Raw genomic sequence first — 144,179 nt, 5'->3', positions numbered from 1 at the left:
TGCATTTTATTTGTTAAAAGTAGTACAGTAGTTATTTCAAAGAGCAATATATTCTTTTTATAATTGGCACAATTTAAAGATTTCACTCATTTTTTAGAATACATACCACTTGGGTTGGAATAGGAAAATTTTTCAATAAGAATACAAAGTACAAAGTAGTACTACTATTGTTTTGTAGAATTTAAGTTAAAGGTAAAATGGGTTAGCATGGAAAAATTTTAGTCAAAATACAAAAAAAGTACCACTTAGGTTTTTAAGAAAAATTAAAGATAAGTACATTCTGACTTGAGACAGTGAGCACGTTCTTTTTGTGAGTGTATACTTTGACAAGAGAATTGAAATTATTTTTATAAAACAAAATTTTATCCAAGGCTTTAGTAGTCCTCATCAGTTGAAAATGGGTGAGTCACGCAAATATAGCTAATTAAGATAATTATTAATCATCTTTTGAAAAAAAACATACATTAATTGGATAGAGAATTATTATTTCCTTTGACACTGCTACGGGGAAAGATTCTACTGCGGATCTGGCAAACCATTGGTGACGCGACGTCCTCCCGTTTTTTGCTGACTGATGACGATTAGAACTGTTTTTATATATTGCACTGAAGATGACTCAAAATGAGTCGAAACGTCCGTGATAATTGTAATTCGTTATGAAATAAACACGTTGAAATTGTATTTCGATAAGAAATAAACATTTACGCACTTATACCTGCGCTGACTCTCATTGGCCTAATTTACGAGTATTAATTATTTTAAATTTCAAGAGTCCTTCATTAACTTCAACTTTTTTAAATTACGTCGGCATTCGCAAAGTCAATCAACGAATACTTTCTCAATGTAGATCTTGGTATCAAGGCCATTTCTTTTTTAATTCGACGCTTCAGATCATTGATGTCTAGTGATTTTTTCGTGTAAATTTTTGATTTCTTGTATAAGAATAATCTTGTAGAAAAATCGGGAACCATTAAATCTGATAAGCGGGAAGGCCAGTAGAAGCGCAGATCAATAGCGCAGAAGATAAACATATAATTTATTTTTGGACGATAAAATGTTTTTATAATTTTAAAAATAATATTAAGAGGTATTTAGAAATTTCGATAGGAAAAAATATCACAGAGAGATTTTTTTTTATATTCTCCTACACAGTTAATAAAAATATTAAAAAATTAATTAATAAGTAAAAGCTGGTATTTATTAATTTTGAGCAAATATAATAGTTCATTCTAATTTTTTATTTTTAGTTTTAGATTCCAGTAGCGGATTTAAACCAGGTTTTTTATATGGAAATAATTATTGGTTAGGCAGTCGTAGCCAGTGTCTCGATATAAGTAGAAGTCTTTCAATGTCATCGAGAATAATATTGAATAACATGCAGTATCGTGATCTACAGAAAGAATTTCCGCCTTTTGATATAAATTACTTTGTTGCTCATTTTAGATACAATAGTACTCTTCAATATCATATACGTATGTTTACAGAGGTAAGTATTATAATTAAAAATATTATCTGCTAAAAAAGATAAATGAATGTTTTGGCATATGTTATCTTAGGATGTGATAACACTAGGATTCTGTCTGCCAGCATCGTGTTCAACAAGCAATTTAAGTTTTATATTGGAAAGAATATTGCAAGACAAAATTATCTTAAGATATGATCTTCATTTCACGGACATCCATTTGATTCGAGTTAAAAATCTGAAAGATGATGACAAGTTATCCGGTGGTGCATTTCTTTATATTTGGTACGTCTTAGAGAAAAAATAATAACCATTTTACAATTTGGACACACTGTATAATGTAATATAACAATAACATGTAATAATAATATAATATTATAAATAATTTTTATTTTTAATTCAGATAAGAATTCAGATAGAGAATAAATATATATTCTATTTACAGTATAGGCTTAGGCCTCTGTTTCATGACAACAACCGGCACGATATATGATATATTCATCCAGAAAAATTTAAAGAAAAATAACATGAACAACATTAACAACGGTAAGTGTGTATATGTGTGTTATATAAAAAACCGATTAAAATTTGTATTTTAACAGATTACATACAATTTTGAAGTACTAGAGATTTCATCTTTTAAAAATTAAGTTTACTTTCTCGTATTAATTTTTTTATTTTATTACAATAATCTGATTAACTCGTATACAATTTACAAATTAATGAGTAAGGCCAGTGAGACGAACAAAAAAATTTGGGTGTTGGTATAAAGCATAAATTATATTTATTCATATCTTTGACACATACGTTTCGACTCTACGGAGTTTTCTTCAGTGTGTACTCTTACATTACTAGTGCAATGTTTACAACAATATTTACGTTGTAAATATTGCGCTAGTAATATAAGAGTACACACTGAAGAAGACTCCATACAATCGAAACGTATGTATCAAAGATATTAATAAATATAATTTATGCTTTATACAAACACCCCAATTTTTTTGCTCGTCTCACTGGCCTTATTTATTAATTTGTAATTTTTATTTTATTATTAAACTGTTAATTTCTTATTTAAATATTTACTTAATTATTTATCATTAGAGGATATTATTTATATTTATCACGTTTTGAGTCATTAAAATATATTAATAATTAACAAAACAACATTTTTTGCTGTACCTTGTGTACGGCTTATCCGCGAGTATGTATAAATTTCTTTCTTTTAATAATGTCATTTTTAATCTTAAACTTTTTTGTTTTTTACATTAGTATATTACTAAAGTTGTCAAATTATGATATATTATGTATTTTAGGTATTAAAGACGTATCCAGAGAAATAAGAACAGAAGTAAATTTGCCCTTATATGAGAAAAGTGTTATTGGAGAAGTATTAATATGTTTCTCCGCATATACAAATACAAAAAAATTATTTAGTACAAAATTAGATGTTGGCACAATACCAGCCATTCACGGCTTAAAATTTATAAATATGTGTCTTATAATTTTAATGCACTGTTTCTATTTTGCAATAGATTCTATCGGTAAGTAGAATTTAGAATATATACTATACAAAATAAATATTCATCTCTTGAGGAAATTTTTTATACATATATAGTATAATTACATATAATTATATTTTATACACAATATATAATATAATTACATAAAAAATTACGCAAAAACATATGTAATTTTAATTATATACGATTATAAAATATGTCCATATACACGGTGCGACAATTAATTTTTAAGACTAGACCAACAAAACACGATAGAAACAAAATGCATAAAATCTCATGTTGTTTTATTTAAAATAATCACCTTTTGCTTCAATACACTTGTTACAGCGATTCAAAAGGGATTTAAACGCATGATTCAGCTCATTTTGTGGTATTGCTTCTAATTCCCGTGTTGATGCTGTTTGAATGGTCGGAATGTCTTTGAAAAAGCATCCTTTTAACATCAATTTTAATTCTGGAAATATAAAAAAGTCGCACGGGGTCAAATCAAGTAAATATGGCGCATGATTGAGCATATAGACTTAATTTTTGGCAAAAAATTGACGAACAATGAGTGACTTGTGAAATGGTACGTTATCGTGCAACAGTGTTCAACTTTCTCGATCTTGATAATTGGGATGGATACGACGGATTCTGGTTATCAAACATTTCAAAACTTTAAGATAATAGTTGCGAGTAACTTTTTACCAAGTCTTGCGCTTAATTTAATAACCTATCTGTTGTTCCATGATACAATTTCAACATCGATTAAAGATTTAATCAGGAAGAACTGTCATAACTTTGACAGTTCTTTCCAGAAATGTCCCTAATAGCACAGGGACGTTTACGGGACGTTCTAAGGACGATCTGTCAGGACGAGCGGTACATCCTGAGGACTACCTGTTATAGTCCCAAAACGTCCTGTGGACGTCTCGTGGACTAGCAAATGAGCGCCTCATTCTTGCCTACGGACATCCCATCGGGAGTCCTAAAGACGTCTATTCGCAATCCTCGGGATATACATACGCATTTCAGGACCATTTTAGGATATTTAAGGAATATCCGCATAAATATATTATATTATTAAACTGCATAATTTCAATTGAGCAAAACAATATTTTAATAACATAAAAAAAAAACTTTTTGCAAAAAAAAATCGGGAATTTTTTTCTCGGAAATTCTCAAGCGGTCACCCATCCAAGTCGCGACTCCGGTGAACGTTGCTTGACCTCCGTGATTGCTGCGAACTGGATCCCTTGTGATGATGATCTGTGAACACTTTATGCTAACATGTGTATATAACTGATAGATTAAGTAAATTTATATTATTGAAAAGATGAAATATGTATAATCAAATTATATAAATATGTATAAAATTATAGTTTTTCTACTGATTTTTACAAATGCGGATTAGCATCTGGAATAACTTTTCTGTTATTATTTGTTTAAATAAGAATGCAACTAAAAAATATGTCAATATAATACAATAATTAAATTAAGTACAAAAAAATTTTTATTAAAAAAGCATTTAAAAACATTTAAAAAATATTGTCTGCTCATTGGGATGTAGATTAAGGTTTTTTCATTCATAGATATATTTTGTCTATTGATACCGTTGTAAAATTTTTTGATACGATTAATATTTGCTTTTACTTTTCTTGTCTGAATGTATAACCATTTAGGTATATCCTAGTATAATGTCCTATGTCCGTCCCATTATTGTCCCGGGACATTCAGAACAAATTCGGGATCATCCCGAGGACGTCTTGTGCTATTAGGGTTATTATTCAATTGGCATGAATTTAGGCGCGTTAAACAAACGAATAACACTGGTCTAAAAAAATAATTTTCAAAAATTTATTTGGACCGGAGTAGGTTTTCGGTATATACTTTGAGTTCCTGAATCCGAATCCAGGTTTTGTTTTGCTCTATCATAGGTTTTTTCAAAAATGGCGGATTCAATATGACGTATTGTGTATCGTCCCGGTTGTCTTATATGATTGGTTTGGACCAAATCTGTTATGAATTTAGCTGACACCTAGTGGTCATGAAGCAAATCATGGTATGGAGTAAGGACTCTTATGTAGAAAAAGATCTGTTCAATTTTTGGAGGTGCGTTCTTTCTTTCTTTTTTGAGAAAGGAAATTGAAAGCATAGACATAATATAAAAGTTTCCCACTCATAAGAAAAATTTCTGAAGTAGATATCCTACTGTAAATCAAGCTTGAATACATAGATTTTTATAAATATAAAAGCAACATTAATGTTGTAATAGAATGAATACCACGGTTGAAGTTTCAAGACGATCCTTTAAAAAAATCAGAATTGATTACTCCGTCATATTGCATCCGCTATTTTGAATTTCGGAATTCTAATGTTAGTTTTGTGAGCCCAAAAACCTTTACGTTAGAAGTTTTAAAATAATCCGTTAAAAAGCAGTAAAATACGCTATATGCGTCATATTAAATCCACCATTTTTTAAAAAACCTAGGGCGATAGAGCAAATTGAGACCTGGATTCGGATTCAGGGGCTCAAAATACATACCGGAAATCTACTCCGGTCCAAGTAAATTTTTGAAAATTTTTTTTTGTAGTCCAGTGTAATTGATCTTTCTAAGAATGTTACCGCTCAACAGATGTTGCCACTATTTGCTGAGATATGGCGCCAGTCTTAAAAATTAATTGTCGCACCGTGTATAAACACCCAGCAAACACAGAAAATAATAGATATATAACTTGTGTGTGCCACGTTATATAACGAATTTTTATATTCTAGCAATATTACAGTTATGTGAAATTGAATTCTTGATATTACAACATCATAACTTATAACAGTCATATAACTACCATTTATTAGGTTTATATAACAAACATTTTATTTTAATAATATAATTGTTATAAAACTGAATTATTAATATGACTCCTGTATAACAAATATGATACAATTGTTATGTAACTGTTATTTTTTTTATGAGTGGGAAATTACAACTAACATGGACATTACATGTAACGCGCATGTTATATTGCGTGTTACTTCCGATTTTATTCTATGTTGAAAACATTGCTGTTATGCAACTGTATTATGCAATTTATTCGCGATTAAAATTTACGAATCACTGAGCTGACATTTTGCGCGCTCAGGCATGGTGACATGACAAAGGTACCACAAAGGTACCTCTTGACATTGAGGTTGTCATATAAATACGCAATGATATTTATATTAAGAAATTACTACTATAGGAAACATATTTGTACATTACATATGCACAATTAATGTTTTCAACAAAATATCAATTTAATAACAAGACGTTACGATAGCCGTTGGGTCAGCTGTCAAAATAAGTTCTTTCGAACTTAGAGACAAATTTTATAATAAATTCTAAAAGTGATCACAAAATGCTTGATATTTTCGAATTCTATTTTTTTAGTTATCTTAAGTCAATTAACTTTCAAAATTTTATTACCTTTTAAATAACGATTTATATGTATACAAAAATTTTTTTTAATTTTTACACAATGGCTGAAAATACATATTTTCATCATACTATGAATGTTATGACAAAAAACAGTTGAAGTACTGTCATATATTCGGTGTGTTATGAAGACTTTACATTATAAATGGCACGCATATCTGCATAACCATATTTATTTAAATTAAAAGGTTCTATTTGGAATACGGTCCGATTTAACCCACTATTCCTTATATATTATAGGCAGCCGCGGCAGGAGGCACGATAAGAAGGAGAAGCAGCAATTGTTGTCTTATCTACCTCATTTCGCTGACTGCCGCGTCTGCCAATGGTTTGGCGACCGACTGGTGGTCCCCGCGTGCGGTGGGTAAGGAAAGCATGTGCTCATTTGCCGATTATATTAATTTCTATCTCTGTAACTATTGCGAATTTTGAAAAATGGTGAAAGACATTTCTTCTTAGTTTTACTTGCTCTATCAATCCACGAGAGCACAAATGAATATTTTCTGACACCCTGTATATGTGTATATAAAAATTTTTACCGGGTATTGTTTTCGTTTATAACAAAAGTTATTTTTTCTAGACAATAAAGTATGGGCGTACAGATTTATGGAGGTTTATGGTGCTTATATATTTGACCCATTTATTGGACTTCCATCAGTCGATAGTTATTTTTTTTCAAGTGGATGTTTAATGTCTTATTGGTATTTGAAAGATAAAACAAACAAAATACTGACTAAGCCAGTAAGATGCAGGGAAAAATTAACTGAATTTTTTATCCATATAATAAAAAGATTTCTTCGGTATGTTTTCTTCATTATGTTGATTTACGTGTTATAAATTCTTATAGCAAAAAACGTCACTGTGATTTTATATAGATGTTGTTTTATAACAAATAATTATGTCACAATAATATTACAGCTATGTCATAGTAACATACGAATGTCCACTTTGTTACAAATGTGTTGTCGCTATAATATCATTACAATATAAAAATGTTACATTAATGACAGGTTTGATTTTGGCAAATATGTGAACAAAGTTACGGCAAATGTAGGGTAATTTTTGAAAAATATATATCTTTTTTAAAAATCATAATAGAAAATTGATTCAAAAAGAACTTAAAGTTCAAGAATATATAATATATATATATATATACAGAGTGTCCCAGACCAATGTATAAAAATTACTACGAAGAGGTAGAAGGGATCGGAATTAATCAAAAAGTCTAATAACAATTTGCGATATTTGCAATAATTTTTGTGTAATAAAATATTAAAGTCAGCCGAATAAGAGCGCGCGGAGAGGAAAACGGTTGGTCGTCTCAGCCGTAAGACCGCCCGGTTCGACGCGGTGCGGTGCCAAGCTCTCCTTTCCCTCGCCGCGCGCCACTTACCGTTGCCTACAATCGGGTCGCAGTGGGCAGTCCTACGGCTCAGACGAACAACCGCTTGTCTCTCCGCGCGCTCTTATTCGGCTGATCTTAATATTTTATTACTCAAAAATTATTGCAAATATCGCAAAATGGTATTAGACTTTTTCATTTATCTCGATTCTTTCTACCTCATCGTGATAATCTTTATACATTGATTTGGGACACCATGTATATATATATTTATATATATATATATATATATATATATATATATATATATATATATAAATGTTCCATTGATTTGGATTCATAATTTAATGTTAATTTTGCAACATAAACAATGTTTATTTCTATGAATAGATAAAATTAACGGACGTTATGGAATTTTTAAGCTCCAGTTATGTGACTTTAATAAATTTTAACACAAATTTATTATCAAAAAGTAAAAATTACGTCTTCATATTTTTTTTAAACTAGCTGCAACATTTCTATAATAACCAAATACTTTTATTAATAAAAAATTAAAAACTACAAATATCATGCAAATATATTGATAAAATAAAATATTATAAGAAATACAAAAATTACTTACTTCCAATTTTAGCACCTTTGTGTGCCAAGGAGACAGTCGTGTACTGTGAATTTTTTACACTAACCTGTACTAGTGTATGTACGCAACGCGGGAAATTTTGCTCGGACGCGAGTGACCGCATAACGCTGGTATAAAGGGTTAATATTATGAACAATTTTTTCTTGACATCAAATAAAATAATAATAAAAATTCTCTTTTTTTTTAACTGTCTGGTGTAGCTTTGGAAAAGTTTTTTTCTACAATTTTTTTGAAATTTTCCAAGTGGTCACTCGTCCAAGTCATAGCTGCACCAAACGTTACTTGACTTCTGCGAACAGATTCCTAATGATTATCTATGAATACTTTGTGTTAATACATGTATATCACGGATAATTGAAGCATACTATTTATATAAACGTATATAAAATTATAGTATTTTAGTGATTTTTACAAATGCGAAATAGCCTCTGGAATAACTTTTTTGTTATTCGTTTAAATAAGAATACATCTAAAAGAAAGCCGATATGATACATTAATTAAATTAAATATATAAAATTTTTATTCTTTAATTTTAAATAATTATTTCAATTAATGTAAAATAAATATTCAATAAACATTTTTTATATTGTTATTTAAAAAATAATTGTTATGAAATAAATACTAAAATAATGATGAATTAATGTTAATAATAAATATTACTTTAAAACATTAGGTCAAATAATTAATTAATGTGAATTAATATTAAATAATTGTTAAATGTACATATTATGGGAGAATGGGATAAATCCAACCTAGATGCAGTTTTTGCTCTTTATAAGGCACAAATAAAGCTCGATCGTAAAACTGAAGGTACCATTGGAAAGATAATTTAATTTCCTTTACTTTCGCTTCAAACCATTTTGACGCATCTCTCATCTGTGTTGAACTATAACGGAAAATGTAAAAACGGTTTGTTTTACCTGTCCGATTTAGAAATACTGGTTCCAAATCGGACTACCTTCTGGCCCAAATCGGACACTCCCATTTTTAACAACACTTTTAAGCAGAGTTTCAAAAGATTATAATGTATTTTGTTTTAGTATTGAATAAAAACTAGAAATTTGACAGTATAAAATAAAAGTTTTATTAAAAAGGAAAACAATTTTGTAACAATATATATGTATAGTTAAACGTCATATTATGATATTGTTATTAGAATTGAAGTAAATAAAATTCAATTATTCCCAGTTTGGTAACTCATAATATCTTATTAATCTAACATTTCTAGGACCAGATCAGATTTGATCGGTTGATCACCAATGCTACGATCAGGTTGCAATTCCTGTCTAAAGTTCAATTTGTACACGAATCTTTTTGAGCTTTGGAACAAATTTTACAATAAACAGCAAAAGTAATCACAAAACATTTGATATTTTTGAATTCTACACTCTTTAATTATCTTAAATCAATTACCTTTCAAAATTTTTACATTTTTTAAATAATAAATTTACAATCTATTTTCTTTGAAAAATTTTTTACTTTGGCTTAATTTTTGTGTTTATTCTAATGAATGTTACAACAGAGAACTGTCAAAATGCTGTCACATATTCGGTGTCTTATAAGGACTTTACATTATAAATAGCACGAAAATCTGCTTAACTATATTAATGTGAATTAAAATGTCCTATTTGGAACATGATTTAGTCTACTCTCTTTTACATTATATACACTATATAATATAAAATGTATAAAATGTATTTTTTTCTAAATTTTTATCTTAAATTAAGAATTAATGTGAAATATATATGTATTTAATATAAAACTAGTATTATTTTTACAATGAAGTCATACAATGTTCTTAAATTAAAAATTTATTAAATTGAAAGACGAATTTGATTGTAACTTAAGACTTTTGAGACAAAATAATATTTATATGTCTTTAAAAACAGAAACTTAAATCATATAATAAAAAATTGTCCTAAGTACTAATTAAATTACACGTATATGTAATACACAATTTATACGGTTGTAATATTATATTTCATATTATGGTAGTGTCACAGTAGCATTGCGAATGTTATAAAAGTTGCACTGTTACAAAAATGTCTTATTGCGACATTACTGTAACATAAAGTTGACATCATTAAGTGACATAATAGTGATATCACGATTAGCTTCTAATGATCTTACAATGACGTCACAATTTACTTCGTGAGCCCATTGTGACATCACTATGACGTTTTTTGCTATGGAGGAAGTTATAATATATTTGTTATATCCTTTTAATTGCTCGTTTATTGATCCATCTTTCCATACTATTCCATTGTTTAGAAATGACGAGTGGATAAAATAATTGCATTAATTCTTTAACTGTATACATGGATCTAAGATTTTCGATAGAATATATTATCTTAAATTATATTGCAAAAGACATTAATTATTACAAAATACAAAACAATGTTATAAAAGCTGCTATAGCATCTTACACTTTCTACTTTGTATCTATAATATGTTTATAGTGTATCCCATCTTACCCTATCTTACTCTATTCATAGAGCAAGATAAGGAGAAATACCTGTTTAATTTTTCTTAAATAAATAAGTTAATAATTCTCTAAAGATTTTTTTCAATGATAGTTATAGTGAAAGATATATACCCAAAGAATATTGTACAAGTAAAGACGATTCGTTAATTATAATAAAAACCTAACTTTTACTCATAAAATTTACCTAAATATTAACTACTATGTCTTATTCTTTTCTAATCGAAATTTTATTAAGGTTTACACCAGTATACATGATGGTGTTAGGACTATGGTACTTAAGTTCAAAGTCGTTTGACAAGATATCGCAAGTTTACATACACGAAAGAGCGCACGAAACGTGCTCAAAGTACTGGTGGAGGAATCTTTTGTATATACATAATTTATTTGGTTTTAATGCAATGGTACGAACACGTTTGATGAAATCATCTTAAAGTAATATGATTAAAATAATACGTTTGAAAACTTTTATTTAAAAATTTTTGTCACAGTGCATGAATTGGAGTTGGTATTTATCTGTTGATATGCAATGTTATACAATCAATCTGATGGTATTAATTTTATCAACTATGTAAGTAACCAATTGTATATCGTATGAGAAACCAGGGCTCAAAAGGCAAGTTGTCAATGCATTTTATTTATGTATGTATAATAAAAAAAACAGGAAAAATTATTATAAAGTATTTCTTTTATAAGTTTTTATACTTCTGGATAACATATTTTCCCTAAATTTTATTTTAATCAAACAAGTATTTATAAGTCCTGGTTTCTTCTAGCATATTACGACTTATGTATTTCTCATATGTATTAAAATAAGTATATATTGTGAATTTCAGATACTTTAATGGCGCTGTTACGATCTTGGGTGCATTGTTGATAAGTTCTATTATTCTCACCGGTTATATTTCATATGCTTATGAATATGTTCCAGCGTAAGTTCCTAATAACCACAATATTCCTGGAATATTATACGATAGTTATGAAGTTTATTAAAAATTAAAATAATAGGGGAGACCGGGGCAAATCGTTAGACGAGGTAATTCGATAATTAGAAATATCTTTTTATGGGTACATATTAAAAATTTACTTTAAACACTGTAAATACGTCCTAATGTAATGATGTTGCTAACAAAGATTTGTTGGTAACGGCATCATATTGAAGTCGTAGTAGTGAAAAATGTGTTTTGCGACAGCCGAAGTAATTTCTGATAGTCGGCATTTCTTCGAAATTTAAATAACATAATAAGGTTTTTTTGAAAACTTTGAATGTATCGTGTCCAGTTGAACGTATTTGAAACATTTCGTGTTTACTTTTTGCTGTGTGATGTCTATTTTTGTCGATCATACGCAATAATGCGCACAGTTGATGTTGGGGCTATTCATAATACCGAGCACCGGGGCGATTAATACTGATTGCAGCGCCTAACCTAAGTTGGGTAACCCTAACCCTTCGGCTGTGTTACGAACCACTGCGCTACGCAGAGTTAAACATTGAGGTAAAGTTCTTCATTGATTTAGTTCAAACTTGATAATATTGTGTCTTTTAGTACATAGAACATGAATATGAATATAAAATCGTCGCTCTTAAGCAAGTAAAAGTTATAAAGCGTTTGTAAAGGGGGGAATAAAAATTATAGTTAGGGAGAATATTAGTTAGTGTCAGGAAATAGGTTTAAGGAACGGTAAATAAGGAGGCGAATGAGAAGGGAGGGCCTGTGCAAGGAAGAAGACGATGCTAACCGTAATCTCGTTTATTCTCTTGGCGGATACACAGCAAAAGGTTAAGTGAGACGTGCGATCACCACGGCCGCGATCTCACCACCCAACCGAAAAGCCCGAGATCCATCGTGCTGCATCACGCCCACAGCGCCGCACAACGGCAAAAGTGTGGCGCGATCCCTTTGGCCAATGCCTAAGGAAGCAGCCGCAACGCGCGCAACGCTGCAGCCAGCCTGAGTCGTTTCGACGCTAGCTTAAAGATATCTTACAGCTTCGGCCGGACTGACGGATATTCGTCTCGAATAGTATGATTGACAATTATTGACTCGATATAACACAATATGATATAACAATATGAATACAGTTTGGAAATTCTTGTATGGACGTATTTACAGTCTGAATACCGCCTGAGGTTTTACTTATCATTATTGTTTGAATACATTTACTGTTACTTACTGAAATTAATCAAAGTATTATAATCTTTGGTAGTATTATAACCTTTGGAAGTATTACAATCTTTGGATAATTGGTAACAAAATCTTAATCTATGCCGCACGCATTTTTTTTTTTTTTTTTAACTATTCGCTGTTAACTGGCTTAATCCACGGTTTTAGGCGATCTGGGGAAAGTATTGAATCGTACGGGCGAGACGTTATGTTAAAGCCTGGAATATCCTTTATGACATAGCGATTTTTATTTAGGATTTTTGCCACTACGTAAGGGCCTTTATAATTCGCTTTGAGTTTTTTATCCTCGCCTGGCTTTGACGCCGTGTCTCGAATTAATACATAATCTCCTATTTGATATTTAGTAGGCTTCGCGTGCTTTTTGTCATAATAAATCTTATTATAGTTTCTAATTTTATTCGATACCTCTTCTGCAATCGTGCGCATATTTTCACGCTCCTCATTGCAGCAGAGTTCGACTCTCGCAATTTGATTTAAACTTTCAACAATATCGGCGTCAGCATGACGCTTCTGGTCGTACCCCAACAATAATTTGGACGGGGACGCGTTTAACGACGCATGATGTGTATTATTCATTACGTATTGTATCTTATCTAAATGAATGTTCCACGTCTTAGGTTCTTCTGTAAGTTTTTTCAAAGAAGATTTTAAAAATTTATTGACTCTTTCTACCAATCCATTACTCCATGGCGCCGCAACAGCTACCAATCGGTGATAGATTTTCTTCGAATTTGTGAAATCTAAAAATTCTTGTGAAGTGAAAGCTGTACCTCGATCCGAAACGAGGGTATTTGGAAAACCAAAGACGTTGAACACTCCTAATAAATGCTTAATGGTCTCTTTTGAGCTTGTTGTCTTGGCTGGAAATAGCCACGTAAACCTAGTATAGGCATCAACTAAAACTAATATATACTTATACCCTTGTGAAGTGTCTGTAAGCGGACCGAAATGGTCACAATGGACTATTTGGAAGGGTCGCTTCGGGCTGTCTACCTCCTGCATTTCCCCCTCTCGAGTGTGAACTGACGAATTGGCCGTGAGGCAAGTCAGGCAATTGTCTACGTAAGATCGAACTTTTTTTCTTAACGAAGGAAACCAATAATTAGAGCCTATCCCTTGTACAGTTTTCTCGACACCGCAGTGTGCCATTTCGTCGTGATAAATTCTAATAATATTATTTATCATCGAATCAGGGATCACGAAACGAGGTTTATCGGCGCACTTTCTGAAGACAAGGCCGTCAATTAGCTCGAACTTCTCGTTTTCAGCAAACTCAAGCTCCTCCGCTAGAATTTTAAGTCGATCATCTAGTAATTGTTTATATTCCAACTCTCTTTCAATTGGCATAGCACCAACATAGGCACTAATCCGACTAAGCGCGTCAACATGGGTCATACGATGCCCCGCGCGATGAACAACCTTGAATTTGTAATTTTGCAATCTTAGTGCCCAGCGCGCGATTCGCGGATTCAAGTGAGCTTTATTTACCGCGTACACTAGGGCATTACAGTCGGTCACAATCGTGAAATCCAGACCGTACAAATAGAGATGAAATCGCTCAACTGATTTAACAATGGCAAGCATCTCCAGCTCGAAGCTATGATATTTAGCCTCCGCCTGGTTGGTAGCTTGACTATAATAAGCGATAGGCGCCCATTTACCTGATTCTTGTTTTTGCATGAGAATTCCGGCTACCGCGTGAGCGCTGGCGTCCGTATGTAATTCAGTCTCTACTTTTGGATTATATACTCTAAGTACTGGATATGAAATTAATTTATTTTTAAGCGCGTTGAATGCTTCAAGACAACTACTATCAAAATTAAAATCAATTGCCTTTCGCAAAAGATTCCTGAGGGGCTTAGCTATAGATGCATAATCTTGTATAAATTTACGGAAATAGCCCGTTAACCCGAGAAATCGCTGCAAGTCATTAATATTTTTTGGAAGAGGAAAATTTAGTACTGCCTCGACATGTCGCGAACTCAACGTAATACCGTTTGGCGAAATAACATAACCGAGATATTCAATGGTTGTCTTCAGAAAATGGCACTTCTTATAATTTACCTGAAATGCGTGACGTTTCAGCAACAACAATACCTCTTTTAATGTTGCAAGGTTATCTGTAACCGATGCTGACGGTATCAAAATATCATCGATATATACTAAAACGCGATCTTCTCTTATCAGAGGCTGTAAAATGTGAACCAGTCGTTTCTGAAATTCGGCTGGTGCCTCACAATAACCGAAAGGAAGACGTGTGAATTCAAATTGCCCATCGGGCGTTGCAAATGAAAAATATTTAGTATGTTCTGGATGCACTGGAATATTATGAAAACCGTCTTGTATGTCTAAAAAAGTGAATATCGTGTTGTTGCCCAGACGTGCTATACAATCCTCGATAATCGGGAAAGGATATTTTTGTTTATTTACCCGCGAGTTTAGAGGACGCAAATCTACGCACAAACGTAAAGCACCGTTCCGTTTGCGAACAGGTACGACTCGAGCACAGTATGGGGATACGCTATGTTTAATAATTCCTCGTTTAAGGAGATCATCGGTAATCTCTCTTATTTGTTGTCGTTCCGCCCATGCAAATCGTCTGGGGGCGAACGCATATGTTGAGTCGTCTTTAAGAGAAACCCTGACGGCATAATCGTCCTTTACGGGAGCAACCTCCGTATTTTCGACCTCGTCTATTATGGACAAAAGACTCTTTTTTGTTTCCCCGTCAAAATCAATTTCCACGCTTGCCATATAAGAAAGTATTGAGTTCTCCGTTTCGTCCACCACGTCCGCGGACGCAACATGCTGTAGCAACTCTAATTTATTTTCTTCCGTGTCTGCTTTTGGAGAATACAGAACGGTGATTTGATGTGTACGCAAAAAATCGCGACCGATAACAAGATCTACAGTAAATACGTTATTTTGTAAAACCAGAAATTCGATTTCCCTTGTGAAATCAGGTAACGACTCGAATTGGATTGACGACGCAACTGTACCCATTGTTTTAATCGGTAAGCCATTAATAGCTACAAGAGAACGATTAGCTTTAACAAGGGAGGACGACGATCGATCAAAGATTCTCTCAAAAACGGTTGTGTGTACAAAAGAACAGGGACTGCCTGTATCTAATAGCGCAATTAAATTACAAGGTCTACCGTTAATGGCGACGACTTTCAGATGTGTGTCACTTATCTCAAGAGTTCTGTCCAAGTTCGAAACCGCGCCGACGACCTGCGGTGGAGAGGCGGAGGGGTCATCTTCCTTGGCTGCCGCCACCGTGGCTGGCGTTGAAGGAGTCGCTATTCTCTGTCCTTGCTCCTTGCGCTTCAGCCTGAAACAGTCGTCTAGAACGTGCCCTGTGCGTTTGCAATACACACAGAAGAGATCCTTGACTGGTTTCTCTGCGGGGCTGTTCCTCACACTGGTTCCGTTGATTGGCTTCGCTTTGTCCTTCTCTATTTTTTGAGGCGGCACGAAAGCTTTCTTAAACGGCTCGGAGAAGGAAGCCGTGATGTTATGCATCCTTTTCAAGAAGTCGTCTACGTTGTCCACTGGTAGCGCCGCTGCTGCGCTCTTAATGGCCATATTGTTAATGCCACTAACGAGATAATTTATAACATCTCGATCTGGAAGATTTAAGCTATGTAGCATATCTATTTTATCCATAGCATATTCCTGGAACGTCTCTCTTGGATAGTTCCATCTACGAGCCTCAACTTTATGCAAGGTAACTTGTACAAGAGTTTCCCTCTGAAAACGACTTATCACCGCTTGCTTAAAAATAGGCCAGGTCTGATTTACGACACCTGTTTTGGAATCAAACCATCGACGGGCAATTTTGGTTAATTTACCCGTGGCGGCTAACAATGTGATGTCGTCTGAGGCTCCGTGTATACGAGACACTTGCTCGACTTTCTGGATCCAACTGTTCACGTCGTCATCTTCAGCTCCACTGAATTCGGGCACTTGTGACGCTAGTAGTTTAATCGCCTGTCCCGGGGACACCGCTGAAAGGATCGTATTCCTCGGCGGAAGTGTAGCTTGTACGACGGTCGGTGGCGTCGGTAACGAGGGAGCAGGCTGTGAACGGCTCTGCCCCGCGGTCACCGCAGCTATTAATTGTTGCATGAAAGCTTGTTGTTGCTTCATTTGTTCCGCGAACATTGCGCAAATCTGCGGCAAGGCTTCTCTCGATGAGCCTGACTGAACACCGCTAGTGGAAGTCGAACCGAACGACCCGGCAGCTTGCAGAGCCGTGGTGGCATCCTGGCGCAAATCGTTAAGCGGGCCATTTCTTTCCAAATGGCTCATAATTTGATCGATAAGAGCTTCACGGGTGGCTTGTGGCTCTAACCCGTAGCGTCTAACCTCTGTTTGCAACTCCGCATGCGAAAGATCTTCCAACTGTTGTCGATCCATTGTATGGCGTGACACGTGGGAGACGCTTTGAATGAAACTTAAAATGGCGGCGCGTGGTGTACCACGCGGTCGGACCTCTCTGCTCTATGAGCAGCACAACGGCACGACACCACGAGACGAGATAATCGGTTTCTTTTTTAAAAAAAACTGGCGGCGCGTAGCTACCACGCGGTCGATCCTCTCTGCTCTGTGAGCAGCACAACGGCACGAGACCACGAGACAAAAGCGAACGCGACCGGCACGAATTTCCGCACAGCACCACGAGGTGAATCCCACTTCTGATATGTTGTAAAGGGGGGAATAAAAATTATAGTTAGGGAGAATATTAGTTAGTGTCAGGAAATAGGATTAAGGAACGGTAAATAAGGAGGCGAATGAGAAGGGAGGGCCTGTGCAAGGAAGAAGACGATGCTAACCGTAATCTCGTTTATTCTCTTGGCGGATACACAGCAAAAGGTTAAGTCAGACGTGCGATCACCACGGCCGTGATCTCCCCCCAAAACCGAAAAAGCCCGAGATGCATCGTGCTGCATCACGCCCACAGCGCCGCACAACGGCAAAAGTGTGGCGCGATCCCTTTGGCCAATGCCTAAGGAAGCAGCCGCAACGCGCGCAACGCTGCAGCCTGAGTCGTTTCGACGCTAGCTTAAAGATATCTTACACGTTAAAGATTGACACTTGTGAGGTTAGGAAATCTGTCACACCGATGGCATAAAAGAACATGTGAATGTGTATGTTTGCATTCGTTTTTTGTATACCTACATCCTTTTTTAAATAAAAGAAAGTCTTAACAACAGCTTTTTTACAGACTTTCAATTTAAAATACAAATTTCGGAATATTCCCGGACTAGTTACGAATTACCCCGGGCTTGGGGCTATTCTTAATTCTTGACATTGGTCGACATTTTTATATGTACTTTAAAGCAAGTACATTTGCATGTTCTATTTATATCGGCATTGTGAAGGGGAAGGTTCAACCTTTCAAACCGGCTCATGTTTTTTTTTTTTTTAATTAATGTAGGACTCAGGAGACACAAAAGGAAAACAGGTCTAACGATTTGCCCCGGTCTCCCCTATATATTAAAATAATATTCCGAAGATATTATTCAATATTTTTAATAAGGTACCTAATAATGCCTACTTAATTTATTTTTTTTATAAACTCTATTTATAAAGATATTGAAATAAATTAAATAAAAATAAAATGTTTATTTCAATTAATCACCAAAATAAATTTATTTTTTATATAAAACATTTTTAAATAAACAAAAAAAGAATTTTCTTTAAACTCTGGCATGCGGCCTTATTAAATACTTATGTTTTTAATAAGGCCCGAATTAAAAGTAATTTGAAAACAACAAAGGAATCAAACATTTTCCATATCACTTTTAAGATAATTATTAATTACAAAAACAAAATCCTTTAAAATCTATTATGCTTCTAAACATTACAATTATCATTAATTTCATCTATAATTAATTTTTAACTTTAAGAATTTCTTAGTCAGTCGAGTGCAATTTAATTTAATTTCTGAAAAGTTAACGTCATTGAATATCGTTATCATCTATTGCAAGCCACATACATAATATAATAAATAAATGACAATAAACAAACAATACAATAAACGTCATACCAGTAAACACATAAGTAGGTCATATTTAATAATACTTTATATAAGATATACTTATTCCAAAAATTCGATATTATATGTATTTGTCTTCTTCCTATAGTTAGAAAGTTGAATAATATTATAATATGTTGTAATAAACCCTAAAATAATGTATACTTATTAAACTTATAATAAATTTTTATGAAAACGATTGATTTACCCACTTTGTTACAAGTTTTTGTTGCACTGAATAAACGTGTTGCTACCGTATTAATTCTTCAATCCCTCTTTACCTACTTCCTACAATACATCTCTTAAACACATGTTTCAAACATAAAACGCGTTTTTAAATGATAAATTTAAAAGTGGGCCTTATTTAGTACTGTGTCTTATTCGGCTCAGTTACCTTATTACTTTAATATTAGGGGAATATTGTATTAATGTTATGTATCCGTTTTTACTTAATATTCGTGATACATTGTTTAAATATTTGTGGAATATTATGAAAATATTATACAAATATTATTTTGATAAAAAATTAATGCGAAATGTTGTGCATAAAATATTCATAAACATTGTAATTATTATTTAAAAGTTATAATATTACCAATAATTTAAAATATTAATGTAAATAATGTATACGATGTGAGAAATAAATAATATTATTTACTTTTCACATCGTATTCATATAATATTAACAGAAGTGAACACTCTCGATAATATAATCACATTTTAATAATATTTAAGAAATATTTAATATTATATAATATTGTCGCTCTCATATGGTTATTAAAATATTGTGTGTATTAAGAAAAATTATTTACTAAAACTTCTTATTGTTGTAGACTTAATGAATTATATCGACACGCGGATATCTTATACATACCACCATGGATGAGAATAAATTCATATATTATTGGTGTAATCACTGGATATATTTTAATAAAATTAAATAATAATTTGCTCTGGAAAAAGGTTAAGTATTATTTTTAATATATTGAAAGCAATAGATATTGAAAAAATAGGTAATGAAATAATTATGGAATATGTAAACTACTAATTATTTATTAACTTTTGTAAATTTATTAATACCTAATTATTAATACCTAATATAATAATGCGTAAATAAAGATCTGTTATAATAATTTGACATTTTATTTTGTTTTATTTCAGAAAGTTATAATTCTGTGTTGGTGCGCCTTTTGTCTTGCCAGCGCATGTAACGTTTTTATTTTATTTCTGATCTACGAGCAATACATATCCGTTTCAATTATTGCTGTATATCTTGCTCTACAAAAAATGCTTTATGCCATGGGTGTAGCTTGGATTGTAATAGCGTGTTCTACTAAACACGGAGGTATGTTGAGTAATGTATAAATTCATTAATATGTAAATTTATATTATCAAAATGATATATGTTCTATAGGATAAGGTTGCCGAAATTGCACCATTTTTGACATAAAGGTTTATAACTAAGGAAATATGAAGAATATCTTTAATTATCTTACGTCATAATAAAGTACAACATTTTTCCTTTCATATTTATTTTTTTTCAGAATTTTATGTATTGTCATAAATTTTTAAATGACGATTTTTAAGAAGTCTTCAAATAGTGCAATTTAAACAACGGGTCTCCTATATCGCACCACAGATTAATATTACTCTTCCTAGAGTAAAACGACACTTTTTTTATTAAATTCTTCCTTCTCGAGCAAAAATGCATTAAATAAGCATAATTTTATTAATGCTGGAGATAAATACCATAAACTAAATATAATTTCTGTCAATGTCATCATTTTGATAATTTTTCAATAATATCGTAATGACATTGTTACATTATGGCAATATTGTTACAATGTATGCTTGTATGATTATTATATTTGATTTTATGTATATAACCACGGTCAAAGCAATGGTGCGATTTAAGAAACCAAGACATGGTGCGATTTAAAAGACTAAAACATTTTGTAAAACTTTATTCATTTAATTTACAAATAAAAGTACTAAGTTATTTGAACTTTGCTAATCTAATTTTAATAATATTGTGATTATTACAAATTATTGAAATTTTGATTATTTATTTTTTGCAATTTAGCTATGAAATGTGTTGAAAAATAGCAACAAAGTTACCATTTTTTTTTAAATATTAATTACAAAATTTCTATTGTCTTAACCTGTTGAGTTCAATAGAGGATAATGATAATATTATGTAGTTACCAAATAATCCTGCAAAAAGTGTACAAGTACTGTAGTTGAATTTATACGCAAGGTAGTGCAATTTAAGAGCCCAGCCGGTGCGATATCGACAACCTTACTCTATATGTATACAAATACATATATAAAGAAAAAGAGACTACTATGACTGTAGACGTTACGGCTACTCGTATTATTTTCATTATTGGGTGACATGTGTTCTATTTATAACTAAATTAGTTTTTTATAATTATTTTTAGGCTAATCATATTATCACCACTTTTTTTCTTCCACAGATTATGCAGTGCGTTACATTTTTATAAATGTAACGCACTGCGTAATTATCCTAAAAAGTAATAAATACTTCATTATTTGGAATGCAAAATCTGTTAAACAACATTGAACATAATCGAGTTTAATATAAAATATTGATTATAAATAAAAATATTCAACAAAATAAAAATGAATGCCATATTATCCTCTTCTTCTCTAATGTATATCAATATAAATACAGAACTAACGTAATTTATAATAAGCTGTTACTTTTAAAAGTGCGCATTATAGCAAAAATTATTTGGGATAAAAAGTATATGATATGAAAGGAGATAAAAATGGTAAAATTAATTTTTTCTCTCTCAAAGATATTGATCTATTAAAATCTTATTAGAAATTATCACTATTTTTGTAAATGGAATTATCTGGAATTTTCTTTATATAATATTAGGTACTTGCAAAAGTTTGTAAGATTACATGTAAATTGTGCATAAGCTACACATGGCAATTTGATACGTCTATTAAACTGACACAGCCACTTTAGCACAATTCGACAAAACATACACAAAAATTTAGTGCTCTTTTGTTGCTAATTTGTTGTTCAATTCCGGATTTTGTTGCTCCAGCCGATTCGAAGAAAATAGTGGCTGTGCCGACTTAAGAATAAAGCTAGCACAGCCACTTAAAAAAATAAAAAAATAATAAAAAATAATACAGATTCTTTTTCTACTAATTTGTTGCTAATTTGTTCCTCAATTCCCAAAATTGTTGCTCCACCCTCAACCCCTAAAAAACCGCCCCAACCAGTCGTACATTAGCACAATAAAATAAAATTTATATTTAATAAGGTATTTCGAGTGATTTTGACTCTCCAATTTTGTTGCTCGCTATTTTTAATAACTCCGATTTTATTGCTCCACCTTCGACCCCCGAAAAGCCACCCTGAACAGTCTTACGTGAGCACAATTCTAGAAAATTAATATATAATAAAATATTTTGACTGATTTTGACTCTCCGATTTTGTTGCTAGCTATTTTTGACAAATCCAATTTTATTGCTCCACCCTCGACTTCCGACAAGCCACCCCGAACAATCTTACGTAAGCACAATTCTAAAAGATTAATATTTAATGAGATATTTCGATTAATTTGGTGTGCGTGATTTTGTTGCTTGCTATTTTCGACAAATCCGATTTTATTGCTCCACCCTCGACCCCCAAAAAGCCAGCCCGAACAGTCTTACGTGAGCACAATTCTAGAAAATTAATATATAATAAGATATTTTGACTGATTTTGACTCTCCGATTTTGTTGCTCGTTATTTTCGACAAATTCGATTTTATTGCTTCACCCTCGACCCCCGAAAAGCCACCCCGAACAGTTCTACGCAAGCACAATTCTCCAAAATTGATAATTAATAAGATATCTTGACTGATTACGGTTTTTTTTTCTTTCTCTTTTTAGTCTTTTTTATACTTTCCCACATCTTTCCATACATACACATACACACACACGCGTGCCCGCACACGCACATACTATTACATTACACATTTCCAAAAAAAACATTTAAAACTGCGCATCTCAAGCCGCCGCCATCAGTCGGCGCCGTCTTATTTCTTTGGAGACAGCGCTGTCTCGCTCATTCGGCGCCGCTACTTCTGTTGAGCAACGCTTATCTCTCAAAAAAATTCTTTAAAACTCTGTCAACCGTCTCTGTCGATCACTGCATCTCTTTATTTATTAAACGACGCCAATTTTCGGGAAAATTCGCGTCTACTGTTTGCGGCACGCAATTGGACGTTGTTGTTCAACTTTTATTCAGTCGCGTCTTCACTACTGTTGCGTTCTCATCGAAAGTGATCAGTCTTATTACGATCAGCATTAGTCGCTGTTCAAAATGTATTCTAAGAGAGGACGTCCGTGTAATGTGCAACATAATGATATTATTGATACTGTTGTAAGATATAAAAGTAGCATTATAATATCGGATCATGTCATAAACAAGATAGTATCTAAACATAATATAATTTGGTCCGAGATTTCTAATGCATTATGTTGTCGTATAACGCCTGCTTCGTTATACACTATAGTATCATGTAATCGATATAGCATACGTGATAAACTAATTGGTTTTTCAAAAGTGGATACTACAAATAGTTTTAATTTGTGTGATAATAGTAATTTAAACATAAGTGACAATACAGTTGGGGAAATATCTGTAGAATCCATTAATGCAGAATCCATTAATTTTATAATACAAGTTTCGAAACATGAATTTGAAGACCTAATTGTGTATAAATCATACAAACGTAAGCATAAAAAAAAATGCAAATCCGAATTTGGAAAACTCTTCGTCCACGAATTTGGGAAAATTTTATAACAGAAAAAATTTGGAATGCAATACAGTTAAAATGTGGATTTCAATTTTGCAATCATTATTTATCAAATGTTGGTACATCTGGATACTTAAATGGTAAATATAAAGTTTTCTCTTAAATATAGTTATATTTATAAGTTATATTTAAATTAGAAAAGTTTATGTTTATTTTGTATGATATATAATAGTTATAAATCACCAAAACTTTTGTTTTTAACGTTAATTATATAAAAATAACTTTTTACTTAGGTACTTGCAAATGTAGTAGTAGTTTACGGTGTGATATTGAAGATTTCAATACAGAAGTTGTCCTTTTAAAATGTAAAATCTTTAAAAGCACTGGTAAATGTGGTAAGCGTTATTTACGAAAACCATTAAGAACAGCAATCGGAAAGGAATTATGTACTAAACCAATTGAAATATATCGCGCGGAAAAAGCCAATAAAATTATGGAAGCCGGAGATCCGGAACCTCCGCACTTGTATGAATCATCAATATTGCATGTAGCAAAGAATGAATTCAAAACTTCACAACTTTTGCATTCCGATCCTATAAAAGCCTTATGTATAATGAAATACAGTGCTTATGCTAATTGCATTCATAACATTGGCATAGACCCATTTTTCATCCATTATTGGACCAATCACCAGCTGCAAGTGTACCGGAAATATTGTTCATCAAATATAAGTACAATATATATTGACGCTACAGGTAGCATAGTAAAAAAATTAATGAGATCAAATAATACTTTATCACAACATACATTTTTATATCAGGCGGTTATACATTATAGTGATAAACAATTTTCAATAACACAAATGTTATCCGAAAAACACACAACCAACAATATCCACTTTTGATTATTAGAATAGTGCAGAATGGGTGCTCCGTATCTACGTGAAGTTGTTGTAGATTTTTCGAAAGCATTATTAAACGCTGTTATACGATGTTTTACATCGTATACAATAATAAAAGATTATGCAAATGCTTGCAAAAATAAAACCATGCCAAAGTGCTATATACGCATAGACGTTGCACACTTTATTAAAATGTACGCAAATTTTTTAAAAAATTTTTCTTGGAGGATAAAAATCTTTTATATGGCTGCTATTGGTCAATTAATTATGTGTCGAGACATTGACGAAGCTGTTATCATATTTAAAGCCATTTTAACAATTGCACGGTCTGAAACGGAAGATAAATTGGCAAATGGCGAAGAAACTCGCTGTGAGAAGGAAAAGAATAGATTAAAATCTGTTATAACTGGTGAGTCCTTTTTGTTATTCTAAATATAATATATTAATTTTTCTTTTTGTTATACATATATTTTAAATTATTATACAAGATTTTTTCAAAATTGGAGTACTTTGTATATTCAAAGTATTATAAACAAACTTTTGCAATATTTCTGTTTATAGTAAATGATTTCATTTTTCTGCATAAATTTGAGTTATTTTATTAGTTATTTATGGATAAACTTCTAGCTGATTATAGTATGAAAAGTAATTCTTTCTGATATTTATCTAAAATTGAAACAAATAATTTTTATAAGACTTTAATTTAGAAGAGATAAATTATCTATCAGTAATTGTATCAACATATATACATTGATATATAAAATATATGTATTTTAAATTACAATATTAGAAAACATTATTTTTTTTACCTTTATATTTCGAGTAAGCACAATTAAAAAAAGAAATTAAAACTTTAAAAAAAGTTTATTTATAAGTACAAACAAAATTACAAACACACACATATACTTACACACTGAATATATCATACGGAGATGTTTAATTGCAACTTATATTTATATAGAAACTTAAATTTTTTTAAATTTTTTAATAAAAATATGAAAACCATAGAGATTTTAAAATTAAATGTGTTCATTGTCTAATAATTTGTCACAGATACATTAGATCATGAGACCAACGAAGATTTGGAAAAAACATATTTAAATACTGACGAAAACGACGCAATTGAAGATTTAAGTAATGAATGGTCGGAATGGAGTGCACAAATCAACATGAAAGTTAAAAACAGTTTAAATGAAGTTGGTGATTGTGACAACGCGCATTATTTCCCATCTTTAGCTGAATGTTTATTAAAACATATAAACATGCTTCCTATGTGGTCATGTGATTGCCATAATGATTTTGCATATGGACGAGTACCAGCGTCCAGCGCAGCAGTTGAGGGAGAATTTAATAAATTAAAAAACAATATATTAAAAAATTACAATTTGCCTATAAGAGTAGACAAATTTATAAAAATTTATTTAGACTTTTTGCATGGCAAATTAAAAATTGTAGACACAAAAGAAAATAGAATATTCTCAGACGAAAGTACATGCATGAATAAAAAAGAAGAAGTGCAAAATATCGAAACTGCAAAAACTGCACAAACAAAATGTCCAGCTTGCATTAATAATGACACACCAACTAATGCACATGTTTGTGCAATTTGTAAAATATCTGTTCATGCATTACAAGAATGCTCGATAGCTTGGGATGAAGAAGAAGGACGAAAGCGTGTTTCTTTATCATGCTCCTTAATAAAAATTTTGAAGAAATTCTTGCCTTACAAGAAATAGAAAATTGGTGAGGGGAAAATAAAGAGAGAAAAAAACCAACAGCAAAATATTTAGGAGAGAACTAGCACAGCATACAAGATGCTCTAGCATGGAGCAAAAGCAAGTTACCTATTATTAAAAACAGTAATAATATGACGTTACAAGCTGTTAACATAGACGGTACAAATTATACCACAACAAATATTTGCGCATTTGTCTTCTACAAAATGTGTTTGTAGCTTTGTCAGACTACAAATATTTTGCAAACAAGATAATTTTTAAAAATTAATTTTCTGAGATAAAACTTAAATAATCATTATAAGATAATTATGACAGTATAATAATTAAAGTAAAATTAGAATAAAAATATTAAATGTTATAACTCAAAAAGTTGAGCCGTTAATAGTTTGCTTTCTTATAATAATGTTAATAATAATATTGTAATCTTTGATAGTGTTGCGATCTTTGATAACTTATAATATTTATGATTTATTTTCAATTATAATATTGTTGAGACATAATTAATGAATTTTAAATAAATAAAGAAATAAATTTATTATATATTTACATACATAAATGTATGAAATAATTATTTACAATATTAAAATTGATTTTATTTTACTTGCAATATTAATATAAGTTTTATTTTATTATGTAGATACGTGCAACAGAAAGAAATCCATTATTTGAAATGGCTATAGATATTTTAGATAAAGGCATCAGGGCACACACATACAAACTCCGTGCACAAATATTAAAACCTATTTTTTTAACTGAAGAATCACAATTTGAATCTTGTATGCAAATTGATTGTTAAACCAATGTTGGATATATGGCTGGTTTACTTTTCAAAAATACATCAAGTTTTAAAGAAGAATCAGTTTGCAATATAGGATGTCCAAAACGAAGAAAAATATTACCCATAGCACAAATAGATTCAGACATAATAACAGAAACTAATTTTCATAATGTTATAAATGATAACATTATGTTAACTGGCACAAAAAGGTGTTGTCAAAAAAATTGTCCAGGTTTTGAAACAACAATGCTTTGCAAAATAGATAAATAAAAATGTGTAATAATTTTAAACAGTTTAAACATTTTTTGGATTGAGACTTTAAACTCATCTAACTTATTTGTTGAATCAAACGGTATTCTATAAATACTCTTAAAAAATTGTGACTATCATTAATTATTTCTAAAACACAATATTAAAAAATAAAGTTACCTAATAATAAGAACAAAGTATGAAAACAATTCACAAACTAGAATAATAACGTAATGCATAGAATACTTAAGATAACATCTACAAATTGTTGGAAATTTACAAAAATTGCATGTATTTATGTCACAAGTCGTTTAATATACATATACACATACATATACGCATACATTCTCATCTCAAAACTTTTACAGGTCTCATTGTATTATTTGATATTTGTAACATTAAACATAAAAGTACATGTTCAATACAAGTACAAGACATACCAAAAGCGATTAAAAATCCAGAAAATGAAGAAAATGATTTACAATTACTAGGAATTGTAAATTACATAAATCCTAAAATATACACACGAGAAACAGAACACAGCACAATTGAATACTATACTGCGATTAGTAGGCGATCTGAAAGCTGGATTGAATACAACGATCTCGAATTAACAGAAAAAATTATTAAAAAAACAAAACAAATAAATCCGCATGTTCTCATGTAAATATGTATAAATGATTAAATACATTGCACATTAAAAACAAAAATCTTATTTATTACATAACATTAAAAAAATTAAACATGCAATGTAAACACCCTATTACTTAAGCACCGGCTCAGCACACAATGTCAGCTACAAAATTATTAAAAAGTCGTCTATCCACTTTGAAATCTTACTACGCTTTCAGCATATTCAGCACATATGAGTTACATAATACCACATCAATGAAGACAAAAGTAAATTTAAAAAAGAAATGTTACACGAAATACATTCTGAAAAAATATCTAAATTTTAACAATGCATTTAAATTAAAACATCCATAATAAATATTTATTGCAATAACACTGTACAACAAATTTAAAACGTTGCGAAAAAAATAAATGCAAAAACATTAAAAATCGACACTTAAAAATAACACAAAGAAGCGTATTATCTCATCGACTCAAAGTTTCGAGGTATAGTGCTGATATAAAACAACTATATTGCATAGTTATTTAAGGGTCGAGAGTAGAGCAATAAAATCGAATTTGTCGAAAATAGCGAGCAACAAAATCAGAGAGTCAAAATCAATCAAAATATCTTATTATATATTAATTTTCTAGAAATGTGCTCACGTAAGACTGTTCGGGGTGGCTTTTCGGGGATCGAAGGTGGAACAATAAAATCGGATTTGTCGAAAATAGCAAGCAACAAAATCACACACACCAAATCAGGCAAAATATCTCATTAAATTTTAATTTTTTTTTTTGTGCTTACGTAAAATTGTTCGGGGTGGCTTGTCGGGAGTCGAAGGTGGAGCAACAAAATCGGATTTATAAAAATAGCGAGCAACAAAATCGGAGAGTCAAAATCAGTCAAAATATCTTATTATATATTAATTTTCTAGAATTGTGCTCACGTAAGACTGTTTGGGGTGGCTTTTCGGGAATCGAGGGTGGAGCAATAAAATCGGATTTATTAAAAATAGCGAGAAACAAAATCGGAGAGTCAAAATCAATCGAAATACCTTATTATATATATAAATTTTCTAGAATTGTGCTTACGTAAGATTGTTCCGGGTGGCTTTTTGAGGGTCGAGGATGAAGCAATAAAATCGGATTTGTTGAAAATAGCGAGCATCAAAAACACACACCAAATCAGTCGAAAAATCTCATTAAATATTAATTTTGGAGAATTGTGCTTGCGTAGAACTGTTAGGGGTGGCTTTTCGGGGGTCGAGGATGGAGCAACAAAATCGGATTTGTTGAAAATAGTGAGCAACAAAATCGGAGAGTCAAAATCAGTCGAAATATCTTATTATATATTAATTAATTTTCTGGAATTGTGCTTACGTAAGACTATTCGGGGTGGCTTTTCAGGGATCGAGGGTGAAGCAATAAAATCGGATTTATTAAAAATTGCGAGCAACAAATTTGTAGAAACAAAATCACTCAAAATACCTTATCAAATATAAATTTTATTTTATTGTGCTAATGTACGACTGGTTGGAGCGGTTTTTCAGGGGTTGGGGTTGGAACAACAACTTTGGGAATTGAGCAACAAATTAGCAACAAATTAGTAGAAAAAGAATCAGTATTGTTTTTTATTATTTTTTTATTTTTTTAAATGGCTGTGCTAGCTTTATTCTTAATTCAGCACAGCCACTATTTTCTCCGAATCGGCTGGAGCAACAAACTCCGAAATTGAGCAACAAATTAGCAACAAAAGAGCACTAAATTTTTGTGTATGTTTTATCGAATTGTGCTGAAGTGGCTGTGTCAGCTTAATAGACGTCAATTTGATAATTATTTACGTTTAAATTGCTTCTTTTTATGTTAATTTTATCAACATTGATAATTAATAATTTATACTTTTGAACAAAATATCACATTTAATGCAATTAAAGTTGAAACCAGATCAAATTCAATTTCGCCGTACAAAAATAGATTGTCACATGAGTGGACTATTACATTAGTAGAATTATTTGATTATTCAATCGCAGTTTTTTCACGGATTATTGAAGAAAGCTATAAGATTATTGGGAGAACCATTCAGATATAAACTATTAAATGGATTTTGATGGAAACCTATATGCAAAGAAATATTGTTTTAACATTTAAAAAAATATATTTTTGTAATGAAAAACGAATATTTTCAAAAACGTTAAATTTAATGGAATAGATTATCTTATTTTTATTTAAAAAATATTTTAATAAAAAAATATTTTAAAAAATATTTTCTTAAGATTAAATAAAGTAAAAATAAAAATGTTCTGTCGGAAAATATATTTCGATATAATTTCTTTTTATATTTTAGCGTAACGAGCATTTTTATATTTAAATCTAAGCGGCTCACTTCGTTGATGTTTCAAACCCAAATAATTCATTTTTCTTTTATTTTCCGTGCGTGTAGACCCCGTGAAGTCTTTTGTCATTACAACCGCTTATTTGAAATTGTATTCAGATTTCTCTCATCTCGAATATTAAATATTTTAATAATTATAATCGTGTCTTAAGTGCGTTTTATTGAGCGAACACTATTTCGCAATCTACGTCTCTACAACATGTTCTTTAAAGTAAAAAATATTCTGGTTTCTTTTTTCTCACTTCTGTGAAACCTAGTATTATACTAGAAATACAACATATTTCTAATATTTTTAATGATAAAGATGCTAGTTTCTCAAAGGTTTCTTTCTCTTTTTTGGTAGCTGTATTTTAATACTCTTTTGCAAAGAATAATGAATCAATTGATAAAGAAAATGAACGATTACATTCCAGAAAAGATATGTAATTGTATATTGCAAATTACATATGCATTTCTTTGTGCAGTACTTGTGTGCGCGTATGTTTACATACAAGATATCTTAGAAACGTACTGTAATGTATATTTTAAATTTTGTTATAGTATAAAAAACTGTCGTTCTTATTATCGTATGTTTATCTTTATTGTAGGCATCTTATATATACGAGTATATATATATATATATATATATATGTATATACAGGGTGATTATTAATGACTGTTACAGCGTTTTACCCTAAGAGAATAACATACCGACAAAACACTGTAATATATTCAGCGCTCGTTAGATGACAGCTGCACCGAGCAGTGCCGAATGATACGTACGTATAGGCCCCTGCTAAAAAATTTTTCTCAGATTACTTTTATATAATTTTTCAAAATGTCTGTATAATTTTATAGTTTTTTCAAACTTTTTTATAAGAATTGGAATAGTTTTTATAAATACCTAAAATGTCTATATCCTTTTTCAAAATTTTTAAATGTGTTAACTACGAAGTATCCTAAGATTTCTATTATTTTTTATTGTATAATTTCAGATAAAATAATATAAAATTTAAAATAGTTAAAAGTATTTTATAAAAATTATAGGATAAGAAATCTCAGAACATTTCAGAATTCACATGTATAAAAAGTTTAAACAAAAGATGTATACTTTCCAAGTAATTCTGATTATTTCCGAAAAATGTTTCAATTCGTACAAAGATAACAAGAAAAACTTTTATTAGAGATGTTTTCGCGAAAAATATGAAAAATTCTCATAATTATGGAATCGCTCTGAAAAGTTATAGTATTCTTTATTTTTTGTTGGAAAAAGATTTAAAAAAATCTGATTTTCATCATTTTTATATTATGTAGATATAAAATGTATTTAGTATTTTAATTTACGTTATTATGTACCACGTTTATTTATTAATCAGATTAATAAATAAAAGTAATAATCTAATTGTAAGTAATAAATGCAAAATATAATGGAATATTTACAGCTTTCCTTGGAGAAATTTTTATTATAATTTTCTATAAAAGTTTTCATAATGTGTCATGGCAACAATTTATAAGTAATTGTGTAAACTTGTGTAAAAATTTTTTCAAATTTTCTCACATTTTTCACTAAAACATAAAATATAAAGTTTCATAATATCACGATAAGATCAGAAAACAAACCCATAAGAAAATATAAAAAAATTTTAAGATTTTCTAATATTTTGACAGACTTTTCCAAAAAAGACATAACAAAAGAATTAAATCACATAATTTCTCAAAATATTTGCATGTAAAGTTATGTGAAATTCTTCAGATTTTCTAACATTTTCTTAAATCTTTTTTCAATAAAAAATAAAAAAATACCATAACTTTTCAGAGCAATTCCATAATTATGAGAATTTTTCTCGTAATCTTTGTACGAATTGGAACATTTTTCGGAAATAATCAGAATTACTTGGAAAGTGTACATTTTCTCTTTGAACTTTTCATACGTGTTATTTTTATAAAGTACTTTTAACTATTTTAAATTTTATAATATTTTATCTGAAATTATACAACAAAAAATAATAGAAATTTTAGGATACTTCATAGTTAACACATTTAAAAATTTTGAGAAAGGATGTAGACATTCTAAGTATTTATGAAAAGTATTCCAATTTTTATGAAAAAGTCTAAAAAAAGTATAAAATTATACAGACATTTTGAAAAATTATATAAAAGTAATCTGAGAAAAATTTTTTAGCAGGGGTTTATACGTACGTATCATTCGGCACTGTTCGACGCAGCTGTCATCTAACGAGGGCTGAGTATATTACAGTGTTCTGTCGATATGTTATTCTCTTAGGGTAAAACGCTGTAACAGTCATTAATAGTCACCCTATATATATGTATAAAAGTATATGTAAAATACGTTAATATCACATTTTTGTAATTGATACCCATATGTACAACTCTTTTATGTTTTTTATATAACCAAAATCTACATAAAACTTAAAATATAAACACGTCATAATCATTTAGTTTATAATTATTTAATATATAATAACGTTTATACTTAGCACGTGATATGATTGCATTTTTGTATTAAAAACTAATATTATACACGAGTCGTCAACTTCCAAGCACACGAGATTATCATATCTCAATAACTTCTGAATCGATCAAGTTCTAAATACTCTCAAACGATGGGTAAAGTCCTATAATAAAAATGTTTTTATTTTTTCTATCTGTGTTCTATGGACGGAGATATCATAATCACAAAAATGAAAAATTCACCTTTGAAATTTTATTCTTTGAGATATACGTAGTCATTAAAAAAATCTTTAAACTCGTGTTCAATTGCATTCTTAATTTCTTTTGTCCTTTATTTAAAAATCTTTATATTTCCCAGCCTTCTTTAAATCCTTTCTACTTTCTACTTTTTTCCCATATTACACTCTCACAATTCTTTTTCCTTCTTCCTTACATTATTTCACATTTTTTTTAATTTTTACTACAAGAGATTATGTCCGGTTAATAAAATGGTAATTCTTGAAACACAAAATGTCAATATATCATGATATACATCCTTTATTTAAAAAACCTTTAAATTCATGTAAAATTACATTCCTAATTTCTTGCGTATTTTATTTAAAACTTTACCTTCTCCACCTCCTTTAATTACTTTCTGTTTTTTATTTTTTACTTATTTTACACTCACAATTCTTCCTCTTTTTTTCTTATATTATTTCATGTCTCTCCGTTTCTCTACCCTCATTGCACATAATTTAAAATCTTTACTAAAAGAGATAATGTTTGATTAAAGAAATTTTCATTTTTACAACACAAAACTTCATAACACGATATGATATTCAACCATTATTAAAAAACTCCTCAAACTTGCGTTCAATTGCATTCTTAAATTCTTTTGTCTTTCATTTAAAAATCTTTACGTTTGCCAGCCTTCTTTAAATCCTTTCTACTTTCTACTTTTTTTCTGTTTTACACTCTCACAATTCTTTTTCCTTTTTCCTTACATTATTTCATATTTTTTAAAATTTTTACTACAAGAGATAATGTCCGGTTAATGAAATAGTAATTCTTAAAACACAAAATGTCAATATACCATGATGTGCATCCTTTATTAAAAAAACCTTCAAATTCGTGTACAATTCCCACATAGAAATTGACCTCCAGTGGATGTCCATCGCCCTTCCATAGCTCCATGGGACATCTATCTTCATGGTGGAAGTCAAATGGACGTCCATTAGAAGTCCATAAAACCTCCATAGCTCCATGGGATTTTACTTCCATCATGGAAGTTAGATGGACGTCCATTAGAAGTCCATGAAACCTCCATAGCTCCATGAGATTTTACTTCCATCATGGAAGTTAGATGGACATCCATTAGAAGTTCATAAAATTTCTGTAGCTTCATGAGATTTTACTTTCATCATAGAAGTCAGTTAGATTCCAAAAAGCGTATAATGCGCATGATGTAATCCTTGATGATCACCAAAAGTTAAACAAGGATAAAATGTTATATTACCTACATCATGCGCTCTCTTTACGGAATTTGATCATTATCTCTTTATCAAAACAATTATGCAACTAATTTGTTTATAACAATTATAATAACTATGACAATTAAAAAAGCGTCATATATATTTCATTAGTAATTTTTCCTGGTGAATCGATTAGCGCAATCAATTTTCCTCTACAGTCATTTTTGACAATTTGTTCATAACAATTAATTGCAAAATTAACTTTGGTAACGGGCTCTTTACGTCATTAATGTTTTTTCATGCTCCGATACCATTTCTAATTGTTGTTTTTTGACTGATTTGGCCATGGGCAGAAACAGATTTTGACATACTTATATAATTAATATTAAAAATATCTAAGGCTAAATAAACAAAGGATTAATAAGAGTGTTCATGCGATACTCAAGACGCCAGTTTCTTCTTGTTCAAATTAGCTTTACTTCAAATATAACTTTTTATTAACAATCTCACAAGTGTACGTTTAGTTTAGTGTTAAGATATTAAGTTATCGTTCCGAAGATCTTAGGTTCGAATCCCGCCGGCGCCGATGCGTTTCAAACATTTATAAAATAATATGTAATTGTAATTAGTGAATTAAAATGTTATACGAGGTGTGATCAAAAAGTAAGGTGACTTTTCATTTTTATAAAAAAATATTTATTCATCCAAAATTATGTTATCCCCTTCAAAATAATCCCCCTCTGATACAATGCATTTGTGCCAGCGCTTTTTCCAGTAGTCAAAACATTTCTGAAATGCACTTTTGGGTATTGCCTTGAGCTCCTCCAGCGATGCAGCCTTAATCTCCTCAATCGTCGCAAATCTTCGTCCTTTCATAAGCCTTTTCAATTTTGGGAAGAAGAAAAAGTCGCAGGGGGCCAAGTCTGGTGAATACGGTGGCTGAGGCATGATGATAGTATTGTTTTTGGCCAAAAAAGTACTCACTAGTAACGACGTGTGCGCATTATCATGGTGCAGAATCCATGAACTTTCTTTCCACACTTCCGGACGTTTTTTTCTTATTGATTCACGCAAACGCCGCATAACTTCAAGGTAATACTCTTTGTTTACCGTACGACCTTCTGGTAGGAATTCTTGATGCACAACGCCATGGTAATCAAAGAAAACTGTGAGCAAAACCTTCACATTCGAACGAACTTGGCGTGCCTTTTTCGGTCTTGGCTCTCCTGGGCTCTCCTGGGCACTGGGATGATTGGGCTTTGATTTCGACGTCATAACCATATACCCATGTTTCGTCACCAGTTATAACCCTTTTGAGCAGATCAGGATCATCATTGACGTCGTTCAACATGTCTTGGGCGATGTTCATGCGACGCTGCTTCTGATTAAAATTAAGCAGTTTTGGAACGAATTTCGCTGACACACGTGTCATACCCAAAACATCCGTTAAAATTGATTGGCATGAGCCAAACGATATGTTAAGATCATTAGCTATTTCTCTAATCGTGAGTCGACGATTTTTCAACACAATTTCTTTCACTTCCTGAACATTTTCGTCGGTTTTTGACGTGCTGGGGCGTCCAGAGCGAGGTTCATGGTTAACATCTTCTCGGCCCTCTTGGAATAACTTATACCATATATAAACATTTTTTTTGCTCAAAGTTGACTCACCGTACGCCACTGTCAACATTTCAAGAGTTTTTGAACACTTAATACCATTTTTTACACAAAAATTAATACAAACTCTCTGCTCCATTATTTTCAACAGCAAAAAATCGCCGAGCACGCAAACACAAGTCTAACCTATATGCCTCTCACATAAAAACAACACATGCTATATAGTCAAAACTGTAAACATATGATCGTGACGAGTGTACCAACACAAAAAAAAATTTGAAATTAGAGTGTACAGAGCGCGCGAAATTCAAAAAGTCACCTTACTTTTTGATCACATCTCGTATGTGAAACAGTGAATATAGATTAAGCTATAAAAATAATAAAATCTGTAAAAAAAAAATTTTTTTACCGTCCATTAGACGTCCACTGAAAATCCAAACCTCCACGGCAGACGTCCATTAATAATCTATGTAGCCTCTGCTGAGACTCCATAAAGCCTCCATAAACCTCCATAAAGCCTCTACTAATAATCCACGCGACGTCGGTTTGTCATTCACTAAGGCTCTATGAACCCTTTATTAATGATCCACGTAACTTTTAACGGACATTTATTGTTAATGGACGTCCAATGGACGTGCGCAATGCGGAACTGTGGATGCCTAGTGGCCGTCCATTGGATGTCCTTGGGACGTCGACTGGAAGGTTCGAACCTCCACGGCAGACGTCCATTAGACGTCCATTGGAGGTTTTAGTTCTATGTGGGATTATAGTCCTAATTTCTTTCGTATTTTATTTAAAACTTTACCTTCTTTAATTACTTTTAGCTTTCTATTTTTTACTTATTTTACACTCACAATTTTCCCTTTTCCTTTCTTATATTATTTCATGTCTCTCCATTTCTCTTGCACATATTTTAAAATTTTTACTAAAGGAGGTAATGTTCGATTAAAGAAATTTTCATTTCTATAACACAAAACTTCATAATACGATATTATATTCAACCATTATTAAAAAAATTCTCAAACACGCGTTCAATTGCATTTTTAATTTCTTTTGTTCTTTATTTACAAACATTTACCTTTATATAATATAAGTATTCAAAGATTATTTTATTTTACATATATTGAGTGTTGTACAAAAATTACAAATTTATAAAATTTTAATTAACTTAAGCAAGTTAACCCTTAAACACGTAAGTGGGTCTGAGAGATCCCATACGAAGTTTTGAACGCTTGCTATGTGAAGACGGAATGAGAAGTTCGGACCAAGACGTAAAAAAAGTTTGAACTCTCCTCTTTCAATTGATATGGTTGATTAACTTTTTTGGTCAACTAGAATTCGAACGGCACGGTAGCAAAGTTTTCTTAGGGTCAATGCGACCCATATAGTGAAACTTTTTTTGTGAGTATTTTACACAAAAAAAACTGGACGAAATACGTTCGAACAGGTCGATTTGCAGATGTTACTCGCATATACTCTGTCTAAAGTTGGAATACTATAAAATGTTGTAGAAAAAAGAGTTTTTCCGAAATATATCGTGAAACACATCAATTTTCAATTTTAGACACGATTTAATCAAAAATTCCTCATATTTGTCTTGTTATATAAGTACATTTTTTAATAGAAATGACAATAATATATTTTTTTGAAAGTGTGAATCTTTAGCTTTAAAACGCCGTATTGTAAAGTTCTTTAAAAGTTCTTTGTTGCAAAGATATGATTTTTTTTAAAAAGTGGATTTTTAGATGCCCAATAATACCTCATATTCTCCATGTTACATAATTATACTTTTTAAAAGAAATGACTTTGCCAAATTTTATTTTGAAAGTGTGACTTTTTAGCTTTAACGCCGTATTTGAAAATCCTTAAACGTTTGTTAATGCGAAGATATGGTTTTTTGAAGGAAAAGTGGATTTTTGACCAATTTTTCATTTTTGCTTAATGGTTTTGCTTTTATAACTTCACAATAAATTATTTGTCGGCAATGCTGATTATGCAGTCGCACTCCTGAGATTTTGAATTTTTGTTTGGAAAAAAAAATCGTAGAAAGATATTGATTGTAATCAAAGTTATAGCTTCTCAAAGTTGAAAAAGTCTCCCAGACCCAAAAATGTGTTTCCGTATTATACAGGATCGGTGTTTAAGGGTTAAAATAGCATATTAATTTTTTCTAAGATACAGATAAAAATATTTGTCGTCTTTAAAAAAGTTGAATTTCTCTTCAATTGGATTTTATAAATTTGCCATTTTTATTCTTGTAATTTCGGAACTCATTCATCTAAAGGTTTATTAATACATTTGTGTGCTTGCATCTTATTATTTATAAACCTTTTTTAGTAATTTTAGTATTTTAAAATATTAAATATTAATTGTATCAATAATTATTTGTTACGTCTTGCGGAGTAACGATTCTTTCCTTCGCAACCAGCGGATATCCTAATTAACGGGCGAGCGACGGTGATCTCACCCCGATCCCAAGAATTTGGTGACTCTCACGGCAATAACCGGATGTCGGAAATTAAGTAGCTATAAATTCATCAATTGAGGAGATCTGAGGTGACACCGTTGCTCGATACCGGAAACACTCAAGATAGTAAAATCAGGGATCTGGAAGACGCACGTGTGCATCCCTTTGAGTTCTGATGCCCGACACCCGCATAGCAACAAATCAAAGAATTTTTTGACATTTAATGCTTCTGAGAGTTCAATTGTCAAACCTGCCGCTTTCTCGGATAACAATTACCGAGGAATATTAAAAAGTCGTAAAAGTAAATATTGCACGTGGGTGTATTAATGAATAAAGTGGTGCACACGGCCCTCGATGGGACAAAGGGAATCATAGACGAAAATTTGTATAAATAGGCGCGTTTTCCAGCGGAGCGCGCAGTCTAGTCTTGATCATTCCGAGTCGCAGTTCCGTGGCATCTTGTATGCTCGAGTTCTCTGACTCTCGGATCGCGGCCTTTAAACTCGTCCGGAGCGTACGTCTCGGTCGAAAGAAAAAGTGACATTCGAAACGTGCCTGGTTGGGGTCTGCAGACCATTGTCCATCCCACGCGGAATCCCTCCGACCGGACCATCTTCCGCTGAGTACGGCCCAGTTTGGAGGCCTGCGGTTCCGAGAGTATTCCATTCACTATTATCAACACTCACACATTCAGCAAGTAGTAAGTCCAGAATAAATCACCTAGTATACTTCCGCTCTTGTTCTTTTTCTCGAACACCTTTTCTCTCTTTGCGAAGGAATTTTTTTTTATAAACATAATATATTCACTAAATTTATTACTCTCCCCTCCCATACTCTCTCTCTCTCCCTCTCTCTCTAATTTTCCTCTTCTTAGGATTTACTCACAAGAGTCAATCCGGAGGAATCTTTTTATTACTAATTTTCCTCTTTCTTAGGATTTACTCACAAGAGTCAATCCGGAGGAATCTTTTTATTACTAACTTTCCATTCTTCTTGGGATTTACTCACAAGAGTCAATCCGGAGGAATCTTTTTATTACTAATTTTCCATTCTTCTTGGGATTTACTCACAAGAGTCAATCCGGAAGAATCTTTTTATTATTAATTTTCCTCTTTCTTAGGATTTACTCACAAGAGTCAATCCGGAGGAACCTTTTTATTTACTAATTTTCCATTCTTCTTGGGATTTTCTCACGAGAGTCAATCCGGAAGAATCTCTTTATTATTAATTTTCCTCTTTCTTAGGATTTACTCACAAGAGTCAATCCGGAGGAATCTTTTTATTTACTAATTTTCCATTCATCTTGGGATTTTCTCACAAGAGTCAATCCGGAAGAATCTCTTTATTATTAATTTTCCTCTTTCTTAGGATTTACTCACAAGAGTCAATCCGGAGGAATCTTTTTATTACTAATTTTCCATTCTTCTTGGGATTTACTCACAAGAGTCAATCCGGAAGAATCTCTTTATTTCTTCTCTTCAATCGTAAGATTTTCTTTCTTCCTCTTCCTCTCTTTAGATTCAGCCGAACCCTTTTTACCTTCAATCTCCTCTGGTTTCACTCGAACCCTGCTCGGGTTAACCCGAAGGAGTGTTTAAACTCCAACCTTTCGATAAACATAGAGAGAAACGGAGTTTTTTTTTTTTTGTAAATAATGATAATATTTCCCGAATCCACGAATATAAGTCCCGAGCAGCCGTAAAGCGGCACCGGAATCGCCACAATCCCCGAATCCGCCGCCTCAAAGCCATAGAGGAACAAATAAATAACACCGCTGTGTTAAAGGAACTTCCAATGTAAATCGCACACCTACATCCACACATACATACACGTATATATATATACATATGTATTTATATAGTTAAGAAAATTATAAGTAGTAATTATCCGATATAAGAATAAGTCAGTTGTATGGTATACTCTACATTGTAATTGTTTACTTTAAATTTATAGAACCTTCAGTTTAAATCGTTCCTATAGGGATATAATATTTGATTTTAGCCTTCTCTTAGTTTAACATTATAATTATATCACAGGTCCAGTTGTATTCGACATTGTAATTGTTAACTTAAAAATTATAGAGTCTTTAGTTTAAACCGTTGTTTTTTGTTATGAATATAAATCATTTTTCAAAATAAACAAATTGTATTCTCATTTACTACTGATTAAAATAAACCGGGTACAATAATTAATTGGTGCTAATTTCATAACCACTACCACCATCCCTCGCTCTTACAAGATAAGCACTAGGTCCAATCCCGAGGTAAAGCAATTAAGTTTATTGCCTCAAAATAGGACCAAGGCACGCGGAGCATCCCGGATATTTTGCCATTGGGGCCTCCCGCTGCGGGCCCTACTGATCTATATCCCGGGTTGTCGACGCGGTCTCCCGTGCCGCACGTGCACACTCTCGAATTGTTACGTCCCTCCCTTCTCCCTCTATATCTTGTCTACCCTTCTTTAACCCTGGACGTAACATATGAGAATTTTTGGGGGCTCGTCCGGGATGACAAGTGCAATCTTAAAGAGCAGGGATGAATACGAGTCCGGATCGAATAAAGAAGAAGTTGAAAGTACTTACAAAGGTGCTATCGAGAATCAGGGTATTCCTGGACGTTCAAAGAACACGATAATACACACATCAACCCCTGTCCTACCCCCTCGAATCATTCCTAAATCAATTAATTTTACTTATTATGATTCAGAAGCCTCATTAAAAGATAACGACAGGACTCTTGTACCTGGTTCCGGTGATTCCGACGATTTTGGCGATTCCGACGGTTCCGGCGATTCCGGAGACAATACCGTGAAAGAGCGCGACGCCGAACTTACCCTTAAGCATAAACTAAAGCGTAAAAAAATAACACATCCTCTAACTTTAAATACTTTTAAATACGCTGTAGAAGCCGTCCCGTTTTTCCATGGGCAAAACATCCCGCTATCATATTTTATTGAAGGATGCGAAGAAGCAAAATCTATGTTACCCGGCGAGGCCGAATCTCAATTCGCGCGTATTATAAGAACGCGAATTGTAGGCAAAGCTCGTCGGACGATTCAAGACCAAAATTTTGATAGCATTGCTCAATTAACCGCGTTTTTGAAACAAGTTTACGGCCCATCTAAAACTTTATACCAGTTGCAAGGAGAATTAGGTTGCATATATCAAAAAAATGAAGAAGATGTAGTTACTTACGCGAATAGAGTGAAATTATTGGGCAAACAGATATTGGAAGCGTATAAGTCTTGGGGAAATGCTCCCCCCGATCAAAATATTAAAGCGTCATTAGAGAGGGATATGAGCAAATGCTTTATTAGAGGATTAAAACCCGAAATTGAACAAAGAATCGCGAGAAATTTAAGTGTTCACGAGACAGTATCCGACGCGTTACGAATAGAAAGAGAATTGCGTTCTATAATCGACCTACGACAGGGTAAAAACACCCCAGGGCAACTATCAATTATCAATCAATCACGTGAGACCTGTCAAATCTGCTACAAAAAGGACGTTCTGCTTCTAAGTGTAGGAAGTTGACTCAAACTGTTCAGAACCTTGATAAAATTAATTTAGGAACAGAAATTTTAATCTGCCAAATTTGCAAAAAACGCGGACATTCTGCTGACAAATGTCGATTCCGCGATCCTCAGAATCGGCAATCCGTCAAATTAATACAACAAACTAATATTATTTGCCAGCTGTGTTCCAAACCCGGTCATAATGCTAAATCCTGTCGAACTAATAGGACTAGTAGTCAAAATAAGCCCTCGGTAATTTGTTAATGGTGCGATAGACTAGGGCATATGGCTAATAACTGTTGGAAAAAGCAGAATGAACAACGTAACACGGAAAATAAGCCTAGGCCCACCTGTCAAAATTGCAATAATTTTGGGCATACCGCGAGAGATTGTCGATCTAACTCGAGGGCAAATGTGGCGCCTAAAGATACAGTAACGTGCCGTTATTGCAAGGAGCAGGGGCATCTCCTTGAGAATTGCGAACTGCGAATTGCAAGTAATAATCGAAGGAAAGTTAACGGTTCGGGAAATGCGAGCGGGCCCTCGACGTCGGGTGTGCAGCAGGGGTCCGGAAGGATCTCACACCCGCCGGGAGCCCAAGAGACCAAGTGAGTAACCATGCATTTACCGCCCGTCAAGTAATCACAAATCTCGACAAGCATAGTCGTGTACCTACCATTCAGGTAAAACTTTGTGAGTCAATTCCGCAAACTACCTTTTTATTAGACACAGGCAGTGGACCCAATATAATTAAAGAACGCTTTGTACCCGAAGATAAAATTATCAATTATAACAGTATTTTGAAATTAAGCGGAATAAATAAGTATCCTGTTTATACTATCGGAGAAATTATTCTGCCCCTTTTTGGGAAGGAGATAACATTCCACATTGTGTCAAGTAGTTTTCCGATATCACAGTCCGGTATTTTAGGCAACAATTTCTTTAAACAAACCTTTTCGAAAATAGACTATGCTAAAGGCTATTTAAATGTACCAGGCACTAATGTTCCTTTCTTTTCTCCAGAAATTATTACCGCAGCTCCCCGGTCTGAGTCACTGTTTTATGTAAGAATAGGAAACCCTGAAGTAAAAATCGGGTATATCCCTAAACAAAAAATCGCTCACGGGATTTATTCGAGAGAGACCATAGCAGAAAATATCGACGGCAAAGCATACCTTAGCATTATAAGTACCTTGGACGAAGAGGTAGACGTTCAGGTACCTACATTGCATCTTAAACCCTTGAATGATATATTCGACGATTATAAGTTAGAAGATAAGAACAAACCAGAAAAATCTGTCGACTTAAAGGATGAAATTAATAAAGGAGAAACAGAAGAGAAAACTAATGACGGAAGAAGTAATAATACGCATTACGGAGATATAAAATTGATTGATGATAAAAGTGAAATCTCAAAAATAAAAACGAGAGAGCATGGTAAAAATAAAAATAAAGAAATAAAAAATAAAGATAATCAATCTCAAAACGAGACAAAAATTAAAAGGTAAAACGAACATAAGATTCAAAGGGAGAACAAAACATTAAGTGAGAATTCTAATTCTCGAAATTATGGAGAGGGAAGTTTCCAAATCTCTTCCAAAATATTCTTCGATCCAAAAATTCACGAGGAGGGAAGTTACCAAACCTCCCTTGAATTGTCCAAGGATCTCAAATTTATTAGAGGGGAAAATTTCCAAACCCCCCAATGCCCCCCAACCCTGCCGATCGTGAAAAGGGAAGTTACCAAACGAGCGATGCGGTTTCTGTTCCAAGAGAGCCAGAAGAAAAGAGCTCTTTTACTCTCCCTGAAAAAATAGATGTTCTAAAAAGGGAAATGCTTATAGGATGACCTCTCTCGTTCTATCATCAAGAAACCAGCAAAAGAATTAAATAGTTTATGCTGTTCTGAAGAAAGCGAATCATCCTCGGAAAATATGGCCTCATTTCAACAAATAATTGGAAAATCCGAGGATAAACAAGTTTCAACAAGCACAGAGAAGCGAAAGATGCAAAAGGAAATATCTCACGAATGCTTAAAAATCTCCAAAACAAATGAACAAACCAGACTCGCAGAAATTATAGAATTATTGCGATTAGAGCACTTAAATACGCAAGAAAGAAATAGCGTAACGAATCTTATATCTTATAGTCAAGATAGATTTCACATTCCCGGAGAGAATTTAACGGCAACTCATGTGTTGCAACATCAGATACCGACAACAGATGATCGACCCATTAATACTAGGCAGTATCGATTCCCACAAATCCATAAAGAAGAAATAAACAGACAGGTCCAAGAATTATTAGAAAGAGGCATAGTAAAATTATCTCAGTCACCTTACAACACACCCATATGGATAGTACCCAAGAAGGAAGACTCAAAGGGAAATAAGCGTTGGAGAATGGTTTTAGATTTCCGAGCTTTGAATGAAAAAACCATTGGCGACCACGCTTACCCATTACCCAACATTGTTGATATCATTGACCAGTTAGGTGGAGCACAATACTTTTCAGTGTGCGATTTAGCCTCCGGATTTCACCAGATTAAAATGGATCCTGTTGATAGTCACAAAACTGCATTTACGACACCTTTTGGTCACTACGAATTTGAACGAATGCCCTTCGGTTTAAAAAACGCTCCAGCCACCTTTCAACGCCTCATGGATTTAGTATTATCTGGATTACAAGGCAAAGAATTGTTTGTTTATATGGACGACATCGTTATTTACGCTACCTCATTAGAGGAACACGAAAGAAAATACAATCTGTTGACGGACCGACTCCGAAAGGCTAACTTAAAATTGCAACCCGATAAATGCGAATTTTTAAAAACACAGGTAACTTATCTAGGGCATATAATAAGCCGAGATGGGATTAGGCCCGATTCCAAGAAATTAGAAGCCGTCCGACGATTTCCCAGACCCAAGACACCGAAAAATATCAAACAATTTCTAGGATTGGCAGGGTATTATAGGCGATTCATACCAAATTTTTCAAAATTGGCCAAGCCTTTAACAAATCTCTTAAAGAACGATGTCTGCTTCGAATGGACATCGGATCAAGAAAACTCCTTTGAAACATTAAAAGAGAATTTATGCAAAGAACCGGTGCTTCAATATCCCGACTTCTCCAAACCATTTATTTTAACTACCGACGCATCCGGTATAGCAGTAGGAGGTATCTTATCACAAGGTGAAGTGAATAAAGACCAACCGATAGCATACGCGTCGAGAACCCTAACAGATAACGAAATTAAATATGACACTTACGAAAAGGAAGCTTTAGCTATTGTATATTGTGTAAAACATTTCCGACCTTATTTATACGGACGAAAATTTACATTAGTAACCGATCATAAACCTCTGCTTTGGTTTAAAAATGCTCAAGATGCAAATATGAGGATACTTCGCTGGAGATTAAAATTATCGGAATACGAATACGACGTTGTATATAAAGCAGGAAAAACCAATGTAAACGCAGATGCCTTGTCTCGAAACCCCGTAAATATGGAAGAAGTCGACTGCAATGTTATCACTCGGAGGAAAATTTTTAACCCCGATGATCCAGAAGATGCAAAAATCATTTCCAAAATATTAGAAGAGTCCGAAGATGAAGAAGGAGAAGAAGATGACGATTTCAAACTTTACCTTTCGGACAATGAGGGAATTGAAGATCTAATACCCGACGAGAATTTACCTGAAGAAAACTCCGATCTGACACCTTCCATGTGCAAGGAACAAAATGAATCGCAGCAATTACAAACCACAGAGGAGGTATTAATACATGAACCACCTCGCTCTACTGGAATGCAAACTCGAAGCCAGACCAAAAATAAAGGTATCCAACAAAAAATATCACTTCAAGATTCGCATGAACATATAGATGAAATAGAGCAAATAGAAGAAAGAAACGATCCACCGGACAAAGGTAACAACGACGGGAATGACGAAGAGGAGAGCCAAGAAGAAGGAAGAGAGGAGGAAGCAAGGAGAAAGAAACATAAATCAAAACCCATTATTATTGAACATCGAATAATTAAGGCTAACACAATCGATTCTCGCGAATTATTATTTTTACGAAAAGATAATATTGCATATTTTGTCAACATTGATGGAAGTCCACTAGATTCGGGCTCGCAAAAATTATTTGAGCGAAATGAAATGCCAAATTTAGGAGCTCTAACCCTGGGTGAAGCTAAGGCAGTAAAATATAAGAAACATTATCATATAGCTTTGCCTATTAGCGAGAGACAGCGTGAAGGACCAACTATGACTTTAATTCAAATCACAACAGTCATCAGAGACCTACGCAATATTATTGAAAATTTAAAACTGGAAACAGTAAGCATCGCAAAATCAGACTTTGTGAACAACGTCCCATGGAGTAGCATTAAGCCTTTACTACAATCAACCTTTATAAACTCAACTTCAAAATTAATAATATGTAATGGGTTAATTAAATATCCCCCCAAGGATCTTCGGCCAATTATAATCGGAGAGATACATTGCTCACCCACAGGCGGACACCGTGGAGTTACGAAAACGTATAGTAGAATAAAACACCATTATTATTGGGAAAATTTGAAGTCCGATATCCAACAATACATACAACAATGCTTACAATGTCAATTAAAAAAGTTGGTGCGAGTCAAAACTAAACAACCCATGATAATTACTGACACGCCTGGTTCCTCTTTTGATAAAGTAGCTATAGATATTGTAGGACCTTTGCCAAGAACTAAAAGAGGAAGTGAATATATTTTAACATTGCAAGATCAATTAACTAAATTTTGCATGGGAATACCCCTTCCAGATCAAACATCTGAGACAATCGCAGAAGCCTTTGTTGATAGATTTATTTGTGTGTTGGGAGCGCCTAAGGCGATACTAACAGATCAAGGACGAAATTTTATTAGCGAACTAATGAAAAAGATCGCAAAGCTGTTCAGAATTCGTAAGTTTCGGACAACTGCCTTTCATCCGCAATCCAACGGATCTCTAGAAAGATCATATCACGCGTTAGGTGAATATTTGAAACAGTATCCCAATAATCAAAGAGAATGGGATCGATGGATCGGATTGGCAATGTTCAATTATAATACTGGTGTCCATGAAGCCACCAAGCATACACCATACGAGTTAGTTTTTGGTAAAATAGCAAGAATTCCCTCAGGCGAATTATTCGGGCCTGAGGATAAACTAACAAGCTATGACGATTACTTAATAAACTTAGCCACTCAGCTCCATGCTATCCAAACTAATGCCCGAGAAAATGTAGTTGAGACAAAAATTAAATCCAAAAAACATTATGATAAAAAAATCAATCCGCAAACATTTAGGCCTGGGGATCAAGTGTTCTTATTAAAAGGGCCTAAACCCGGTAAATTTGGGGATCATTACACTGGGCCACACGAAGTCTTAGAAATACTGAACAAAAATAATGTAAAAATCAAAATAAAGAAAAATAGCCGAATTGTGCATCCAAACCGATTGAGAATTTCCTATATAAAACCTGCCTCTAACAATTTAAATAAATAGTAACAACAATAATCCAAATTTCAGATGGATTCCCGGCTTATTGCTATAATGTTGATAATAGCATGGACGCGCAAAACGAATGGAATAATAGGCTACGATTGTGGATCACCAATGGCTAATATAACTACAATGTCTCTACTCAATACCGAAGAATGCGATATATCCCCTCAACGCGTGAACCAAACCAAAACCTACATACAACTCATACAGATTAATGAATTTAAAACCGTAAGAGTCAGGCAATGCAAGGTCGAGATTGATAGAATAGTGAAAACATGCGGAATGTTTTCCCATACCAGCGATGTACTTAATGGCAAATATTCGTACATAGAGGAAACATCTCGTGAATCCTGTATGCGAATGCAATGGATCGGAGTCTATCGACACGGAAACACTGTTATATCCGAATTAAAAGCTAATCAATCAATCTCCCGGCCGTTGATTTTAGCAGGACACATAGATGAAGGAGGGTGCCACGGAGGTAGTTATTCCGATACTTTCGGGAGTTGGCCTAACGTGATCGTGCTCGCCACTGTTAAAATCACACTTCAAGATTACGAAGCAACAGTCCAACTAAACTCTAATCGCTTAATGCTCCGCTCAGGAGTGACTTGCGACTTCAAGGCTACTCATTGTATAGATTTAGAAGGAGGAAACACATTCTGGGACCCGCTTCCTGCGGATCAATGTGCACTCTCCAATTACGCATCCCTCTATGACGGATTCGCAGACGTGTTAATAGATGATACCGGGAAGGAATCCCAGATAGTCTACACTGTAAAATCTCACGAAACAATTTTCGCATTAACAATGAGGGGAAAGTATACACATTGTGGGTATACACTCATAAGAACCGAACTTCCGAAACTATTGATTTACGAAACAACCTTCGGAAATTCGATATTTGGTAAACAATACCGCCCACAAAACCTCGATATTTTTACCTATATAAACTCTAAATTTTTGTACGTAGAAAAACATGTGCGCACCCAAGTAAACCAGTTATATCGAGATGTTCTCCAGCAACAATGTATTCTCGAACAGAAAGTATTAAAAAATGCATTGGCTCTCGCCACTCACGCCCCAGACGCTTTCGCCTATCACATAATGCAAGGGCCAGGATATATGGCCCTGCTAGCTGGAGAAGTGATACACATAGTGAAATGCGTACCCGTTGAAGTAAAGATCGCTCGTACTGAGAAATGTTACGATCAACTGCCGGTATTACGAAATAATGAAAGTCTGTTTTTAACTCCGCAAACTCACATTTTGTTACGCCAAGGAACAGAAGTTACGTGCAACTCACTTGCACCTGCCATGTACCTTCTCGAAGATTCATGGTACAAGTTTACACCTAGACCAGTCGAATCACTTCCTCCAATAATTATGAAACCCATGACCAAATTGACATGGAAGTATATTAGTCCCGGCTTACTCGCCACGAGCGGAATATATACAGATAATGACCTCAAAACACTTCGAGATTACATAATGTTTCCTGCTGAACGACCCGCGTTACTCAATACGGTGGCTCGAGGAATGATGGGCCAATCAAGCTCTATAAATGGGGGATCTATTTCTAACCTCTTGGACGAAGCCTCCATACAAAAAATAGCCGCGACAGCATGGGAAAATTTTTGGAATCGATTCTTAATTTTTGGAAATGTCAGCCCCGGCATAATTGGAATCTATATGTCGGCAAGAGTCGTTAAACTAATAATAGATACCTTTGTACACGGGTACGCCTTACATACCGTGTACGGATGGTCAGTATATTTAGTGGGAGCAATATGGGATTCTATCACCCAACTCCTGCTATTTAGGAAAGGAAAAATGCAAATTCAAAAAATCATCGCCCTCAGCTCCTGCTGAGTCCGAACTACAACAAGTAAGACTTTCTGAACTACAAGACGATCCTACGCAAGAAAAACATACCTATCCCTTGCTTCCCCCGCGGGAAGCCACTACCTACACCCTTGAATTAAAAAACTAAACCAATCCTTTACTTCCCAGTTCCCATTCTATTGTTATAGATGACTATGGATATTGGCCACACGAACATAAGACTTCTGACAAGGAGCCCATTGAGAGTGAAAATAATAAAAGCAGACGCGCCCACTCTAATCTGGGTACATCTGCAAAACTCTGCTGACGACTTCGAAGAGCTACTAGAGGAACTCCAACGCAGAATGGCACGGCGAAGCCGATTTTTGCACTACCCACCCGAAGATATTAAACCGGACGAAATTGTTGCTGTCCATGATAGGCACAAATGGCAGCGCGGAATTATCCTTGACACCCACGAAGATGGGACAGCCACTATTCTTCTCAGGGATTGTGCTCGCGTCGTCGAACGGCTCTTCTGCGACATTTATCAGCTTGAGGACAGATTTCGCGACTTTGAATGGCGGGCAATTCCTTGCGCAATAGCTCACGTAGGGCCCTGTCCAATAAAAAGGATATGGCCCCGACGAGCCAGAGAGCTCTTAAAGTTCCTAATTGAACAAAGAGAAGGTTGGATCAGCATCATGGGCGATGTGGAAGAAGAAGCAGCGCTTGTAAAACTAGAAACAAGAAACGACTGCGGGAGCGAAATGCTCGACGTCAAAGACATTCTTTTGAAATTAGGGAATGCTCGGGACACCGAGAATATTTTGGAAAAAGTATACCCCTCGATCAAATAGATGTAGTAATAATAAAGTTGGTTAGATAGAAAACCAATAATCTAATAATAATCAAGCAACTATCTTATAAAATACTCACCAATATTTACTCACATAATAAAAATATATACACGTATATACATATCTCGCAATTAATATGTGCATTCTTAAGGCTAAAAAGTTTGCAACCATTCTCTTATAGATATGCAAATCGAACGCACTAACCCCAGACTGCTGATTGAGAACCCACAAGCGGTCGAAGTGGTAAAGGTAGACTCACTCGATTCTGGATACACCTGAAGGACATGCGGAAGGATTTAAAAAAAATGCAAAGAGACTTAAATAAAATGACGAGTCGAAAGGCACAGTTGTTACAACCTATAATTGATTACGCAGTAAGCGAAGAACCAGTAGTTACACGAGAAGGACAAAAATGGAAAAGAGGAATCATTACAGATGGAATCGAAGAAAATGGTAAAGTAACTGTAGCCCTGTTAGATTGGGGACGCATCGTCCGAAGACGACCCACAGAAATCTACACGCTAGAAAATAGATTCAAAACACTACCATGGCAAGGAGTACCTTGCGGACTGGCTTACCTAAAATCAACCTCTGAAGGACCATGGTCACCAAGAGCAAAAAAGGCAATCAAAGCAATAATCGAAAAGCAAGAAGGATGGATCAACATATTGGGAACTCTAAGGGATGAAGTAGCCCTTGTTGAACTACGATTAAGGGGTGAAAACAAAGGTGAAATCAAAATAAAGGAAATAATGATATTGCTAGGACATGGTGAACATTGCGACGATATTCGATCCGTCCCAGCGGTCGAAGTACCAATGAGTCGCGAGGATCCATGGATCACCACGTGGAGCCAGACCATAAGCCACGATTCACGAAATAATCAATACCTGAGAGAGGAACTTCGATGCATCACCCTATTAGAAGGACGACCAATCTATATGAGCCTCGACAACTTACAACTGTTCTGCAGCGACTGTTACCAGAAAATGGCGGCTGATCAAAAATCAAAATATACACCGCTGTTCCCGCACAACTTGGTCCATAGGAGATCAGTAGAGCACAGAGACAAATGCACAATTTGCAAAGGAAGGATGATAAACATCAGACCGACAAGCAGCTGTAAAGAATGCACTACGGGATATCAACGTGCCTTCAAAAAACGCTTAAACCAAGGATGGGGAATAGCCATCGCAATCACACCTGAGGACAACAATGACCATAGAGGGAACTCCAGCAACCGTCGAGAAAGCGAGACATCTACACATTTTTAATACCGCGTTAACATCATAAGCAACTACATATTTCCTTATGCCATCAGGAACGGTAGCGAAAACATTAATAATTAATTAATGTCCATCAACTATGTCAAAGATAGTACAACAGAACTAAATACTCGGGGAGGGGGAAGAACCTCCCAATTAAGGAAATTCATCGAATACCTTATCCCCGAATAATAGTAATAATAATAATAATAATAATAAAAATATATATATATATGTATATATATATGTAGTAGTAGTTAAATATATAACTCAATCGATGAATTTTCAATTACAGCATGTAACATGCGGAAGTCCTTCAGCCTCCACTGGGCCGAGTTGTTCTGGGAAGACTATCTATATCTGAGCGATCTCCGGTGTGTTACCAGCTTAGGAAATTTGAGAGTGTTTCAACAACTTGATGATTATTCAAAAATTTGCAGCAAATGGTACGTAGTTCTGACACCCGTCGTGAAACTCAGATATACTCGTCTATTTAGGCACCATCTAATCCATGTAAACGCCGTGCATCAAAACCGTTGCGCTATATGTCACGAAATAATGGTAATGGTTGGAATGGCCAAATCTTGTCAAGATTGTCTAGAACGATTCGACCACGCCGACAGAACACTCCTAAATGCCGGCCACGGCATACCTGTAGCCATTTCCCCAAGGGAAACTTAAGATTACGCAAGCGTAGTGTTACGTATAATACTAAGGGAAAATAAGATTGCAAAAAAAAAAAAATCTCAAAAAATTACTGAACTGACCGTCACCTGTATTTGAGCATGAGGTAAAACGAGGAAAAATCTTCCTTTGTTCCTTTTATCTGTATACATCTATTCACTACTTGATCGATTGCAGCATACGTATACGCAAATGATGTCTGCAATTCGCAACTTCTGCTGGGGAAAAAAAGGACGAGAAGAAGAAGAAAAATTTTCATCACGTTGCCTGAGCACTGTCATACTCATGGGAAAACTCCGGTGCGTTACTACATTGAGAGGACACCCGATATATCAACAATTCATCAGTTATAAAAAAATATGTGAAAGTTGCTACCTGGCGATGACATTCGACCAACAAAGAAAATACGCGGCTGTCTCAGCACACCTCCTGGCTCACATGGATTTTCTCTACAACCAGGACAAATGCACCCGCTGCCTGCAGGTAATGCTGAGATACAGGGATATTGAAGAATGCCAGGAGTGCCTCAATACATTCGAATACGCAGACATCGTGGGCCTGAAAATGGGATGGTGGTACCCTTCAATTGGTTAACAGAGGTATCATAGACCCGGTTAGACCGGATGAATACGACTATCCCCTGCTGTTAATAACGATCAAGTAGTGTTCCACATATCAGTACAAGAAAGAAAGAGAGAAATAGGTAAACCTTGTGCCAAAGATAACTATAAACGTATATTTTACCAAAGATAACATAACACCTAGCACCGCAAGCGTAACCTCGGTAGGTTAGGTAATTAATAGGGGACAAATAAGCAATTAGAAGCATAGAAGAAAAAAATAATAATAAAAATTTACCTTTTCTTCCATGTCTTTACAATTAGGAATAAAGAGAAGAGTATATGCATAATTATAAGCATACATATTCATAAAACAATAATATATATGTATCGTTTTAATCAAAATAACGTAAGGACCTTAATTCTGTATAAGCATCTTAAACACTAAGCTAACTAACAATAAACAATTAAGCAGCTAGCGATAGACCAATAAGTATTCGATAGACCAATAAGTATTCGATAGACCAATAGGTATATCACACGAAGAAAAGAAAAGAGATTCAAATTTGCCTTCTCTTTCCGTCATTACTCACACGTAGGATACGGATACGTATATATAAATATACATATATATAATTATACGCATATAGTAGAATAAAAGTGAAAAAAAAATGGAGAAGAAAATTATGTGAGAAAGGTATATATATATATATATATATATATATATATATATATATATATATATATTTCTATCAACAAATTATATAAATTAATAACGACAATAATAATAACAAAAAAAAAAAAATTTATTGATTTATCTTTACAGAGTGTGTAATTGTAAAACACATATTTATATATATATATATATATATCTTCCGTTGAAATAATATAGATCTCTAACCTTGTGTAAGTACCTTAAACGTTTAGATAATTAAACGAGTGCTAATAAATAAATAAGTGTTTGGGAACACGAAGGAAATAGAAAAGATTCTTTGTCCTTCCTGTTTTCACCCATATATATATAGAGAAGAATAAAGGGATAAATATATAAGTATGTAAGAAATGCAAAAAAAAAAAAATCCTTATAAAAAATATTATTATAATTAAAAAAAAGGGGTGGGGAGGGGAAACATTTATTATATATTATGCAAATATTTTTATAAGAATATATATATATTTATGCCTTGCATCTATCAGGGAATTATGTAAAACCTTACCAAAAAATAAGAATTTTTATATTATAAACGCGGCGCTGGTAATTAAGTAAATAACACTAAACAAATAAATAACCAGGAATACGAAAGAAAAAAAGGGAAGGGGATCTGGAGGTCGCCCTTTTCTTTCCTATTTCTATATAACTCACAACGCACACCTAGTATACTTCCGCTCTTGTTCTTTTTCTCGAACACCTTTTCTCTCTTTGCGAAGGATTTTTTTTTTTATAAACATAATATATTCACTAAATTTATTACTCTCCCCTCCCATACTCTCTCTCTCTCCCTCTCTCTCTAATTTTCCTCTTCTTAGGATTTACTCACAAGAGTCAATCCGGAGGAATCTTTTTATTACTAATTTTCCTCTTTCTTAGGATTTACTCACAAGAGTCAATCCGGAGGAATCTTTTTATTACTAATTTTCCATTCTTCTTGGGATTTACTCACAAGAGTCAATCCGGAAGAATCTCTTTATTTCTTCTCTTCAATCGTAAGATTTTCTTTCTTCCTCTTCCTCTCTTTAGATTCAGCCGAACCCTTTTTACCTTCAATCTCCTCTGGTTTCACTCGAACCCTGTTCGGGTTAACCCGAAGGAGTGTTTAAACTCCAACCTTTCGATAAACATAGAGAGAAACGGAGTTTTTTTTTTTTTGTAAATAATGATAATATTCCCCGAATCCACGAATATAAGTCCCGAGCAGCCGTAAAGCGGCACCGGAATCGCCACAATCCCCGAATCCGCCGCCTCAAAGCCATAGAGGAACAAATAAATAACACCGCTGTGTTAAAGGAACTTCCAATGTAAATCGCACACCTACATCCACACATACATACACGTATATATATATACATAGGTATTTATATAGTTAAGAAAATTATAAGTAGTAATTATCCGATATAAGAATAAGTCAGTTGTATGGTATACTCTACATTGTAATTGTTTACTTTAAATTTCTAGAACCTTCAGTTTAAATCGTTCCTATAGGGATATAATATTTGATTTTAGCCTTCTCTTAGTTTAACATTATAATTATATCACAGGTCCAGTTGTATTCGACATTGTAATTGTTAACTTAAAAATTATAGAGCCTTTAGTTTAAACCGTTGTTTTTTGTTATGAATATAAATCATTTTTCAAAATAAACAAATTGTATTCTCATTTACTACTGATTAAAATAAACCGGGTACAATAATTAATTGGTGCTAATTTCATAACCACTACCACCATCCCTCGCTCTTACAAGATAAGCACTAGGTCCAATCCCGAGGTAAAGCAATTAAGTTTGTTGCCTCAAAATAGGACCAAGGCACGCGGAGCATCCCGGATATTTTGCCATTGGGGCCTCCCGCTGCGGGCCCTACTGACCTATATCCCGGGTTGTCGACGCGGTCTCCCGTGCCGCACGTGCACACTCTCGAATTGTTACGTCCCTCCCTTCTCCCTCTATATCTTGTCTACCCTTCTTTAACCCTGGACGTAACATATTTAAGAAGATAATTACTATAGAAATTTTAAAGAGATCTTTGTGTTGTTCATATAAACAGACATATAATTTAAAATAAATGACTAACTTGAGAAGATTATATGAAAACAATAATTAGAAATACGATTCACGTAAAACATGTTGGATTAGAGTCTTTATAGAGTCTATATTGCAAGATCCGTAATATGTAATAAATTAAACAGTTTGTCAAAATGAAAAAAGGAGATAACATAGATAAAAATATATCGGAGAAATTTTTATTCTAATGACACAAAATATCAAAATATTATGTAATAGTAGCACACTATTAAAAAAGAAACTTTAAACTCGCGTTTACTTGATGTCTTAATTTTTTTATTCATACTTCATTTAAAAATTTTAACTTTTTCAAACACTTACAATTACTTTCTTCTTTCAATTTTATTTCCATTCTTCACTCCTTCAATACTTCCTCTTTCCTTTCTTTCTTTTTCTATTATTCTATTCAAAAATTTTTACCGTCTCCAACACTTTCAATTTCTTTCTCTTTTCAATTTTATTTCAATTCTAAACTCCTTTGATCCTTCCTTCCATCCTTTTTTTTTATAATATTCTATTAAAAAATCTTTACCATTTCCAATACCTTCAATTCCTTTCTCCTTTCAATTGTATTTTCATACAAAATTCCTTCAATCTTTCTTCCTTCTTTCCTTCTTTTTTATATTATTCTATAGTATTTCTCTACTTTCCTTTATCTTCAATACTCATTTTTAAAATAACTTTACTAAAATGGATAATATTCTATTAAAGAAATTTTTATTTTTATGACAATTATTAAAATATCACATGATATTCACCCATTATTTAAAACAAAACTTTCAAACCAGTATTTAATAACATTCCAAATTTTATTCATCCTTGATTTAAAAACCTTAACCTCCTCAAACATCTTCAATTCCTTTCTCCATTCAATATTATTTCCATTCTACAGTCCTTTGATCGTTCCTCCTTCCTTCCTTCCTTCCTTCTCTTTTACATTATTTTATTGCTCTTTTCTTCTTTTTTTTATTTCACATGTTTAAAATCTTTACTAAAATAGATAATATTTTATTAGTAATACTTTTATTTTTATGACACAAAATATCATGTAATATAGGCCCATTATTAAAAAAAAGCTTCAAACTGATGTTTAATTGAAGTCTCAATTTTATTCATCCGTTATTTAAAAATCTTAACTTTCTCCAACACACCTTCAATTCCTTTCTACTATCAATTTTATTTCTATTCTACACTTCTTAGATCCTTCCTCCTTCCTTTTATTATTATTCTATTCCTCTCCTTTTCTTTATCTTTATTTAACATTTTTAAGAAATTTTACTTAAATATGTATTTTATTAGAGAATCTTTTATTTTTATGACAGAAAATATCAAAATATTATGTAATTTTCGCCTATTATTAAGAAAAGACCTTTAAACTGGTATGTAATTAATGTCTTAATTTTATTCATCCTGTATTTAAAAATTTTATTATTCTCAAGCATCTTTAATTCATTTCTCCTTTTAATTTTATTTTCATTCAAATTACTTCGATCTTTCCTCCTGTTTTCTTTCCTTTTTATACTATTGTATTAAAAAATCTTTATATTCTTTATTACCTTCAATTCTATTCTTCTTTCAATTTCATTTCCATTTTGAAATCCTTGGATTCCTCCTCCTCCTTTCCTTCAATTTTATATTAGTCTATACCGCTTCTTTTCTTTTCTTTATTTTACATTTTTAAAAAACTTTAATAAAATATGTAATATTCCATTAGAAAAATTTTTATTTTTATGGTAGAAAATATTATCGCATATTATTAAAAAAAAGTTTCAAACTGGTGTTCAATTCGTGTCTTAATTTTATTCATTCTTTAATTAAAAATCTTAACATTCTCAAACACCTTCAATTACTTTTACCTTTCAATTTTATTTCTATTCAAAACTCAATCGATCCTTCCTTCTTCTTTCCTTCCTTTGTTTTTATATAACTCTATTCAAAAATCTTTACCTTCCCAAAATACCTTCAATTCTTTTCTCCTTTCAATTTTATTACTATTTTATACTCCTCCGATTCTTCCTCTTTTCTTGCTACTCTTTCTTATTATTCTATTTCTCTTTCTTTTCAATAACTTTATTTCACATTTTTAAAAAACTTTACTAAAGTACATAATAACTTATTAAAGAAATTTTTATTTGTATGACACAAAATATCAAAATATTATGTAATATTTGCCTATTATTTAAAAAAACCTTTAATCAAGTGTTTAATTGTAAAGGTCTTTACTTTATTTATTTTTTATTTAAAGATCTTTGCCATCTCCAACACCTTCAATTTATTTCTCCTTTCAATTTTATTTCCATTTTAAACTTCTTTAATCTTTTTTCTCTTTCCTTCCTTCTTTTCCTACGTATTATTATATTCAAAAAACATAACCTTCTCCAAAACCTTCAATTCCTATCTCTATTCAATTTTAATTCCATTCTACACTCTTTCCTTTTGTATTATTCTATTCTTCTTCTTTGCTATGTCTTTATTTTACATTTTTGAAAAACTTTACTAAAATACCTTATAATCTATTAAAAAATTTTTTATTTTCATCACAAAAAATAACAAAACATCATGTAAAATTCGCTCATTATTAACCCTTAAACACGTAAGTGAGTCTGAGAGACCCCATATGAAGTTTTGAACGCTTGCTATGTGAAGACAGAATGAGATAGGAGGTTTGGACCAAGACGTAAAAAAAGTTTGAAATCTCTTCTTTCGATTGATATGGTTGATCAACTTTTTTGGTCAACTAGAATTCAAACGGCACAGCAGCAAAGTTTTGTTAGGGTCAATGCGATCCATATAGTGTGTAAGTAAAACTTTTTTGTGAGCATTTTACATAAAAAAGCTGGACAAACTACGTTCGAACAGGTCGGTTTGCGGATGTTACTCGCATATACTCTGTCTAAAGTTGGAATACTCTAGAAAATGCTATAGAAAAGGGAGTTTTTCCGAAATATATCATGAAACACATCAATTTTCAATTTTAGACACGATTTAATCAAAAATACCTCATATTCGCCTTGTTACATAAGTACATTTTTTAATAAAAATAACAATGATATAATTTTTTTTTTTTTTTGAAAGTATGAAAGTATGAATCTTTAGCTTTAAAACGCCGTATTGTAAAGTTCTTTAAAATTTTTTGTTGCAAAGATATGATTTTTTTTTTATGTGGATTTTTAGATGCCCAAAAATACCTCATATTCTCCATGTTACATAATTATACTTTTTAAAAATAATGACTTTGCCAAATTTTATTTTGAAAATGGGACTCTTTAGCTTTAAAACGCCGTATTTGAAAGTCCTTAAACGTTTTTTGTTGCGAAGATATGATTTTTTGAAGGAAAAGTGGATTTTTGACCAATTTCTCATTTTTGCTTAATGGTTTTTCTTTTATAACTTCACAATAAATTATTTTTCGGCAATGCCGATTGTGCAGTCACAATCCTGAGATTTTGAACTTTCGTTTAAAAAAAAAATCGTAGAAAAATATTGATTGTAATCAAAGTTATAGCTTCTCAAAATTAAAAAAGTCTCCTAGACCCAAAAACGTGTTTCCGTATTTTACAAGATCGGTGTGTTTAAGGGTTAAATATAATATTGAAATGGAACCTGAAAAGTATTTTTATTCGCTTTTATTGTTATTTAAACCATGGAGAGATTTATCAGAATTAAAATTAGAGTATAATACTTATGCTACAGCATTTATAAATATACATATATATATATATATATATATATATATATATATATATATATATATATATATATTTATATAAATAATATACTTTAATTATATATATATTTCATTTTTTCGATAACATCTATTGACTTGATTTATCAGTGATGTACATGTATTAGCACAAAGTGTTTATAGATCATCACGAGGAATCAATTCGTAGTGATCACAGAGATCAAGTAACGTTCACCGGAATCGCAACTTGGGTGACCGCGTGGAATTTCAGAAAAAAAATTCTTAAAAAAATTTCAATATTAAAAAAAGATTTGTTTAATGTAAAAAGAAATAAATTTTAACGTTTAAAAAATTTTTTTATTGCAAAAGTTTTTAAAATGTTTTTTTAAAAAAACATTTTTTTAATATTGTATGTTGATTGGGACGTGAAAAAAATGGTTAGAATTTTTGAGTATCGTATGCATGCATGCGAACAATATGAGTTTCATTTGGAGAACGCATTTGAGACTTATATCGCTCGCACGCATGAGTACCGCACGCATGCGACTGATATGATTCTCATATGATGACGCATCTGTCGGATACGGTATCCGATACGGATAATCCGCACGGCATGCGCGCATTTTGTTACCTGAGTAATTTTATGTTGGACCATCAAAATAATTATGGACGTCCGAGCGTGATAATGTTGGTGTAAACAGTTTTGGCATTCCAGCAATCAAGTTAAACGTCCGATACAATTTTTTAAATGGTTTAACATAATTATTTTCCGATCTGTATTATAGCAAAATTGTTCTTAAAGTGCGCGATTCAGAAAGCCACAGTAAAACAATTTTGTATTTAATTTAATACATTTTATATATGACTATTTAGGAAGTAACACAAATATTGTGTAATATATTAAAAAAAAAAAAAAAAAAAAATATATATATATATATATATAACATCGACATAATTTGGAAACAAATTATGAAAGCATTTTCTTCATTAAAATTAATATTATAATATATGTACATTGGCATATTTTATTTGTTTTAAACTTATTTTTTATGTTATTTATTTATTTGTGAATTATGTTATTTTAACAATGAAAAGTGTTTAATATCAATTTAACATAAAATATATTTAAATAACATAGTACATAATCATATTATACAATTAAAATCGAGAAAAACCCATGGACGATTATAATAAAATCTTCGTGCTGAAATAACTTTAGTTTTAATGTGAACATATATACATTTTTTTACGTATATATAAATACGTAAAAAAATGGGATGGGTTGCGGACATGCCCACGGATTATATACGTTTATCTCATACGTTTTTATACCGTAAAATATGTATGATTATAATGGTTATTATACGTATCTTATACTGATCTGTGTTTATTGGGTTGTTAATAAATCTAAGTATATGAAGAAATGAATTTATTCTATAAATTGAATAATAATTTAATCTTCCATTTCATAGTTTATTAAACAAGTAATTAAAAAGTTTGTAAAACTTAAATCATCTTGATTTGTTAATTTTGTATTGTAATATCTTTTCGAAAATTAAGTAAAATACGCCAACGCTGATGTGTAGTCTATGTCATTAAATCGTGAGCGTCGAACCAACGGCAAAAATAATCCGCCAATAATCTTTTTTCGTCGACCTTCGGAATAATTTAAAAGTGATTGTCGCTTTCCGTAAGAGCGAGAAGGACCAAAGATGACCCATGGACCCACTGACTCATATAGAAAGTAAGAGCAATTTTAGCAAAAGACAGAAACAATTTAAGGTAAAGAGCATTTCAAGTCATTTTCATTTTGTGTAGGATGTGTTACATAATTATATAATGGTGTATATTTGATTATACACTGAGGAAAAAATGTAACATCAATACAATTGGGGAATGCTCTTTTACAAATAATAATACAAATAGGGACAGAGATAAAATGTAATAAATAAGTTCAAAAAATTGTTCTAAGAGACCTGTCTTAAATCATTTGACAAACTGTTTAAGGTTGTAAAATATTGCACTATTAACAAAACTGAAAGATGTTGTAAATTTAAATAATTTTGTTGCAATTTATTGCAATTGTTATTAAAATATAATAGTTGTTGACTTAAAAATCTATCACATTTAACAGAACTTTGCGTAATAAGTTGTAATAAGTATTTAAAGCATGTAAACTAGCATAATAATATAATAACTAAATAATAATAATCTATAGCAATATTTAACTTAATTTGTAGGTCTATAAATGTTTTCGTAGAGCATTTATTACAATAGCTTATAGAACAAAATTTTACAAAGAAATTATTATGTAAAACTATTGTAATAAATAAAATATTGATTGCTACAAATTGTAAAATTACTAAACAAAATGAACAGTAATAATCATCTGGCATTTTATATGTATTATATTATTTACATTTAATTGTAGGGGATATTTTTATAATTTGTACTATGGAATGTGTAACGCTCATAGAAATTTAGCACTAGTATTGGCCAATTAATTACTTACTTTGAATATCAGAAGCAATGCTTTTAATATTTAAAATAAATAATTAATTGGTCAGTACTAAATTTCTCTAAAAGGAAGAAGTAGTAAAAAACATATTTATTAATGAATTAAATATATTTACACATAAATGCCTACGCAAAAGTTTTACACATTACAAATTTTAATAAGATAACCCTGATATATAAGTAAAGAAACAATTTGTATAAATACAAAATATAAAATAAACATACAAAATTGCGCATAACAGATTAGGACTACATATTAAAATATAGATAGGTCCTTATCAGGGTATTGATTATTAAATAATATAATTTTAAAATCTAACAACTTAATTCTTTAGCATTACAAAAAAGTAATGAATTGATATTTTCGAAGTAACGGTAACGGTAACGCGTTACTTTACGAAATCAGTAACGAGTAATGGTAACGAGTTACTTTTTACAAAACGTTCCTTTGTAAAAGTCGGGATGGTTATTAATGTTAACGGACGTTCATTATATTATAGTAAAATTTCCCCTTCTCGAAATATTATAAAGAATTCAAAATATTATAAAGAATTTTTTGCGAAAAATAAAATGCTTGTTTTAACGTTTTATGCTTACTTTTATCATTAATAAACTCGATTAGAATCCTTATTAGAATTAACATTGATTAATAAAACTCAACAGTCACTTTTGATCATGTAATTTATTTCGACACTAAAATAAATTATGGACATCGAGCATCAATATAAAAAGTCTATATCATTTAATTTATTTTAAGAAGATCCATAATATGTATAAATTATGCTTCCACACGCGAGATATAATAATAATACGAATAAAACTCAATGTAAAAGTTTTGACAAACATGGTTTTAACGTAAATATAAAATATTTTTATTGTATATTATAAGTTTAATATTTGACTTTGATATTATTTAATGTAAAAAAACGTAAACTTTAAAATATTTTAAATTGAAACACAATTTTCTATTAAAGGACCCACAGGACTGTCGTATTATCCAATTTCACAAATCTTTTCTATCAATGACTTTAAGCATGATCTAATAATGAATTTTACATTGAATAGATTTCACTTCAAGAGTAATAAGTGTGTAAAACAAAATTTTTGATAACATTTGGCATCGAATCACGAAAACAAATGCAATGTTCAATGATAAAAATCGAATTTCGCGAAACCGACGCGAGCTACCTAGGCGACCAAATTTTTTTTTGCTGCTTCTTCTATTAAAGGAGGAAGAGAGAGAGAGAGAGAGAGAGAGAGAGAGAGAGAGAGAGAGAGAGAGAACTGGAACCGGATTCGTTACGCAATTCGTGATGCGTGAGTCCAGTGGCTATGTAATTAAATGTCAAGGTCCCTTTTCTCTGTTATTCACATTGAATTTTATTCGTATTATTATTAGATCTCGAGTGTGGAAGCACAATTTATACATATTACGGATTTTCTTAAAATAAATTTAATTTTTAACAAAATCAACATGAAAATCAAGAAGTTGATCAGTAAATTAAATGACAGAGTTCTGAACCTGGTTGACGAGATTGATACGCCCGTAGAAGAAAGTTCATGTTCTTTCCGTATGTAAAAGACTTATCGGAAAAAATATCTGAGTCTCTGAATAAAGACGAAGTAACGCTTGGCTTTAGATGTTTAAACAAGCTAGATCAATTTATCAAAGTTTACAAAGACAGGAGCAACAAAACAGAGTGTAACAATGTCGTTTATAAATTAAATTGTAATGACTGTAATGCTTCATATGTAGGACAAACAAAAAAGAAATTAAAAACACAAATTAAAGAACATATGAATAACATCAAACTTGAATCATCCAAAATATCCGTTATTACCCTGCCTGCACCAAACGTAACAAGCATGTCACTCTGCTGTGCTAACTCGTCGCATGTTACATCCCTGCCGAAAATATGCGATTAAAACCGATTAAAAAAAAAGTAATCCAAATCGATCGGGATTTCTGCACCGAAAATACGGTATTAAGACCGATTAAAAGTCAGATCGGAATTAGTATAATTCGGACGGATTAATATTGGGATAAATCCATTTCAATCCGAAATTACATGATTTCATAAATTATAATTAAATCGAATTTTAATGCGATATAACACGCTGAGACGCTAATAAATCTTGTGTGCCATTTTTAAATAAAAAGATATTTTGATGATAACACTATAAATCACGTTAAAAAATTTGTAAAATTGTCCAAAAGCTATGATTAACCAAATAAAAAATGAAACTTCGGTTTTTCACCTGAAATGTTTTAATTTTATAAAAAAAACTTCTGTTTTTCACCCGAAATGTTTTAATTGTGAAAATTAAAATATTTCAGGTGAATAATTATAAAAACGAACATCTTCGTCAACAATATTTGCATTTTGTTCGCTTTGTTCGTTAGTCTCTTGAGTGATTTTACCGAGGGGGAATTCACAACCCAAAATTTTGTACACCAATGCCGATTTTTGGCATTGCTGTAAAACACTGCCGACATTTTTGTACACTGCCGACAATGCTTATTGTTAGTCAATGCCTACAATGCCGTCAATCCTATATTAAAATTAAGGCAATGCCATGCAATTATGAACACTACCGCGTGCCCATTATCATACGCCAATGCCTGCACAAGAATTCTAAAGCTTTCCCGAAGTATTCAAAAATTTTTGTGCTCAACCCCATGATCGAAAAACCGACTCTGAAGTGAGCTCACCACTCCCCAACCACTGACGACAATGCCGTCAATATTATAGGTCACTGCTTACTTTTTTCGGCAGTCCACTGCCGAAATTTTGTACACCAATGCCGGCTGTGAATTTCCCCTCGGATTTTACTGTTTCTTGTTTTTCTGTTTGTGTACTTCTTTTTCTTGTCACTATTTTTTGGCCTCGCATTTTCATCATTCATCTGTGAATCATCAACAACGTCCTCGCTTCCTTCATCAATCGATTGATCTTCATCGGTATCTTCACATATTTTCTTTAAATCAGCAAGTTTTTTCCCACATAGTAATAAAATTTAGACATTTCTCTCATAGAATTATCTTTGTCAGGAGTATCGGCAAATTTGGTTTTGTACACGTTGTTTATACAATGCTTGTATGCATCTGAACAAAAAATATAAATGACAATATAAATACAAATAAATATAAATACATATTTTTAGCTCAGTAGTATGGTCTTAAAAACAAAACATAAAAAATAATATATATTATATATTCATACAATAAACTAAAATAATATTCTCAAATGATTACACTTATAAATTTATACTCATTATTATAATATTCCATTGATTTTGTTTAAAAATTATTAGTAACAAACTTTATATATTTATATATTTATATTATATGATGCACAATGAAACATATGTTATACCTTCACAAGCTCTCAATTTCTTTTCATCCAGTTTATTGCATTTCTTTTTTTTACCGCGTTGTGCAGTAGTGTATCCTGTAACGGTGCTAGTCATGAGCAATTCATCATCGAAATTAGCAAGAATAATATTACTTGCAAATTGGCGAGGAGTTTTCGACGAGTTCAACACTCTGTTATAGTGGATTTCACTCATCCACTCGTTTCGCCCAATGTGAATCTGTAATGTGTGCATAAATGTTTATTATCATAACGAATAATTTTTAAAAATAATATAATACATAGGAAAGGCAGTACTCATTACCATCCCACTAGTAGACTGTCTTGTCCCAATTGGTGGAAAATTATTTTCGTACTGCATGTTGATATTGGAAGTCAATACAGTTTTCAATGTTGCTGTAAAAATTAAAATGTTTTATTTTTATCTAGATAACATTTTAAAAAAATTACGACTATCCAGATAACATATAACATATCTAAACAAGATGATTAAAAATTACTTAAAGATTATTGTCTTATTGTCTTTTATATATCTTTAAGAAATTTTCTTTTCTATGCTGTCTGAATAGCTATGTAATTCACTTATTAATGTATTTATTGTACTTCAAGAATTTAGGACTTTTTTATAAACTGACGAAAAAAAGCGTAATGTATACACAATTTCTTACTTTCGCATTCGTTAGTTTTATCGATTAACGCTGTTTGCAGTCGTTCGTTTAACTTTCTTACATTTGTCAACTCAGACGTTACTTTCTCCAGCTTTTTTTTCATTTCTTTGCGTTCACCCTCTAAATTGTTGTTATATTCGTGTAATTCCTTAATCCGTGATTGTAATTTCGACTTTTGTTCACGAAGTAACGATACTTTTTCTTTTAACTGCAAAAAACGGGTATAGTTTTAAGTGTATATTATACTACTACTATAGTAGTACAATGTGTGCAGAGAAAAATGTATCCAATTTACAGACGAGAATTAAAATATCTACTGGTTATGCTTATATTGTTATGTTATATAATTATTCTTTATCATAATACATTTTATGAAGTTGTATGTTTGCCATAAAATGATGAATTGTTTTGCAAATCGCCACTTTCATACCGATTACTCTTTGATTTTTTATTTAAATACTCTGTTATAAGCTGCAACCAGACATGTATTTGAATGTGATACATTTTTCTTTCTGTGTAAGCAATTATTTTTTGTTCTGACAAATATTTTACACAGTATCTTTAACTCATTACACATTTTCTTAGTTACAGTGATTTTCATAAAATGATGCAAAGATTTCGGACGCAAAGATTTCGCAAAGAGTTCATATTCACGTTTATGTGGACTCATCTAAATAAAAATTGTCATATTAGGTTAAGTTTTCAAAAACTAAATATACAGAACAATTATACAAATTATAAATTTCTAACAGATTGATATTCACTGCGGAATTTACTTCTTCGCATTCAAAAATTAAGAAACATCACACGGGGTACATTTCGATTAAACTTAATATAGAACTTAACTATACTAAAAAATAATTTTTTGGCTCTAAATCTTAATAAACGCTTTTCAACACTTTTTATCTTTGCACAAAAAGATCGTAATGTATAAGCGACTTTTGAGATCTTTTGCGTGCACTGATCACACATAATAGAATAAGTACTTAGAAAATTGATATTAAAGCATTGAAATTATATTACATACCTCTGAAAGATGGTTGTCTATATCATCGTTGTCTACATCATGGTTGTCTACATCATTGACTACATCGGTGGTTGTTTCACATGTAGAAGTCTAATAAGGTACAATATGATATGAATTTTTATTCAATAATGCACAATAATGCACAAAGAAATTATTAATATATCCTCGAATCACTCACTTGTAATGGGTCGTGTTCTTCATTTGTAATCTAAAAGTCACATAAAACAGAATAAATTTCAGTTTTTCAGGTTGAAAAATCTAAAAGGGTTACATAACATATATTTCAGTTAAACATGTTCAATAATAATTTTCGTAATAAATTATAAATATTGAAAATTACATTTTTGCTTTCATGCTTATTTCAGATATTATTATTTATCTGAACATGCAAAAATGAATTGTAGTTATCGTTATAACGATAAATACTGTTATAATCTAAGTTTCAATGATTTATTTGTAATATACTTAAAATGTATAGAATACCTTCGAATTACTGCAACCCTTTTCTAGTACTGGTTCTATACATTTTCCAACTCGTTCCGACGACTGTGTGTCAGGAAATTCGGGATTCCAAAATCCTTTTCAGTAAAAAGATTATATTATATTTTACATGTCACAGATATGATCAGAAAAATGATGAGAAACACATTATAAATATACCTTCTGGTGTTATTGGCCTTTCGTACTTTCGTCGATGTCGTGAGCATTTATTTTTTCTCTTCTGCAGTTCGTCTTTTGACAGCGACAAATTCTTGTAATACTAAAAAGTCACATACAGAATCAGAAAAATTAATATTTGTTTATATAGAAATGTTTGCTTTACGTGTATATATATTTTGTATAATAATATTTTAATATTACCTTTTCACATTCCCAGCAATCCGAACCACTCAATTTTGCTCTGTCAGCTTTGCGTCGTACATTAATATGCTCTCTCTCCTTGTTGGGACTTATAAACTGAGATTGCTGCAATCAATTTCCAATTCAAATTATACAAAATATTTATACACTTGAAATATTGATAGCAAAATATTATACATTTTTGATACTCAATTTTGTATGATTTTAATGTAAAAGTTATCATAAATCTTTAAAAAATTAAACAGATTAAGGTCAATACATTAATTACAATTAAAAACAAAGTAATAAAAAAAAGACGAGAGAAAAAATACTTGAAACTAAAACAAGACAAGAAAGTAAAATGACTTCTTGAAATCAAAAACGTGTGCCTATCAAAAAAACTAAAACAATTATAAAACAAAAAGTAATGAAAAGAACATTGAGTTTTCAGAAGTACACTTTTCAGAAATAAAAAATAAAACAAAAAATGAAGTTAATTTTTCTTTTTTATAAAGTTACAAAGTTCTATGTTATTGCTGACAATATTAATTAATACATATTTATTCAAATACTTATTTAGGTACACATTTATTTAGGTACATACATTTTATTTGTATTTGTAACATTAATATCATTTGTTTCTTTACTAAGAAATAAAGAGTATTAAAAAAATTATTTATAGAATAGATTTTTATTATATATAGAATAGATTTTATAATTAAGAAAAGAATTTTACAAATTTAGAATAAGAGATGTCATAAAAACATCGTAATTGGAAGTTAATACAAAGCACAGTATCCGAAGCACAAAAGTAATACAGAATAAATCAAATAACTTTCATTTAAAGAATCTACCAATAAACCAAAAGATTGTAATACAAAAAACATTAACTATAATTTAATTACTTATAAGAAGCATAAAAGAAATAATTAAGTAACATCATGTTAACTATAACAACATTTTGATGAAAATTTTGAAATATATGTACCTAAAATTTGTATTGCAAACATTTTACGTCATACCTGTTCACATTTTCATCGACATCTTTCATTGTAGACTGCGTCAACTTATACAGTTTTGCTGTTAATATTTTTTCCAAATCCTGAAACATGAATGTCAGTGTATAAGATGTATATAAATGTATATAAGATATATTATCAACAAATCTGATTATTATTATTTATGTAATAAAATATTGTGCATTATACAATTCGAGCAAAAAAATATTAACTTACGGAATTCTTTTCTTGTGTATTTTTCGAAGATGCCTTACTATTCATTGTCAGTGAATCATCAATGATTTCATCAGACGATGTGCCACCACTTGATGCTGTTATCATCAAGCGTTCCGGAATACTAGACAACCTTTTCAAACTTTTCAGTCGCTTTATAATATCATTTTTCGAGTCTGTAAAATAATAAATCACACGTTTAATATTTCTTTGAGGTAATTAAAAAAGAACTAATGTTGCAAGTTTTGTGGTATCTTGTGATATACTACTAATATTATGTGACGAGTTTAATAAAAAGTCTGTTATTTTTTTCTACATATTTTTGAAACGAATAATTGTATTCTTTTCAAAAAAAAGTATAAATAATATACCTCTTTATTAAACCTATCTTACAGTATCGATAATATATATAGAGTGTCCCAGAAGGTTTTTTTTATGAGCGAATTCTTTGAAATATTCTCTGTGTATATGTTACGGGCAAATTCTGCACAGTGGACAATGTTGACATTGTCCGGGCAATATCGACACTGCCCGGACATTGTCCGGGCAATGTTGACACTGTCCGCTGTACGGACGTAACATATATATCATAGAAATAAAATATTATAGAAGTATGCATTACGTACCTTCTAATAGCATAATTATTCCTGAGCACATTTTTCTGTTCACCTCCACACGATATTTGATATTGTTCTTATGTGTGTTTTTGTCTGAATATGCAAGCCCTGTAGTAGTTGTTAAAAAGAAGGACGGTTCTCTTCGACTCTGTGTCGATTATAGAAAATTAAATCGAATAATGATAAGAGACAAATACCCACTTCCGGTGATGGATGAACAAATCGATTTATTAACAGAAGCTAATATATTTAGTACGATTGATCTAGAAAACGCGTTTTTACATGTTAACGTAGAAGCATCCAGTAGAAAATATACAGCTTTTGTAACTCATCAGGGTCATTATCAATTCCGAAAAGTGCCTTTTGGATTATGTAATTCTCCACTTGTTTTCCAACGATTTATTAACCATATTTTTAGACCTCTAGTTAACGAAAAAATCTTGTTGATTTATCTGGATGATTTGATTGTAATTGCGAACGATGTGGACGAAGGTATTAGACGCTTGCAAAGAGTACTCCAAATCGCGAGTGATTACGGTTTAAATATTAATAAAAGGAAATGTCAATTACTACAATCAAAAATAGAATATCTAGGATACATTATAGAAGCCGGTGAGATCCGCCCATCTCCTAACAAGATACAAGCTGTCTTAAATTTTCCGAAGCCATGTTCGTTAAAAGATGTACAGAGTTTTCTTGGACTGTCTGGCCATTTTAGAAAATTTATTGAATTTTATGCCATGAAAGCTAGACCTCTAAGTGATATGTTAAAAAAAGGGAACACATTTCAATTCGGTTTCAAAGAGAAAGAATCATTTGAAAAATTAAAAGCAGATTTAAGTAGAGATCCTGTTTTAAAAATTTTTAATCCGAAGTTTGAAACAGAACTGCACACTGACGCATGCAAGGACGGTCTTGGAGCAATCTTATTGCAAAGAGATCATGCCAGTAAAAAATTACATCCGGTGTATTATTTGAGTTATAAAACAACTGAAGTAGAGTCCAGATATACGAGCTACGAATTAGAGATTCTCGCAGTAGTAAGAGCCTTAGAAAAATTCCGACATTATCTGTTAGGCATTAAATTTAAGCTTGTTACTGATTGTGCCGCATTTAAACAAACCATGAGTAAAGCTAAATTGTCTGCTAAGATAGCAAGATGGGTTTTATTAATTGAAGAATTTGACACTATCGTAAAGCATAGAGTAAATTCAAGAATGAAGCATGTCGATGCGCTCAGTCGCTATCCGGTAATAGCAATTAGTAGTGAGGATAATGTCACAATTCGAATAGCCAGTGCACAAAAGAATGATCCAGAGCTACAGGCCATTATGGAAGTACTGAAAGTTAAATCTTATGATGACTACTTTATACGTAATGACATATTATATAAATTCAAAGACGGTCTTGAATTGCTGGTTGTACCACAAGACATGCAAAATGAAGTCATCCAAATGGCTCACAGCAAAGGACATTTTGCAGTTAAACGTACGGAAAAAGGCGTTAAACAAGAATTTTATATTCCAATGTTAACGAAAAAGATCGAAAATGTAATCGCTAACTGTGTTCCTTGTATTTTAAGCAACAAAAAGATTCTTAATCTATTAGATAAAGGAGATTTTCCGTTACAAATTTATCATCTTGATCATTTGGGACCGCTAGATTCAACTAACAAAAATTACAACCACATTCTTGCCGTAATTGATAGCTTCACCAAGTTTATCTGATTGTATCCCACAAAGTCTACGACGTCTAAAGAAGTAATTTCGAAGCTACAATTGCAAAGTCAAACCTTTGGAAATCCCACTTGTTTTATTATTGATAGAGGCACAGCGTTCTCTTCCTTAGAATTTCAGGAATATTGTAAAAACGAGGAAATCAAACACTCAATGATTACCACCGGTTTGCCTCAGGCAAATGGGCAAATTGAGCGAATTAATAGGACGATTATTCCTGTATTAACTAAACTTGCGTTAAACGATCCTACGAAGTGGTATAAATTTGTACCTAAAATTCAACAAACTTTAAATGCTACATTCCAAAGAAGTATTGGCATGACTCCTTTCGAATTGCTACTAGGCGTAAAAATGAAACAGAAAGATAATCTAGCAATTAAAGATATACTCGATAAAGAATTTCAGTTGCAGTTCGAACAAAGTCGTGATCAATTACGTGAGCGAGCAAAAAGTCAAATTGTAAAAGTACAAGAAGAAAACCGTAAGACATATAATTTAAGAAGACGCAAACCAACCAAATATAAAATAAATGATTTAGTCGCAATTAAAAGAGTCCAATTGGGGCTTGGCAAAAAACTTTGTGCTAAATATCTTGGTCCTTACAGAATTATAATTGAAGTCAAACAACACTTATGATGTCAAACGCGAATTGCCTGATGAAGGTCCAATTAAAACTAGTACTTATATATGAAATATATGAAACCCTGGTCCACAGTATTATAGTCATCTGGGCCAGATGACATTTCAGGACGGCCGAGTGTAGGAGGGTTTTAGCCATATTCGTGTTATTTGTAATACGTGTGCATTGAAGGGCGTCGCGCTCTGGGGCGAGCTGCGAGCGGAGACTAATTAGCGAGTTCGACAAGCGAGAGTGAGTGTAAAATGGCAGTGGATCAATTTGTGTAAAATATATCATTACTCACGAAAACCTAAATACGCCTGCTATTTAACCCCACACTACAATTTTTAAATATGAATCCTTAAAGTTAAAGTCGCTTTCTTTCAATTTATATAGCAATTTAAATGGAAATTGTTGATCAATTTTAAAAACATTATAAATATATGTAAATTTAGCAGTTTTATGTGTATCAAATTTTATATCTGATCGGAGTAAGGCATTACGTGTGTTCTTTAATAAATGGGGAACATCGAAGATTATTACAATTTCTTCAGATCGAACCATGAACGTGTACAATATTTGTCTGACGTTATTGTCTTGGCTCAATTCTAACAAGGCTCTTCGTTGAGTTGAGCCTTGAACACAAATTGTAGCCTTAATTTTAACGCCAATATCCTGTAGCTGTTCAATTATGTTTTATTAGAAATTTGAGATTATTGCAGGATATGTTATTTGCTGTAAAATAATAAGCTACCACTTGTTTCCATGATTTGCGTATACCACGAATCATGAAAACAAGTGCATGATTAGCTCCATTCACAGTTCGTCCCAATTCACCTAAATCCTCGTAACCACTAATGATTTGTTTGTGAGCTTCATAATGATAACCTTTGCTCAAAGACATTTCGTCAAAAATTAGTGAAGCATATCTATTTCGTTCGTGCATTTCGTCTATTTTAATTTTTAATTGATCCAAAAGGACTTTGTTTTTCCCTGTTTCAAATGGAATTTGAGATCAAATGCGTTGCAGACTACGCGGAGATGGCAGCTCAAAATGTTCACGTAGAAACTTGTACAGACGAGGACCACGTTTATACATTGACAAAGCAAACGCTTTATCCTGTTCTGTCCATCTTTTTCCGGAATTTTTACGTGAAGCATTCACTAATTGTGAATTAATGAATGCTTTGGTAATATCATTTAATTGTGTATTAATGCAATCGAAAACATTATTATCGTATTTTTTTTTCAAAGTTGCTAATGCGTTTTTTGTATCTGACATTCTTTTCTTCATTTTAGACAGTTTTACTGAAATACGGCGTTTAATTTCATACATGCGTTTGTATCGTTCTGACTCTGTTTCTGATGAAACTCCTGTTTTTAATCGTGAATTTTCGTTTTTTTGTTCACAATTTTCGTCATTATTGTTTGGACAAGTGTTATCTGGGCAATTATTTTCTTTGTTAACAGAACATGAATTTCCATTTTTGCAACTTTCCTGATCACATATACACATTGTCTCTTCTTCACATTCTTCCTCACCATTTAAATCTTTTATAGAATTAACATCTTTACTATTATTACTGACAAGACATGACTGAGCAACATTATTAAATGTATTAGTATCATATGAACAGGATGGATGAACAGGAGTTTCTTCACAAACAGTATCAGCATTTACATCACTGTTAAACAAATTTGTATTAACGGCAGATGCATTAGCATCACGTAACTGGCGACATGAATTCAAGTTTTCATCAGTTGTTGGAGGCAAAATTTGAACAGGAATTAAATTATCCGATTTTTCACTTCTTTTCGGTATCATTTGGATTTAACAAATGCTTTGTAAAGTTAACAAAAATCTACTGTTCGGAAATGATCTTTACAAATACGCATGTTCTCAGAGTTTACATTAATGCCAATGCCACAAATCAGTTTCCATTTAACACAAAGAGCGTGATTTTTCGGAAATTTAAAAAAATGCTTGTTAATGCCTTTATCAACATTCGCGTAGTAAAAATTACCACATTCGGGAAATTTACAAGAATATTTCTTTCGAGGAGCCATTTTATAATTGTATAAAAAAGAGTGAATGTTAAATTTTGAAATTTTTCTTGTAAATTTCCTACTCACGATAGTATCCAAGAAATCAGTAAAAAGCATTATTAAACTAACTTACATTAATTTAATATCACAGCTTCAGTCTTTTACATATTGCTTTTTTCTTCGGTGAGGTTCCCATCTTCCTATCGTCAGCATCGCTCAAATTATAATTAACTAGTACTTTTTTAACGAGCAACATCTTTGGAATAGGTACAACAGGCTTAAATGCTACACCCGCAGGATCATATTCCGTATAGAGCTCTTCTGGTGATCTAAAATTATAAATATAAAAATATATGATATTTGGATAATATAAAAAGATTTGATACAACTATCTAATAATTGTATATATTATAAATAATTTGTTAGTGAAGATATTTTAGTACATTTTAATATATAGTTTTTTTTAATTAAAGTGAATTTATAATAAATTATTTATATTATTTATTTAGCAATAATGTTTATTAAGAGGAGGTAATGTATATTATACTACCATCTTATATAAAAAATTAATTAAATAAATTATAGGATAATCTATAATTTAAATTTTAAAAATAATTGAGAATATTAAATGGTAATAATAATAATAATAAAGTTAGTAATATTTTAAATTTTCTAAGAAAAATTTAATAATTTATAGGTTAATCATAATTGTTGAACAAAATTCGTACTTACAATTTTGCAATTTCAGTTGCCGAACTACCTTCGCCGCTCATAGGTGTAGTATACGCTATATTTTTAGCAAATTGCCTTACTACACTGTGATAGTGACGCTGTAAAAACAATTACAGTGTCATCTGTCATTCAAGCATCAAAAAAAAAGGATTATTGTAAAGTTGAAGTACCTGTAAAGCAACAAGCTCATACAATGTGGTGCAGTGAGTGTTGCAATAATCTGGTCCTTCAATTTCGCTCTGGTAATGACCTCCATTGGCGCAATCGGTATCTAATAAAACATAAGCCGCTTTCCCAAGTTGCATCACTTGTTTAATAATATCAGTTCCTAAAGTCGCATTATGCTGCGATTGCAATGCTAGTGTATTTATTCTTTTTACAAAAGCTGTCATTCGCGTCTGCGTGAATGAGAATTTCATTCCAAGTTACATCTTGGTACTACATCTTGGTAAAAATTTATATTAGTACAGTGCGCAAATCTGGAAATTATAAATGAGACATAGTAAAATGTAAATAAAAATAAGATACGAGTGAAAATGTATAAAATGCATTACTTGGCTAATCTTTCCAGATACACAGACAACACTTCAGATTTCTGAAGTATATAGTAAATAACTATGCCCATTATTTCTGTAAGAATTTTGTCTGCTTATTTTCTTCAGCTTCTGTCTCGAGCATCTCTTTCTTCACTTTCTCTATCCCAACCAGCACACAATATTTTTTAAATGTTTTTTTAATATTTATTTAATATTAATTTTTCATTGTACAATTCATTATAAGAAAAATATTTATTAAACGTTTATTAAATATTTATTTAACATTAATTAAATATTTAAAATAATGATATAAAAAAAATATTTATTTAATATTTATTTAACATTTATTTAACATTAATTAAATATTTAAAATAATGATTTTGGAAAATATTTATTTAACGTTTATGTAACGTTAATTTTACGTTTAATTAATATTTATTTCACATTAATTTTCTCATTAGAAAAAACATTTTTTAAAAATATTAGTTTAACATTTATTTAACATTAATTTAATATTTATTTCACATTAATTTTTCATTTGAAAAATCATTGTCAAAAATATTAATTTAACATTTATTTAACATTAATTTAATATTTATTTCACATTAATTTTTCATTTGAAAAAACATTGTCAAAAATATTAATTTAACGTTTATTCAACATTAATTTAATATTTATTTCACATTAATTTTTCATTTGGAAAAACATCAAAAACATTAATTTAACATTTATTCAACGTTAATTTAATATTTATTTTACATTAATTTTTTATTTAAAAAAACTTTTTTAAAAACATTAATTTAACATCTATTTAACATTGATTTAATATTTATTTCACATTAATTTTTTATTTGAAAAAACATTTTTTAAGAACATTAATTTAACATTTATTCAACATTAATTTAATATTTTTTCCACATTAATTTTTCATTTGAAAAAACATTATCAGAAACATTAATTTAACATTTATTCAACGTTAATGTAATATTTATTTTACATTAATTTTTTGTTTAAAAAAACTTTTTTAAAAACATTAATTTAACATTTATTTAACATTGATTTAATATTTATCTCACATTAATTTTTTATTTGAAAAAACATTTTTTAAGAACATTAATTTAACATTTATTCAACATTAATTTAATATTTATTTCACATTAATTTTTTATTTGAAAAAACTTTTTTAAAAACATTAATTTAACGTTTATTTAACATTAATTTAATATTTATTTCACATTAATTTTTTATTTGAAAAGACATTTTCCAAAAAAATTATTTTAACATTTATTCAACATCAATTTAATATTTATTAAACACTAATTTTTTATTTGAAACTATTATTTTATAAACATTAAATTAACATTAATTTAACATTAATTGCGTATTTATTTAACATTTATTTAACATTTACTTTATATCCATTATTTAATGTTTAATTCAAATATTATTTAATATTGATAAGTATTCATCGATTCGATAAATCAATAACATGGCTGTCCGTTGCCGAAAACGTGATACGTATACGTGACATCCTTATTATTGGAAAGCGTAAATAAATTTGACAATGACATACTTTCGTAAAAAATGAATTATATGCAGTTAAAGCGAGGTTGCACCAACTGATACAGAAAAACAGCTAAAATTAAAGATTTTTTTTTTTTTATTGTGTTACGCTATGTCAAATATGTTGCTTGTTGGAAAATGCCCGTTTTGTTGAAACCTAAAACAGTTCAATTTACCGCTTATTGTGCCGTAAGTCATGATGACGTAGTCACGATGCAACTCTCTATTGGCTGGCCGTTATTACGGTGGTCAAGAGCATACCCTTGTCTTTCTTTATCATGCGCTGTGTCATCAGCTCTCGTCTCCTGCGCACATGTGCATACATATGTACCGGTTTGCTGGTGTAAAAATCCGCCTGGCTGCCCATAAGCGATATATGGCGCCAATCTTCTGCTGTGCGAGTGTTATAGCGTTTTTCACTGGGAAAACTAGTGCGTACTGAGTGTGCACTCGCTGCAGGTAATTGGGCGTTTCCGTTGGTACCGTCATTGCGCGAACCGAAATGTCCAATTGCCAGCGGCAAATACACACTCAGTGCGCACTAGTTTTCCCAGAAAAACGCTTTTAAAGTTGGTTTATAATAACCGTTACCGTAAGACATAGGCTAATCATAGTCGATTTATATAAATTGACTATGATTAATTTATTTCTTACGGTTTACGGCTATTATAAATCAACCTATACATAATAACCGCGCTCTGCGCGCGCATACATATGTATCCATGCATGTATCAATGCGCCAGCAGGAACACTGTTTCGACGGATCAAAAGAAGAAGAAGAAGAAGAAGAAGAAGAAGAAGAAGAAGAAGAAGAGGAGGAGACTCTTTTTGTGCTGGCTGCCGGCGCGGAGATACATATCCTGCGCGAGAGTCGCGTCATTACTTTTAATTTGTTAGGTTAGTTTTTTAGATTGTAATTAAGTGTTAATTATTAAAGAGTTAATTTATTAAAGAGTTCGGACTCTGTGCATTTTGCATCGCGCCACGTGTACCGCAGTGTTGAGTCGAAGACATTAAGATGGCCATTAAGATTAGCCGTGGTATATAATTCTATTGTGATCGTGTAAAGAATTATATACTGCAGTGATTTAAGTCATTATTGATAAGTCTATTTACTTATTTATTTCTTTGATAGCTTTTTAATTTTCTAATATTATACAGTAGCGATCAAATTTGTTATTTCGATCGTAGTGCACGTCTTCGATCAATCTCTACATATATGTGATATTAATGGATATTAATCCCCTTCAGCAGAGCTCGCAGATCGCGCGGCCCTGCCCTTGAATAAGGTGTTATATATGAGATTTCTGATTAATCGATTTTCAGCGGTATTGACTTTAGTATTGATTATGTTTTGTAAAGATAATTTATAATTATTGTACTCATGCCTAACTAAATTTCAACAACTCTTAATGATAATGTTATATGTTGTTACATTGTCTTTGCGCGGATATTGATAATATATGATAAAAAAACTGCAACAATACAACGATAACGAAACTGTCGTTTTAACGAGTTACGCAATTTAAGTTCTGAAAGCTTCTGATTTGATACAAAAAATTCTGGACTTATATTTTTCATTTTTTGTTTTTTTCTACATAAGATGAAGACCATGGCTACGTTTTCTTTCATGCATATCATGTGTGAAATAGAATGTAATATATATATATATATATATATATATATATATATATATAAATTTTATTGCGATACAGAGATTTTTTATTTTATAAATTACTAAAATATTTATTTATTCTATATCTGTGTAACTGATCTTTGAATCACAGTAAAACTTTGCATAAATCATTTTGAATATTTAAAATATTGAAAAAGTTGAGACTTTTGCTATTATTCTTTTAAATTTTAGTTTGTAACAATAAAAGTAATAACAAATAAAATTAATAAACTATAAAAAATGTTGGTCAATAAAATCATATTATTAATACAACTTTTATTTAAGTAAAGATATCAATGCATTAGTAAGAATACATTATTAGATATATTTAATTTTATAAAACTGTCAGTCTAAATTAATGGACCTGTGAAATTTTTTTGTTTTTATATTTTTCTCAGTGTGATTTAATTTTAAGTCAAATTAAAAGTCTATCAAAATGCACATTGGTATATATTTTATATTATATAAATGTTTTTATATACAATATTTTTGATTTCAGTGCAATAGTCAAATATAATTGAGAATTATATCTGAAGTGAGAATTTTTATTACACTACTGTATAGTCTGAGATATTTAAATACTTATTTGGTATTGAGCTTGGTAAGTCGTACAGAGAGATCAATTTTATGTATTTTAATAGCTTTCTATTTCATTTCCTAAAATTATTAATAGGATAGCATAACATGAAACCATTAAAACAGTAAGTATTGTTGACATATTAATTTATATAAGATACTTACTTGTTTTAAGAAGTTTATGTTATGCACATGAATTTTATATTATTTCATGTGTGACACTTTTAAGATTGAAAGTTTTGGGATAATGTATATGCGCTTATTATATCTACCATATTTTTGGAATTTACATATTATTTAGATGTAATATATTCCAAATGGCATAACTGCAACTTTTATATTGAATGTGCAATCTTAGTATATTTTGATATGTTGCTCCTTACTTTAATTTATTTGTATTACTAACAGCAAGGCTTTAACTTTAACCCTTAAACACGCCGATGCCGTAAAATATGTAAATACATTTTCCGGTTTGGGGGACTTTTTTTAATTTTGAAAAGTTATAACTTTGGTTCCAATTTAAATTTTTCAACGACCTTTTTTTTTTAAATAAAAATTTAAAATCTCAAAAATGTGATTGCGCAATCGATTTAAATAGATTAGAATTTTACATGAGTTAAAAATTTTAAGGAAGGTATATAGTTTTAAACTTGTACATCTTATACATACATATATTATAAGTATATAAATTTATTTATAGTTATTAAAAAACATGTCAAAAGACATACCGTTTCATAAACTTTTCAAGAAAGTTAAAAGACGGAAACTTAACACTGAAAATCTACAAGAACACGGTTCATCAGATTCTTCAATTGATTTTGATGAACATATTCAGCAATTAAATGCTTCTGTTAAAAGCCATAGTCCTGAAATACCAGATTTTTGTTATCAAGAAATAGAACATGAACTTTCTCTTTCTGGACTATCTCATTGTTTGGAACTTTCTCATTCTGATCATTATTCGGAACATTCTAATCTATCTTGTCATTCTGAATCTTCTAGTCATTCTGGTAATTTTGATCTATCTCAACAATTTGAATATTCTGGTTATTCTGATTCACATTCTACTTTAAACAGTTCTGGATGTAGCAACAGTTCAATTTCAGGTAATTCAAAAATACTCAAATTTCTTCGCGGTTGGGCTTTAAAACACAATATAACACATGAAGCTACTTCAGAATTATTGAAAGGTTTGAAAGAAAATCACGAATGTTTTACCAATGAATCCACATTCCCTGTAAACGCACGAACACTGTTGTAAACGGAAAGGAAAATAATTTAAAAAGTTGTAAAGCCTGGTTATTACATCCACTTTGGATTACAGAAACAATTGTTAAAAATTGCTCTTGAGTATTTTAAAACTGTAGATTCTTTTAAGTTATTAATAAACATTAATGGATTACCTTTGTTCAAAAGTTCGTCTGATCAAGTTTATCCTATATTATGCAGTGTAATTTCCATTCCAGAATTGCGTAATAAAGTGTTTCCTATCGGAATATATTACGGTAAAGATAAACCTGCGAATTTAGAAGATTATTTAAAAGATTTTATAACGGAAATTACTAACCTTAATGAAAATGGTCTCCATTTTGTAAATCGCACTGTATAGTTAGATGGTGTTTATTTTGTTTGCGATGCTCCAGCAAAGAGCTTTATAATGGGAACAGTATCGCATTTTTATTCTTGCACTAGATGCACTGTTCGTGGTATCACCTCGGACAATCGACGAATTTTTACAGATTTAGAGAGTCCTGCTCGTACTAGTGAAGATTTTTTACAACGCAGAGACCTGAATTTTCGTCGCCGAGATACCCCTCTTACTAATATTGTGGGTTTAGATTTTGTAAACCATTTTATTTTAGATTATTTACATCTCCAATGCCTTGGTGTTATGCGTTCTATGATAATGAATATGTGGTATAAGGGAAAAATTCCTCATAGATTTTCGGTTGCTCAAGTTGAACTTGTGTCAAATCTTCTTGTTCGGTTTTAATGCTGTATTCCTACAGAGTTTGCAAAAAAACCTAGGGAGTTGTGCATTATTTTACGGTGGAAAGCAACAAAATTTAGATTATTTATTTTGTGTTTAGGGCCAATTGTTCTCAAAAATATTTTAAGTAAAGAGAAATATGTACATTTTTTGGAATTTCATTTTGCTATGAGAATTCTATTAAACGCAAATCTTTGTAAACAACAGGAACTTCGCCAATTTGCTAAAGCTCTTTTAAAACATTCCGTTCAATCAACTGCAATATTGTATGATGAAAATTTTATTACTCATAACTTTCATAACAACATCCACATAGCTGATGATGCAGATTATTTTGTCGACAAATTAGATGGTTTTTCTTTGGATACGATATCTGCATTTCCTTTTGAAAGTTATATGCAGAATATTAAAAAAAAAGTTAGAGGACGTAGTAAACCACTTGAACAAATAGGACGACGATTTGCAGAAATAATGTCATATGAATCTAATTTAAAACGTCAAAATAATAAATTTCCGAAGTTTCTTTATCCTCATCATAACGGCCCGTTATTACCAGGTTGCACGCGTCAGTATCGTGGAGTTGTTCTTCCAAAATGTAAAATATTAAATCAATCTCCTAATAATTGCTGTGATACTATTGCCGGAAGTATTATTGTAATTGAAAATATAGCTTTTTCGGAATAGCTTTTACTAATTCCAGTTGTTATTGGTAAAGAATGTATTAATAAATGCGACTTTTACATTAAACCTTCTGAGAGTTCCCGCGTAGGAATATTTAAAGTTAATAAGTTATCTAATTTAAAAATGTGGCCCTTGTCAGAAATTACCGTAAAATATGTACAATTACCGTATAAAAACGGTTACATTGTATCGTCAATTTTACATTGTGACATGCTTTAAATGTGTAGTATAGATTCTCATGCCATATCTTACTCTTCTAATTTACTTCATTTTTTTCTGTTCGTTTTATTTTGTGTGTGTTTTCTGTTTTTTTTTTATTTTTTGTCTGTTTTCTGTTTGTTTCTTTTGTTTGTTTCTTTTTGTTCTGGTATTTTACTTTATATGTGTATATATCATCGTTGTGTCAAGAATTACTACAGGTAAAAATAAATCATTTGTGATGATATTATTGTGATTATAAATTGTAATAATAGTTAAGTTATTGAAACATGAATAATTGAAAACTTGAATTTCATTCTAAAACATCCTTTCCGAAGAAAATTTTATTCGTTATAATATAGCAGACATGCATTTTACGTGTATACATATACTATAGACTTTTAGTATTTGAAGCGAATTTTGGAATGCAGTCAATGTATATACTAATTTTTTTCAATTTTGTAGGAATAATAATTGTAACGATGAGCGATCCAAATACTTTGACCGATAATATAGTAAACGATAGTTTACCAGACACAAATGATATTTGTGAAAAAGTACTTGATAAAAAAGTGTGTACTGATAACGATGTGACAGAATGGTCTATTGTTCACTTTAATAGTGACGAAGAAGAGAATGTTGAAAGTTTCAGTCATTTGATTCCATCTTCATAGATTACAACGAATGGAACATTAAGTTGGTATCCTATGGATGAAAATAAAGCAACAATACAAAAAATAGTTAAACAATGTTCCAAAGCAAGTTCGAATTGGAATTGTTATTCAATAAAAAAGATACAAGATGGCATTGGTAAAGTTAACAATATTTTTTTGTAAATTTATTCTTCAACGTTATACGGTAGATTGTTTTAATATCTCCATTTAAATGCTTTTTATGCTTTTTACAAAAAAATATTTTAATCAAATAGTTTCAAGATAGACGAATAATTATAAAATCAATTTTTAAAAAAATCTATTTTTGATCACATAAAGGTTACTGCCATTTTTTAAAATACAATGTGATAATAATAGTAATATTTTTATTCATAAATTGATTCTGCTCTAATTTGTTTCTCTGTAAACAATAAAACCCTAGCTTAAAATCTTTTTGTAAAAGGTACAGGAAAAAAATATTTAAAGGTCTTGAGTAATCGCCATGGTCATATTAGAATCATGACATCATAAACGAGAAATGACACATTTAAGTTTCTTGCATACTATTTGTAAATAAAAAGAATTTGGATAAAATCAAATGAGGTCGTTTCAAAACATTTGTACAAATGTGCAGAAAGTATCTTTTCTTTTCTGTCAATCAATAAATTATGGTTAAAGACTCGTGATATGAAAGCAAGAAAACATGTATAGGTGTTGAAGACAGCAAAAAATATGTTTTACATATAAAATTCAAAAATAATTTTACTTGCGGCATATTTTTACTTTTTCACAATAAAGCACATAATAACGAAATGGGGTATATATAAGAAAAAATGTGAACGTTCCATGCCTATTATTTCCAATTCCTGTCGCGATACTGTATCGATATTGTTTTTGGCCGACTAGAAACGAGCTTTAAGTAGAGGTATTAAAATGTCCTTATGTATTTCTGTGTGCTCTTGTTACTAAAGTTTCTAATTTTTTTCAGACAATTATGATCGGGGGATGAAAATGCTTGTTAAAATCTCAAAAAATCCTAATGCTACATTATATTCAGATGTTGAAGAAAAAGGCAAAGGAAAGCGATTAAAAAACCGATCAAGCATTTTGATGATTCCGACAAAGAAAATAATCGAAATTATTGCGATAAAAAACAAACTTTATTGTCAATGTTACCACCAATTCCAAAATTGAATGAGAGTAAGTCGACGCGGCCATTATGTAACAAAATGGATAAAATGGTAGGATGATTCTACATAGATCTAACTATTATATTTGCATAACAATGAATAACAATCTATTTTTTTACAGGACATAAATGTTTCTCATGAAATATTGCAAAACAAAAATACCGAATGTAGGAATATTGGAATAAAACTTTTGAAAGATAATACAGAGAAGCACAAATCAAAGTCAGCAACCACTGCTTTAGAAGAAATATACAGTCTTAAAAAATTTTCCAGTGCAAAAGGATGTAAAATGAAGTCAAAAACAAATCATAAATGTGCTTACTCCTCTGATGGAGAGGTCACATTGGAATCTCTTGCAGATGCAATTTGTCATCTTAATGGTACGTAAAAAATATTGTTTTTATATTAATATAAAATTTTTTTGCTATAATATAAATTTTGTTATAATACACACTTAAATATAAAGACAACTTAATGTAGATTATAACTAAAATTTGTTTATTTTTCATTATTTTCAAACGGATTAGAACTAAGCCAAAACTCTTTAAATGAAATAGATACATAAATCAAATTTAATTTTTTATTATAGCTTTTTAAAATGGTTAAAACCAGCAAATAAATGTTACTAAAATTTTTTTAAATATTTTAATATTATTTCTTTTACTTTAAATAATAGTCACTAAGAAAATTGTTAATATTTTTTTAAAAACGTTCTATATTCATATTCCAATACAATTACTTTCCATCTCTGTCAATTAATATATAATTATTTACATAAAAATTAATATCTTGTTTTTAATATTTTTAGCTGAAATATTATCATATAAATTGATTTTGCGCAAAATTGATAAAAACATAGAAAGTTTTTTGAAATGTGAAATACTGACTAAAAGCCATGACAAACCAACTGACAATGTTCCTCCTAGCGTGCATATTCTTAATGAATTTCCAATAAGAAATACAAATGATTTAAAAACGATGGAGCGAAAATTAAAAAAAGATGAAACTTTTTATTCTGCAGTGGTAAGACATTAAATTTTTTTCTCAACTACAGTGAGACTACAATTTTATATAATTTATAGGTTGACGCTTTACATTCAGAAATTAAAGGAGCATCTATTCAAAAAGTGGTAAATTCCGTGCTCCGGATTATTTTAGATGATAAAATGGCAAGTTCTTTTAATTGGAAAGGTCAACGAGGAACAAAACTAAAATTATCAAATCGCCGGATAAGCAAGTTAATGATTGGTAAGTATATTATTTTACACTTAACTTTTTTATTACATCTGAGATGTTTGCCATTTTGTAGCACGAGTAGTGAATCATGAATATATATTTTGTCACAAAGAAAGTTTAATTTTTACAATTGGTTATAGATAATATTTAATCCCTGTTTACCTTATTATTTTTTAGTTATAAATTTTTTCTTACAGAAGCAGTTGGTAAGGAATTTCCATCAATAAACGAAACCATATTTGGTAGAAAAGCAGGACCTTGGCTGGCCCAAGCCACTTTTCGTATAAAAAAGTAAGTATACATTTAGTATACATTTTAGTTTTATACAAAACTGTTTAACACTGAATTGACTACTGCGTGTGTACGAGTCAAAGATTTGTTAAATTGTACTATTATTATATTTATTTATTAGTTTTGATGTTTATTGATGTTGATATACTTTTAACATTAGCAGACACACGTTTAAAGAAGCTCCAGATGACAATAGCTCCGAGAGTAATTCTTCCAAGAGTAATTCCTCCAAGAGTGATGTAAGTGAGGACGAGGATAATGAGCATCAACAATAAACAATAAAAGATATATATACGTATGTATATATGGATATATACATACACAAATGTTGTTTATATAAACAAAATATATGAGTTTCAAATCTAAAATTTTAAATGTTAAGTATAAAGTTCATTATATATATTATATAAAAGTATTAAGTATAAAATATTTTAATAGTCATTAAGTTTAAAAAAAATATATTGTTCAATATAAAAAGAAAAAATATATATATGAATGTTAAATATAAAAAAATTTATATACATAATTATTGTTTATATAAACATGCATATAGAAAATGTTAAAAATACATTTCAAATATAAAAATATAAATGTTAGAATAAGAATATATAGAATGTTTCAAATCTAAAAATATAAATGTTACATATAGAGTTTAGGTATAAAAAAAATATATATAAATACATTTCAAATATAAAAATATAAATGTTAGAATAAGAAAATATAGAATAAGTTTCAAATATAAAAATATAAATGTTACATATAGAGTTTAGGGATAAAAAAAATTTATATAAATAAATTTCAAATATAAAAATATAAATGTTACATATAGAGTTTAGTTATAAAAAATATATATATAAATATTAAGTATTAAATATTTAATATTTATTCCTATATAATCCAGTATTTGATCGCATATTCCGCCGCTGCTCTCCGGCATGGGATAAAAATATATGACAATATATACATTTAAATGTTAATTATACGTATGTGTATAAAAAATATTAAATATATAAATAATTTAAATGTGAGTTTTTACAAAGTTTGAATAAACCCTTTTCACATATTAAAATAAATGTTTATCATATAATAAAAAAAACATTTTTTAAACGTTTAAATAAATATTTTTCAAACGTAAAATAAATGTTATTTTAAACGTTAAAATAAATGTTTTTCAAATATTAAAATAATATTTGATCAAACGTTAAAATAAATATTTTTCAAACGTAAAATAAATGTTGTTTTAAACGTTAAAATAAATGTTTTTCAAATATTAAAATAATATTTGTTCAAACGTTAAAATACATATTTTTCAAACGTAAAATAAATGTTGTTTTAAACGTTAAAATAAATGTTTTTCAAACGTTAAAAAAATGTTTTTCAAACGTTAAAAAAATGTTTTTTTTAACGTTAAAATAAACGTTTTTTTAATGAAAAAAAGGGCACTTAACCCATTATTTTTAACGTTTTTACAAATGTTTTTAAAAATGTTTTTTAAATGTTTTTAAAAACATTTAAAAAATATTGTGTGCTGGTTGGGTACATGTTTGATGTTTTTTCTCTCGCGTCGTTTATTCTGCTTTCTTTTCGCTGATGACTGAGAATTTTCGACAAAACACGTAGTTCTTTTTCGCTGATAAATAAGAATCTGTAGCAACGTCTGCAGCACGGTCTCGGTTTCTGAATGTGTCCTCCCACAGTATACTTTCAATATTATATTACATCAGTAAAAATCACAGAACATATATAAAGATAAAAACTTTTGCAACGAAACGGACAGTCATGTTCGACGTTCGACACAACATCCAACCCATGATGTAAAAAACAAGGTGAAACAACGCGCATCGTCGGCGGCTCGATGCGCGGTAAGAGGCGTGGCTGTGATGAGCCAATGAAATTTGGGTCCAAATATATCCGCGCAATTTAAATACGAAACAATCATATGTAGTCACAAATACTTAAAATGTAGATGCTGTTAAAAAAAATAAATATAAAAATGTAAAAATACTTGAAATTTATTATCTTTAACAAAAATCACTGTTGCAATAAACACTGTTGTTATAAACATGAAATACAACAATTTAGCCATACACATAAGCTCATTCTTATAACTTTCCAAATTTCTTCTAATTCAAGTTTACAAAATTTGAAATAACAATTATCACAATTTTTATTAATGTACAAAGTCTCAACCTTACCTTCACATTCTTCTTTTTTTAAGTAGCTTTGAATTTCTTCGATTCACCGATTATCTCCGATTCACGTATAAATGCAAGTATAAATACGTCCCAGTACCGGAGCCATAGCCATATTGAATCTCAAAATTTGGACCCAGTTCTGATTGGTCTAGAGTATGGTCTACTGCGCATCTGGTTACTTGTTTCACCTTTCTTCTTACATCATGATCCAACCCATAACTATAAAATTGCTCGTGTTTAATCGGCCCCTATCGCTCAATTTCGACATGCGCGCGCAACTTTTATCCCCAAACTCGGGTGGCAATGGTCATGTGATCGTCAGCCATGATGTTTCCATATTTATGAACCTAGTGTCATCCCGGTGAGATTAGTCAAGATGCCATCCAATTGATGACCTGTATATATTGATGTTGAAATGATTCATCAAAATGATACCGCCGAGACTGTAAAACGTCTCAGACCATGACACGATCTTGACGTCATTTTAACGTCATTTTGACGTTATTTATTTAATACGACATTATTTTGACGTCAATAATTCAATCGAGATCAATGTTAATCTACCCATACAGCACAGAAAATTCCAGCAACATTGCAGCAACGTTGCAATGTTGAAGATTGCAATGCAATATTACGGAGACATTGCAGAAACATAAATTAACAATATGCCTGCAACATCGCATGGCATATGCCAGTAATAATCCGAAAACATTGCAATATCATAATTTTTTAATAAAGTAATTTTAATAAAAAGCCAAAACAGAATATTTGCATATAATAATTTATTAACTTATCCATAATTATTCATCCGCATACAATAAACTTAGGGTGGGCAACGTTACTAAATTTTCTGCTAAATCTCTACATTGATTTATTAAATTAGTTTTAAAAGTAAGAGCCAATCACGCGCAATTGCCTTACAAACAGTTGGACGAGAGCGGCCGGCAGCCGAGCGCGAACGACAAGGATTATCGTGTGCATTTCTGGGTGTGACGGACGTGGTGATCGAAGTACGGTATCGGTGCGCAGTTTTTACCGGCGATCACCGGCGATATCGTGCACAAAGTGGTATTGTGTCCGACAAGAGTGGTCTCCGTAGGGGCGAGGTTCAGGTAGCATTCCCTCGCTAGAGTCTGCGGCGCTATCTCATGAAAGCGTGCCGAGCCCGGCCACGAAGAGAATGTACTAGAGTCCTATATAAAGAGAGAAGCGACATTGAACCCTCACCACAACCTTCAGTATCCAATTGAGTCCTTCACCGCCATTTTGGGACCGCTTTAACGTCATCAAACACCATTCGTATCATTCTACAAACAGCTGTGGTCACAATATGGCTGCTCGCTTAGCCAATCAAGTATCAATCAGATTACCAATCAGAGCTTCGTACATCAATGTCGCTTCTCTCTTTATATAGGACTCTAGGACGTACTTGTAGATGAAAAGCGGTATGCAGCACGTGGTGCACCAGATGTCTCCTGTCTCGACTTGCACAGAAATATTTTAATAGAGCCACGTCAATTGTAGCGAGCGGTAAGAGAAAAACAGGGACCGTTGCAAATTATTGTACGAGCACAAAGTCCGCATCTGGGAAGTTTGTCGCCCTAACCTAAAACAGAATAGCAAGGATAGGCGTCACATAATCTATAGAGGAGGCCTAATTCTAAAAACCCCCAGCATCGTTGCAACGATTGCAAGTGAATCGTTATTATCATTGCCGTCATTATTATCATCGTTATTGCATAGCCAAACACATATGTAGTACGCAGGTACGCATCATCACAACTCCTTTTTATTATGTCAAATAATATATGTTTATTGATTTTATAAATCAATTTAGACAACATTTAAACTATTAATAAATTAAAATAAAACTTTGTTTTCAGAACAATACTTGTTTTAAAATTTTGATAATAAATATGTCTAATGCAAAAAAAAGAAAGTCATTTGTTTCAAAACGTCATATAAGAAGGATTATTGGAAATGAAACTAATATAGATATAGCAGAATGCTCTAAATACATATTAAAACCATTGTGTACTTCCAATACTTTGTTTACAAATCACAATTTAAATTTTCATACAAATGAAAATATTAATACATGTATTGAAAATATTGATAATATAGTTTGTACTGAAACTTTCGAAGATAAAAATCATCAACAATGTCTATATAATGATAACATTGACTTTCAAATAAACTCTGATTATGATGATAATAATAATAATAACAACAAGGATGGTGATCATGACTTTCACAATCCTGCCATAAAAATTATAAACGAAGTTTATAATGATGCTGATAAAGGTAAAAATTTTACAAATGCTATAGCTGCATGGGCTGTATTGTATAATATTAATCATAATGCATGTAATGCATTACTAAAAATTTTGCAGCAATATACATCATGCAACTTTCCAAAAGATGCACAAACATTATTACAAACTCCACGACAAACCAATGCTATAAGTGTATGTGATGGAGAATATTTTTATTCACGTTTGGATAATATTATAAAAAAAAATGTTATTAAAATCACGCAAAGAAAGTATTAATTTATTTATAAACATTGACGGTCTTCCATTATCAAAGTCATCACAAGCATCATTATGGCCTATCTTATGTTTGAATACAATTAGTAATGATGTTTATTTTGTTGGTGCCTTTTTTGGAGATAAAAAACAACAAGATTTTAATACTTTTTTACAACCTTTAGTCACTGATTTAATTAAGTTAAATAATGTTTATATTTATAATAACAATGTAATTAAAATTAAATTATTTGGTTTAATATGTGACGTACCAGCAAAATCTTTCGTTTTAAATTTAAAAGGTCACACTGGATTTGACAGTTGCACAAAATGTACAATCAAAGGAAAATATGTAAATGGCAGAATTTACTTTCCTCCAAATTCATCATTTTCTTTGAGAACTGACGAATTATTTGCTATTAATGCTTACAAGAAATTTCAAACTGGTTATACTGTTTTAAATAATATTCCAGAATTTAAATGTATAAGTGGTACTCCATTAGACTACATGCATTTAATATGTTTAGGCGTTGTTAAAAAACTACTACTTTTATGGATAAAGGGGTCACTTTCTATACGTTTAAGCAGAAGATCAATTAATAGAATATCATGTTTATTATTGTTGTTTAGACATACAACACCAAGTGAGATTGTTAGAAAACCGAGATCCCTTAAGGATATTAAACAATGAAAAGCTATCGAATTTAGAAATTTTCTCTTATATACGAGGTGTGATCAAAAAGTAAGGTGACTTTTTGAATTTCGCGCGCTCTGTACACTCTAATTTCAAAATTTTTTGTGTGTGTTGGTACACTCGTCATGATCATATGTTCACAGTTTTGACTATATAGCATGTGTTGTTTTTATGTGAGAGGCATAAAGGTTAGACTCGTGTTTGTGTGCTCGGCGATTTTTTGCTGTTGAAAATAATGGAGCAGAAAGTTTGTATTAATTTTTGTGTAAAAAAGATATTAAGTGTTCAAAAACTCTTGAAATGTTGACAGTGGCGTACGGTGAGTCAACTTTGAGCAAAAAAATGTTTATAAATGGTATAAGTTATTCCAAGAGGGCCGCGAAAATGATAACGATGAACCTCGCTCTGGACGCCCCAGCACGTCAAAAACCGACGAAAATGTTCAGGAAGTGAAAGAAATTATGTTGAAAAATCGTCGAATCACGATTAGAGAAATAGATGATGATCTTAACATATCGTTTGGCTCATGCCAATCAATTTTAACGGATGTTTTGGGTATGACATGTGTGTCAGCGAAATTCGTTCCAAAACTGCTTAATTTTGATCAGAAGCAGCGTCGCATGAACATCGCGCAAGACATGTTGAACGACGTCAATAATGATCCTGATCTGCTCAAAAGGGTTATAACTGGTGACAAAACATGGGTATATGGTTATGACGTCGAAACCAAAGCCCAATCATCCCAGTGAAAGAGCCCAGGAGAGCCAAGACCGAAAAAGGCACGCCAAGTTCGTTCGAATGTGAAGGTTTTGCTCACAGTTTTCTTTAATTACCATGGCGTTGTGCATCAAGAATTCCTACAACAAGGTCGTACGGTAAACAAGGAGTATTACCTTGAGGTTATGCGGCATTTGCGTGAATCAATAAGAAAAAAACGTCCGGAAATGTGGAAAGAAAATTCATGCATTCTGCACCATGATAATGCACCTGCGCACACGTCGTTATTAGTGAGTACTTTTTTGGCCAAAAACAATACTATCATCATGCCTCAGACACCGTATTCACCAGACTTGGTGAACCAGACTCCTGCGACTTTTTCCTCTTCCCAAAATTGAAAAGGCCTATGATAGGACGAAGATTTGCGACGATTGAGGAGATTAAGGCTGCATCGCTGGAGGAGCCCAAGGCAATACCCAAAAGTGCATTTCAGAAATGTTTTGACGACTAGAAAAAGCGCTGGCACAAATGCATTGTATCAGAGAGAGATTATTTTGAAGGGGATAACATAATTTTGGATGAATAAATGAATATTTTTTTATAAAAATGAAAAGTTACCTTACTTTTTGATCACACCTCGTACATGGCTGTTTCTAGTTTGAAATTTGTCCTTGATGTATATTTAGTTACTGTTTTCTTTATCACTGCAAATTAAATAAAAAAAAATATATATATCTAATTAAAAATTGTGTAAACTATAAACGTAATTAAATTAAATTAAAAATTATTAAAAAATGTTTTTAAATTATTTAATTTAGAGAATAAGGCGATAATTTAGTACAACATATATATACAGGGTGTTTCAGACCACACGTACACCCCTTTTCTCTTCGCAGGATTAGGACCAATCAAAAATATGTTCAGACAAAAGTTGTAGGGTTTCAAAAGATCTATTCAATGATCTTATCAGTTTGACCTTGGATGGCGTCGCCAAGGTCATCGAAATCACATTAAGTTTTTTAAATGGAACACCCTATTTTTTATTCCAGAATCTAATAGCTGGTGTCAAGACCTTTCCAAAACACTACAAGAAAGTTTATTTTCGTTGACTACTTTCCGAGTTGTGCGGCTTGAAAGTTACACTACCGCCAGCATCAGCATTACTCAAGATGTACCATGTGGTGGTTACTTAGTCGGATTTAATTTTGAGTGTGGGTGTGTGCATACGTGCATGCGTATGTGTATGGGGGAGGAAAAGGGGAGTCAAAGTTTTATGTACTCTGCTTTTGTTTATTAACTGGATTGATTATGTTTGATGATCAATCATGTCCAGATTGACTGTATGCATTTTCCCGTGCTTAGCATTATCCAGAATGAACGACGTGGACGTGACGAGAATTTCATCCCATTGGGGTGCTTGATTCACGTGAGTCTCCTTGCCTCTCACGTTTGGGGTGCTTGATTCACGTGAGTCCCCTTGCCTCTCACGTTTGGGGTGCTTAATTCACGTGAGTCCCCTTGCCTCTCACGTTTGGGGTGCTTGATTCACGTGAGTCCCCTTGCCTCTCACGTTCGGGAATGAATGAGTGTACGTTTTGTTAAGCGACTAAATGTTCAAAGTGAGCACCATTCTCTGCGATGCAAGCATCAACTCTATTTTGAAAATCATTGGTTGCTCGAAGAATTTCCTCGGCACGTAAGGATCGAATTGCTTCACTTATTCTACGAATCATATTATCCCTCGTAGTCGGACGTTCATGATAGACCAAGTTTTTTATCCTTTCCCAGAAATAATAATCAAGGACGGTGAGATCTGGTGATCGGGGTGGATAATTGATTGGACCGTATTTGCCTATCCACTTGTCGGGGAACATAGTATTTAATGCCGCACGAGCAACTCTCGATGTATGAGACGGACATGCATCTTGTTGGAACCACATGTTCAGGCGCAATTGCAGAGGAATATTTTCTAGTAAGACAGGAAGATCTGTCATTATCAAGGCGGAATATCTATCACCGTTTAGATTTTCGTCAAAGAAAACAGGACCTGTGATTTGACTTCCAATAATTCCACACCAAACATTGACTTTCCAAATGGTTTGATGATCTACTTCTCTCAACCAGTGAGGATTATTTTGTGCCCAATAACGAGAGTTCCAAGTATTAACAGATCCATCACTTTTAAGTGTACATTCGTCAGAAAATAAAATTTTCAAGTGGAAATCAAGTGCTGTCAAGCAATCAGGTTGCTGTCTTATAAAGTTGCAAAATACAAGTCTCTGTCTAATATCGTTATAATTCAACGCTTGATGAACAGACATTCTGTAAGGGTGAAATTTGTTATTTTTTAGAATGCGCCAAACACTGATTTTACTAACACCAGAATCTTGTTCTCGTCGTCTTAAAGAATCATAAGGGTTCAATTCTGTCGATGCAAGAATTTCCACTGTTCTTTCATCCATAATCGGACGACGAATTTGTGTACCTTTGTTATGTTGAGGCTGAACGACACCTTTAATTTTGATTCGTTTAGCCAAACGTGAAAAAACATTTCGCGAGTGAGGAGTCCGATCAGGATAACGTTCCCGCCACAATCTTTCCGCTGCAATGAATGTACCTCGACACTCACCTAAAATTAGCAGCATATCATATGCTTCTTCATTGGAATAGGACATGGCTAAATAAACCTAGACTAATAAAGAGGGTCGGATTTTTGTTGCGCGATTGATACTGATATGACGGTTATTGAAGACGTAGGTGACAAGTTTGAGAGAGTTATTGTCACTCGTGTTGAGTTGAGTCATAATAGCGTTGTGGTGAATACATCTCTACTACATCCTATGCAAATAACAATATGTATAAAATCACGAGTTAGACATCGTTACGCAGAAAGCCGCGCTCGTTATTGCTCGTGTGCTACCGTTAAAGTAATAATGTAATTACATAATATTATGACATACATATGTATGTGACTATCTACGGTCGCGACAGCTAACTTTCACGATTTTTCATGATCTGTTTTTGTTGGCCCGGCTCGCGTGTTTACTTTCTTTGTGTCGGCTGCACGGCTTTCTGCGTAACGCGTGATTTTATATTGTTATTTACATGGTGTTGGCGGTAGTGTAACTTTCAAGCCGCACAACTCGGAAAGTAGTCAACGAAAATAAACTTTCTTATAGTGTTTTGGAAAGGTCTTGACACCAGCTATTAGATTCTGGAATCAAAAATAGGGTGTTTCATTTAAAAAACTTAATGTGATTTCGATCTGACCTTGGCGACGCCATCCAAGGTCAAACTGATAAGATCATTGAATAGATCTTTTGAAACCCTACAACTTTCGTCTGAACATATTTTTGATTGGTCCTAATCCTGCGAAGAGAAAAGGGGTGTACGGGTGGTCTGAAACACCCTGTATATATAAATAAGAGAATAGTAGAGTATATAAAAAAAGAGTATATAAAAAAAGAAAATAATGGTTTGTGTATGTCAGAGAGACATTTAATAAATCTTAATAGGAGAAAATGCGCTGTAAATAGATATAGTATACATGGTAGAGCGAAGGAGGGAAAGGTGATGGGAAAATTGGAGGAAGAAAAAAGAGGTTTCTATGAAGAAAAGAGCTGGAATATCAAGGTGATAGAAAAGTTGAGAGAAGAAGGAGGGTTAAGGGGGGAAGAGGTGTTAGCAAGAGAGAGGAAGCGGCAGGAAGAGGAAAGGTGGGAAAGAATTAGGAGCTCGAGTTTTAACAGATGGTATAACAGAGTGAAAGGAAAGAGAGTGCTAGAGTATTTGAAGAGGGATTGGAAGGAGGAAAGATAGAAAAGGATTGCGAGGTTTAGGTTAGGAGACGGTATGAGAGGAGGTAGATACTGAGAAGAGAAAGAGAAAAGAAAGTGTAGGATATGTGGATGGGGAGAGGAAACGTGGGAACATATATGGAAGGAATGCACGGATTGAGGGACGGAAAAGGGATGGCAGGAGATGGTAGGAGAGGTTTTAGGTGAGAGGGAGGAGGGAGAAGTTTGGATGAAGAAACTGGAAGAGATAAGGGAGGGAGGAATGTGGCTGGGTATGAATGAGAGTGAGGAAGGAAGAGAGGAAAGTGCGGCGGAAACGGAGGTCCAGAGAATGAGTGTGGAGATATGAATGGATGAGTAATTTTTCTCTCTCTTTTTCATGCGTTGTAAAAGATGCAAGGAATAAAATGTTGAAACTATGTAAGCGGAGCAGAAATCCGCAGTGTACTCCGCAAGGAATAAAGTACCTTACTACTACTAGATATTGACACATAGTATATATACATGATTAAAAAGAAATTAAATAGAATTTAGTAACTACATAAGAGCAGCTCTAGACTGTAGAATTATAAGCTAAAAGATAAATAATACTATAAATATAAAAGTTTAATCAAGAAAAAGAGTAAGATGAAAATAAAATGTGACAAGAGTTACGCTTTTGTCTAGTTAAACTGAAGTCAATTTGGTAATCAGGGTGGCTGATAGAAAAAAGAATTTTTTTTATGCCGAGATATCCTAGGAGTACTTACCAACATCCAGATTCGTCGACGTTATGAGTTCGGACAGTTATGGATCAGTAAATGGAATTTCTTCACCTCTTCTAATAATGCAAGGCACTTCTCTTATAAATTAGAGGAGAGTGATATAAAAACAGCAGATTGATATAAAAACTGTTATGTGAAAAACGTGGACTTTGGCATGCAAATGGCGGATCTAATAGCGCCTCGTGGCACTTTCAAATGATAAATCGGCTTCCGCTATTAAAATAGTTTCAGATTTTTTTGCTTCCAGATTTCTTGCAGCCTCCAACACAGGAGAGTAATGTGAACTAAACACTGCAGTATGTAATAGTAGTTATCGGGCAGGAGAGCACGAGCGACGGCTCGCCTCGACGGTTCCACGATGACCCAGCAAACACAGAAAATAATAGTTATATAATAAATTATTTAAGTGTAATGCATAATATAAAATTTTTTAAAAATTTTAATTTATTTGCATTAAGACTCCTAAATACTTTCAGCGACCACGTTTCAAAATCCTGACATTAGTAGCGAGAAATGCTGAAAATTCTTGCGTGCTATTTTTTAAATAAAAAGCTATTTTGATAAAATAACATTGTACATTATTTTAACTAATTTGTAAAATTGTTTGGAAACTATTTTTTTCTTGACGGTTGTCAAGAATTATTAATTGCCAAAAAAAACATAGCTTTTGGACAATTTTACAAATTTGTTAAGGCGATTTACCAATGTTGTCATCAAAATATCTATTTAAAAATGGTACATAAGAATTGTTACCGTCTCAACGTGTCACGTCGCATTAAAATTTGATTTAACTATAATTTATGAAATTCTGTAATTTTGAATTGAAATGGATTTAACAAGTGAGTTCTGGCGTCACTACGCCATGGGAGATTTTCTTGTGAGTCGAGTGCGGCTACATGCGTTATATCTAGGCGACACGGCGGCGCCCTACTCCCCAACTCATACTTCAGTGAGACTTTTAGGAGCTGCTTATTGTAACCTCGAGACAAATACTCGCTCTCACTTTTTTCAAACATGATGTGTGTGTGTGTGTGTGTATGTATGTGTAAGTGTATATATAGTATATATAATAATATGTAAAACAATAAATAGATAAAATATAAAATGTAACATTTTTCAAATTTATAAAATTTTTTAATTTTACAAATTTTTTACATACACGCATATAATATGAATATTATTAAACAACAAATAATATTTAATAATAAAATGTAAACAAAATATTAGGAGTATAAATAAGTTTCCGCCGTTTCACAAAAAATGGCGCCACTAGTATGTTATGGTTGAAATTGTCTGTTGTAAAACGTTATATTGTAAGGTTGGATATCTGGCAACAACATAACCTTAAAATATTAGCGATTTTGTATCAGCATCATATATCTTTTTTTGTGCAAAAGTGTCGAGTTTTGAGCCAAGTAAGCGTCATTTGCGGGAGCTTTTGATTTACTTCTTTAATTTGAAGAAATCTGCAGCCGAGGCGCATCGATTGCTTGTAGAAGCATATAGTAAGGCTGCCTTAAGTGAGAGAAGTTGCCGTGAGTGGTTTCACATGTTTAAGAACGGTGAATTTGACGTCGAAGACAAAGAACGTAGCGGAAGGCTGAAAGTGTACAAAGACGCGGAATTGGAAACATTATTAGATGAAGATTCGTGCCAAACTCAAGAAGCACTTACATTAAGAGTGACTCAACCAGCAATTTCACATCGCTTAAAATCATTGGGAATGATTCAAAAACAAGGAAACTGGGTTCCATATGAACTGAAGCCGAGAAACGTTGAACGCCGATTTTTCACATGTGAAATGCTGCTTGCAGGGCATAAACGAAAGGGTTTTTTGCATCGTATGGTCACTGGTGATGAAAAATGGATCAACTACGATAACCCAAAGAAGAAGAAATCATGGGGACCACCTGGCCATGCTTCAACATCGACAGCCAAGCCGAACATTCATGGAAAAAAGCTCATGTTGTGTATTTGGTGGGATCACCATGGTGTCGTGTATTATGAGTTGCTCAAACCGAATGAAACCATTACTGGCGCTCTCTACCGAACACAATTAATGAGATTGAGCCGAGTACTCAAGGAAAAACGTGCCCACTACTACTCCAGACACGACAAAGTTATTCTTCTGCATGATAATGCTTGTCCACATGTTGCGGCGCCGATCAAAACCTACCTGGAAACACTCAATTGGGAAGTTTTACCCCACCCGCTATATTTACCAGACATTGCTTCTTCTGATTACTACCTGTTTCGATCGATGGCGCATGGCCTGTCTGAGCAACACTTCACATCATACGAAGATACAAAAAATTGGGTCGATTTGTGGATAGCTTCAAAAGATGAAGCATTCTTTCGACGCGGTATCCGTATGCTGCCAGAAAGATGGGAAAAAGTAGTGGCTAGCGATGGACAATAAAACATTAGGTACCGTTTTTTCACAATAAATGCCCAATTTTTGATAAAAAACGGCGGAAACTTATTTATATTCCTAATAATTTATAAAAAAAATAATTTATAAAAAATGAAATATAACTAAATTAAAATAAAAATTGACAAATACTCTTAGCAATGTTTAAATAAGAAAAACTAGTAAATTTTTTTTTTTTTGTAAGGGAAAAATCTTCGCAAGGCTCTTTTAAAAGCGATAATCTTCTAATCCTCATCAAAAAGACAATGACTTTCCAATTCTCACTTTAAGAAGAGCAAGACGCCCTAGAGCCTGTGCTCCAGAGTGTGTAGGATTCAATAGAGATACATCGTAAAAGATTCTACCATCTTGCCTACCCACTAAAAACTCCTCCTCAGACGGTCCTTCCTATTAAATTATATATTTAAACAGTTAACAAAAAAAAAAAAGTGTGCACTTTTAAACAATTGTTTAAGAACTATATTCATACAGTACAGAACTTACGCAACATATAGTATACAATACGTTGTAACAATATTTCTGCAATCTTTTGTTTGAAAAATATTGTTGCAACGTTGTAATAATGTTGTTGCAATTTTTGTGCTGTATGGGAAAATAAAATTGCATAAAAATAAAATTAAATAATATCTAAACGATTAATACTAAAATAAAAATAAAATGTGCACTTTTTAAAATCATCGTTTAAAAACTAAAATAAAATTACGCAAACATAAACAAGGAATATAAATAAATAATTAAAAAAAAATAGTTAAATAATAATTAACTTGTAATTAAAATTTTTAAATAAAATTTATATTAACAATAACTAACAATAAAAAATACTGGCTACATGTGTGACTCTATGCAAAATAATAAAAAAATAAAAGCAAAATTATGAAGCAAAATAAAATATAAAAACAAAATTATTAAGTCTCATCAGATGTATTTTGATTTTCATATAAATTTTGTGCGTTATGCAGTTCTAAATGCCTAGGAACAATTTCAAAATTAGTGCAATTAATGTCTTCAGCTTGAAAGCTTGACCGAACTACACAAAGAGCAGAAACAGTATCATTATTCAAACGGTTTCTTTTGTTATTTTTTATATTGTTCACCATTGAAAAAATTCGTTCGGCTTCGGCATTTGAATGGGGAAAAGAAAGAACTATTTCTACTAATAATTTTAAATTTTGAAAAACTTCTTGATCATTAAAATCTTTGTATGTTAATATTTTATGCCACATGTTATCAATCTCTAAAGATTCTAATTCTTTTTTTCTGCTCATCATCAAAAATGGAAGGTAAAATTCTCCATTCATAAGCTAATTTTGTAATATTAATGTTTTCTACAATTGTGGCAATATTAGTCAAATCTTTAATTTTAGCTCTATTTTCATAGTACAGTGCTATTTTTGGATCTAAAAAAGTCAAACATTCAAAAACATGATCCTTATACGGTAAACGTTTAAGCATCTCTTGTACTGCCGTTATTTAAAAATTTAAACATGCTAATTTAATTTCTTGTCTACATTCGAAGATAATGATTCTAATAAAATCTCACATTCGGGCCCCACATATATTTCTTCAAAATTTAAAATATTTTTCTCTTTACTTTTATCTAAATTATTAATATCTTTTAATGAATTTGGAGTCATAAAATTTTGAGCTATTTAAACAATTAATTGTCGACTATTTACAAATAATTTATGAATTAAGATTTTACGCGATTGAAACAAAACATTAAAATTATTAGAAAAATCTAACACATATCTTAAAAATAAAAAGTACGCTTTAATTATGTTGTCGTTTAAATGAGATAAAATAGTTGCAGATACTCTGCAGATTTTAATTTATTTTCAATGACTGCTAATAGAAAATAATTTGTCAATACCTCCCAATTTTGAAGAATTCGAACAATGCATTTTTGTAATATGAGCCATCTAGTATTTGATAATTTTAACAACTTATTCCTTTCCACATTGAAGAATTCTTGAAATTCTCGTAAAATTGCACATCTTTTTGCACTGCCCAAAATATAGTTATAAATATTTCTAATTAAATTTTCGCAAGAAGAAGGTAATTTATCGTGGGCTTTACTGGCTACTAGCGCGGAGGAATGGCAAATACAATTTAATGTGACTAATAAAATGGCGGTACTTCTAATTTTAAAAGTTGCACAAACGAATTATTGCATCCAGTCATAACTGATGCATTATTACATGCCATTCCGACAACATTTTTAATTGGAATTTTTTTTCTTCAAGAAGATTTTTAAAAATTATAAAAATTTTACTCGCGGAACAATCTTTAGCGTCTAAAGATAACAATTCTAATAATTGTGTCATAATTTTTTTACTTTTAGGACAAACATATTTAGCAAGAACGCACATTAATTTTGTGTCTGAAATATTTGTACTTTCGTCAATTAAAATTGAAAATTTGCAACATTTTAAATTATCAACAAGTTTTAAATTATCAACATTTTAAATTTCAACTTCGCGTTTAGCTAATATAGCGGTAACAATTTTTTTACATTTAATTTGGCCCAGTTTAAGATCTTGTACAACTTCAGGTTCTATGCAAATATCCTTCAATAATGGAATTAAGTGATTTACAAAACAAAAAGAGGTATTATGTTCAGCAAAATATGCTGCTAATTTTATTTCGGCTCGTTTTACTTTGTTTTTATGAGACAATTTGGTGTCTGTCGAATCATTAACATTTTCTAAAGTGTCATTATTTTTATTCAAATTTACATTTTTAATATGTTTGGCCGTCTGTGAGTGTTGAATTAAATCTGTTTTCATACATCTGATGGTCTTATTGCATATAGTGCAAATGGCTTTATTTTCTTGATGGCAAGGAGCCAACCATCTTTTAAAAACTTTTTCATCTAAGCATGATGATTAAAATTGTCTAATTCTATCTTTCTTAATTGCTCCTTTTCCATTTAAATCCATAATAATTAAATAATATATACTTACCTTAACCTAGCCTATCCTATCGAAGAGACCGCCTAGGCAAAAAAGGATCCGTCTCTGGGTGCGTTTTTTTTTTTTTTGTTGCGCGCGTCACATGTCATATAGAAAACAACTAAATTGTATTACCGCGTTTCACGTGTTTACAGTTGAATATATCTAACTGCAAATCGTCGTCGCATATGTCGCTGTTATTTAAAAGTTCATGCAAAAATAAAATAAAAACTAAAAAAGAAAAAATCTATAAAGTTATTTGTATTAAAAAAAATGCTTTTTAAATTTAAAAATTGAGCAAACCCTAGTAGCACAGTACATTGGCTTTACATTGGTTAACATTGGCGAAACATTGGTTATGTTGGGAGTACATTGGCCAATATTTCCCAATAAAGAGCCAATATTGGTCATAGAATCAATTGCACATGTACTTGTAATATTGCTCGCCAATTAATAAACAATATTGCATTTACATTGGAGGTGCATTGGCCAAGATTTGCCAATGTAAAGCGAATATTGTTTATTAAAGAAATGACAATGTACTGCCAATATTACAAGTCAACAATTTTACAATATTGATCTTACATTGGAGGTGCATTGGCCAAGATTTGCCAATGTAAAGCGAATATTATTTATTAAAGAAATGGTAATTTATTGCCAATATTACAAGTCAACAATTGTACAATATTGCACTTACATTAGAAGTGCATTGGCCAATATTTGCCAATCAAAAACGAATATTGTTTTTTAAAGAAACGGTAATGTGCTGCCAATGTTACGAGTTAACAATGATACAATATTGCACTTATATTGGAAGCGCATTATTGGTCAAGATTTCCAAATCTAAAGCGAATATTGGTTATAAAAGAAATATTAATGTGCTGCCAATGTTACGAGTCAATAATTGTATTGTAAATATTATCAATAAACGAAATAGGTCCATAAATGAAGAAACCTCAATCTACATTCCAATGATCAAATAATATTTTTCAATTGTTTAAAAAATTTTTTTTTTATAAAAATTTTTTATATTTAATTTGTATTATATTGACATATATTTTCTAATTGCATTCTTACTCAAACAAATAACAGAAAAGTTATTCCAGATACTATTCCACATTTGTGAAATTAGTAAAAAAACTATAATTTTATATTTTTTTATATAAATAATGTGCTTTAATTATACATATTCCATTTTTTGATAACGTATATTGACCTGATCTACCAGTTATATACACGTATCAGCACAAAGTGTTCACAGGTCATCACGAGGGATCAGTTCGCAGCGATCACACAGGTCAAGCAACGTTCACCGGAGTCGCGACTTGGATGGGTGACCGCTTAGGTTAAAAAAAAAATTGGACTAATATTGGTTAAAGTGTCAACCTTCTAATATTGGACCAGTGTTAAAAACACAATGCACAACTAATATATAATATCGTATTTATTTTTTTTTTCAATATTGGTAAAATAAAGGTCAATATCATACTTTGCAATATTGGACCAATATTGAAAATCAATTCACATCCAATAGATAATATTGGGTTGACATGATTTTTCAATATTGGACCGATATTGCAACTTCAAGATTGGTTAAATAAGAGTCGATATCATACTCTGCAATATTAGACCAATACTGAAAATCAATTCACACCTAATACAGAATATTGGGTTTACATTATTTCCCAATATTGAACCAATATTTTGTGCTACTAGGGAATTTTCTGCTTAAGTATTATTGTCTTTTATTTATATATTATTCATTTTTTTGTAAAATATTTTTAAAAATCTTAAATTTTAACTCATTATTGTAATCATATTATATTCTTTAATTATATATAATTTTAAAGTATATTTTATTAAAATATCTCAGAAATATTATTTTAATTTATTCAGACGATTACAATAAGTAAAAGTAAAAAATTAAGATAATATAAATATAGGGGGAATATAAATACAATTAGTTTTTATAATGCAATTTAATTTATTATTTTTGCAATTTGATTAACATAAGAAATATAAAAGTAAATTCTGAAATATGTAATAAAAAGAATACATTGTAATATATATATATACTTTTTTTTATTCGTGTAACATTTTTGTTCATGTAAACTATAAATAAAGTAGTACGCCGGGTCTTTATGTACTCATTTTAGCTACATTTGCAACGCTACGTCGCTGCTTTCCACGCTCTACCGTCGCGCATGTGCGAGAAAACCCGGCCCGTCTATCAACACTGCAACACGGACGGAGTCCGCAGAACATATACACGGAGTCCTGTTCATCGTATATGAACATGTATGAAAGAATCATCACTCACCACAGCACGGACAATACGCGAGCGCCAATGGCTGTTAGACTCCCGCGTAATTCAAATTATATAATATCAGTATAATGCAAATATAAAACTTATTATATAACATGCGTCCTTGCAGTTATATTACTGTTTATTTATTATAATATGACACTAACGGAGTAATATAATAGTTTTATAATAGTTTTATAACTCAATTATATTGTACCTATAAATAATATTATATAATTATAATATTAATAGAGGATAACTTTCGTTATATTGCGTGTTATTCCCACGTTATATAACTTTTATATTTGATATTTGTTGGGTTAGGTTAAAGTTTAAATAAAATACAAAAGAAATTAGGAATGTAATTGTACACGAATTTGAAGATTTTTTTAATAAAGGATGCACATCATGGTATATTGACATTTTGTGTTTTAAAAGTTACTATTTCATTAACTGGACATTATCTCTTGTAGTAAAAATTTTAAAAAATATGAAATAATGTAAGGAAAAAGGAAGAAGAATTGTGAGAGTGTAAAATAGAAAAAAAGTTGAAAGTAGAAAGGATTTAAAGAAGGCAAACGTGAAGATTTTTAAATGAAGGACAAAAGAATTTAAGAATACAATTAAACGTAAGTTTGAGGATTTTTTAAAAATTGGTTGAATATCATATCGTGTTATGAAGTTTTGTGTTATAAAAATGAAAATTTTTTTAATCGAACATTATCTCTTTTAGTAAAGATTTTAAAATATGTGCAATGAGGGTAGAGAAACGGAGAGACATGAAATAATTTAAGAAAAAAGGAGGAAGAATTGTGAGTGTAAAATAAGTAAAAAATAAAAAACAGAAAGAAATTAAAGGAGGTGGAGAAGGTAAAGTTTTAAAGTTTTAAATAAAATACGCAAGAAATTAGGAATGTAATTTTACACGAATTTAAAGGTTTTTTAAATAAAGGATGCACATCATGGTATATTGACATTTTGTGTTTCAAGAATTACTATTTTATTAACCGGACATAATCTCTTGTAGTAAAAATTTAAAAAAATGTGAAATAATGTAAGGAAGAAGGAAAAAGAATTGTAAGAGTGTAATATAGGAAGAAAGTAGAAAGGATTTAAAGAAGGCTGTAAAGATTTTTAAATAAAGGACAAAAGAAATTAAGAATGCAATTGAACACGAGTTTAAAGATATTTTTAATGACTACGTCTCAAAAAATAAAATTTCAAAGGTGAATTTTTCATCTTTGTGATATCTCCATCCATAGAACACAGATAGAAAAAATAAAAACATTTTTATTATAGGACTTTACCCATCGTTTGAGAGTATTTAGATCGATTCAGAAGTTATTGAGATATAATAATCTCGTGTGCTTGGAAGTTGATGACTCGTGTATAATATTTGTTTTTAATACAAAAATGCAATCATATCACGTGCTAAGTATAAACGTTATTGTATATTAAATAATTATAAACTAAATAATTATGACGTGTTTAAATTTTAAGTTTTATGTAGATTTTGGTTAAATAAAAAACATAAAAGAGTTGTACATATGCGTATCAATTACAAAAATGTGATATTAACATATACTACGTATACTTTTATACACACATATATATATATATATATATATATATATATATATATAAAACATTTAAAAAACATTGTCTATATACTGATAGGGTAATAATAAATCAAATCATATTCTATTTTTATTTATTCATAATCTATTATCAAGAACATAATCTGTCATTTGTCATCGTGAACTGTATTATTATTAATCATGAATGTATAATTTTTGAAATTCTTATTATTTATATTTAAACATAAAGTTATATGTAAACATAAAATTAAATGGCGCGCGCGTATCGTGCGCTTGTGTTATTTTAGTGTACTAAAATTACAATACTTTTTTAAGCATCTTCTGACGGTGGATGAACATTCGAATTAACCGGAGACAAGGCATTTCCACCATCAATGACAATACGTAAGCGCAAAAGTAACTGATCACAATATATCCTACTCCTTGAACAAACTGAACATAAAAATCAAATAAATTAATATAACATTTTTTTATAAATATTAAAATTTTAAATATTCGTATACTTACAAACAGTAGAAATTCAAAATGAACTGTGGTTTCACTATATAAATGAGTCGATCGTATAATGACAGGATTTAAAAGATAAGCACAATACGTGAGTCTGCTGAAAGGGATCCAGCCTTTGAACGATAGTAACTTATTAACGATGCCTACAATAAAGATAAACATACGATAATAAGAACGACAGTTTTTTTATACTATAACAAAATTTAAAATATACATTACAGTACGTTTCTAAGATATCTTGTATGTAAACATACGCGCACACAAGTACTGCACAAAGAAATGCATATGTAATTTGCAATATACAATTACATATCTTTTCTGGAATGTAATCGTTCATTTTCTTTATCAATTGATTCATTATTCTTTGCAAAAGAGTATTAAAATACAGCTACCAAAAAAGAGAAAGAAACCTTTAAGAAACTAGCATCTTTATCATTAAAAATATTAGGAATATGTTGTATTTCTAGTATAATTTTTTTTAAAAACTCAAGTGGTACTATTTTTAATTCAACCTAAATGTATTTTTTCCAAAAAATGTATGAAATCTTTAAATTGCGTCAATTATAAAGAGAATATATTGCTGTTTGAAATAACTGTTGTACTACTTTTAACGAATAAAATGCAAGTGATAGTATATTTATTTTTTAAGTAAAACCCAAGTAGCGGTATCTTTAATTCTTTTTTAAATAAAATTCATGTGATACTGTGTTTGTGTATTTTTATTGAAACATTTTTCTGTTCTAACCTAAGTGGATGTACTTAATTTAAAAAAGTTTCAATGAAATATGTAACATTTAATCTCAAAGAATTAAACAGAAATGAGAATGTTTTAATAAAAAATTTTTAAACTACAAAAATTGGCGCTGCTGTTTTACAACATTTTATTTAGATTACAGTTAGACATTTAGCAGCGCCAATTTTTTGTAGTTTAAAAATTTTTTATTATAATAAAACATTCTCATTTCTGTTTAATTCTTTGAGATTAAATGTTACATATTTCATTGAAACTTTTTTAAATTAAGTACATCCACTTAGGTTAGAACAGAAAAATGTTTCAATAAAAATACACAGACACAGTATCACTTGAATTTTATTTAAAAAAGAATTAAAGATACTCCTACTTGGGTTTTACTTAAAAGATAAATATACTATCACTTGCATTTTATTCGTTAAAAGTAGTACAACAGTTATTTCAAACAGCAATATATTCTCTTTATAATTGACGCAATTTAAAGATTTCATACATTTTTTGGAAAAAATACATTTAGGTTGAATTAAAAAATAGTACCACTTGAGTTTTTAAAAAAAATTATAGATAAGGTGCGCGCGCACACACATAAATTGGCACCTTTTTTTTACCTTTTTTTGAAAAGGTAATTTTGTACTGATTCACGCGTTTTTGTAGTGTTAAGCAATATATTTATTTTTTGTGATGCCATGATTTCAACTTACAAGCAAGATTATAATGTGTGTGTGTACACACACACACGCGCGCGCAGTATATACATACATACATACATACATACATATATTTATACATATATATATATATACACATACATATATATATATATATATATATATATATATATATATATATACACATACATATATATATACCTATATATTGTGACGTGGCAGTTTTATCTGCCTCGCCACTTCGTCCTCCGCCTGAGCATAGCGCAGGGAGGCGCGTGGGACCGGGTCGGGCACTCAGCGAGAGAGCGAGATCTCCGGCGGGACTGCGGCGCGTAATGGTTTTATTTATTTATTCGCGGCTCATTTCATGTATCCGCGGGCACCCCGACAAACGTCGCCTAAGGACCAGCCGCAGCGAGGAGGATGGGCAGCCGCAGGACAAGGAGAAGGCGATCGTCCAGGGCCGGCGCACGGAAAACCGACGGAGAGAAGGACGAGACTCGACGTGGTGACAGCGATGCGCCACGCAAAAGAGGCTCGCAATTGGCGCAGCCGAGGGACAGGCCAGGGCGGACGAACGGCCAGGAGTAGGGCCGTCGAATGCCGGCTGTCCGCCGAGAATGGTAGCGGCGAAGAATCGTTGCGGGGAAATTCTGTTGCGATCGTCCGCAGGAACGACGAGAACAACGAGGATGTCGGATGCCGACGGGGACCGCACGACACCTGCGGAGACCCGACACTGCGCTGCCGTGACGTCACGGCTAGATAAGGGCGGCCGCTGATAGGCCGCGCCGCTAGGCGCAAGGATATCGCGCACCCTGTAGGAGGGGTAGCGCTCATCGATCGCGCATCGAGCGCGATCCTCTCGGCTTTTGCGTGCGACCCGTCCGACTGCGTGCGTGTGTGGAAACGAGCGAGCGAGTGCGAGATATCGGTCAGCTATCGGCCTGTCTGCTATCGGAAGGAGTGCCCGGCCTTGGCGAGCGAGTTGAGGACACCCGAGGACCCGAAGGAGGACCGTGCGGAAGTCGAGGTGACCCTCTAACCTTCGTGTGAAGCCACGAGCTGTCGGTGTCGACCGGCTCGCGTTCTGAGGTGGAGCCATTAGGTTCGTGTGCGAGTGCGTCCGCCGCGTGGCGATTGAACGCACCTTGCTTCTTGGTGTTTGGTCGGCTCTCCACCTCAAGCGTGAGACCTTGTAGAGGCACCCAGCTGTCGGCTGCCGCGTGTACGTTGACTGTCCCGCCGTAGAAGTTCGCGAGCGACCGGCTTTACGGGAAGCCGCAAAGCCCTCGCGCACGTGCGCGAGTCGTGTTACGGCCGTGATCACACGACCGTCCGCGTTATCGGTGCGTTGTCGTGTCGCGCGTCTTCGCGAGAATTGTGCATTGTGACCGCGACGACGGCATTGCCGTCACCGGGTATTTCGGATCGCATTGCGTTTGAATTAATTGCGGTCCGTTAGCGAGAGTTCGCCGAGTATGTTCTCGCCGCGCTGTTCCGAGCGCGCGTGATTGGCTGTCTCGTTCCGCGCGGGACCAACCGTCGCTGTTCGCGCCGCTAGCGTAAGCATTGTAGTACTTAAGTAAATTTTCGCGTTCCGCTTATTCGTTTTCGTTAACTCTCTTTATCTTTTCCGTTCTTTGCTTGCGTCGACTGATGATTTCGTTGCGTTTGATTCTACTCTGTCTCCGTCCTATGCTACAATACATGTTATTTTTCTCTGTTATATCGGCCTGATCGTGCTTAATTTCTCGCCTACCCGTCTCCTCCAGTAAGAGAGCCGCTTCGTCCCTGTCTCCGCTACCCCGCCCCTCTACCGGTTAGAGGAGCTAGCTGGCCGCGTGCGAGCGACGATTCCGTTTTTGTGTAACGAGTTATCGCGTGATACGAATTGGCGTTTAGCGTGGAAAAGTGAACCCGGCGACGCGACCGGCGTAATCGCGTCTGGCGCCCAATTTCGCGATCTGGTTGGAATCTAGCTGTCGGTATTCTCGTCGCTCTCGCGCGCGCTTCGTGTAGCGTCTCCGCTACCTTGTTTGATCGCGCACTTCGCCGTTGCTCTCCGGCGTCCGAAAAGTGCATGACAAAATTTGGCGCCCAACGTGGGGCCCGCCAGTACAAATTTCTTTCTACGGTCTTCAGGAGACACGGGCGTAGCGAGTAAACATTTTTTTTCTGCGTGTTATCGGAGGAATTTCGGGCCGGCGAGGAATTCTATGTTGAGTGTGAGTAACTTTTTTTTGTTTTTCCTGAGTAAGTGTTGTGTGCGTCCTGTCTGAGTTTTTTTTTGTACTTTCCTGTTCTCGCTAGAATTTTGATAACTTAGTGCAAGCCAATTTCAGCTTTCAATTGTTTGACACCGCTAACCATTGACGAATAATCTCAAAATTTCTCGAGACCATATTAACCGTCTTTTGTAACTAATTTTTGTTCGCTTTTGGTATCGTCTTGATTCTTGCGTGTGAATGTTGCTTCTCAAGCTGTGAGTTGCGATTTTGAGAATTCACGATTGACATTATTATTTACGATCTTGTGACTTGATATCGGCGAGCAAGGCCGTGAACAGTCCGTCTTGTTTGATCAGTGAATATTTGCGAATACTATTTCGTGACGGTGGAATTTGCTGCTCAGTGCCGATTATAGTGCTTGGCGTCGAGGTAAACACGCCGAGGAATTTAGGGGGAGGGCGTGCTGTTGAAGTATCGTGCCGTGTTTGCGCGTTCGAGTGTCGCAAATATTTTGGGATCTTAGACTACGCTTTGAGTGACCGTTAATTTTCGCTTCGGCTATCGTTGTCGTTTTCGTGAGATATCGCCGTACAATTGCGCGTGTAGAAATCAGTCGGTCGTGCGGGGGGGCAACATCGCTTGAAAATGAGTTTGACTAAGTACGACGACGAGTGGATTTTTACCGCCACCCTCGAACAATTAATTGCCGCGCTGGAAGAGCAGGGGCTCTCAACCGAGGGTTCTCAAGCCGCGCTCGCGTTGAGATTATTGCGCCACACGCGGACGACGCGTGTAGGCAAATCGGTCGGTGGCGCGGACGGCGCGCAAGGGTTACCGGATTACGGGCATTTGAATCTCCCCGAGGAGGGGGTACCGCGACCAGACAGTCCCTTCGAGGCCGCGATGAGGCCGCTGGCGAGCGTTCACGCGTCCGGGGGAGGCGGGGGACGTCGACCACCGGGATCGAGCGACGCGGCCGCCGCTTACAACATCATGCGGCGTTGGAATCTAAAGTTTTCCGGCGCGCGAGGGGAAGACGCGGAAACTTTTCTGTTGCGAATTGAGGAGGGTCGCGAGTTGATACCGGTCGAGGATACCGACATCTTGCGATGCCTACCGTTCTTTCTATCGGGTGTCGCGCTTCACTGGTTCCGTGCTAAGCGCACGAAGTTAACGACGTGGGTTACGTTCAAGGCGGCGTGGCGTGCGCGATTCGGGGATCCCGACTTCCAGTTCGCCTTGCGGGATGAAATTATGCGGCGTACCCAGGGCGAGCGCGAAACGGTCGTGGACTATTTAACGTGCCTAAATGCGCTTTTCGACCGTCTCTCACCCCCGTGGGGTGAGGAAGAGAAAATCGGTTACGCACACCGCCACATGTTGCCGCGCTTGCAGACCATGGTGCCGCGCGATTCGGTCACCGATTTAGATTCCCTCGAGTTATTGGCGGCGCGAGCGGAAAGTTGTTGTCGGGCCGCCTTAAGTTATCGAGCACCTCCGCCGCCGGAGCGATCGCTATTCCCCGATCTAGCCTATCGTCCTTCAAAGGAGGGGGGACGCGGCGGAAAATTGAATGACACTCTCGCGGCATTAGAGATATCGGGTTTAGGTGAGAATGAGGGAGCGCCGCGCGCGGGGAGGGGGAAAAAGGCGAAGGCTCGCAGCGACGCTGCGACAACCGCGCCGTCGACCACCGCCGTGGCGGGTCCTTCGACCGCCACCTCGTCTACAAGTGTGCACCGTAGCAATCCCGGCAAATGCTGGAATTGCGATCAGACGGGCCACTTTGCGCGTGACTGTAAATCCGCTCCGCGCACTCATTGCTATCGGTGCGGCAAGGCGGGAGTGACGTTGCGTACGTGCCCAGATTGTGCGGGAAACGCCTAAGGGAGTCGGCGAAGGGGGAAACGCGACTCCTGGCAATGCATCCCCCAATAGTGTAGTGATACCGGTATGCGCAGATTTTGTTTGTAATTCGTTTGGGGCGAGAGAATCGTGCCTCTCTTTCATTCGCGTCAAGGTAGCGGGTAATGAGATTCGCGCTCTATTGGATTCCGGGTCGAGTCGTACGTTTTTAGGTCCGGCGGCTATTGAATTAGTGCACTCGTTGGGATATCGGTTTCGTCGGGCTAGGGACCGCCGCGTGACGACTGCGACCAGCCAGACGACGCGGGTGAGGGGGGAGGTCGAGGTACCTCTCGAAATTGAAAACCGCACGCGTACCTTGAGCGTGTACGCGTTGCAGACGTTAGCGTTACCGTGTATATTGGGTATGGACTTTTTGACAGCCTTCGGTGTTATGGTTAATTTTACGGGAAGTACGTGGGGATTCGCGGATGATATTACGCGACAATATCCCCTGGAGATTGAAACCACGAGCTCGCTCTCGGCCGCACTCGCGCGCGGGGACTCTGGGCCGGAGCGGGGGACGGAAGGGGACCCCACGGATCGGGAGGGGAGCTCGCGAGATTCGGCGCCTGAAGAAGCGACCGATATCGTTGGACACTCTTCGAGCGAGGGGGAAACGCCAACCGTCCGCGCCGATACGGCGCAGCCAGGCGGCCTGTAAGAGCTATCGGCCGGGGAGAGCGCGCGGTTATCGGAGTTTTTGGCGTCGGAGATACCGGGGGTGCCCGCGAAACTCGGAGCGACGTCGCTGACGGAACACCGTATAGATGTCGGCGGGCACGCGCCCATTAAACAGCGTTATTATCCCGTGTCGCCTAGGGTACAAGAAGCGATCTATGCGGAAGTCGATTCGATGCTTGAGTCCGGTATTATCGAGCCCTCGAATAGCGCGTGGTCGACGCCCATCGTCATGATTAAGAAACCGAACAACACGTACCGCTTTTGTTTGGATTTTCGCCGGTTAAACGAGGTATCGAAGAAAGACGCGTACCCCTTACCATATATGAACGCGATTTTGGATAAACTTCGACCGGCCGGTTACATTTTGACCATCGACCTTAGCCAAGCTTACTTACAGATCCCGTTAGAGAGAGGTAGTAAAGAGTACACCGCGTTTACGGTACCGGGTAAGGGACTTTTTCAATTTACGCGGATGCCGTATGGCCTAACGGGAGCGCCCGCAACGTTTCAGAGGCTTTTAGATCGTTTAATAGGTCCAGAGATGGAACCGCACGCCTTCGCGTATCTCGACGATATCGTGGTCGTGACGCGGACTTTTGAAGAACATCTTACGTGGTTGGGCAAAGTATTTGCGCGTATTAGAGACGCGGGGCTCACGATTAACCCGGAGAAAAGTAAATTCTGTCGATCTCAAGTAAAGTACCTGGGCTTTCTCGTGCAAAGCGAAGGGTTAACGGTCGATCCAGATAAGACCGCCGCTATCGTTCAGTATCCTCCGCCGCGAAACGTTAAACAATTGCGTCATTTCATCGGAATGGCGTCCTGGTATAGGCGATTTATACCGCAATGCGCGACGCAGATGGAACCGCTTACGAGTCTTTTGAAGAAGAATCGCTCTTGGGTGTGGGGGGAGACTCAAAAGCAAGCTTTTGAGTCAATTAAATTCTGTTTGACCACCCCACCCACGCTATCGTGTCCGGATTTCGATTTACCATTTTTGCTGCAAACAGATGCAAGTTCAGTAGGATTAGGCGCGGTATTGGCGCAGAAAAACGGGGACGCGGAACATGTAATTGCCTATGCAAGCCGCGCGTTATCGGACGCGGAAAGAAAATATTCCACCACGGAATTGGAATGTCTGGCTATCGTGTGGGCTGTCAAAAAGTTCCGTCCCTATTTAGAAGGATATCGGTTTACGATTATAACAGATCATAGTAGCCTTCGGTGGCTACACAATTTAAAAAACCCGACTGTTCGTCTAGCGCGGTGGGCACTCGAGCTCCTCGAGTATGAGTACGTGATCGAACATAGAAAGGGTGCGATGCACCATGTACCGGACGCGCTGTCACGACTTTACGAGGACGAGGACACCGACTTTTGCGCCGCTATCGTGACGAATGACGCGTGGTATAACTCGAGGGTCGAGGAAATAACGCGCCACCCGCGACGTTACCCGGAATGGCGAATACTTAACGGCGAAATGTACTTTAGAAAATCGCGCTTGATGTCGGAGGTCGTGGAAGATCGAGATAGATGGAAACGCGTGTTGCCTCGGGAATCGCGCCGCGCCGTCATTCGGGAAAGTCACGATCCACCGCATGCCGGTCACTTGGGGGTAGAAAAAACGTACCAGCGTATCGCGACACGGTACCATTGGCCGCGCATGCTAAGGGATATCGCAAATTACGTTAAACATTGCGGCGTATGTCAGAGGGTCAAGGTTGAACAAGACGTACCGGCCGGATTGATGGGGCAGCGCGTGATAGAGTCGCCGTGGACGGTGGTTGCCGCGGACATTATGGGACCGTTGCCGACGAGTAAGTCCGGTCACGCATACTTACTCGTAATGCAGGACTTATTTACGAAGTGGATAGAGTGCTGCCCACTTCGTAAGGCTACCGGTCGACGGATTAGAGAGGCGATCGAGGAGATGGTGATATTTCGTTGGGGCGCGCCGCGCGTATTACTAACTGACAACGGGACAGAGTTCATAAATCGGGATTTGCGCGCGATGTCGGAACAGTATGGGATCTATCATACGACAATGCCGCCTTATCACCCGCAGGCGAACCCAGTCGAACGGGTGAACCACATTTTGAAAACCATGATCACCGCTTTTGTAGAGCGAGATCACCGCGAGTGGGACGTGCACATTAACGAGTTTCGATTTGCGTACAATTCCGCACACCATACGTCTCTACAAGCTACCCCCGCCTTTCTTAATTACGGCCGAGAACCGCTACCGGTCAGCTTGCATCGCGAACAGGACGACGTCGGTGTCGAGATAGAGGAAGCGAACCCCGTCGAGTGGCGCGAACATATGGGGAAGATGGGCGCGTTACGGGAGTGGGTCGCGGAAAACTTGGAAGCCGCGCAAGAGCGGCAATCTAAGTATTATAATCGGCACAGGCGCGAAGTCACATTTAATGTAGGCGAACAGGTACTCAAGAGGTACCACGTGTTATCAGCCGGCGCACAACACTTCTCAGCGAAGCTGGCCAAGAAGTTCCATGGCCCGTTCATTGTTCGAAGAATTCTCTCACCAGTGGTCTACGAGTTGGCTAATCTAACGGGTGGGATAGTTGGCAAGGTCCACGTGAAAGACCTCAAGCCATACCATGAGCCTTTGGATGCCTAGGAGGATGGACGCGCAGGCGGACGCGGACTTCGAGTGGCGGTGGGCCCAGCTGTTCGAATGGATCTCCCGCCATCACCCGGGATTTTGGGAGGACCTGGCCCGTTATGTGGAGGAGCGCAGGCGGCGTCCGACGCCGTGTGATATCGTGGTGCGGCAGCTGCTGCCACCACGCGATATCGGGGTCCAGGTCGAGCCCCAGCAGCGCGACGTGGGACTGCAGGTGGACCCACGCCACAGGGGTATCGGCCTGCAAGTGGGGCCGAGCTGGAGGGACGTCGGCACCAGCACCGACCCTTACCGGCGCAACGTCGGCCTGCAGGTGCGCCTGTGCGGGTGCGGGGAGGTCGCGCGCTCAACGTCGCGGAGTCCGGACGCCGAACGGAGGAACGCCGAGGCGCATCGGAGGGCGCCGAGTCCAGACCGGGAGAGGTGCTGGAACTGCGACGCCCTCGACCATTTTGCGTGGCGGTGCCCGAGACCGCGGGGCCGCCGATATTGCTTCCGGTGCGGACGTCCGGGGACCGGCGTCAACGAGTGTCCCCGCTGCCGCGAGGGGTGGCTGGCCCAAGGCCCGATACGACCGGACGGGAGCCACGACGGGCGGGAAGCGCCCCGGTACAGCGGGGGAGCCCCGGGGGAGCCCAAGCGGAGGACTCCGTAGGATGCCGGACCCGTAGCGCCTAACTTTTTTTGTGTTTGGGGGAAGGCAAGACCGATCCCTCCCGTTCTCTTGTCGCGGCTATCGGCCGCCCATACCCAAGTGGGTATTAGTTTTTTTTGTTTTTGCTTCCCATGGGTGTTCCTTTCTTGTGTTTTGTTGATTGGCGAGGGGCTTAATAAACGCTTATTTTGTATACGTTGCTGTCTTGGGTTTTGGTGTGAATGCGCCCTGCTCCGTCTCCGTTCCCCATATCCCCTCCGGTCGCCGACGCGAAAGCGCACGCTAGACTTAGGAGCGCGTTGGAGCCGATCGTCCGGGACCGGAAGCGGCGGGACCGCGAGAGGAAAGAGCGAATAGCCAGGGGATGACCATGTCCCCCTGGTCGCGTCCTAACAGTTACGATTTTTTGTTGTTGTTTGGTATGGTCACCGTTTTGGGTTGGTTAACCATTTTCTTTTCTTTGCGAACCGGTAAGAATTTTTTTTGGTGTTGTGCCGTTTGATTTTTTTTTGGTGATATCGCAGCCGACAGACTGGAGATTTCGGTCGCTCTGAGGCGCCTTCCTCGGTAGCTCGTGGCTGCAGAGGGGCATCTGGACCGGCACGGTCCCGCTTGGCATGGGGGGGTTGTGACGTGGCAGTTTTATCTGCCTCGCCACTTCGTCCTCCGCCTGAGCATAGCGCAGGGAGGCGCGTGGGGCCGGGTCGGGCACTCAGCGAGAGAGCGAGATCTCCGGCGGGACTGCGGCGCGTAATGGTTTTATTTATTTATTCGCGGCTCATTTCATGTATCCGCGGGCACCCCGACAAACGTCGCCTAAGGACCAGCCGCAGCGAGGAGGATGGGCAGCCGCAGGACAAGGAGAAGGCGATCGTCCAGGGCCGGCGCACGGAAAACCGACGGAGAGAAGGACGAGACTCGACGTGGTGACAGCGATGCGCCACGCAAAAGAGGCTCGCAATTGGCGCAGCCGAGGGACAGGCCAGGGCGGACGAACGGCCAGGAGTAGGGCCGTCGAATGCCGGCTGTCCGCCGAGAATGGTAGCGGCGAAGAATCGTTGCGGGGAAATTCTGTTGCGATCGTCCGCAGGAACGACGAGAACAACGAGGATGTCGGATGCCGACGGGGACCGCACGACACCTGCGGAGACCCGACACTGCGCTGCCGTGACGTCACGGCTAGATAAGGGCGGCCGCTGATAGGCCGCGCCGCTAGGCGCAAGGATATCGCGCACCCTGTAGGAGGGGTAGCGCTCATCGATCGCGCATCGAGCGCGATCCTCTCGGCTTTTGCGTGCGACCCGTCCGACTGCGTGCGTGTGTGGAAACGAGCGAGCGAGTGCGAGATATCGGTCAGCTATCGGCCTGTCTGCTATCGGAAGGAGTGCCCGGCCTTGGCGAGCGAGTTGAGGACACCCGAGGACCCGAAGGAGGACCGTGCGGAAGTCGAGGTGACCCTCTAACCTTCGTGTGAAGCCACGAGCTGTCGGTGTCGACCGGCTCGCGTTCTGAGGTGGAGCCATTAGGTTCGTGTGCGAGTGCGTCCGCCGCGTGGCGATTGAACGCACCTTGCTTCTTGGTGTTTGGTCGGCTCTCCACCTCAAGCGTGAGACCTTGTAGAGGCACCCAGCTGTCGGCTGCCGCGTGTACGTTGACTGTCCCGCCGTAGAAGTTCGCGAGCGACCGGCTTTACGGGAAGCCGCAAAGCCCTCGCGCACGTGCGCGAGTCGTGTTACGGCCGTGATCACACGACCGTCCGCGTTATCGGTGCGTTGTCGTGTCGCGCGTCTTCGCGAGAATTGTGCATTGTGACCGCGACGACGGCATTGCCGTCACCGGGTATTTCGGATCGCATTGCGTTTGAATTAATTGCGGTCCGTTAGCGAGAGTTCGCCGAGTATGTTCTCGCCGCGCTGTTCAGAGCGCGCGTGATTGGCTGTCTCGTTCCGCGCGGGACCAACCGTCGCTGTTCGCGCCGCTAGCGTAAGCATTGTAGTACTTAAGTAAATTTTCGCGTTCCGCTTATTCGTTTTCGTTAACTCTCTTTATCTTTTCCGTTCTTTGCTTGCGTCGACTGATGATTTCGTTGCGTTTGATTCTACTCTGTCTCCGTCCTATGCTACAATACATGTTATTTCTCTCTGTTATATCAGCCTGATCGTGCTTAATTTCTCGCCTACCCGTCTCCTCCAGTAAGAGAGCCGCTTCGTCCCTGTCTCCGCTACCCCGCCCCTCTACCGGTTAGAGGAGCTAGCTGGCCGCGTGCGAGCGACGATTCCGTTTTTGTGTAACGAGTTATCGCGTGATACGAATTGGCGTTTAGCGTGGAAAAGTGAACCCGGCGACGCGACCGGCGTAATCGCGTCTGGCGCCCAATTTCGCGATCTGGTTGGAATCTAGCTGTCATTATTCTCGTCGCTCTCGCGCGCGCTTCGTGTAGCGTCTCCGCTACCTTGTTTGATCGCGCACTTCGCCGTTGCTCTCCGGCGTCCGAAAAGTGCGTGACAATATATATACACATACATATATACCTATATATATATATATACACCAAGCAAATCAAAAACTGCTTACGTGAATATAATTAACCTCAACTCCCATCCACAATAAATAATATGTCTCTTGTATAGACAAGATTATATATTATGCACTTTTTTCAGCCGAATTCGTTTGTCTCGTACAAAAACGTGTTGAATAAGTATATTATTAATAAATATATGCAGTTAAAAATATATATTTTGCATTAACTAGAGTCAATATTATATTATACTCCTACGAATGCTATGTATAAAATATTTCAAGTGTCATAAGATATGATTGACAAAGTGCATATGAATATGATAATGAAACATAGCTAATTAGATTGCATGAGCCTTATTAAATTTATTTTTATCTTTCTATCTTTCTCCAATGCATATTTTTTCCACCAAAAATGTGGTTTGCTTTTTCTTAGGTCTACTTCTAAGTCATACTTTTTTAACTCTAGCATAATGTAAATGTATATTTTGAATGAATTGACGTTTGAAACAAGTGTCAAATGATTGAATAAAGATATAAAAATATGTGTAATTTTACAAGTTGGCATTGGAATCATTTTTATATCTTTATTCAATTATTTGATACTTGTTTCAAACGCCAATTCATTAAAAATATACATTTACATTAAGGCTAGAATTAAAAAAGCATGACTTAGAGGCAGACCCGAGAAAGCAAACTACATTTTTGCTGAGAAAGGTAAATATGCATTGGAGAAAGATAGCAAGATAAAAATAGATTTAATAAGGTGCATCCGATCTAATTAACCTCGTTTCATTACCATATTCATGTGCACTTTGTAAATCATATCTTCTTATGACACTCAAAAAATTTTATACGTAGCACTCGTAGGAGTATAATATATAATAATATTGACTCTAGTTAATGCAAAATATATATTTTTAACTGCACATATTCATTAATAATAGGCTTATTCAACGCATTTTTGCACCACGCGAAAGAATTCGGCAGAAAAATGTGTCGTTTGCCCCGCAAACCGAGATATTATTGACGATTCAGGTTACAGGTTAGGAAACCTGTCATACGCGTAATCATGATCGCGGTCACGTGATGCACATCACATGGTGCATCACGTGACCGCATAGATGCTGATAGTGTAGTAGCGAGCGCCACACTGTGTCGAAAATGTGAAAGGGAGAATTCCTGAGGGCGACGACCAAGGAGACGTATCTTACAGAAAAATGTAGAGATTAGAATTTGCATCGCGATATCTCCGCTTGTACGGCACGGAGAGAAAAAATAAAAACACTTTTATATATGCAATTTTTCCTAAGCTATCGAATGAGACGACTTTGAACTTGATCGGATAAGCCGTTGCTGAGATCTGATAATCTCGTTATGCTTGAACTCGCTGTCTCGCGTAAAAGAGGCTTCGGTCTTTCTCGCTTTTTTTTTTGAATTGGCACGAGACGCGACCGCGCCTCTTGATAATACTAGGTTTCACAGAAGTGAGAAAAAAGATACCAGAATATTTTTTACTTTAAAGAACATGTTGTAGAGACGTAGATTGCGAAATAGTTTTCGCTCAATAAAACGCAGTTAAGACACGATTATAATTATTAAAATATTTAATATTCGAGATGAGAGAAATCTGAATACAATTTCAAATAAGCGGTTGTAATGACAAAAGACTTCACGGGGTCTACACGCACGGAAAATAAAAGAAAAATGAATTATTTGGGTTTGAAACATCAACGAAGTGAGCTGCTTAGATTTAAATATAAAAATGCTTGTTACGCTAAAATATAAAAAGAAATTATATCGAAATATATTTTCCGACAGAACATTTTTATTTCTACTTTATTTAATCTTAAGAAAATATTTTTTAAAATATTTTTTATTAAAATATTTTTTAAATAAAAATAAGATAATCTATTCCATTAAATTTAATGTTTTTGAAAATATTCGTTTTTCATTACAAAAAAATATTTTTTTAAATGTTAAAACAATATTTCTTTGCTTATAGGTTTCCATCAAAATCCATTTAATAGTTTATATCTGAATGGTTCTCCCAATAATCTTATAGCTTTCTTCAATAATCCGTGAAAAAACTGCGATTGAATAATCAAATAATTCTACTAATGTAATAGTCCACTCATGTAACAATCTATTTTTGTACGGCGAAATTGAATTTTATCTGGTTTCAACTTTAATTGCATTAAATGTGATATTTTGTTCAAAAGTATAAATTATTAATTATCAATGTTAAATTAACATTAAAATTAACATTAAAAAAAAAACAATTTAAACGTAAATAATTATCAAATTGCCATGTGTAGCTTATGCACAATTTACATGTAATCTTACAAACTTTTGCAAGTACCTAATATTATATAAAGAAAATTCCAGATAATTCCATTTACAAAAATAGTGATAATTTCTAATAAGATTTTAATAGATCAATATCTTTGAGAGAGAAAAAATTAATTTTACCATTTTTATCTCCTTTCATATCATATACTTTTTATCCCAAATAATTTTTGCTATAATGCGCACTTTAAAAGTAACAGCTTATTATAAATTACGTTTATTCTGTATTTATATTGATATACATTAGAGAAGAAGAGGATAATATGGCATTCATTTTTATTTTGTTGAATATTTTTATTTATAATCAATATTTTATATTAAACTCGATTATGTTCAATGTTGTTTAACAGATTTTGCATTCCAAATAATGAAATATTTATTACTTTTTAGGATAATTACGCAGTGCGTTACATTTATAAAAATGTAACGCACTGCATAATCTGTGGAAGAAAAAAAGTGGTGGTAATATGATTAGCCTAAAAATAATTATAAAAAACTGATTTAGTTATAAATAGAATACATGTCACCCAATAATGAAAATAATACGAGTAGCCGTAACGTCTACAGTCATAGTAGTCTCTTTTTCTTTATATATGTATTTGTATACATATAGAGTAAGGTTGCCAATATCGCACCGGCTAGGCTCTTAAATTGCACTACCTTGCGTATAAATTCAACTACAGTACTTGTACACTTTTTTGCAGGATTATTTGGTAACTACATAACATTATCATTATCCTCTATTGAACTCAACACGTTAAGAATAATAGTATTTTGTAATTAATATTTAAAAGAAAATGGTAACTTTGTTGCTATTTTTCAACACATTTCGTAGCTAAATTGCAAAAAATAAATAATCAAAATTTCAATAATTTGTAATAATCACAATATTATTAAAATTAGATTAGCAAAGTTCAAATAACTTTGTAATTTTATTTGTAAATTAAATAAATAAAGTTTTATACAATGTTTTAGTCTTTTAAATCGCACCATGTCTTGGTTTCCTAAATCGCACCATTGCTTTGACCGTGGTTATATACATAAAATCAAATATAATAATCATACAAGCATACATTATAACAATATTGCCATAATGTAACAATGTCATTAAGATATTATTGAAAAATTATCAAAATGATGACATTGACAGAAATTATGTTTAGTTTACGGTATTTATCTCCAGCATTAATAAAATTATGCTTATCTAATGCATTTTTGCTCGAGAAGGAAGAATTTAATAAAAAAAGTGTCGTTTTACTCTAGGAAGAGTAATATTAACCTGTGGTGCGATATAGGAGACCCGTTGTTTAAATTGCACTATTTGAAGACTTCTTAAAAATAGTCATTTAAAAATTTATGACAATACATAAAATTCTGAAAAAAAATAAATATGAAAGGAAAAATGTTGTACTTTATTATGACGTAAGATAATTAAAGATATTCTTCATATTTCCTTAGTTATAAACCTTTATGTCAAAAATGGTGCAATTTCGGCAACCTTATCCTATAGAACATCTATTATTTTGATAATATAAATTTACATATTAATGAATTTATACATTACTCAACATACCTCCGTGTTTAGTAGAACACGCTATTACAATCCAAGCTACACCCATGGCATAAAGCATTTTTTGTAGAGCAAGATATACAGCAATAATTGAAACGGATATGTATTGCTCGTAGATCAGAAATAAAATAAAAACGTTACATGCGCTAGCAAAACAAAAGGCGCACCAACACAGAATTATAACTTTCTGAAATAAAACAAAATAAAATGTCAAATTATTATAACAGATCTTTATTTACGCATTATTATATTAGGTATTAATAATTAGGTATTAATAAATTTACAAAAGTTAATAAATAATTAGTAGTTTACATATTCCATAATTATTTCATTACCTATTTTTTCAATATCTATTGCTTTCAATATATTAAAAATAATACTTAACCTTTTTCCAGAGCAAATTATTATTTAATTTTATTAAAATATATCCAGTGATTACACCAATAATATATGAATTTATTCTCATCCATGGTGGTATGTATAAGATATCCGCGTGTCGATATAATTCATTAAGTCTACAACAATAAGAAGTTTTAGTAAATAATTTTTCTTAATACACACAATATTTTAATAACCATATGAGAGCGACAATATTATATAATATTAAATATTTCTTAAATATTATTAAAATGTGATTATATTATCGAGAGTGTTTACTTCTGTTAATATTATATGAATACGATGTGAAAAGTAAATAATATTATTTATTTCTCACATCGTATACATTATTTACATTAATATTTTAAATTATTGGTAATATTATAACTTTTAAATAATAATTACAATGTTTATGAATATTTTATGCACAACATTTCGCATTAATTTTTTATCAAAATAATATTTGTATAATATTTTCATAATATTCCACAAATTTTTAAACAATGTATCACGAATATTAAGTAAAAACGGATACATAACATTAATACAATATTCCCCTAATATTAAAGTAATAAGGTAACTGAGCCGAATAAGACACAGTACTAAATAAGGCCCACTTTTAAATTTATCATTTAAAAACGCGTTTTATGTTTGAAACATGTGTTTAAGAGATGTATTGTAGGAAGTAGGTAAAGAGGGATTGAAGAATTAATACCGGTAGCAACACGTTTATTCAGTGCAACAAAAACTTGTAACAAAGTGGGTAAATCAACCGTTTACATAAAAATTTGTTGTAAGTTTAATAAGTATACATTATTTTAGGGTTTATTACAACATATTATAATATTATTCAACTTTCTAACTATTGGAAGAAAACAAATACATATAATATCAAATTTTTGGAATAAGTATATTTTGTATAAAGTATTATTAAATATGACCTACTTATGTGTTTATTGGTATGACGTTTATTGTACTGTTTGTTTATTGTCATTTATTTATTATATTATGCATGTGGCTTGCAATAGATGATAACGATATTCAATGACGTTAACTTTTCAGAAATTAAATTAAATTGCACTCGAATGGCTAAAAAATTTTTAAAGTTAAAAATTAATTATAGATGAAATTAATGATAATTGTAATGTTTAGAAGTATAATAGACTCTAAAGGATTTTATTTTTGTAATTAATAATTATCTTAAAAGTGATATGGTAAATGTTTGATTCCTTTATTGTTTTCAAATTACTTTTAATTTGGGCCTTATTAAAAACATAAGCATTTAATAAGGCCGAATGCCAGAGTTTAAAGAAAATTCTTTTTTTATTTATTTAAAAATGTTTTATATAAAAAATAAATTTATTTTGGTGATTAATTGAAATAAACATTTTATTTTTACTTAATTTATTTTAATATCTTTATAAATAAAGTTTATAAAAGAAATAAATTAAGTAGGCATTATTAGGTACCTTATTAAAAATATTGAATAATATCTTCGGAATATTATATTAATATATAGGGGAGATCGGGGCAAATCGTTAGACCTTTTCTCTTTAGTGTCTCCTGAGTCCTACATTAATAAAAAAAAAAAAAACATGAGCCGGTTTGAAAGGTTGAACCTTCCCCTTCACAATGCCGATATAAATAGAACAAATGTACTTGCTTTAAAGTACATATAAAAATGTCGACCAATGTCAAGAATTAAGAATAGCCCCACGCCCGGGGTAATTCGTAACTAGTCCGGGAATATCCCGAAATTTGTATTTTAAGTTGAAAGTCTGTAAAAAAGCTGTTGTTAAGACTTTCTTTTATTTAAAAAAGGATGTAGGTATACAAAAAACAAATGCAAACATACACATTCACATGTTCTTTTATGCCATCGGTGTGACAGATTTCCTAACCTCACAAGTGTCAATCTTTAACACTTTATAATTTTTTATCTGCTTAAGAGCGACGATTTTATATTCATATTCATGTTCTATGTACTAAAAGACACAATATTATCAAGTTTGAACTAAATCAATAAAGAACTTTACCTCAATGTTTAACTCTGCGTAGCGCAGTCGTTCGTAACACAGCCGAAGGGTTAAGGGCCTCGCACATGAAATGCATAACAGAGCATAAGCGTAGCATAAGGTCTTTGGACCAATGGGAATCTTATGTAAATCAATATGGCGACGTTATGCTGGATGCTCATTGGCCCATCGGTCCTATGTTGTGCTTATGTTACGTTATGCATTTCATGTGCGAGGACCTTTAGGGTTACCCAACTTAGGTTAGGCGCTGCAATCAGTATTAACGAATTGCCCCGGTGCTCGGTATTACGAATAGCCCCAACATCACCTGTGCGCATTATTGCGTATGATCGACAAAAATAGACATCACACAGCAAAAAGTAAACACGAAATGTTTCAAATACGTTCAACTGGACACGATACATTCAAAGTTTTCAAAAAAACCTTATTATCTTATTTAAATTTCGAAGAAATGCCGACTATCAAAAATTACTTCGACTGTCGCAAAACACATTTTTCACTACTACGACTTCAATATGACGCCGTTACCAACAAATCTTTGTTAGCAACATTGTTACATTAGGACGTGTTTACAGTGTTTAAAGTAAATTTTGAATATGTACCCATAAAAAGATATTTCCAATTATCGAATTACCTCGTCTAACGATTTGCCCCGGTCTCCCCTATTATTTTAATTTTTAATAAACTTCATAACTATCGTATAATATTCCAGGAATATTGTGGTTATTAGGAACTTACGCTGGAACATATTCATAAGCATACGAAATATAACCGGTGAGAATAATAGAACTTATCAACAATGCACCCAAGATCGTAACAGCGCCATTAAAGTATCTGAAATTCACAATATATACTTATTTTAATACATATGAGAAATACATAAGTCGTAATATGCTAGAAGAAACCAGGACTTATAAATACTTGTTTGATAAAAATAAAATTTAGGGAAAATATGTTATCCAGAAGTATAAAAACTTATAAAAGAAATACTTTATAATAATTTTTTCTGTTTTTTTTTTATTATACATACATAAACAAAATGCATTGACAACTTGCCTTTTGAGCCCTGGTTTCTCATACAATATACAATTGGTTACTTACATAGTTGATAAAATTAATATCATCAGACTGATTGTATAACATTGCATATCAACAGATAAATACCAACTCCAACTCATGCACTGTGACAAAAATTTTAAAATAAAAGTTTTCAAACGTATTATTTTAAGATGATTTCATCAAACGTGTTCGTACCATTGCATCTAAACCAAATAAATTATGTATATACAAAAGATTCCTCCACCAGTACTTTGAGTACGTTTCGTGCGCTCTTTCGTGTATGTAAACTTGCGATATCTTGTCAAACGACTTTGAGCTTAAGTACCATAGTCCTAACACCATCATGTATACTGGTGTCAACCTTAATAAAATTTCGATTAGAAAAGAATAAGACAGAGTAGTTAATATTTAGGTAAATTTTATGAGTAAGTTATGTTTTTATTATAATTACCAAATCGTCTTTACTTGTACACTATTCTTTGGGTATACGAGGTGTGATCAAAAAGTAAGGTGACTTTTTGAATTTTGCGCGCTCTGTACACTCTAATTTCAAAATTTTTTTTTTGTGTTGATACACTCGTCACGATCATATGTTCACAGTTTTGACTATATAGTATGTGTTGTTTTTATGTGAGAGGCATAAAGGTTAGACTCGTGTTTGCGTACTCGGCAACTTTTTGCTGTTAAAAATAATGGAGCAGAGAGTTTGTATTAATTTTTGTGTAAAAAATAGTATTAAGTGTTCAAAAACTCTTGAAATGTTGACAGTGGCGTACGGTGAGTCAACTTTGAGCAAAAAAAATGTTTATAAATGGTATAAGTTATTCCAAGAGGGCCGAGAAAATGTTAACGATGAACCTCGCTCTGGACGCCCCAGCATGTCAAAAACCAACGAAAATGTTCAGAAAGTGAAAGAAATTATGTTGAAAAATCGTCGAATCACGATTAGAGAAATAGCTAATGATCGTTTGGCTCATGCCAATCAATTTTAACGGATGTTTTGGGTATGACACGTGTGTCAGCGAAATTCGTCGTTACTAGTGAGTACTTTTTTGGCCAAAAACAATACTATCATCATGCCTCAGCCACTGTATTCACCAGACTTGGCCCCTTGCGACTTTTTCCTCTTCCCAAAATTGAAAAGGCCTGTGAAAGGACGAGGATTTGCGACGATTGAGGAGATTAAGTCTGCATCGCTGGAGGAGCTCAAGGCAATACCCAAAAGTGCATTTCAGAAATGTTTTGACGGATGGAAAAAGCGCTGGCACAAATACATTGTATCAGAGGGGGATTATTTTGAAGGGGATAACATAATTTTGGATGAATAAATAAATATTTTTTTATAAAAATGAAAAGTCACCTTATTTTTTGATCACATCTCGTATATCTTTCAATATAACTATCATTGAAAAAAATCTTTTGAGAATTATTAACTTATTTATTTAAGAAAAATTAAACAGGTATTTCTCCTTATCTTGCTCTATGAATAGAGTAAGATAGGGTAAGATGGGATACACTATAAACATATTATAGATACAAAGTAGAAAGTGTAAGATGCTATAGCAGCTTTTATAACATTGTTTTGTATTTTGTAATAATTAATGTTTTTTGCAATATAATTTAAGATAATATATTCTATCGAAAATCTTAGATCCATGTATACAGTTAAAGAATTAATGCAATTATTTTATCCACTCGTCATTTCTAAACAATGGAATAGTATAGAAAGATGGATCAATAAACGAGCAATTAAAAGGATATAACAAATATATTATAACTTCCTCCATAGCAAAAGACGTCATAGTGATGTCACAATGGGCTCATGAAGTAAATTGTGACGTCATTGTAAGATCATTAGAAGCTAATCGTGATATCACTATTATGTCACTTAATGATGTCAACTTTATGTTACAGTAATGTCGCAATAAGACATTTTTGTAACAGTGCAACTTTTATAACATTCGCAATGCTACTGTGACACTACCATAATATGAAATATAATATTACAACCGTATAAATTGTGTATTACATATACGTGTAATTTAATTAGTACTTAGGACAATTTTTTATTGTATGATTTAAGTTTCTGTTTTTAAAGACGTATAAATATTATTTTGTGTCTCAAAAGTCTTAAGTTACAAACAAATTCGTCTTTTAATTTAATAAATTTTTAATTTAAGAACATTGTATGACTTCACTGTAAAAATAATACTAGTTTTATATTAAATACATATATATTTCACATTAATTCTTAATTTAAGATAAAAATTTAGAAAAAAATACATTTTATACATTTTATATTATATAGTGTATATAATGTAAAAGAGAGTAGACTAAATCATGTTCCAAATAGGACATTTTAATTCACATTAATATAGTTAAGGGGATGCTTAACATGGTCCTTTTTTACCGACTAAACACGATTAATTTTTGCAGACAAAATTCTTGTAATTGCATTTACAGATTTCAAAATCCTTCTCGTCAATGAAAGTATAGACATTAATGGACCTCATAGTAATTCACTTTATGCCGAAAACGTTGAATTTATATCTTTTTTATCTAATCTTAACTGGCTCTGTAATCTAGAGTGTCAACGGGTGCCAAATATTCGCTTCATACAAATATTTAACGGTCTTTTCGTATAAAGTGAGTGTACTATGAGTTCCAAATTAGATGCCGGAACAACGTAGATTTTTCAAAATTTGGCTTAGAAGTCTAAAAAAAAAGATTTTTGTCTGCAAAAATTTGTGAGCATATGTCCGGTCCGATGCCGGTATATCTCAGCTGATTGCAGCAGAAGAAAGAGAAAATTAGTTGCCCTGTATTTTGACAGATGGCAGTGTTCAAGTCGGACGAAGCAATCGATCTGTTTATCGATCGATTGGATTGAATCTAAGCTAAGCGATAATAGGTTAGGTTTCCTGTCAAATACAACTCTGCAAGCAGATTATCTGCTTTGGCTTGAACTTCTTGGCATTCTGCGTTTCGAAATTCACTGTTAGTACTAGAAATCTATAGTTTCGTATACTGTAGACGTTACCTATAATGTAGTTTTACAATACTAACAGTGAATTTTGAAACGCAACCGTAATACAAAAATAAATAAAGGATAGACTTTTTTAGAGTTGATTATTTTGTAGGGTAGATTCGGAACATCAACTGCATGATCTCATACCTTTCTCATAAATTTATTCATTTTTAGAATACAGATTTCACATGTCAAAGCTTGAACATTTTATACAGAACACTTATTAGAAAATGTTAATTTTTTAAATTCCCTCTTTATTTTTTTTAAACGTGCACTATCAATTTTTTGCTCTGGACGCAGAACCTGTCGTCTATTTATGACATCCATTTTTCAAAAGAAATATATTCATTACACAAAATTAAAGAGTAAATGACAAAAGTATCATAAATTAAGTATCAGGCTATACACCATTTATACATTTACAGATATGTACCGTAGAAATCTTACCATTCGAAAGTTCGCGGATCGTATACAGTTACGCTATATACTTGGTACGAGAGATTATTGCATCTCATTACAATAAAAATCATTACGAATTGATTGATTCATAATAATTCATGCTCTTAGATTTCGTAGAATCTAAGAGCACGATTGATACATCAGCACATATGACAAGTGCACGCACACTTTGCGAGGATCCCACCGTGCGCATTACTTAGTAAATTTATACGAATGGCAAATTGAAAACCGAATATGGTGCATAGTCTGATACTGACTACAGTTTTCGCTAAAGATAACATAAAGTAAAATAAGAAAAGTATAAAGAAAGAAACTCATTTATACATAGTTTTTATTTCTATCGATTTTGATGAGTAAATATTTTTATTTTATGAATAAATATTTTCAATACAGATACATTATTATTATTATTACACATGTGTATAACCGACTATTCAAGCATTCTTGAGAAAATGATAAAATACTTTCAGCAGCTATAGTATCAATACGGAAAAAGAATTGTAAACGGACCTCTCTGAGGATGTTTATGATTCTTGACTGTTATGCTGAAGATTTCAGGTTCGATTCCTCGGGACAAGATTTTTTTTTGTAAAGTGTAGTATTAAAAAAAATCAATAAATTCAAAAATGCTTCTCTACAATTATATTAACTTCAATTTCGACACAAAAAATATGTCACAATTTTAATACTTTTTTTTGACGTTCCTCATTGTAAATTTTTATGGCGACTATATCTTTTGTATTCTTGAGAAAATTTAATTGAATTGATAATAAAAGAGCGTTTATAAACTTACTAATATTTTTTAAAAATTGTTATATATATAAGTTGTAAAAATAATTTTTATATCATACTAATTTGACACAATTGTGTCAAAATGACATTAAAATGAATCGTAATTGATTGAAAAGTGACTTTTAATGATCATTATGTAGTCACTTTGATGTCATTTTGATGTCGTGATGACTCCTTGTTCTGCTTGGGTAGTTAATGTTTTTCCACGCATGCAAACTAGTAATTCTTCTTCGTAATGTTACTATAGGTGCTAGAAATATTTTATTATTTTCTCGAGAATGCCTAAATAGCCGGTTCTATGGTTTTGCTGTATGTAGTAAATTTACGAATGAATACTACATAATCATGAAATTTTTGATTAGAGATCGCCGAGTCCCCGCAATATTGAAAAATTTTTGTCCCATAGCCAACAAAAACGAGAATATTTTTTAGTAGAAAAACCCTAATAGGATGTAACAAAGCGCCTAGAACGGCGCTCCGTGCACGCTAACTATCGTCGACCAATACACGTGTACTCGATCGACATCCGTAACGGCGAGGACACCGCGGTTGTCATAAGTCTATGTCACATCATGCTTTCTCTCTCGACCCAGCGTCAAGTAAGAAAGATGCGTGAGGAGTTCTACTGTCTTTTTCTTTCTCAAGCAGTCTATTCTTCTCGACCTATCCTCTTCTGTCTCGAGCGTTCTTGATTTCTCTCATTACAAGCCGGCAACACTGCACAAGCCGGCAACACTGCACAGCTTAGCGAAACGATTTCAGATTTTCTTGTCGCGGATCAGAGTTGCAACGCGCGCGCGCGCGCGCACGCACGCGACGTATTATTCTATATACATTTTTTACTTTTATATATATATATATATATAACATATATTACATATATTACATATATTACATATATTACATATATTAGTAGGAAAATCTCGATAGGACAACATTTATTATATTATATGACAATAAAATCTTGCATAACAATTTTAATCAGCAATTATGTAGGTACATTTAGAAAAATAGATGTAAAAGTATTGACGTTTTGTAAAGCATTGATAACTGCTGATGTAATTTCAAAATAGTATTTTGACAAAACTATGACAATATATATCAATTTTATATCATGATATATTTACAAAATTAGGAAAAAATTGATAAAAAATATAGCTACGTTATGGATGAAGCACTTATAAATATAATCCATATACATGTTTACAAAAATGCTTAATTCTTTCAAAATTACCATTGTAAGAATAATGCAGTATGAAATATATTACAATTTAGTATTGAAAAAATAAAGAAATTAAAAAATGCTTTATTTGTATTAATTAAATGGAAATTGGACATAGAACATATGTAAAAATTGTAACACTTCTTTTGACGTTCAAACACCCATTGTAAATTTTCATGGCAAATACATCTTTCGTGTTTTTTAAATTTTAATTCGATTGGTAATAGAAGAGCATTTTTAAATTTTCTAACATTTTTTCATAATGACTTACTTAGTGTTAAATAATTAAAAATAGTTTAAAAAATACATGTAACAATTTTAAAAATTCCCACTAACTTTTATATAATTCTACGTACATTATAAATAATTATATGTACGTATGTATAAAGAATAATTTTTTTACAATTTTTACAATATCTGTGATTTCATTTGTCACATTCTTCACTAATTTATATATATATGAATAATTGTAAAAAACATTATTTTTGATACATCCGTAAAAACAACTATTTATAATGTATGTAGAATTATATAAAAGTTAGTAGGATTTTTTAAAATTGTTATGTAACGTATATTTTTTAAACTATTTTTAAATATTTAACACTAAGTACGTAATTAGAAAAAAATATTAGGAAATTAAAAAATTCTTTTCTATTATCAATCAAATTAAAATTTTTCAAAAACACGAAAAATGTATTTGCCATGAAAATTAACAATGAGTGTTTGAACGTCAGAATAAGTGTTACAATTTTTACATATGTTTTGTGTTCAATTTCAATTTAATTAATAACAGAACAGCATTTTTTAATTTCTTTATCTTTTTCAATACTAGATTTACAAAAAAAAAAATTGTCCTAAGGGATCAAACTTGGAAACTTTCGGCGTATAAGCCACGCATTTTACTATAGAGCTACATGCCCAACTTGACACGTCTTTTTTCGTAACGGTACTATAGGTGCTAAAAGTATTTTACTATTTTCTCAAGAATGTCTGAATTGTACTACAATTTGTATGAAAATTACAATCCTACTGCCGCAACGCGCGAGCGTGTACTGCCACTCTAGTAGTATGGCATCTGATGGCATCTTTGCGGTGTGCTTCATGCCGTTTGTCGCTGGTAGAGTTCTTTTTACACGTACGTCTGAGTATTCGTGAGTAACCCGCAGTGAAATAAACGTTCAGACAATATAGTTGTTATCGTTGCATGGTACGGATTAAGATAATTTACTCCGCGCGTACTTCTGAGCATCATCTCTTTCTCCTCCCCCCCACCCCTCTCTCTCTCTCTCTCTGTCTGTCTGTCTCTGTCTCTTTCCTGTCTTTCTTGTTTCTTTCACGTCTCCATCGTGACGCGTTGTCACTCGTGGTCACTCGCATTCACCGTATCGTTCCCGCGCAATAGTTTGAGGTTATAATGTAGAGGCAGTAGTCAGTTCGTACTACAATAGTGGGCGACCACGACAACGGTAGCGGTAGCGTCGTCGTCGTCGTCAGTGATAATAAGAATAGTGGACGACTACGACAACGGTAACGGCAACGTCGTCCTCGTCGCCGTCGTCGTCGTCGTTAGTGTTGGTGATAATAGCTAGTGAACGACTATGACAACAGTAGCGGCAGCGGCAATGGCGACGTCGTCACCGTCGTCATTGTCAGTGATAGTGATAATAGTGGACGACCACGGCAGCGGCGACAGCGACGTCGCCAGTGATAGTGATAATAATGGACGACCACGGCAGCGGCGACGGCGACGTCGCCAGTGATAGTGATAATAATGGACGACCACGGCAGCGGCGACGGCGATGTCGTCATCGTCGTCGTCGTTGTCGTCGTCAGTGATAGTGAGAATAGTGAACGACCACGACAACGGTTGCGGCAGCGTCGCCGCCGTCGCCGTCGCCGTCGTCGTCGTCATCGTCATCGTCACCGCCGTCGCCGTCGCCGTTGCCGTCGTCGTCGTCGTCGTCATCGTCATCGTCGCCGTCGTCGTCGTCATCGCTGCCGCCATTGCCGTTGCCGTCGTCGTCGTCATCGCTGCCGCCATTGCCGTTGCCGTTGTCGTCGTCGTCGTCGTCGTCGTCATTGATAGTGATAATAGTGATCGACCACGACAACGGTAACGGCAACGTCGTCCTCGTCGTCGTCGCCGTTGTCGTCGTCGTTAGTGCTGGTGATAATAGCTAGTGAACGACTACGACAACGGTAGCGGCAGCGGAGGACAACGGGAAGCCGCCGTATCGTCTGCGAAGACGAACTACGTTATGTAAGAAACCTATAATGAGATATCAAAAGGTTTCTTGCTCCATAGACCGGTAAACCGTTCTAATTATAATTACATTTGTAATTACTGCCAGAGGCGTTTTGTGAGCTGGCTTGTTATAACAAAATGCCACAGCTGTAAATCGTGCTGTGGATAGTTATAAACAATTTTTGATTATTGCCAGAGGCGTTTTGTGAGCTGGCTTGTTATAACAAAATGCCACAGCTGTAAATCGTGCTGTGGATAGTTATAAACAATTTTTGATTATTGCCAGAGGCGTTTTGTGAGCTGGCTTGTTATAACAAAATACCACAGCTGTAAATCGTGCTGTGGATAGTTATAAACAATTTTTGATTATTGCCAGAGGCGTTTTGTGAGCTGGCTTGTTATAACAAAATGCCACAGCTGTAAATCGTGCTGTGGATAGTTATAAACAATTTTTGATTATTGCCAGAGGCGTTTTGTGAGCTGGCTTGTTATAACAAAATGCCACAGCTGTAAATCGTGCTGTGAATAGTTATAACCAAATATCGGAGGCGTTTGAACTATCTAATTATGACACAATACTATAAGTGTTTATCATACGCATATAATTTTTATAAAACGCTGTACTTCATTGTACTACTTCTCTTCTCTTTTTGTTATGTAACAAAAAGAAATAGAGTATCTGTCTAATAGAGCTCATGTGAAAATAGAAGAGAAACAACGCTTATATGATAAATGTCGATAAAAATGTTGGTATTATCGATATTTATCATTTTTAGTTCTGCAGAGATCCGCAGATGTCGCATTTAGTTCCACAGAAGGCCGCAGATGTCGCAGGACCATTAGAGTCTAGACCGACCTCGATTGAGTTCGCCGGTCACTTTAGCATCCCCTTAAGCAGATTTTCGTGCTATTTATAATGTAAAGTCCTTATAAGACACCGAATATGTGACAGCATTTTGACAGTTCTCTGTCGTAACATTCATTAGAATAAACACAAAAATTTAGCCAAAGTAAAAAATTTTTCAAAGAAAAACGATTGTAAATTTATTATTTAGAAAATGTAAAAATTTTGAAAGGTAATTGATTTAAGATAATTAAAGAGTGTAGAATTCAAAAATATCAAATGTTTTGTGATTACTTTTGCTGTTTATTGTAAAATTTGTTCCAAAGCTCAAAAAGTTTCGTGTACAAATTGGACTTTAGACAGGAATTGCAACCTGATCGTAGCATAGGTGATCAACCGATCAAATCTGATCTGGTCCTAGAATTATAGATTAGACTGTAAACATATAGTCGTCTTAGTCTAAAAAAAATCTCTTTTTAGACAAAGATGACCATATGTAAACATTGCATGCTCAATACAATAAAATTTTGTTTAGTACGCCGGCGTTTCTCGCAGTGTGATAAGCGACACGGAATTTTCAAAATGCCGCGTAGACATTTATCGGCCGTAGAAGTTGCACGCATAATTGCGCGTTTGCAACAAGGTTTTAGTATGCGTTATGTGGCGCAAGATATTGGTGCATCCGTGTCCGTAGTGAGTAGAGCTTGGTTACGATATCAAGACACGGGAAATTACACGAGACGTGGAGGTAGTGGTCGTTCTCGATTAACGACAAATAGACAAGATCGAGCCATTGTTCGTTATGCATTAGAAAGACGAATAATTACCACAAGAAACATTCGTGATGACATTCATTTGCGCCATGTGTGGGAACAAACAATTCGCAACCGTTTGAGAGAAGCCGATCTTCGTTCTCGTGTTCGTGCACAAGTACCAAGACTCACACTCGTACATCGCCAAGTACGTTATCAATTTGCGCGCGATCACATAAATTGGACCACTAGGGATTGGAGAAATGTATATTTCTCCGACGAATCACGTTTTTGCCTTTATGGCAATGAGACTCGTATACGTACTTGGCGTCGACGAAATGAATGCTACGATCGACGTTGCGTTATGCCAATACGATCCTACAACGGCGGTTCCGTGATGGTGTGGGGGTGTATATCACTTACAAGACGAAGTGATCTAGTGATCCTGCCACCTCCGGCAATGACGGGTGTTCGTTATATCAACGATATTCTACGACCACACGTTTTGCTATTAAATTGAACCTGTCGAAACTTTATTTTTATGCAGGACAACGCTCGACCTCATGCGGCGAATATAACGCGACGTTTTTTTCAACGACACGCAATTAGACTGTTAAATCATCCCGCCAATAGCCTGGACTTAAATCCAATCGAGCACATTTGGGATGAAATGGAACGACGATTAAGGCGTCGCGAGGAACAGCCGCGAAATTTAGAAGAATTGGGAGAAATTTTAACGGAAATTTGGCACAACATTCCGCAAGATCGTATTGCAAGATGTATAAATATGCAAGAACGCTTGCAAGCAGTAATTGATCAGAGAGGAGGAAATACACACTATTGAACACTCATGCGTGCGCACGCACGCACGCACACACACACACACACACACACACACACACGATGTGCAAAAATCCGACCGACAACCTCCACGTGGTTCACATTGGGTAATGCTAACGTCGGCGGTAGACGTCATTTTTCGGAAAAATGTACTGTAAAAAATATATATCTTCAAAGTCTTGTAACTCGGTCAAAAAAATCGTAGAAAAAACTTTAAAAAAAGCATTTTGTAGAGAAAATGTCATACTTTATGGCACTTGCATTGGATTTGTCGAGAAAAATTTTTTTATTGAGCTACAGGCTGTTAAAAATACGTTATTTTAAGGAAAAAACAGTGTATCTTTTTTGGGGCATAGTACTAAGAAATTGAGAAAATTTGTGAAAACCATTAATAGCAGGTTAAAGCTGAAACTTCGAGCTTTAAAATGGTTTTTTGATTTTTTGTCTACGATGATTTTTCACGGAGTACGGATATCATTTGTAAAAAATGCAGGTTTAGCTTCAAAGTTGCGTAACTCGGTCAAAAAAAATCGTAGAGAAATTTTTAAAAAAGCATTTTGTAGGTAAAATGTTGTAGTTTATGAAATTTTACTTGAATTATTCGATAAAAATTTGTTGGTCGATTTGCAAAGTGTCAAAAATACAAAATTTTAACGAACAAAACAAGGTGTGCCTTTTTACTGCGTAAGACAAGGAAGTTAAAAGAATTTTGAAAATCTGCTAGTAGGACGTTAAAGCTCGATCTTCAAGCTTCAAAATGCTTTTTTCATTTTTTACCTACGATGATTTTTCACCGAGTTACAGTCATTTGAAAATAGCCTAATTTTTGGTGTCTGGAAAGTGTTCCCTATTTTTTTTGGAGTAGTGTATATGTATATATATATATATATATATATATATATATATATATTATATATTCTTGAACTTTAAGTTCTTTTTGAATCAATTTTCTATTATGATTTTTAAAAAAGTTATATAGTTTTCAAAAATTACCCTACATTTGCCGTAACTTTGTTCACATATTTGCCAAAATCAAACCTGTCATTACTGTAACATTTTTATATTGTAATGATATTATAGCGACAACACATTTGTAACAAAGTGGACATTCGTATGTTACTATGACATAGCTGTAATATTATTGTGACATAATTATTTGTTATAAAACAACATCTATATAAAATCACAGTGACGTTTTTTGCTATAAGAATTTATAACACGTAAATCAACATAATGAAGAAAACATACCGAAGAAATCTTTTTATTATATGGATAAAAAATTCAGTTAATTTTTCCCTGCATCTTACTGGCTTAGTCAGTATTTTGTTTGTTTTATCTTTCAAATACCAATAAGACATTAAACATCCACTTGAAAAAAAATAACTATCGACTGATGGAAGTCCAATAAATGGGTCAAATATATAAGCACCATAAACCTCCATAAATCTGTACGCCCATACTTTATTGTCTAGAAAAAATAACTTTTGTTATAAACGAAAACAATACCCGCTAAAAATTTTTATATACACATATACAGGGTGTCAGAAAATATTCATTTGTGCTCTCGTGGATTGATAGAGCAAGTAAAACTAAGAAGAAATGTCTTTCACCATTTTTCAAAATTCGCAATAGTTACAGAGATAGAAATTAATATAATCGGCAAATGAGCACATGCTTTCCTTACCCACCGCACGCGGGGACCACCAGTCGGTCGCCAAACCATTGGCAGACGCGACAGTCAGCGAAATGAGGTAGATAAGACAACAATTGCTGCTTCTCCTTCTTATCGTGCCTCCTGCCGCGGCTGCCTATAATATATAAGGAATAGTGGGTTAAATCGGACCGTATTCCAAATAGAACCTTTTAATTTAAATAAATATGGTTATGCAGATATGCGTGCCATTTATAATGTAAAGTCTTCATAACACACCGAATATATGACAGTACTTCAACTGTTTTTTGTCATAACATTCATAGTATGATGCAAATATGTATTTTCAGCCATTGTGTAAAAATTAAAAAAAATTTTTGTATACATATAAATCGTTATTTAAAAGGTAAAATAAAATTTTGAAAGTTAATTGACTTAAGATAACTAAAAAAATAGAATTCGAAAATATCAAGCATTTTGTGATCACTTTTAGAGTTTATTATAAAATTTGTCTCTAAGTTCGAAAGAACTTATTTTGACAGCTGACCCAACGGCTATCGTAACGTCTTGTTATTAAATTGATATTTTGTTGAAAACATTAATTGTGCATATGTAATGTACAAATATGTTTCCTATAGTAGTAATTTCTTAATATAAATATCATTGCGTATTTATATGACAACCTCAATGTCAAGAGGTACCTTTGTGGTACCTTTGTCATGTCACCATGCCTGAGCGCGCAAAATGTCAGCTCAGTGATTCGTAAATTTTAATCGCGAATAAGTTGCATAATACAGTTGCATAACAGCAATGTTTTCAACATAGAATAAAATCGGAAGTAACACGCAATATAACATGCGCGTTACATGTAATGTCCATGTTAGTTGTAATTTCCCACTCATAAAAAAAATAACAGTTACATAACAATTGTATCATATTTGTTATACAGGAGTCATATTAATAATTCAGTTTTATAACAATTATATTATTAAAATAAAATGTTTGTTATATAAACCTAATAAATGGTAGTTATATGACTGTTATAAGTTATGATGTTGTAATATCAAGAATTCAATTTCACATAACTGTAATATTGCTAGAATATAAAAATTCGTTATATAACGTGGCACACACAAGTTATATATCTATTATTTTCTGTGTTTGCTGGGTGTTTATACACGGTGCGACAATTAATTTTTAAGACTGGCGCCATATCTCAGCAAATAGTGGCAACATCTGTTGAGCGGTAACATTCTTAGAAAGATCAATTACACTGGACTACAAAAAAAAATTTTCAAAAATTTACTTGGACAGGAGTAGATTTCCGGTATGTATTTTGAGCCCCTGAATCCGAATCCAGGTCTCAATTTGCTCTATCGCCCTAGGTTTTTTAAAAAATGGCGGATTTAATATGACGCATATAGCGTATTTTACTGCTTTTTAACGGATTATTTTAAAACTTCTAACGTAAAGGTTTTTGGGCTCACAAAACTAACATTAGAATTCCGAAATTCAAAATAGCGGATGCAATATGACGGAGTAATCAATTCTGATTTTTTTAAAGGATCGTTTGAAACTTCAACCGTGGTATTCATTCTATTACAACATTAATGTTGCTTTTATATTTATAAAAATCTATGTATTCAAGATTGATTTACAGTAGGATATCTACTTCAGAAATTTTTCTTATGAGTGGGAAACTTTTATATTATGTCTATGCTTTCAATTTCCTTTCTCAAGAAAGAAAGAAAGAACGCACCTCCAAAAATTGAACAGATCTTTTTTTACATAAGAGTCCTTACACCATACCATGATTTGCTTCATGACCAATAGGTGTCAGCTAAATTCATAACAGATTTGGTCCAAACCAATCATATAAGACAACCGGGACGATACACAATACGTTATATTGAATCCGCCATTTTTGAAAAAACCTATGATAGAGCAAAACAAAACCTGGATTCGGATTCAGGAACTCAAAGTATATACCGGAAACCTACTCCGGTCCAAATAAATTTTTGAAAATTATTTTTGTAGACCAGTGTTATTTGTCTGTTTAACGCGCCTAAATTCATGCCAATTGAATAATAACCCTAATAGCACAAGACGTTCTCGGGATGATCCCGAATTTGTTCTGAATGTCCCGGGACAATAATGGGACGGACATAGGACATTATACTAGGATATACCTAAATGGTTATACATTCAGACAAGAAAAGTAAAAGCAAATATTAATCGTATCAAAAAATTTTACAACGGTATCAATAGACAAAATATATCTATGAATGAAAAAACCTTAATCTACATCCCAATGAGCAGACAATATTTTTTAAATGTTTTTAAATGCTTTTTTAATAAAAATTTTTTTGTACTTAATTTAATTATTGTATTATATTGACATATTTTTTAGTTGCATTCTTATTTAAACAAATAATAACAGAAAAGTTATTCCAGATGCTAATCCGCATTTGTAAAAATCAGTAGAAAAACTATAATTTTATACATATTTATATAATTTGATTATATATATTTCATGTTTTCAATAATATAAATTTACTTAAACTATCAGTTATATACACATGTTAGCATAAAGTGTTCACAGATCATCACAAGGGATCCAGTTCGCAGCAATCACGGAGGTCAAGCAACGTTCACCGGAGTCGCGACTTGGATGGGTGACCGCTTGAGAATTTCCGAGAAAAAAATTCCCGATTTTTTTTTGCAAAAAGTTTTTTTTTAATGTTATTAAAATATTGTTTTGCTCAATTGAAATTATGTAGTTTAATAATATAATATATTTATGCGGATATTCCTTAAATATCCTAAAATGGTCCTGAAATGCGTATGTATAACCCGAGGATTGCGAATAGACATCTTTAGGATTCCCGATGGGATGTCCACAGGATGTCCATAGGCAAGAATGAGGCGCTCATTTGCTAGTCCATGGGACGTCCACAGGACGTTTCGGGACTATAACAGGTAGTCCTCGGGATATACCGCTCGTCCTGACAGGTCGTCCTTAGGACGTCCCGTGAACGTCCCTGTGCTATTAGGGACATTTCTGGAAAGAACTGTCAAAGTTATGACAGTTCTTTCTGATTAAATGTTTAATCGATGTTGAAATTGTATCATGGAACAACATATAGATTATTAAATTTAGCGCAAGACTTGGTAAAATGTTACTGGCGACTATTATCTTAAAGTTTTGAAGTGTTTGATAACCAGAATCCGTTGTATCCATCCCCATTATCAAGATCGCGAAAGTTGAACACTGTTGCACGATAACGTACCATTTCACAAGTCACTCATTGTTCGTCAATTTTTTGTCAAAAATTAAGTCTATGTGCTCAATTATCCGCCATATTTACTTGATTTGACCCCGTGCGACTTTTTTATATTTCCAAAATTAAAATTGATGTTAAAAAGATGCTTTTTCAAAGACATTCTGACCATTCAAACAGCTTCAACACGGGAACTAGAAGCAATACCACAAAATGAGCTGAATCATGCGTTTGAATCCCTTTTGAATCGCTGTAACAAGTGTATTGAAGCAAAAGGTGATTATTTTAAATAAAACAACATGAGATTTTATGTATTTTGTTTCTATCGTGTTTTGTTGGTCTAGTCTTAAAAATTAATTGTCGCACCGTGTATATGGGCATATTTTATAATCGTATATAATTAAAATTACATATGTTTGTGCGTAATTTTTTATGTAATTATATTATATATTGTGTATAAAATATAATTATTTGTAATTATACTGTATATGTATAAAAAATTTCCTCAAGAGATGAATATTTATTTTGTATAGTATATATTCTAAATTCTACTTACCGATAGAATCTATTGCAAAATAGAAACAGTGCATTAAAATTATAAGACACATATTTATAAATTTTAAGCCGTGAATGGCTGGTATTGTGCCAACATCTAATTTTGTACTAAATAATTTTTTGTATTTGTATATGCGGAGAAACATATTAATACTTCTCCAATAACACTTTTCTCATGTAAGGGCAAATTTACTTCTGTTCTTATTTCTCTGGATACGTCTTTAATACCTAAAATACATAATATATCATAATTTGACAACTTTAGTAATATACTAATGTAAAAAACAAAAAAGTTTAAGATTAAAAATGACATTATTAAAAGAAAGAAATTTATACATACTCGCGGATAAGCCGTACACAAGGTACAGCAAAAAATGTTGTTTTGTTAATTATTAATATATTTTAATGACTCAAAACGTGATAAATATAAATAATATCCTCTAATGATAAATAATTAAGTAAATATTTAAATAAGAAATTAACAGTTTAATAATAAAATAAAAATTACAAATTAATAAATAAGGCCCGTGAGACGAGCAAAAAAATTGGGGTGTATGTATAAAGCATAAATTATATTTATTAATATCTTTGATACATACGTTTCGATTGTATGGAGTCTTCTTCAGTGTGTACTCTTATATTACTAGCGCAATATTTACAACGTAAATATTGTTGTAAACATTGCACTAGTAATATAAGAGTACACACTGAAGAAAACTCCGTAGAGTCGAAACGTATGTGTCAAAGATATGAATAAATATAATTTATGCTTTATACCAACACCTAAATTTTTTTGTTCGTCTCACTGGCCTTACTCATTAATTTGTAAATTGTATACGAGTTAATCAGATTATTGTAATAAAATAAAAAAATTAATACGAGAAAGTAAACTTAATTTTTAAAAGATGAAATCTCTAGTACTTCAAAATTGTATGTAATCTGTTAAAATACAAATTTTAATCGGTTTTTTATATAACACACATATACACACTTACCGTTGTTAATGTTGTTCATGTTATTTTTCTTTAAATTTTTTTGGATGAATATATCATATATCGTGCCGGTTGTTGTCATGAAACAGAGGCCTAAGCCTATACTGTAAATAGAATATATATTTATTCTCTATCTGAATTTTTATCTGAATTAAAAATAAAAATTATTTATAATATTATATTATTATTACATGTTATTGTTATATTACATTATACAGTGTGTCCAAATTGTAAAATGGTTATTATTTTTTCTCTAAGACGTACCAAATATAAAGAAATGCACCACCGGATAACTTGTCATCATCTTTCAGATTTTTAACTCGAATCAAATTGATGTCCGTGAAATGAAGATCATATCTTAAGATAATTTTGTCTTGCAATATTCTTTCCAATATAAAACTTAAATTGCTTGTTGAACACGATGCTGGCAGACAGAATCCTAGTGTTATCACATCCTAAGGTAACATATGCCAAATCATTCATTTATCTTTTTTAGCAGATAATATTTTTAATTATAATACTTACCTCTGTAAACATACGTATATGATATTGAAGAGTACTATTGTATCTAAAATGAGCAACAAAGTAATTTATATCAAAAGGCGGAAATTCTTTCTGTAGATCACGATACTGCATGTTATTCAATATTATTCTCGATGACATTGAAAGACTTCTACTTATATCGAGACACTGGCTACGACTGCTTAACCAATAATTATTCCCATATAAAAAACCTGGTTTAAATCCGCTACTGGAATCTAAAACTAAAAATAAAAAATTAGAATGAACTGTTATATTTGCTCAAAATAAATAAATACCAGCTTTTACTTATTAATTAATTTTTTAATATTTTTATTAACTGTGTAGGAGAATATAAAAAAAAATCTCTCTGTGATATTTTTTCCTATCGAAATTTCTAAATACCTCTTAATATTATTTTTAAAATTATAAAAACATTTTATCGTCCAAAAATAAATTATATGTTTATCTTCTGCGCTATTGATCTGCGCTTCTACTGGCCTTCCCGCTTATCAGATTTAATGGTTCCCGATTTTTCTACAAGATTATTCTTATACAAGAAATCAAAAATTTACACGAAAAAGTCACTAGACATCAATGATCTGAAGCGTCGAATTAAAAAAGAAATGGCCTTGATACCAAGATCTACATTGAGAAAGTATTCGTTGATTGACTTTGCGAATGCCGACGTAATTTAAAAAAGTTGAAGTTAATGAAGGACTCTTGAAATTTAAAATAATTAATACTCGTAAATTAGGCCAATGAGAGTCAGCGCAGGTATAAGTGCGTAAATGTTTATTTCTTATCGAAATACAATTTCAACGTGTTTATTTCATAACGAATTACAATTATCACGGACGTTTCGACTCATTTTGAGTCATCTTCAGTGCAATATATAAAAACAGTTCTAATCGTCATCAGTCAGCAAAAAACGGGAGGACGTCGCGTCACCAATGGTTTGCCAGATCCGCAGTAGCATCTTTCCCCGTAGCAGTGTCAAAGGAAATAATAATTCTCTATCCAATTAATGTATGTTTTTTTTCAAAAGATGATTAATAATTATCTTAATTAGCTATATTTGCGTGACTCACCCATTTTCAACTGATGAGGACTACTAAAGCCTTCGATAAAATTTTGTTTTATAAGAATAATTTCAATTCTCTTGTCAAAGTATACACTCACAAAAAGAACGTGCTCACTGTCTCAAGTCAGAATGTACTTATCTTTAATTTTTCTTAAAAACCTAAGTGGTACTTTTTTTGTATTTTGACTAAAATTTTTCCATGCTAACCCATTTTACCTTTAACTTAAATTCTACAAAACAATAGTAGTACTACTTTGTACTTTGTATTCTTATTGAAAAATTTTCCTATTCCAACCCAAGTGGTATGTATTCTAAAAAATGAGTGAAATCTTTAAATTGCGCCAATTATAAAAAGAATATATTGCTCTTTGAAATAACTACTGTACTACTTTTAACGAATAAAATGCAAGTGATAGTATATTTATTTTTTAAGTAAAACCCAAGTAGCGGTATCTTTAATTCCTTTTTAAATAAAATTCAAGTGATACGGTTTGTGTATTTTTATTGAAACATTTTTCTGTTCTAACCTAAATGGATGCATTTAATCTAAAAAAGTTTCAATGAAATATGTAACATTTAATCTCAAAATATTAAAGAGAAAACAGAAATGAGAATGTTTTATTAAAATAAAAAATTTTTAAACTACAAAAAATTGGCACTGCTCAATGTCTAACAAGTGGAGGACCAGGTGAGAGACCCTGGGATTTTAA

General features: G+C 33.1%; 6 protein-coding genes across 9 annotated transcripts; 2 read left to right on the top strand and 4 right to left on the bottom strand.

The window, feature by feature from the left end:
- Window positions 1-397: 397 nt before the first annotated feature.
- LOC113003453 lies at window positions 398-52,312 on the top strand. The gene is made up of 10 exons (XM_039457551.1): window positions 398-401; window positions 1,212-1,486; window positions 1,557-1,747; window positions 1,908-2,008; window positions 11,094-11,302; window positions 11,390-11,469; window positions 11,735-11,830; window positions 19,961-20,090; window positions 20,289-20,472; window positions 51,864-52,312. The coding sequence occupies exons 1-10, from the start codon at window positions 398-400 to the stop codon at window positions 52,247-52,249; spliced, it is 1,656 nt and encodes a 551-aa protein (XP_039313485.1). The 3' UTR covers window positions 52,250-52,312.
- Window positions 52,313-64,669: 12,357 nt separating this feature from the next.
- LOC113005939 lies at window positions 64,670-69,715 on the bottom strand. Its single transcript, XM_039457310.1, has 12 exons — window positions 69,559-69,715; window positions 68,936-69,108; window positions 68,731-68,802; window positions 67,722-67,826; window positions 67,521-67,620; window positions 67,344-67,438; window positions 67,039-67,068; window positions 66,861-66,950; window positions 65,834-66,041; window positions 65,470-65,561; window positions 65,169-65,385; window positions 64,670-64,897 (listed from the first exon to the last, which is right to left on the bottom strand). Exons 1-12 carry the CDS (start codon window positions 69,587-69,589, stop codon window positions 64,773-64,775), a joined length of 1,338 nt encoding a protein of 445 aa, XP_039313244.1. The 5' UTR covers window positions 69,590-69,715; the 3' UTR covers window positions 64,670-64,772.
- Window positions 69,716-73,979: 4,264 nt separating this feature from the next.
- LOC105205310 (nucleolar complex protein 3 homolog) lies at window positions 73,980-75,376 on the bottom strand. Its single transcript, XM_011174657.3, has 3 exons — window positions 74,853-75,376; window positions 74,683-74,780; window positions 73,980-74,279 (listed from the first exon to the last, which is right to left on the bottom strand). The coding sequence occupies exons 1-3, from the start codon at window positions 75,099-75,101 to the stop codon at window positions 74,096-74,098; spliced, it is 531 nt and encodes a 176-aa protein (XP_011172959.3). The 5' UTR covers window positions 75,102-75,376; the 3' UTR covers window positions 73,980-74,095.
- A 2,074-nt stretch (window positions 75,377-77,450) lies between these two features.
- LOC113003753 lies at window positions 77,451-85,649 on the top strand. 4 transcript variants are annotated; one of them, XM_039457359.1, is made up of 9 exons: window positions 77,451-77,678; window positions 78,956-79,057; window positions 82,367-82,711; window positions 83,543-83,795; window positions 83,866-84,124; window positions 84,553-84,767; window positions 84,827-84,992; window positions 85,181-85,271; window positions 85,432-85,649. In XM_039457359.1, exons 4-9 carry the CDS (start codon window positions 83,724-83,726, stop codon window positions 85,544-85,546), a joined length of 918 nt encoding a protein of 305 aa, XP_039313293.1. In that variant the 5' UTR covers window positions 77,451-77,678; window positions 78,956-79,057; window positions 82,367-82,711; window positions 83,543-83,723; the 3' UTR covers window positions 85,547-85,649. The 4 variants fall into 4 exon arrangements, with proteins under 4 accessions (XP_039313293.1, XP_039313289.1, XP_039313290.1 ...); XM_039457355.1 differs by having other exon boundaries at window positions 77,455-77,678; window positions 85,178-85,271; window positions 85,432-85,646; XM_039457356.1 differs by having other exon boundaries at window positions 77,455-77,678; window positions 82,367-83,795; window positions 85,178-85,271; window positions 85,432-85,646.
- A 19,698-nt stretch (window positions 85,650-105,347) lies between these two features.
- Window positions 105,348-143,480, bottom strand: LOC105204756 (nose resistant to fluoxetine protein 6). Its single transcript, XM_039457227.1, has 15 exons — window positions 143,477-143,480; window positions 142,392-142,666; window positions 142,131-142,321; window positions 141,870-141,970; window positions 141,029-141,102; window positions 140,876-140,884; window positions 137,072-137,195; window positions 136,636-136,855; window positions 125,401-125,566; window positions 125,248-125,327; window positions 124,885-124,980; window positions 122,118-122,247; window positions 121,736-121,919; window positions 105,759-105,901; window positions 105,348-105,683 (listed from the first exon to the last, which is right to left on the bottom strand). Exons 1-15 carry the CDS (start codon window positions 143,478-143,480, stop codon window positions 105,549-105,551), a joined length of 1,932 nt encoding a protein of 643 aa, XP_039313161.1. The 3' UTR covers window positions 105,348-105,548.
- Window positions 131,442-132,682, bottom strand: LOC120359512. The gene is made up of 2 exons (XM_039457241.1): window positions 132,487-132,682; window positions 131,442-132,434 (listed from the first exon to the last, which is right to left on the bottom strand). The coding sequence occupies exons 1-2, from the start codon at window positions 132,676-132,678 to the stop codon at window positions 132,303-132,305; spliced, it is 324 nt and encodes a 107-aa protein (XP_039313175.1). The 5' UTR covers window positions 132,679-132,682; the 3' UTR covers window positions 131,442-132,302.
- Window positions 143,481-144,179: the final 699 nt, after the last annotated feature.

This window comes from Solenopsis invicta, chromosome 14, assembly GCF_016802725.1.
Source record: "Solenopsis invicta isolate M01_SB chromosome 14, UNIL_Sinv_3.0, whole genome shotgun sequence".
Classification (NCBI taxonomy): domain Eukaryota; kingdom Metazoa; phylum Arthropoda; class Insecta; order Hymenoptera; family Formicidae; genus Solenopsis; species Solenopsis invicta.
This window is presented reverse-complemented; position numbering and strand designations above follow the sequence as displayed.

Excerpts from the sequence above, each read along its gene's own strand:
- LOC113005939 (XM_039457310.1), bottom strand. The coding sequence starts at position 69,589 with ATGTGCTCAGGAATAATTATGCTATTAGAAG. Across the intron at positions 67,621-67,721 it reads ATTGCTGGGAATGTGAAAAG|TATTACAAGAATTTGTCGCT; the intron begins GTAATATTAAAA and ends GTGACTTTTTAG. Across the intron at positions 66,951-67,038 it reads AAGAACACGACCCATTACAA|ACTTCTACATGTGAAACAAC; the intron begins GTGAGTGATTCG and ends GTACCTTATTAG.
- LOC105205310 (XM_011174657.3), bottom strand. The coding sequence starts at position 75,101 with ATGAAATTCTCATTCACGCAGACGCGAATGACAGCTTTTGTAAAAAGA. Across the intron at positions 74,781-74,852 it reads ATGAGCTTGTTGCTTTACAG|CGTCACTATCACAGTGTAGT; the intron begins GTACTTCAACTT and ends TTGTTTTTACAG. Across the intron at positions 74,280-74,682 it reads GCAACTGAAATTGCAAAATT|ATCACCAGAAGAGCTCTATA; the intron begins GTAAGTACGAAT and ends TTATAATTTTAG.
- LOC113003453 (XM_039457551.1), top strand. Across the intron at positions 1,748-1,907 it reads GGTGCATTTCTTTATATTTG|TATAGGCTTAGGCCTCTGTT; the intron begins GTACGTCTTAGA and ends TTCTATTTACAG. Across the intron at positions 20,473-51,863 it reads GTGTTCTACTAAACACGGAG|CATGTAACATGCGGAAGTCC; the intron begins GTATGTTGAGTA and ends TTTCAATTACAG.
- LOC113003753 (XM_039457355.1), top strand. The coding sequence starts at position 83,724 with ATGTTACCACCAATTCCAAAATTGAATGAGAGTAAGTCGACGCGGCCA. Across the intron at positions 84,125-84,552 it reads TGCAATTTGTCATCTTAATG|CTGAAATATTATCATATAAA; the intron begins GTACGTAAAAAA and ends TAATATTTTTAG. Across the intron at positions 84,768-84,826 it reads AAACTTTTTATTCTGCAGTG|GTTGACGCTTTACATTCAGA; the intron begins GTAAGACATTAA and ends TATAATTTATAG.
- LOC105204756 (XM_039457227.1), bottom strand. Across the intron at positions 141,971-142,130 it reads GGTGCATTTCTTTATATTTG|TATAGGCTTAGGCCTCTGTT; the intron begins GTACGTCTTAGA and ends TTCTATTTACAG. Across the intron at positions 121,920-122,117 it reads ATAATTTGCTCTGGAAAAAG|AAAGTTATAATTCTGTGTTG; the intron begins GTTAAGTATTAT and ends GTTTTATTTCAG.
- LOC120359512 (XM_039457241.1), bottom strand. The coding sequence starts at position 132,678 with ATGACGATGACGACGACGACGACGACGGCAACGGCGACGGCGACGGCG. Across the intron at positions 132,435-132,486 it reads TCGCCGTCGCCGCTGCCGTG|GTCGTCCATTATTATCACTA; the intron begins GTCGTCCATTAT and ends GCCGCTGCCGTG.